The sequence below is a fragment of the Aotus nancymaae genome, unplaced genomic scaffold (assembly GCF_030222135.1).
Source record: "Aotus nancymaae isolate 86718 unplaced genomic scaffold, 86718_ANA_hifiasm-v0.15.2.pri h1tg000033l, whole genome shotgun sequence".
NCBI classification, from domain to species: Eukaryota; Metazoa; Chordata; class Mammalia; order Primates; family Aotidae; genus Aotus; species Aotus nancymaae.
In genome coordinates, this window is record NW_026988447.1 from 4,894,347 (window position 1) to 5,038,525 (window position 144,179).

General features: G+C 35.5%; 1 long non-coding RNA gene across 3 annotated transcripts; it reads left to right on the forward strand.

Annotated features, from left to right (window-relative positions):
• The first annotated feature begins 70,070 nt into the window (after positions 1 to 70,070).
• LOC105720468 (uncharacterized) lies at positions 70,071 to 109,353 on the forward strand. Of its 3 annotated transcripts, none has more exons than XR_010345314.1 (6): positions 70,071 to 70,335; positions 78,860 to 79,077; positions 88,358 to 88,476; positions 88,772 to 88,893; positions 105,385 to 105,427; positions 107,604 to 109,353. It is a non-coding gene; the product is annotated as an uncharacterized LOC105720468 (long non-coding RNA). The 3 variants fall into 3 exon arrangements; XR_010345315.1 differs by having other exon boundaries at positions 88,379 to 88,476; XR_001108151.2 differs by lacking the exon at positions 78,860 to 79,077 and having other exon boundaries at positions 70,071 to 70,378; positions 88,379 to 88,476.
• The last annotated feature ends 34,826 nt before the right edge of the window (positions 109,354 to 144,179 follow it).

The window sequence follows — 144,179 nt, forward strand, 5'->3', positions numbered from 1 at the left end:
CATATCTTAAGCACACAAGAATGAGGATTCTTGTCCTAAGAAAGAAGTTACTGGAGGATTTGGCACCCCAGGGGCTTGCTTCACAATAACTTAAGCTCAACTATGACATTTGTTTTAATAATGCTTTATCCCCTTACTCTGTTACTGATGGACCTAATGTCAGGTTTAGCTATTGGTGACATGGTTGGCAATTCTTGAATGTACTGGGAACTTAATGCCCTCTTATGGGTAAGTATAAAAGAGAAAAACTGTTGAACAATTCCTTTTTTTTTTTTTTGAGACAGTCTTGCTCTGTCACCCAGGCTGGGGTGCAGTGGTGCGATCTCAGCTCACTGTAACCTCTGCCTCCTGGGTTCAAGCAATTCTTCTGCCTCAGCCTCCTGAGTAGCTGGGATTACAGGCATGGGCCACCATAAAAAATTTTTTTTAATATTTTTTTATATTTTTTTAAATATTTTTTTTATATGTAGATACGGGGTTTCACCATGTTGGTCAGGATGATCTTGAACTCCTGATCTTGTGATCCATCCACCTCGCCTCCCAAAGTGCTGGGATTACAGGAATGAGCCATGCACCCAGCCAAACAATTACTTTTATAAAGAAGAGGACCTCGTTCTTCCTATAGTCTGCCTATGATTAAGGAAAGTAGAGGCTGGAAAAAAATGTACTTTGAATTATTTTGATAAATTGCTAATAAGAATATCCTCTGACTCTCTTTCAACTCAGAATTCCAAGTTCATGAAGTTGACTGTGGGGGAAATTTGTTTATATATTACCATTTTCATGATCCTCCTATTGTTTATCTTCAATAATATTTCCTAATTTTTAGATAGATTATCTAATATGCATTTTTTGCATTTACTTTTCCAGTCCTTCACTGTCGAAACAAAAGTGAAGTCGCAGATGAAAAATGACATCTTTGTATATGATGCAACATACTAAGAGGACTATTGTTGCTTCTCCTTTACCTCATATTAAAAGATATGTTGACTCAAATTTATAAGGTTATCCATTCCTCTCAGGATGCAACAAATCCTGAGCTCAAAGAGAGAGGTTCCATACGGTTCATTTACTCACTTCCACATCATTGTACCTCTGATGTGCAAAAAAATATGAAAAGTATGTATTCCTAGAAGTGTGATTTGACCAACTGATTTTTACAGTAATTCTCCACAGCAACTAATACAACTCTTATACTCAGGGGAGCCTGTCATTCTGGGCCTGATGGCAGCAATGAAATGTGTTCAAATGTCCACTGTAGTAGATTGTATGCTGTTTATAAACACCTACTTCTTTTGTCCAAAGAAGGTTTTTATTTCCTTTTCCCTACTAGAACCAGGCTTGATCATATTACTGTCTTTGGCCAGTGAAATGTAACAATCAATTCCTGGAAAAAGTTGTGCATTCTCTCTCTCCGTATGCCCTTAAAGACTGCAGCGCTCTAGATAGAGATGATGTTGGCATGGGCCCCCAAGAGAGGATAACTGTGAGGATTCGGTTCCTCTTATGCTCACAGAACTAAAGATGAGAATGTAGTATAAGTGAGAAATGAGCTTTTATTATTATTGACCACTGAGATGTTTGCCTGTTTGATTTTTAGAAACATGATTCATAGCTAACTTGTGTCAGAGGAAATACCTTCTGCCTCATGGTCCCCAATTTAGCAACCAAGGTATTTTCATGTTCTTTAGAACTCTACCATCACTTTGTTATTTTTGTCATATTTTATTAGGCTATTTTAAGGACTTAATCTACCATAATTTCGTCTGCATGTTAGTATGTAGAAAACTATTACTTTCTATTATGCAATTACTTTCGTTTGCTTGTTTTCTCCAATCCCAACATATAACATATATCCTGCAGTTTATTCTGTTTGTCGACATTTGTGACAGCAAATAAGGTATCCTTACTTTCTGCTGATTCTCAGCCACAATTATAAGATTATATAATGAGAGGACTATGCTAGAAATCATATATCTCTCTAGAGTTTGAGATGAACTAACATCACAACCAGTTTTCCAGTGTATGTATGGTGTGATTCAAAAACAGCAATTGGAATCTCTTTGCTAGGCAGAAGATTGTCAAATCAGGGTTCTCACTTCTTTTTATGGAGATCTTTTAACCCGTCATAGATATATTATTTCAATTTAATAATGAAATAATTTTGTATGTGCTCCAAGGATGAGATAGAGACCACAACATGCTCAATTCATAATTGATTATATTGAGAAAAAATAACTCAATTGAACCCGATGTTCAATTTTTGAACTTACAAACATTCAGTAGACGTTGCAGTCATTGTTTACAATTTTAAATATTCTAGGCCATTACAATGTTGTTATGGGGGCTTCTATTTCAATTTTCAAGCAATATATTGAGAAATTTTAGACAATTCCAACGTCATATGTCTTTCAGTATATACTTTGACTTCATTTTGCTCAGAAACTATAGTTGAGGACATCTCTGTACTGAAATTGGTGGTTGTGCTACAGCAACTGGTTATGAAGGGCATCAAGAAGGCTCTCAGGTATGTGATCTATGGCCAGACGACAAACAACCATCTTGGACACCTGCCTTCCTTCTAAAAGTTCATGTATGTTGAGGAAGGGGACAAAGTATAATATGAAAAAAATTTTAAATAATTTTAAGTCTACCTTTAGGCCACTTATACAACTATAGACACCAGGAGTGCTGTAGAAATGGACCTTCTAGAGGTAGTGGGAGGATGCCATTCCAAAAGACCAGAAAAAATGGGTTTACTTATCTGCAAGGATCTAGAAAAATGATTGATAACCCATGGTGTTCCTAGGACACAGTGGAAACCCACAGTAGGCAACTCATGCAGACGTCACTTGATTTGTAAAACCAAAAAGTCAGGAGTCAGCAAGAAAAATACTGATGTCAGCTGCTGTAATGGTAATTCATATTGTCTCAGACAGTTTCTAGACCTCAGACCTAGAGCTCTTTGATTGAAAAGGAGTTCAGGTCCCTTGATAAAGAGCTCTTCAATTCCACAACAAGTGTTTAAAATAAATATTAACCCAGGTTTCCCTCAAAAGAATCTAAAATGTTTAGGTTCAAGACTAATTCTTATGACTAGCTGATGTAGAGGAAGAATCTTAGATCTCAATGAAGAACAGATTAGCTAGATAGGTTGGTTTGAACAAAAAATAGAATTTGGATACATTCCAGTCTAAATACAGGTAACCCTGAAAAATAGTAGTAAATGGAAATATTTTCATCAGCTAGTCTTGAGCCATATACTTGAGCATTCACTTTGAGTAGAAGAAAAAGTTGTTAATGCAATGGTTTGTAAGGACTTCGGGGTAGTGACAAATGACTTGGAAAAATAATTACAGTCTTCGAAGGTGCAAGGTTAGAAGACAAAATTCAAGAATTTCTGGAGGATGTATTTATGGATGGATATCTGGTCGTGGGTTCAAAGGAAACAGATCTTTGTGTCTCATATTAACCCAGCTATTGAATGTCTGACTTCATTGGTCTCTGTCATTAGCAGAGACCAGTGTTGAGCCCATGATAGAGATGCATTTCCCCTGTTATATACCATATTACTAAAAAGTTACAGGCCTTAGAGAATGCTGGAGTGGCATCTTAGACATATAAATACAGCAACAAAACTGGGATGACACCCTGCAGAAGGTTATTATATACTTCCAGATGACAGGCATACATTGAACTAATAGCCATTACATGATGTTATGTCCCAAAAATGTAGAATATGAATCCATGAGATTTCTCAAAGAACTAAAAATACAACTACCATTTGACCCAGCAGTCCCATTACTGAGTATATACCCAAAGGAATATAACTCATTCTCCCAAAAAGACACATGCACTCATATATCCATCACAGAACTACTCACAATAGCAAAGACATGGAATCAACCCAGGTGCCTATCAGTCATGGATTGGATAAAGAAACTGTAATTATACACCATGGAATACTATGCAGCCATAGGAAAGAATGAGATCATGTCCTTTGTAGCAATGTGGATGCAGCTGGAGATCATTATTCTAAGTGAATCAATGCAGGGAAAGAAAACCAAATATTGTATCTTCTCACTTTCATGTAGGAGCTGAAAACTGAGTGTGCATGAATGTAAAATGGGAACAATAGACATGGGGGAATTGCAAAAGGAGAAGGAGGGTACTACGCTTACTACTTGGCCAACAGTAGCATTAGAAGCCCAAACCTCAGCATCCCGTAATATTCTTATGTAACAAACCTGCACGTATACTCCCTGAATCTAAAATGAGAGAAAAAGAAAGCAACTTTAAAAATAAAAGAATATGAGTCCATGAACTAAACAGTCAAAGTAAAACTGGTTTCTCTCATTATTATTCTCAAAGAGACTTCGGAGAAATTTATGTTTCCAGCCACAATCTTTAGTTCAATTGGACCAATATCTTGGTTCTGAGAATTTAAATTATTCTGCCAGTTGATACAGTAGAATTTTCAGAGATCCTAGTAGCAAGTAGCTGTTCATTTGGGGTTTCTCAAAAAAGGATACATTGGACTTAATGTGGGAAAGCGGTAAATCTGAGTTGGGCAAGTGGTATAATTTGGATATTTGATGCCACTCAGATCTCATGATAAACTGTAGTCCCCAGTGCTGGGGCTGGGGCCTGGTGGAGGTGTTTGGATCATGGTGGCAGATGCCTCATGGCTTGGTGCTATCTTTGCGATACTGAGATCTTGAGAGATGTGGTCATTGTAAAGTGTATGGCACCTCTCCCTACCCATGTCTTGCTCCTGCTTTTGACACGAGATGTCCCTGTTCCCACTTCTGCTATCATTTAAGCTTCCTAAGGCCTCCCCAGAGGCAGATGCTGCCATGCTTCCTGTGCAGCCTGCAGAACCCTCAGATAATTAAGCATCTTTTCTTTATGAATTACTCAGCCTTGGCTATTTCTTTATAGCAGTGCAACAATGGCCTAACACAGCAAGGCACTGGCACAACTTAGGCCTGTTACCTGAACTATATTCCCTGTCTGTTCTGGATTCAACTGAAGCTTCAGAGGGTTCCTGTGAATAGTGCTGGCTTTCCACCTCAAAAGTCTGTGCCTTTTTGCTTGAGGATTTGTGAGACTGCTGGAGGATGTTTAGAATCATGGGCAGAAATATCAAATTCCTGAAAATTTAATAAAGAATGAACTAGAGTGAACCCTTTATTCTCTTTTAACTGACAGTACTATTTTAAAAACCAAACACATTTTCTCAAATATTATAGATTTAAATTCCAAGAGTATCAGTTATGAATTTTAAAATAAATGTATTAGACTTAGTTATGAGATTTCCTAATGTTATATTTTTAAAAACATGACAAACATTTTAATCACATGAATTATTTTTAAATTTATTGAGTATTAATTCTATTTATTTGATTCACTTCTCCACTTCTATGTTTAATTACAAACATTTCTCAGGATAATTAAATTCATTTTCTAAAGTAAATAAGCAGCAAACTATCTCAGGTGAATTTAAGTTTCTATTTTAATACTTCAAAACATAATGGAGTTGAGAAACACATAAAGATGATCCACCAGGATATAGAATCTAGGTGCTTCATGCCTCCAGATTAATTATATCAGAGTCACAGTTGGGGACACTAAGCATACTTGACACAGCTAGTTTAGCAGTCTCTTCCTACATTCCTGACCTCAGTTTGCCCTATATTGTATAGTATTTCCTGGTATTTCAGCTGTCTTCCTTCATTGTCCCAGACTTTGGCTGTATATTCTGCACCCTGTGGTTTGTGAATAATTGGCTAACTCTCTGGTTCTCATTTTCAGAAAAATTTTTGCTTTTCTTTTGGGCAAATGGTGTCATATGGATCAGGTCTGTGTCACCTGTAAGTTATAAAAATTCAAGAGGACTCTCTGCTTTCTTTCACGTATATGAATGTGCCGATGCAATTGTCAGAGCCTGTTCATGGAGGCTTTAAATTTGATAATGAGTTTGTACAGCTTTCTTTCTCAATACCTTTATTTGATCCATTGCAAGACTTAATCATAAATCTCTTAAAACCTCTAGTATTTACCCACCTCAATCCATCACACCATCATCGTAATCCAAGCTACCATCATCTCCTCAATAACCTGCCTTCCTGCCTCCATTTGTATCACATCCACTCATTAGTAGCCGGAGGCCATTTTTGAAATGTAAATGCAATGATGTCAGTTACCCTCCTACCACATTCATTCACACTTAAGTCATTCCATGGGCTCTGCACAGTGCTTAGTCTTTAGTGCTTTCAGCACCTGGTATGCTCCATAATTTTTCACTTCTGATAGCTCTTCTTACAATGCTTCCTCCGCTCTCCACCTGTAATTAACTTCTATTTATTGTTCAGGTCTCAGTCAATTGTCAAACATACAAGCAAGCTTTCTCTGCAGTACCTGCATATGCTACCACAGAATCTTGGCTTTATTTATTTTATTTTATTTTTGTATGATTGTTTACCTCTCAGTTCTGTGTGGCTAAAGGCTAGGTTCAACATTGTATTACCAGCACTTCCCACATTTATTCAACAAAATATTTCATTTTTATTCAACAAAAATTTCTTCAATACACTTTTGTTGAATAAATACATTGCATACTAACTACCAAGTTCCATCTTGGAAAGGCAGATATAAGTATATCCTCTCACCTCTGTACTTCATTTAAACTCTGAAAGCAAGATTGAGAAATTTTCTCCTTTTTTTCCTCCACACTTATCAGGAAGTAGTAAGGTAGGTTTTCAGTGTTATAATCATGGGTCTCTGGAACTTGAAACAGGGCTCAAGTGGGTCTGGGTTTTAGAGGATGTGAGAGACTGGAATAAGGATATTAAATCTAAAGAATAGAGGAATATGATGTTTCGTAAGCAATCATCAATATGGTGGCCCGTGGAGTTAAAAAAGAAAGTAATATGATGGTGTTTAGTCTCTTTTTTTTTTCTCCTTAATCTTGCCAGTCTTTGTTACCAACAATTAGTTGTTAATTTCTCTCCGAGATTGTGAAAATCAGAGAAAATGTTGGTGTGCACTGAGGACATGGATATTTCTTATAACATTGATTCTACAGGCGCATGCATTTCAGACTTTAAATTGAATAAATTGATTAACCAAAAACTCCAGGTACACAACTCATTTACAACCTGAAGACTGCATATATCAAAGACAAGTTACTTGACAATAGTTTTCAGTATTAAATCTCAAAAACATCTGTTTTTGAATGAGCAAAGAAAATATATTATTTTTGAAGAGGAGGTACTATAAAATAGTGCTTTATATACATTACTGAAAATTGTTGGATTTATTCTATATAAATTATTCATCACTTTTCCTGGGCAATGTTAAGATTTTAAAATAATGGCTAGGTTTTTGCTTCATCTCCATAATATAACTTTGAAAATACTTCCAGTTATGCTTTTTAAAATTTATTTCAGCATTAATGAGTCAACAATAACAGCTACTGAGATAACTACTGGACTACCTAAGTATATTTTAATAACAAGCCATCCATTCTTTTACAATTATATTTTATTATCTAGTTGCAAAACATATTATTTAAAACAAGCTACCTACACACACCCTGAATTCCTGAATTTGCCCAAATCTCAACTGCCTCCAGTTTCATTAGCAATTTTATCACAAAACCATCGGCATTTACGTGCACCTTATCATGGAGGACTTTAGAATCATTTATATTTTTGCCCAAATATTCCTTTATTATTATTGCTCAAAAAAATTTTGGAGGCCCCAGGAGTTGTCCAATTTGTCTTTTATATTTGTCTGCTTGATGATATTCTTCCAGTTCCCTGGTAGTGTCACCATCTTTAACAGGCACTACAATGTTCTATCTGGTCAAAATAGGCCCTTTGAAGTATTTGCATCCCTCTCAGCATCCCCCATATTGTCAGGGACTATTATGCTCCTGTAGGAAGTGTAGACTCTTGACAGGTGATGCCACTTCTCGTGGACTTTCTGCAGCTGTTGTTCTTTTTACACTTCCAGAAATGCCTGGAGTTAGTAGTGGTTCCAAAGCTGCTTCATTAACTGTTGGTAAAGTACAGAACAATGCATCACTCTTTTTGGTGATAATTCTCTCAGACTTAGAGAGACACACATGCAGAACTAATTTTGCCCTGTCTTACATAGTTTTAGGCAAACATTATTTTTTTCTCTATTTATTTTATTTTATAGTCATTCCTCAATATCCATAGGGGATTGGTTCCAGATCCTCCCAGAAATACCAAAATTCACAGATGTTCTTACATAAAATGGAGGATGCCCTTGTATAAAATGGCATAGTATTTGCACATAACCTAGCACATCCTCTAGTAAACCTTAAACCATCTTTAGATTCTCAAGATTACTTGTAAAGCCTAATACAATGTAATTGTTATGTAAACAATTGTTATACTATAATGTTTAGGAAATAATGACCAGAAAAAAATGTCTGTGTATGTTCAGTACAGATGCAACCATCCTTTTTTTCACCAAATATTTTAATCTGAAGTTGGCTAAATCCACAGATGTGGAACCCACAAATTTGGAGAACTGAGGTACTTTATCATCTACCTATTTTCCTTTCTTTTCTTTTTTTTTTTTTTTTTAAACAAAAATACAGAGTTGATTTATTTAAGTCTTAGGAATAACAGCTGAGTTTGAGTAAAATTTGCTGCTAAAAACAGGAGATTAAGGATAATTTAAATATATGCAATGCAGTCATTTGTTCCAGTTTCATGAACATTTAGTAGCTTTTTAAAAATTATTATTCTTTAAGTTCTGGGGTACATGTATAGAATGTGCAGATTTGTTACATAGTTTTACATATGCCATGGTGGTTTGCTGCATCCATCACCCCATCATCTATATAAGGTATGTGTCATGTACCTTTTTTCTATAGTTCTCAGGCATGAATCCATTAAAAATTATGCTGTGATATAAATATTAGCATTTCTAGAAAGTAAGGCTTCCTATAATTGTGCCTTTAATGCAAAAACCTTTTGGTCTTAGCAGATCATAGCAAAGGTTCAAATTCTACTTTGAATCAATCAGTGGATTCCTCTAACCCCAATTACAATTAGTTTGCAGCAAGAACAAGTTTTAGAACATTTTCTTACTTCCAAATTCTGATGAGGAGAGTACTGGACTGAAATGTCCTCCTCCAAAATACACCATATTGATTTTTAAAAAGGACATAATATAATATAAAATATCATGCAAAATAAAAATAAAATCAATAGCACATATAACTTATAATGCAATTTATTTTACATAAACAATCCTTGAAAATCAAATGAAGACTGCTGTGTCTATTGTCCATTTGCCACCATTAAAAACACTGGCTAACTTGAACACAGAAAAATAACATGTTATATAAAGTATGAAATATAATAATTACAACATTGCAACAAATGCAATTTATTCATTGATTGTTCTATGCACAATCAGCATTTTAAGGTCATATACATTTCCTTAAAAATATAAAATTAAAAGCACTATATTATAATGTGAAATAAATTTTAAAAATCTAATTACTAAAAGATCTTTCTGGACTTGCAAATAGCAATATGGAAAAAAATAACCACAGGATTCATTTTAATAGCATTGACAAAAATACCATCAACCAAAGCACTTTCAGAAATGCAATGACTTTGGATGCTGACTACTTGGAGTTAGGCCAGACTTCACAAGTTACAGGCACATTTTGGAAATCCAAGATGGCCAAATAGAAATAGCTCTGGAGTGCAGTTCCCAGCAAGAACAACGCAGAGGGTGAGTAATCATCACATTTCCAAATGAGGTTTTACTGCCAACAGACCAGGAGATTCCTGGCCTGAAAAGTGCCATGAGTTTCCAGCATGACCGTTTCAGCCTGCGCTGCAGGTCTCCACACAAAAACTCACATAAATCTGGATGACCATTTCAACAGGTGCCTGGAACACCTGGGAGACAGAGCCACCCATTCAACTGAAAAAAAGGGAGCTGAAGCAGGGAGCCAGGTGATCTGGCTCAGCAGGTCCCACCCCTACAAAGACCAGCAATCTGAAATGTTCTGGATTGAGAGTTTCACAGCAAGTGCAGCTGGAACCAGGAGTGTCCAGCTTGGTTGGGGGAAGGGTGTCTGACATTACCGAGGCAGTCTGCCACTACCGAGGCAGTCTGCCATGACCGAGTCATTCTGCCATTACTGAGGCAATCCACTTTTACCAAGGTAGTCCACCTTTACTGAGGCAGTCTGCCTTTACCGAGGCAGTCAGCCTTTACTGAGGCAGTCCACCATTACTGAGGCAGTTCTAACTGTACCTCTGTAAACAAAACCACAAGGAAGTTCACACAGCAGCTGGGCAGAGACCATGGCACCACAGTAATGCCTCTGCTGGCAGACTGTGACTAGACTACCTCCTTGCTGAGCAGGAGCAGCAGCACATCAGGAACTTATATATAAAGCCCCACTTTCCCAGGACAGAGCATCTGGGAAAAAAGGCAGTTATGAGTTCTGCTGCAGCAGACTTAAACGTACCTGCCCTGAAGCTCTGAATAGAACAACAGAGTTCCCAGCTCAGCACTTGAGCTCCTATAAGGGACAGACTGTCTCCTCAAACAACTTCCTGACCCCCATATATCCAATGAAACACCTCATAAAGGAGAGCTCAGGCTGATATCCAGTGGGTACCCTTCTAGAACGAATTTAACAGAAGAAGAAACTAGCAGCAACCCTTACTGTTCTGCAGTCGCTGCAGGTGATCCCCAAGCAAGCAGGGTCTGGAGTGGACCTCCAGCAGTCCTCCAGCAGAGGAGCCTGACTTTTAGAAGGAAAACTAAAAAACAGAAAGAAATAACGTCTACATAACAAAAAGAATGTCCACTCAGAGACCACATCCAAAAGTCACCAACTACAAAGACCACAGGTAGATAAATCCACAAAGATGGGAAGAAACCAGTGCAAAAAAGATGAACCACCAAAAACCAGAATGCCTGTCCCCCTCCAAGGGATCACAACTCCTCACCAGCAAGGGAACAAAGCTGGATGGAGAAAAAGTCTGATAAATTGACAGAAACAGGCTTCAGAAGGTGGGAATAACAAACGTTTCTGAGCTAAAATAACATGTTCTAACCCAATGCAAAGAAACTAAGAACCTTGAAAAAAGGTTAGACGAAATGCTAACAAGGATAAACAGCTTAGAGAAGAATATAAATGACTAGACAGAGCTGAAAAACACAACATGAGAACTTTGTGAAGCATACACAGGTTTCAATAGCTGAATCGACCAAGCAGAAGAAAGGACATCAGAGATTGAAGACCAACTCAATGAAATAAAATGAGAAGGCAAGATTAGAGGAAAAAAAGTGAAAAGAAATGAACAAAGCCTCCAAGAAATATGGGATTATGTGAAAAGACTTAATCTACATTTGATAGGTGTACCTGAATATGACAGAGAGAATGAATCCAAGCTGGAAAACACTCTTGAGTATATTATCCAGAACTTCCCCAACCTAGCAAGGCAGACCAACATTGAAGTCCATGAAATACAGATAACACCACAAAGATATTCCTCAAGAAGAGTAACCCCAAGGCATATAATTGTCAGATTCACCAGGATTGAAATGAAGAGAAAAATGCTAAGCATAGCCAGAGAGAAAGGTTGGGTCACCCACAAAGGGAAGCCCATCAGACTCACAGCAGATCTCTCAGCAGAAGCCCTACAAGCCAGAAGAGAGTGGTGGCCAATATTCAACATCCTTAAGAAAAGAAATTTCAACCTGGAATTTCATTTCCAGCCAAACTAAGCTTCATAAGTGAAGGAGAAATAAAATCCTCTACAGACAAGCAATTGCTGAGATATTTCATCACCACCAGGCCTGCCTTACAAGAGCTCCTGAAAGAAGCACTAAACAAGGAAAGGAACAACCAGTATCAGCCACTCCAAAAATGTACCAAATCGTAAAGACAATTGACACAATGAAGAAAATGAATCCACTAACTGGCAAAACAACCAGCCAGCATCAAAATGGCAGGATCAAATTCACATATAACAATATTAACCTTAAATATAAATGGGCTAAATGACCCAATCAAAAGACACAGACTGGCAAATTGGAGAAAAAGTCAATACCCATTTGTGTGGTGTATTCAGGAAACCTATCTCATGTGCAAGGATACATATGGGCTCAAAATAAAGGGATGGAGGAAGATTGACCAAGCAAATGGGAGCAAAAAAAATCAGGAGTTGCAATCTAAGTCTTTGATAAAATAGACTTTAATCCAACAAAGATCAAAAGAGACAAAGAAGGGCATTACATAATGGTAAAAGGATCAATATATCAAGAAGAGCTAACAATCCTAAATATATGTGCACCCAATACAGGAGCACCCAGGTGCATAAAGCAAGTTCTTAACAACCTACAGAGAGACTTAGACTCCCACACACTAATAGTAGGAGAATTTAACAGTCCACTGTCAATATTAGACAGATCAATGAGACAGATAATTAACAAGCATATCCAGGAGTAGAACTCAGATATGGACCAAGTGGACCTAATAGACATCTACAGAAATCTCAACCCCAAATCCACAGAATATACATTCTTCTCAGCATCACGTCACACCTACTTTAAAATTGATCACATAATTGGAAGTAAATCACTCTTCAGCAAATGCAAAATAACAGAAATCATAACAAACCATCTCTCAGACCACAGGGCAATCAAATTAGAATTCAGGATTAAGAACCTAACTCAGAACTGCATGAGTTCATGAAAACTGAAGAACTGGCTTTTGAATGTTGACTTGATAAACAATGAAATAAAGGCAGAAATAAAGATGTTCTTCTAAACCAACGAGAATGAATATACAATGTACCATAATCTCTGGGACACATTTAAAGCAGTGTCTAGAGGGAAATGTATAGAAATAAATGCCCACATGAGAAGCAAGGAAAGATCTAAAATCTACACCTTATCATCAAAATTGAAAGAGCTAGAGGAGCAAGATCAAAAAAACTCAAAAGCTAGCAGAAGACAAGAAATAACTAAGATCAGAGCAGAAATGAAGGAGATAGAGACACAAAAAAAACTTTCAAAAAATCAATAAATCCAGGAATTTGTTTTTTGAAAAGATCAACAAAATAGGCAGATCACTATCCAAATTAATAAAAAGAAAAGAGAGAAGAATCAAATAGATGCAATGAAAAACAATAAAGGGGATATCACCACAGATTCCACAGAAATACAAACTACCATCAGAGATTACTACAAACAGCTCTATGCACATAAACCAGTAAGCCTGGAAGAAATGGATAAATTCCTGGACACTTGCACACTGTGAAACCTAAACCAGGAAGCATTTGAAACCCTGAATAGACCAATAACAAGGGCGGAAGTTGAGGCAGCAATACCAAAACCTGGCAGAGACTCAACAAAAAAAGAAAACTTCAAGCCAATATCCATGATGAACATAGAGGCAAAAGTCTTCAATAAAATACTGGCAAATTGATGGCAACAACACATCAAACAGCTTATCCATCATGACCAAGTAGGCTTCATCCTGGGTTTGCAAGGCTGATTCAACATATGCAGGTCTATAAATGTGATTCACCATATAAACAGAACCAAAGACAAAAACCACGATTATCTCAATAGATGCAGAGAAAGCCTTTGACAAAATTCGACAGCCCTTTAGGCTAAAAACTCTCAATAAACTAGGTACCAGTGGAACTTATCTCAAGATAATAAAAGCTATTTACCAAAAATACACAGCCAATATCATACTGAATGGGCAAAAACTACAAGCATTCCCTTTGAAATCTGGCAGTAGACAAGGATACCCTCTCTCACTACTCCTATTCAATATAGTACTGGAAGTTCTAGCCAGAGCAATCAGGCAAGAAAAAGAAATAAAGGGTATTCAATTAGGAAACGAGGAAGTCAAATTGTCTCTATTTGCAGATGACATAATTGTATATTTAGAAGACCCCATCGTCTCAGCCCAAAATCTCCTGAAACTGGTAAGCAACTTCAGCAAAGTATCAGGATACAAAATCAGTGTGCAAAAATCACAAGCGTTCCTATACACCAATAAAAGACTTAAAGAGAGCCAAATCAAGAACGAACTGCCATTCACAATTGCTACAAAGAGAATAAAATACCTAGGAATATAACTAACAAGGAATGTAAAGGACCTCTTCAAGGAGAACTACAAACCACTGCTCAAGGAAATAAGAGAGGACATAAACAGATGGAAAAACATTCCATGCTCATGGTTAGGAAGAATCAATATTGTGAAAATGGCCATACAGCCCAAAGTAACTCATAGATTCAATGCTATCCCTGTCAAGCTACCTATGACCCTCTTCACAGAACTGGAAAAACCACCTTAAACTTCATATGGAACCAAAAGAGAGCCCACATACCCAAGACAATCCTAAACATAAAGGACAAAGCTGGAGGCATCATGCTACCTGACTTCAAACTATACTACAAGGATACAGTAATCAAAACAGTATGGTAGTGGTATCAAAACAGAGATATAGACCAATGGAACAGAATAGAGGCCTTGGAGGCAACACCACACATTTACAACCATCTGTCCTTTGACAAACCTGAGAAAAACAAGCAATGGGGAAAAGATTCCTTGTTTAATAAATGATGTTGGGATAACTGGATAGCCATAGGCAGAGAGCAGAAACTGGACCCCTTCCTGACACCTTACATTAAAATTAACTCCAGATGGATTAAAGACTTAAACATAAGACCTAACATCATAAAAACCCTAGAAGATAACCTAGGCTAAACCATTCAGGACATAGGCATAAGCAAGGACTTCATGACTAAAACACCAAAAGCATTGGCAACAAAAGCCAAAATAGACAAATGAGATCTAATTAAACTTCAGAGCTTCTGTACAGCAAAAGAAACAATCATTAGAGTGAACTGGCAACCAAGAGAATGGGAAAAAATTTTTGCAATCTACCCATCTGACAAAGGGCTAATATCCAGATTCTACAAAGAACTAAAACAAATTTACAAGAACAAAACACACAAACCCATTCAAAAGTGGGTGAGGGATATGAACAGACACTTTCCAAAAGAAGATGTATATGAGGTCAACAAACATATGAAAAAATGCTCCTCATCACTGGTCATTAGAGAAATGCAAATCAAAACCACATTAAGATACCATCTCACGCCAGTTAGAATGAGGATCATTAAAATATCTGGAGACAGCAGATGCTGGAGAAGATATGGAGAAATAGGAACACTTTTACACTGTTGATGGGAGTGTAAATTAGTTCAACCATTGTGGAAGACAGTGTGGAGATTCCTCAAGGACCTAGAAATAGAAATTCCATTTGACCCAGCAATCCCATGACTGGGCATATACCCAAAGGATTATAAATGGTTCTATTATGAAGACACATGCACATGTATGTTCATTGCAGCACTGTTTACAATAGCAAAGACCTGGAACCCACCCAAATGCCCATTGATGATAGACTGGATAAAGAAAATGTGGCACATATATACCATGGAATACTATGCAGCCATAAAAAATGATGAGTTTGTGTCCTTCATAGAGACATAGATGAATCTTGAAACCATCATTCTCAGCAAACTGACACAAGAACAGAAAATCAAACACTGAACGTTCTCACTCATAGGTGAGTGTTGAACAATAAGAACACACGGACACAGGGAGGGGAGCATGACACACTGGGGTCTGTTGTGAGGACTATTGGAGGGATAGTGGGGGTAGGGAGGTTGGGGAGGAATAACACGGGGAGAAATGCCAGATATAGTGACAGGGGATGGAGGCAGCAAACCACATTGCCATGTATGCACCTATGCAACATTACTTCATGATCTGCACATGTACCCCAGAACCTAAAGTACAATAAAACAATATTTTAAAAAAAACAGTGAAAAAGGAAAAAGCCGAAAAAAAGAGCACATTTTTCTTCAAATCTCCTCTCACTTCAGATGATAGCTGCATGTTCAGTGATTCTGGGGTACCAACACTTCTGATCTGGCTACAAATTTCAGGGTTCCCACTACCCTTTTGAGTTTAATTATTTGCTACAAAGACTCACAGAGAGCACTGAAAATATTATACTTATAAATGCAGTTTCATTGTAGCAAAAGGTTGCAAATTAAGTCAAAAGAAGAGTCAGAGAGGGTGAGTTCTAGGAAGGTCCCAAATGTAAAGCTTGTGTATCTTCAAGAACATGTCACCTTTCTGGCACATCAATGTGTTACAATACCCACAGAATACGGTTTCCAGCAAACCTCACTCAAGTTTCAGTGTCCAGAGCATTTGCTGGGGTTTCATCATGTAGGCAAGACTGATTGACTTATTGGCCACAAGATTTAACTCAATCTCCAGCCTCCTTCATTCTCAGGAGGTCAGACTGATAATTTCATATCTGAAAGCCCCAACTGTCTAATCATTTGGTTCTTCTTTCTGACATGGTCAGCCTTCATCCTCCTGAGTCTCATTAGCATAAATTACCTAAGGGCCCACCAGGAGTCACTTTATTAGCATAAACTATTAGGAAGGCCGGGCGCGGTGGCTCACGCCTGTAATCCCAGCACTTTGGGAGGCCGAGGCAGGTGGATCATGAGGTCAAGAGATCGAGACCATCCTGGTCAACATGGTGAAACCCCGTCTCTACTAAAAATACAAAAAATTAGCTGGGCATGGTGGTGCATGCCTCTAATCCCAGCTACTCAGGAGGCTGAGGTAGGAGAATTGCCTGAACCCAGGAGGCGGAGGTTGCGGTGAGCCGAGATCACGCCATTGCACTCCAGCCTGGGTAACAAGAGCAAAACTCCGTCTCAAAAAAAAAAAACTATCGGGTCAAAAAAAAAAAAAAAAACTTTGTTATGACTAACAAAGACAGTACTAATAATTTTAAAACTCCAAAGATTTAGAGGCTTTCTTCCCAAGAGCAAGGAGGATCATTAACCAACTTGTTTATTATAAGATAGAAATATCTGTCCATGCCATCTATTTTTTTGTTTAGACTTTCTTTTTCACATTTCTCTTTTAGCCAGTAATTTTGAAGTACCTCTTGCTCTGTAGTGAACTATTTTATTCATATAAAGTTTATTACATTTTTAATATATCAAATTGCCTCTTGAAGACCTTTTTGATCTTCCTATTACCATTTTCATTTCCCTTTTCCTATCAAACCCATTGTGTTATTATATTATATATTGATAGTTCACTAGCAAATAACATATTCATCACTTATGAAATAAACAAAATAAACCCCAAAGTCCATGCCAAAATACATCATAATTACAGTTTTAAAAACTAAATACAAAAAATAAAATCTTGTAAGCAGTTAAGGAGAAATGACAAATTACCTGCAGGGAAACAAATGAATTTGTCATCTAAAACCATGGAGGCCAGAAGAAAGTGGTATGATACATTTTTTAAGTGCCAAAATAAAAGATTTGTCAACCATGAATTTTATACCTGGTAAAATTATCTTTCAAAAATGAAAAATAAAGAACATTCACACACAAAGGAAAATTAAGATAATTTTGTAATGAATGGACTAACTCTTAAAAACTGACTGAAGGAAGTTCTTCAAACAAAGAAAATGATAAAAGAGTAAATCTTGGAGCATCAGGAAGAAAGAACAAACAATGGAAAGAGCAGAAATGTGGATGCTTGCAATACATTATTCTTTTACATATGAGTTTTTGCATAAGTATTTATATAATGTAATCCTATGAGTTTATGTATGAGTGTTTAAATATATTGGCCAGATGCAGTGGCTCACACCTGTAATTCCAGCATCTTCTGAGGCCAAAGCAGGAGGATCGCTTGAGCCCAGGAGTTGGAGACCAGCCTGGGCAATGCAGTGAAACCTCATCTCCACAAAGAAAACAAAAATTAGCCAGGCATAGTGGCATGCATCCGTGGTTCAAGCCACTTGGGCAGCTGAGGCCGGAGCATAGTTTAAGCCCAGGAGGCAGAAGTTGCAGTGAGTTGAGACTGCACCACTGTACTCCAACCTAGGTGACAGAACAAGATCCTGTATTAAAAAAAAAGGAAATAAAATAAATATATTATTTATAATTCTTATTCAATGACCAAAATACAAATTAGATCATGTGATCCTAAAGCCAGTGATATTTAAGATTTGGTAAAGTATAGGGACCTAAATGGAGGTGAGGTTTCCATACTTCACTTGAAGTGGTAAAATATTGGTGCTAATAGACTGTTAAAAGTCAAATATATACATTATAATAAACTGAGTGAGATGGAAAATAATTGGAGAGTTTTGTCAGAGAAGGGATGTATTATGGCTTACATTAAAACAAATAAAACACTCAGGCTACTGGGTGGAGAATTATTTCCATGAGGATAAGGATGATTAGTTAGGAAGTTATTTCATTAATTCATGTGAAAGGCTTGGCATAGAATAATAATGTTAAAGATAATGAAAATTGTTGATTCTGAATGTATCTTTTCTTTTTATTTATTTTTCATTGATATACAATAATAGTACATATTTATAGGGTACATAGCTATGTTTGATACATACAATATATAGTAATCAAATCAGAGTAATTAACATATTCATGACCTCAAATATTTATCAATTCTTGTAACAGAAATATTCAGTTTTCCCTTTTAGCTACTTGACAATTTATAATAAATTATTGTTAACTATAGTCATTCTACAGTGCTATATAATGCTTGAAATAATGCCTTCTACTTATCTGTAGTTTTGTCTTCTTTAACCAGTTTCTCCCTATTTCTTTCTCCTCACTACCTTTCCTAGTCTCTAGTAACCACCATTCTACTCTATAGTTCTCTATGAGATCAGCATTTTTAGCTTCTGCATGTAAGTGAGAACATATGGTATTTGTCTTTTTTTCCTGACTTATTTCACTTAACATAACCTCCTTCAGGTTCATCCATGTTGCTGTGAATTACAGCATTGCATTTTTTTATGGCTGAATAGCATTCTATTGTGTATACATGTCACATTTTCTTTAAATTCTGGATGTATCTTGAAGGTAAAACTGTCAGTGTTTGTAAACTTATTGGATGGTGGTGTGACTTTATGAAAAGGTTAAGGATGAACCAAAATATGCAGTTGGCTTCATTCAAATAGAGCAACTCCTTGAAAAAAATTAGTACAACAGTATTTTATATTGGAAATGACTACTAGATGTCTGTTTTGAATAAAATCCACCTGCCTGGGTGCCCTCATGGTAGCCTCACCACCAGGAGTCAAACTAGGAACAAGGCTTCAATGACACCACCATAGTGTGAAAGTTTAAGAGTTTTTAATATATATAGACCCTGGAGAATGCATAGCATTCCGGAAGGCCACAAACGAGTTCAATAGAGCCTGTGCTTCTCAGAGAGATAGAAGAAGCCACTCTCAATATATAGTGGGAAATAAAGTGTAAGTCACTTTAAATTTGTGGACAAATGCCTGAATTATTCTGTTAAAGGCAGTGGTGAGAAAACTAAACCTGCACTCAAAATGGATGCTGAAGCAAAATAAAGTTAAAAGCATTCACTGCAATGTTATTTAAAGCTTTTGTGTAAAAATGTATGTGTGTGTATACATGCAACATATATATATATATATATATATATATAATGTAAGAGTTAAGGGTAGAAAATATGCATGTGTGTATATATATGTAACATATATATAAGAGTTTAGGGCAGAAAATATGCGTGTGTGTATATATAACATATATATCTATATATTACATAAGATTTAAAGGTAGAAAATAGGACTAGGGCTACACATAGGGAATTATAAGTGTACAGATAATATTAAAGTCATTAGGATAAAATCACATTAAGATTTAAGGTACAGAGGGAAGAGGAATGGCATGTGAATGGCGCTAATCCTGGTGAAATCCAAAATTAGAAGTCATGAATAGAGGGTAAACCAACAAAATGCACTGAGAAGGAACAACAAATAAGGCAGAAACACTAAAAAACAGATGTGTGGAATCTCAGCTTGAAAAAAAAAAAGCTATAGAGGTAAGTGGTTAACCCACTGTGACAAATGCTGCTGAAAACTCAAATCAGCTCATGACTGAGACTTGGCAATTATATTGGTCATGCATCTTTGTCAGAATCTAAGAGTAATCAATGCTGATAAATCTCGTGAGATGACAGTACAGATTAAATGCTAGTTTCTCTCTTGATAAAGACATATGAAACACCACACACCTGAAAGGAGATAAAGAAGGTTAAGATATTTTCTATCCACATCCCCACCTTCACTTCATGCATACTCTGTTTCTAGACTCTCAAATCTTGTGTGTAATCAACCAGAAAAGTACAAAACATCTCCTTAATTCATAGATGTTGAGTAAGTATAATCATGTCAGCTGTGCTATATTATGAAACTTTTGAAGATCAAACTTCACAAACCATTAGTGCAATAAACAAAAGCAAGGGGTAGTCAAGGGCACAGTGCTTTGCATTCGATATTCCACATTCCCTCCACCTAAGTGAAATGTTGAAAGCAAGCTATAAAGAGAAAAAAATCAATATCCATAAAATTCTGGGATTTTAAAATCCACATAAAATTTATCATTCTCTGACAGAGATCCAAATATTGTGAAGATGCAAATATCCCAGAAATGTCAGTAAAATCAGGCAGTGCTTGATAAATGGTGACTGGTTAATGAGAATTGTACAGAGAATTGTATATATCAAGGTTTAAATCTAAGAAGTGAATTAAAACATCACTCAAGAAGATAGGTAATGAAGCCAAGGAAAGTCCACATTCCCTTTCAGTTGAAACACTGATTCTGGGTAGACTGCTTCCAAGCATGTGGTTTATGGGAAAACATGCTGCAGAAATGGGAACAGTATGTCATTCTGAAGGCACAATTGACTCAATGGGAAAAAACATAACTCTGGAAGTGTGCTACAGGAGGAATCAAAAAGAAAATGATTTGTTTTTTTTAAAAAAACAGAAATTTGTAGAGATAGTGAAAGCTCAAGATTATTTGTAAAGATAAAATGATAGCAAGGTTACAAACAAGATTTGAATAAACAATACAAGTGTAAACAGGAAACGTATATTGATAGTGGTAAAAAGAAAATGGAGAAAATAGAAACAGAAGGTCACCATGTTACAGCAAAAATAAATAGAAAGAAGGATGTAATCAGAATTGTCCTACAGAGAAAATTTTCAAACTTAATAACAAATAAATTATGTAATCACTAAGTTCTCGAAAGAACAACTACTAAATAGACATAAAATAAAATTAGAGAAGTCTTTCTACGTTATCAAAATCACTACAGACTTTTAAGCAAAATAAATTTGAGTCAGAAAATTTCATGTAACTAAATAGTTTCATAGTTTTAAATACAGACTCAGATGACTAATAACTGAAATTTTATCATACATGCCTTGTTTTACAAAAAGCAGGTATATAAATCAATTTTATATATGTGTAGACACACACACACACACACACATGCACACACACAAACACACATCCCAGGTGGCTGAGAGCTGGATTGGAATGTACACCTTAAGATTGGTGGGGTCACTGCAAAAAATAAACAATAAATTGGCGGTGAGCAATATAACAATTAATTCTCAATATATTTTATAACTAAATACAAGTATCAGAATAATCTTTGAAATAAAGCCTAAAACATAAGGCTTTATTTGAGAGTGTTATACAATGACCTCTTCTCTAAATCTTAACTTATATTAAGCACAGACATAGTTTTGTTACAATGATAATAATAAAAGATCTCAAGTGAGAAAAACTATTTGAAATTCCAAGTCCACCACAAACTATATATGTATTATAAGATATCATGTAATCTTAGTCATTCAATTCTTTTTTTTAACTTTTATTTTCAGTTCAGTGGTTCATGTGTAGGTTTGCTGCATAGATAAACTTGTGTCATGGGATTTTGTTGTACTGATTATTTCATTACTCAGGTATTAAGCCTAGTACCCATTCCTTGTTTTTCCTGATCCTCTCCCTCCTCCAAACCTCCATCCTCTGATAGGCTCCAGTGTGTGTTGTTCCCCTCTATGTGTCCATATGTTCTCATCATTTAGCTCCCACTTGTAAGTGAGAACATGAGTTATTTGGTTTTCTGTTACCATGTTATTTTGCTAAGGCTTCCAACTTAATCCATGTCCCTGCAAAGACATGATCTCATTCTGTTGTAGTAAATTATCACAAAATACCATAATCACTACCACCAATATCAAAATCGAATATATGATTTTTTTTTTTTTTGGTCTGGGAGGCATCTTTTACCTGTTGAATCTCATCTGTGTCACTTGGTCATGAAACATATTTATTTAGGACACACTGGATGCCATTCTTATATATGTGCACTCATTTAATAATGGTATGCTGTGGTATATGCCCAGATTTATGGCTCGGTGGGTAAGATACCACTCAATTAATGATGGCCAACTCAGGTTGCATAGTGGTCTATTGTCACCAGGCCACGTCTTCAGTCTCTACCAAGGTATTAAACCTTCTCAAAAAGAGAAGAGTTAACTGCAGAGAATAGAATCACTTTATTCGAAAACCTTAAGATGTTGTGCTGAGCTGTGATTCACTACAGTGTATTTCCAAAGGCTCCATGGCATTCTTATTTGCTGTGAAAACTTTAGGCAGCATTGAATCTACTGAGTCACATGGTCCAAGTGGCCAAGCAAATTTCATGGCACTGTGGAACTAAAGCAAAACTCTCCTACAGTGTGCCTTCTCAAAACTAGATGCTACTCAGGTAACTCAACAAAATGATCATAGAAATTTGCCCAAATAAGTTGAACCTTGTCCCCAAAATTGCAAAGAGGCTACATGTTCTTGTACTTCTTTTTTAGATGTAGGATGGACAAGATTTAGCAACTTTTCCTTTATTTTAGAAGTGATATGACAATATGCCCTATACCAAGTCTCAGTAAACTATAGCTTATGGGGCAAACCCACTCCATTTCTTATTTAGCATTTATCTATATAGATAAAGTTTTACTGGAAAACAGCCACATTTATTTGTTTGCATGTTTACTGTGGTTATTTCATGTTTCAATGACACAGTTGAGTAATTGTGATAGAGATGTATGATACAACTTAAAATGTTTGCTACCTGTCTCTTTAAAAATTGTTTGTCAAACCCCACCCTAGACCACTGGACACCTAGAAATTTCACCCAGTCACAAGCCATTGAATTTTGTAGGATTTATTTTATACCTTCTGACATTCACATCTTACCAATTTATCTGTGTAGTTGTTACTTTCTGTTCACCAGATGAAAAAGCATATAATTAATTTAATGAAGCAAGTTGATATCTTCTAGAATGGAGATATGATATATATTCTCATGACTAAATTATGTCAATGGCCAGGACTATTGACACAACCCCAAGACAAAATAGTGAATGTATATTGATGGCCATGTGAGCTGACAGAAAATTGCCTCCTCATATTTACTTACAGCTATAGGAAAAAAAAATTTTTCTATTTAGAAGTTGCATATATGTGCAAAATAATGTATTGATTTTTTCCAGCAATGAAACTCTATCTGCCACCACAGATAGGGAAAGTTATCACCTATTAAGTTTACAATACTTAACTATTATTATCCAAGATACATCTCTCTTTTGCATTGTTCAAAAAGGTATGTTAAGTGTGAACATGGTAGGAATCACTATCACTTGCTTCTTTTAAGTTTTAGCAGTAGCACTAATGCTACATACTTTTCCCAGAAATGCAAGTGCTTAGATTTATTATTTTTGTAGATTAAGGAAGATCTTATGGTTTTCTTTTTTCTTTTTTTCTACAACATTAACCCTCATGCTATACATTGAGGCACTAATATAAGAATTGTGACAGTTAATTTGCATATCTATTTCTATCAAGCATTTCAGAACTGAGATAATCACAGGAGAGATCAAGGGATGCATTTGACACAGGACAGATCAAGAGGTAAGGTAGAGAAATCATAACTAAAAATTGATCTCTCAAATGTCATCTGTCCCTCCTCTGACAAGTACACCAAGGTAGTGTTGTGGTCTTCCAAAATTTGTGTAAATATATAGAAAATATACAACAACTCCAAAAGAGTCTAATTATTTTCTATTACTCATTCTCAGTGCTATGGATCAAATTGTGTCACACCAAAATTCATATATTGAAACCTAACCCCCAATGTGATGATATTTGGAAATGGGGAATAATTATCTCTATGGGAGATAATTATGTTTAGCTGAGAATCCTACTTTCATAAAAGACATCTGTAGAGCTTGAGGGTGCTCTCTCTCCCTCTCTTTCTCTCTCTCTCTGTAAAGTGAGGACACAGTGAGAAGGCCATTGTCTGTAAGCCAGGATGATAGCTCTTGTCAGAACCTTCCAGCCTGTGGGGAAATAAATGTATCTTGTTTGAGTCACCCAGTCTATGGTATTTTGTTGTGGCAGCTTGAGCTGACTAAACAAAATTTGGTACTGAGAAATGGAGTACTGCTGTAACAAATACCTAAAAATGCAGATGTGGCTCTGGAGCTTTTCTGAAAGGTAGAACTTGTGAACAATGAAACTGGCTATTGAGCTGAGGATATTTCTAAGCAAAGTGATAAAAGATTAGCTTGGTTCTGAGCATATATTTTGCATAATTGAATAAACAGAAAAGTGGAAAAGAATGAATTAGTGTTATATATAACAAATGGATAAATCTGAAGCACTGCTTTTAAAAAAGGAGCAAATTATAACATAACAGCACAGATACAACATATGTAAACTTTGAAAACACACTAATAATGGCATATTCTCTTGGTGAACCTATGTATATGTAATATAATTACAAACTACATAACAGAAATAATGCACCATCTTCTGAAAAGAACTTGTTAATGGAAATAAAAATTAGCAAGAATAAGCTTCTCATGAATTATTACACAAAATTTCAACTATGTCTGTACATGTTTTGTGAAGAGGTTTTGACCAAATATAGCAAATGTTCAGTAAACCTGGATATAAGTACCTGGGGCTTTGTTATTCTACCTTGTATTATGTATAGATCAAATATTTTTTTCAAGTTTACAGCCAAATCAACCAGAGGTACAAAGAGGAGCTGGAACCATTCCTTCTGAAACTATTGCAAACAACACAAAAAGAGGGAATCCTCCCTAACTCATTTTATGAGACCAATATCATCCTGATGCCAAAATCTAGATACACAACTGAAAAAGAAAACTTCAGGCCAATATTCATGATGAACATTGATGTGACAATCCTCAGTAAAATACTGGCACAACAAATGCAACAGCACATCAAAAAGCTAACCCATCACAACCAAGTTGGCTTCATCCCGAGATGCAAATCTGGCTTAACGTAGGCAAATCAATAAATGTAATCCATTACATAAAGAGAACCAAAGAAAACCACATGATCATCTCAATAGATGTAGAGAAGGCCTTTGACAAAATTCAACAGCCCTTTATGCTAAAAACTATCAATAAACTGGGTATCCATAGAACACATCTCAAAATAATAACAGCTATTTATGACAAGCACACAGCCAATATCATACTGAATGGGAAAATATTGGAAGCATTTCCTTTGAAATCTGGCACTAGACAAGGATGCCCTCTCTCAGCACTCCTATTCAATAGAGTATTGGAAGTTCTAGCCAGAGCAATCAGACAAGAAAAAGAAATAAAGGGTATTCAGTTAGGAAAAGAGGAAATCAAATTGTTTCTGTTTGCAGAAGACATGACTGTATATTTAGAAGATTCTATTGTCTCGGCCCAAAATCTTCCTAAGCTTATAAGAAACTTCAGTAAAGTCTCACGATACAAAATCAAAGTGCAAAAATCACAAGCATTCCTATACACCAATAAAAGACAAACAGAGAGCCAAATCATGAGCAAACTCCGATTCACAATTGCTACAAAGAGAATAAAATACCTAGGAATACGACTTACAAGGGATGTGAAGAACCTCCTCAAGGAGAACTACAAACCATTGCTCAAAAAAATAATAGAGGACATAAAAAAAAATGGAAAAACATTCCATTTGTTTATTCCATGCTCATTGTTAGGAAGAATCAATATCATAAAAATGGTCATACTGTCCAAAGTAATTTACAGATGTAATGCTATCTCCATCAAGCTACCATTCACTTTCTTCACAGAATTGGAAACTACCACCTTAAATTTCATATGGAACCAAAAAAGAGACCACATAGCCAAGACAATCCTAACAAAAAAAAAAAGAAAGAAAAACAAAACCAAATCTGGAGGCATCACACTACCTGACTTCAAACTATGCTATAAGGCTACAGTAATCAAAACAGCATGGTACTGGTACCAAAACAGAGATACAGATGAATGGAACAGAACAGAGGCCTCAGAAATAACGCCACATGTCTACAATCATTTGATCTTTGACAAACCTGACAAACACAAACAATGGGGAAAGGATTCTCTATTTAAAAAATGGTGTTGGGAAACCTGACTAGCCATATGTAGAAAGCTGAAACTGGATCCCTTCCTTACACCTTATGCAAAAATTAACTCCAGATGGATTAAAGATTTAAATGTAAGACCTAATACCTAAAAAACCTATAAGAAAACCTAGACAATATCATTCGGGACACAGGCATGGGCAAGGACTTCATGACTAAAACACCAAAAGCAATGGCAACAAAAGCCAAAATAGACAAACGGGATCTAATTAAACTAAAGAGCTTCTACACAGTGAAAGAAACTATGATTAGAGTGAACCAGCAACCAGCAGATGGAAAAAAATTTTTGCAATCTACCCATCTGACAAAGGGCTAAATCCAGAATCTATAAAGGACTTAAACAAATTTACAAAAAAAAAAAAAAAAATCCCATCAAAAAGTGGATGAAGGCTATGAACAGATGCTTCTCAAAAGAAGACATGTATGCAGCCAACAAACATATGAAAAGAAGCTCATCATCACTGGTCATTAGAGAAATGCAAATCAAAACCACATTGAGATACTATCTCACTCCAGTAAGAATGGCGTCATTAAAAAATCAGGAGACAACTGATGCTAGAGAGGATGTGGAGAAATAGGAATGCTTTTACACTGTTGGTAGGAGTGTAAATTAGTTCAACTATCATGGAAGACAGTGTGGCAATTTCTCAAGGATCTAGAACTAGAAATACCATTTGACCTAGCAATCTCATTATTGGGTGTATACACAAAGGATTATAAATCATTCTATTATAAAGACACAGACACACATATGTTTATTGCGGCACTGTTCACAATAGCAAAGACCTGGAACCAACCCAAATGCCCATACAAACAGTATAACCTGCTGTACAGGTTTGTAGCCCAGGAGCAATAGGCATTTCACCTGGGTGAATAAAGAAATGTGGTGCATATACACCATGGAATACTATGCAGTCATAAAAAAGGATGAGTTCTTGTCCTTTGTAGGGACATGGATGAAGCTGGAAATCATTATTCTCAGCAAACTGACACAAGAACAGAAAACCAAACACTGCATGTTCTCACTCATAAGTGGATGTTCAACAATGAGACCACATGGACATAGGGAAGGGAACATCACACACTGGGGCCTGTCAGGGGATGGCAGGCTACAGGAGGGATAGCGGGGGGCGGGGGGAATGAGGAGGAATAACATTAAAATAAATAACTAATGTAGATGACGGGGTGATGGATGCAGCAAACCACCATGGCATGTGTATACCTATGTAACAAACCTGCACATTCTGCACATGTACCCCAGAACTTAAAGTATAATAAGAAAAATATATGAGTACTAGGTGTGGTGGCTCACATCTGTAATTACAACACTTTGGTTGGCTGAGGCAGGAGGATTGCTTGAGCCTAGGAGTTTGAGACCAGCTTGGACCACACAGTGAGACTTCATGCTGGACATGATGGCATGTGCCTGTAGTCCCAGCAACTCAGGAGGCTGAGGCTGGAGGATTGCTTCAGCCAGGGAGTTCGAGGCTGCAGTGATCTGTATGATGCTACTGCACTCCAGTCTGGGTGACAGTGGAAGACACTGTTTCAAAAAGGAAAAGAAAATTATATGAGTAACAAACAAACCATAACAAAATTTTTAAAATACTATAGCCCAATTAACATCCCATGACATTTTAACCTTAAATCTTAAATTACAGGTAGTGAGAAACTACCTGTAATTAGATCTTGGGCAACCATAGCAAGGACTGGAAAAACAGATGCAGTCACGGTCTGCATAATGAAGTTTCATTCAATGGTGATCTACATGTAAGATGTTGATCCCAGAAGATTATAATGGAATTGAAAAATTCCTATCAGCTAGGACATTTTAGCACAACACATTACTGATGTTTGTGGTGATGCTGGTGTAAACAAACCTACTATGTTGCTAGTTCCATAAAAGTGTAGCACATACAATTATGTACAGTACGTAATACTTGATAGTGAATGAATGTGTTACTGGCTTATCTATTTAGTGTAGTATACTTTAAAATTTTTATTTCAGGGTCTAATCCTACTACTGATAAAAAACAGTTAATCATATATAACAGCCTCAGGCAGTTCCTTCAAGAGGTGTTCCAGAAGAAGGTTTTGTTATAATAAGACATGACAGCTCCATGAATGCTATGACCATAAAATCTTTCCAATATGACAAGATGTGGAGGTGGAAGACAGTGATAGTGATAATCCTGACACTCTGTAGGCCTTGGTTAATGCATGTGTTTGTGTTTTCATTTATAACAAAAAGTTAAAAAAGCAAAAATAAATAAATAAATGCAAACTTAAAAATTAAAAAAAGCTTATAGAATAAGGATATAAAGAAAGAAAATCCTTTTGTAAAGATGTGCAGTGTGTTTTTGTTTTAGGCTATGTGTTATTAAAGAGGAGTCAAAAAGTTTTTTTAAAAAGTTTATAAAGTGAAAAAGTTATAGTAAGGTAAGGTTAACTTGTTATTGAAGACAAGTATTGCTTTATAAATTCAATGTGATCTACATGTGCAGTGTATATAAATTATACAGCAGTGGACAGTAATGTCCAAAGCCTTCACATGCATTCACCATTCACTCACTGACATCCTGAGCAACTCCCAGTCCCACAAGCTCTATTCGTGGTAAGTTCTGCATACAGATGTACCTTGTTTAATCTTTTATACCGTATTTTTATTGTACCTTTTCTATTTTTAGATGTGTTTAGATATGCAAATACTTACCATTGTGTTTTAATTGCCTGCAGTATTCAGTACAGTATAACCTGCTGTACAGGTTTGTAGCCTAGGAGCAATAGGCTATGGCATTTCACCTCGGTGTCTAGTAGGTTGCATCATCTAGGTTTGTGTAAGTGCACTCTATGATGTTTGAGTAAAGACGAAATTGAGGGAATGTATTCTCTTTCCTGGTCCACAAGGCGGCGTAGTTTTAAGGGCAACAACTTCCCAGCGCCACGCCCACCTCCCGTCTCTCTCCATCTCGGAGATTTAATGGTCTCTGTTTCAATTTTCCAGCGTGGGGAAAGGGTCAAAAGTCAATCACTGCAGCGGAAGTTCTAAGGAACTCCTTTCATTGGCCAGGGGTCTTGGAGAAGGTGGGGATTCCTCCCAAGTTAAAAGTCTCCTTCTTCCACACCCCTTTGGACTCCATCTTAGGATCCCCTTCCAGGAACTCTCTCATGGAAACTGCCTTTCTCTCTCCCGGATTTCCCTTCTGGGGTCCCCTTGCACTCAGTGTGGAAGCTTTCTGTCTTCCTCTCCTTTTTCTCTTTCTCTAAATAAATCTCTGCAAACTCTGTTTGGGGTCCAGTATTTACTTTATGAGTGCACTGTGCCGTGGTCTCCTCTTCCATTCTTGAGAGAGTGATAGACCAAGAACCTGTAGAAACGTCCTCTCAGGGGAGCTGAGGGCTCCCCTGAACCCCTGAACACCAATAAAATCACCTAAGGATACATTTCTCAGGATGCATTTTCATTGTTAAATGGCTGATCCAAATGGTAAAGAACATGTAGTCAACCTACGTAGGCCTACATACTTTCTTGGAGACTTAATTATAGAGGCTAGGGAAAAGAAAACTTTTAAGTTAAAAGGACATGCTTTTTTATTACTAGAAAGAGATTTTGGGTCTTTTTAAAATTTGCCACCCTAGAATTAATAAAATTAAAGCTTCATACATTTTAAAATAAAGCTTCTAAAAATCATGGCAGAAAGTTTTATAGATTTATATAATAAAAATTTTTTTCTAAATAATATCACATCACATCTCATTAGGTGTTTGTAACTTCATGCTTTAGATTAACTGCTTCTTTTACTTTTGACATTTTAAATGAGTGAAATTTAATAAAACAGTAGCCAATTGACATACACAATATTTTCTCCTACTCCTTAAAAATGTGGTGTAATATGAGTATCAGTATAAAAGTCAAATGGCATCACACTAAGTTTAAATCACATGCTTAAATCACATGCTTTTCTTTTGAAGATAAAAGACTTTCAATGTACTTAAATTCAAGGCTGAAAATCTCAATAATTCTGAAAGTAAGATTAATAGATTAAATGATAGTGAGACAAGAAGTCTATCAGACTACAAGTTAGGATATGATAATTAGATACCATTTTCCTTAGCAATTTCACCTTTCATGCTACTATGGAATGAATAAAATAGTGTGGTCTCATATTTAATATTATAGTTGGAAAGTAGTTTACAATAAAAGGAAACGATGCCAGCAATGTCCACAGTTGCCATTATTACTTCATAGAAGAGACTTTTTTCCCCATCAAAATTTAAGCATGCTTTACCAGACATTTAATTTGTAATGAGTATGGAGTGATTAATGACAAAAAGATTTTAAAAATTTCTTATTCTTTCTCTCATATAATAGGATGTTTTATATAAAAAGAAAAATTAAAATTTTGAGAAGAAGACGATGTGAAATACCTGCTAGAGCTCAATCCCCTGTTTATGAGCATGCTTATTACATTTTGTGCAGCGGTAAACTAAGCGGGAGTGAATTGAGATGAGTGGGGAGAAGTTGGTCAGGAGAATGTAGTGAAACAAAACCGGGAGAACCACACATGGAAGACTGGATGTAACTGGTATTCTGCCACTTCATAGCTGTTGTAATTGTGCATATTGTCTATCTTCTCTCACCTTATTTAATTAATAAATGCAACAAAATATTTTTTGTCTCATCTCATAAGTTTTTTTTACATGATTGCTGTATGGATTCAATAAGAAATTATGTGAAATTGTTAACAGATTTTGAAAGCTACACAGTATTGCACAAATAAAAGTTAAGATTTTAACTTATATAATACTGGTGACATGACAGATACACAAAAGTAAATCATATGTTCTGGCACAAAGTTCCTGGGGTCAGTAGATTAGCTGTGCAATCTCTTCAGAGGGAGGAATTTGTTTTAGTAATATCAAGGAGATTTCATTAACCATCAGAGTATCATTAGGGTGACTGTATATTTTGCTATTAGGATGCTCATGTTCTGAGAAGAATGTTTCATGATGCTATTATTTTGAACTTTATGCAGATAGTGGCAGGTTTGGTTTGGTAACACTACTAAATAGAGCGAGAAACAAATTTCCTTTCAAATTCTTCCTCACCCATTTGCCATCTCTATGATCTTAGAGGAACTTAGCTCTTTCAGTTCAATGTTCTTAAGTCTCTAAAATAAAGATGTTAACTACATGGCAATGCTAGCAGTCAGTAAATTAACCTCTGTAAGCCTCAATTTTCCCATTTCCAAAAGACTAATAACAACAGCAACTAGTTAAATATGTTGAATGAGTCTTATAATATTGCTTTTCCATGTCATCATAAAGACCTAAAATAACTATTTTTATGTTATACAAATTGAGGTATTGCTCAGGCCCTACACTTTGAGACAATATGGAAAAAAAAAAATCAAAGATTAATCAGTGCTGTGCTGTTGTACTAAATTCTGAGTTTGATATGGTCAGGGAAAGTTACACAATATAATTTTTTTTTAATGTGATACATCATTTAAGATGAGCAGTTTCACTTGAAATCAATAGTACTTTGTTTTCAATTCATTTTTGCATATTTAACAAATTAAAAATGGATTTTTTTATTTATCAGTTTATTATTTAGTGATGTATTGAATATATTCAAATCTTTATGATCAGGAGAAAATTACTTGGAGGAACAAATTCAGATAATTATCAGCTTAAGATTAATTATTCTGTATTCCAACCAAAGCATTATTTCACAAAATAGTATAGGATTATTAAAAATAAAGTGCATGATATATATCAAGGTAGTGTTGTGCAACACTCAGTCATTTTGAATATCTTAGCAGCCCAGAATCAAGTGTAACTGAGAGATAAGCCAAAGCTTACCCTTCTGGTTGCAGGTTCAGAATTGGAAAGCCATCTGGAGTGCTCTGAGTCATGAACAATGATTGTTGGTCCGTGTACACAGGTGCACTGCAGAGAGAGAGGCAGATTGATCCAGTTGGCTAATAATAGAACATCTACTGAGGAGTGAAATCATGTTTATTTCATTTTATAATTTTTAAAAAAGATTTAGAACATTTGAGTGTATATACGGTGCAGAATACTCTGCTACATACTATAAAGAAAGAAGTATTGTGAGGTAAATCAAATATAGACCTGATGTTTGCCCTTGAGAATTTTCCTTTGTAATATAGACAACATTTGTGCAGACACCAAAAATAAAATACGTAAAAGATGAGGACATGTAGGCAGTCAGGCAATCCTGGAAATAATTTCAAAGATGTTTCCTCTGGCCCAAAATGTGCACCCGAGTTTAGTGATATGTCAGTATTGATGTTGTAGGTTATTAGTCAAAGTGAATTGACTGAAGCATGGATCAACAAAAAGACAATTTCTAGGGGGGAAAGTGCACATCCAGGCATTATCTTTTTCTTCATTTTTTTCAGCATTGGATAGGTACACACAATTTCTAAAGCTTTATTTCTATATTTCTTTCAGTTTCAAAGTATCCTAAATTTATATACTGTTTTGTATGCTGGGAGACTTTTTAAATTTATCAGATCAGGGGATTTCCTGCCAATGTGCCGTTCATTCACAAAACAAGTACTTGTTATTTCTTTCTCTATGTGATTCTGGGCCAGAAATATAAAGTTTGGTAAAAACACAGTCCTGGCCGGGGGCGGTGGCTCAAGCCTGTAATCCCAGCACTTTGGGAGGCCGAGGCGGGTGGATCACGAGGTCGAGAGATCCAGACCATCCTGGTCAACATTGTGAAACCCCGTCTCTATTAATACAAAAAAAAAAATTAGCTGGGCACGGTGGCGCGTGCCTGTAATCCCAGCTACTCAGGAGGCTGAGGCAGGAGAATTGCCTGAACCCAGGAGGCGGAGGTTGCGGTGAGCCGAGATCGCGCCATTGCACTCCAGCCTGGGTAACAAGAGCGAGACTCCGTCTCAAAAAAAAAAAAAAAAAAAAAAAAAAAAAAAAAAACACAGTCCTTGTCTTCTGGAAATCAATCTAAGTATTGATTTACTAAAGAGTATTCAGTAAAGTTCTAGAGAAGAAAGGGAAGTCTTTACACAGAAGAGTCTTTTTTGTCTTGTTTTGATAATTGAGTAGGACTCATTAGGAAGAGAAGGAGAAGATAAACTATCATTCTCAGCAAACTGATACAAGAACAGAAAATCAAACACTGCATGTTCTCACTCATAAGTGGGTGAGAACACATGGACACAGAGAAGGAAACATCACACACCAGGGCCTGTTGTGAGGTGGGGGGCTAGGGGAGGGATAGCAGGGTGTGGGGAGATTGGGGAGAGATAACATTAGGAGAAATACTTAATGTAGGTGATGTGGGGATGGATGCAGCAAACCCCCATGGCACGTGATACCTACGTAACAATCCTGCACATTCTGCACAAGTACCCCAGAACTTAAAGTATAATAAATAAAAAAAATGAGAGATATAATCCCAGCACTTTGGGAGGCCGAGGCGTGTGGATCACGAGGTCAAGAGATCAAGACCATCCTGGTCAACATGGTGAAACCCTGTTTCTACTAAAAATACAAAAATTAGCTGGGCATAGTGGTACGTACCTGTAATCCCAGCTACTCAGGAGGTTGAGGCAGGAGAATTGCCTGAACCCAGGAGGCGGAAGTTGCGGTGAGCCGAGATCGTGCCTACCATGGGTTGCATGTATCAAATTACATTGAAGAAAATAAAAAGAGGGATCTTTTATTTCATTTTATATTATTTAGTGTACATCTGCCTATGCAAGCCATCCATTCTTTTACAATTATATTTTATTATCTAGTTGCAAAACATATTATTTAAAACAAGCTATCTACACACACCCTGAATTCCTGAATTTGCCCAAATCTCAACTGCCTCCGGTTTCATTAGCAATTTTCATTTTATATTATTTAGTGTACATCTGCCTATGCAAGCTCCCCAATTTTCTTTGCATGGTTTTAGCATATTATAGTTTTTCTAAAAATTCCTCCATTTTCTTTATGTTACAAAACTAATTAGTATGTAGACATTTATATTATTTTGTAATTATTGATTTAAACATTTATTGTTAGTAAATATTTAGTTCTTTTTATTCAATTTTCTCCTTCTTTATTCTCTATCAACACTACTGGTTTACACTTCTCATTAATCTTCTCAAAAAACCTGCTGTTGATTCTGTGTTATTTACATATTGTTTGATTTTATATCATTAATGTTTATAATTTTTATTATTTTATTCCTTGCTTTAGTTTTCTCTATTCTTTTTTCAGCCTAAATGCTTGCTGGTTTATTATTTGTATTTTCTTTAATCTGTTTTCTCACGTATCTAAGCTACAAAATTCTATGTACTTTTTTAATGCAGATTTTGACATCTCATGTTTTCATTGTCATTTAGCTGTATTTTTAACTTCCCTTATAATTTGTTCTTTTAACCAAATAGTAAATTGCATTTTACTTACTTTGCAGAAATGTTATATTCTTTGAAGTATTTAAAAAACTTGTTAACTTCTATTTTAAGTACATTGTAAATAAAAGTCATATGTTGTATGTTGTTGATTCTTTGAGAAAAATAGACATATTTTGAGATTATTTTGTTGTAAACATTAAAATTTTCATTGGAACTTAATGCAAATGTGCATTTTCTGCTTATAGTTCTATATATAGCTATTGCTTAAAGTTTTATAGCTGGATTATTTGATTATTATTATTATTTTTTTGAGACAGATACTCACTCTGTCTCCAGGCTGGAGTGCAATGGCGTGATCTCAGCTCACTGCCACCTCTGCCTCCTGGAGGCTGGGATTTCAGGTGTCCACTACCATGGCTGGCTAATTGTTTTTGTATTTTTAGTAGAGATGGGTTTTAACTATGTTGGCCAGGCTGGTCTTGAACTCCTGACCTCGTGATCCACCTGCCTCAGCCTCTCAAAGTGCTGAGATTACAGGCATGAGCCACTGTGCCTGGCCAAAAATTTAACTATGGGAATAAATAAAAAGTGGAAAATCTGTTCAACTAATTTTATTAACTTGTTAAATATAATTAAATAAAAACTAATTTATGAATACTAGGAATACGTGGTATATAATTTTGGAAAGTATATATCACTGACAGATACAGCAAATAATGTACATAATGGAAATATTTTGGGAAGATTTCTATTAATGTATTTAATTTAATACATTATCAGTGAAACTTCACTATTCCCTCTAATGTTTAACAGATTATTGGAGGGGAAGGATAAAGTTAAAATAAAAGTGCACTCATATTAACACCAAAAATTAAAATACTTAGGAAGTGAGATAAAGAGCTAGCATTGTTATAGAGAAAACTAAATTATAATAAAGTAACAAAAATAGATTTAAGTAAATGAAAAAGTATACCATGTACAAGATGGCTAGCTACATTTTATATCTAGCCTGCTTACTTTCTCCAAAATGATGCATATTATTAGTGCAATCAAGGTAGATTTTCCAGCTGGGTACCCTGAGACATTTGACAATCTTATGCTAGCTTGGATGTAAGAATATTTGGATGCAGATGTTACAGTCTTCCCAGTGTACCTCAATGTAGCAGTTTCTTGTTTTAAACTCTATAAAATTCAACTTTCTTAAAGAGGATTAGGGTAATTTCACTGATGGATACTGAAAGTACTAAGAAACCATAGTACTTGCACACAAATTTGACTAAGATAATGAAATGGAAGGCACAAAAAAACACATTGTATGAGAGAGAGATAATAGAAAATGATTTATAACAAATGGGGAAAGACTGGACCACATAGAAAGTAGTGTTGAGAAAAATAGCAACTCTTTCTACAGAGGAGAGTACAACTGTGTTACCAATTTATTCCAAATAATGTTGTACTTGACATGTGTTAATGCCATGAAGATGCAAAAAATAATAAGATGATAGATAACAAAGGGGAAAAATTTTTTTTTTGTCAACAAAGTCTGGGGAAACTTCTTAAATGAGATCTCTAAAGCACAAACAAGATAATAAAAAGGCAAATTTCACTACACACACAAAAATAAAAATTGTGTCTTTATAAACGGGAACTTTACGAAAGTTGTAATCCAAATAGCTGTGCAAACTTTCTAAGTGATCAGAACAAAGTGCAAGTTAATATATGAAAGTAATGTGGGCTGGGTGTGGTGGCTCATGCCTGTAATCCAAGCACTTTGGAGGCCAACATGGGCGGATCACCTGAGGTCAGGAGTTCAACACCAGCCTGACCAACATGGTGAAACCCTGTCTTTAAAAATAAATAAATAAATAAATAAAATAAAGAAAGTAATGTGGATACAACCTGCTGATGACAAGGCTGTGAAGAAAAGGAATCCTTGACGATATTTAGGGATGCTAAGCATGTTATGTGTATACTTTACAATTCTCTGATCCTAATCCTGAGTATTGTTTCTGTTGGGTGGTGATATGGTTTGCCTGTGTCCCCACCCAAATTTCATCTTGAATTGTAGCTCCCATAATTCCCACATGTAGTGGGACTCTGTGGGAGACAATTGAATCACGAGGGCAGCCACCACCATACTGTTCTCATGGTAGTGAATAAGTCTCACGACATCTGGCGATTTTATAAAGGGAAACCCCTTTCACTTGGTCCTCATTCTCTCTTGTTTGCCATCACGTAAGATGTGCCTTTCACCTTCCACCATGATTGTGAGGCCTTCCCAGCCACGTGGAACTGTGAGTCCATTAAACCTCTTTTTCTTTATAAATTACCCAGTCAGGGGCATGTCTTTTCAGCAGTGTGAAAATAGACTAACACAGGTGGCGGTGGGGGAGTTCTCAAAGGACCTGAGAAGACATGAACAGGATTTATATAAAAACTCCATCATGGCAGTGTCTATCTCTAGATATATAAATAACCGATGGGCAAATACTATTGAAAGCGAGAAGCAGTAAGACGCAAGGGACTAAAGTACTTGCAGCACATGGGCAGATCTAAAATTGTAATGATGAGTGACAACAGCAAATAGAAAGATGGAGTAAGAAGTTTTGTACTATAGTAAAAGTTCATGAACTTCTTGTCCCTTGATTTGATTTCAAACCCCACTAACTAGTTTAATAATCTTGATGTTCATCAAAATCTGTCTGAGTCTCAGGTTTTTTCATCTGGAAATTAGGGGTAATTATACGGATTGCTGTGACAAGTAAGTGAGATAATGTTTGTAAAATTATTCAGCAGTGTAGCACTTTTAGAATAGACAGATACCATCTTACTGCAAATGATATCTACCAGAACCTTTAAGAAATATACTTACTAGTAAAATACCACAATTTTTCTCATTGAAGGAAGAGACAAGATAACATGCCACTATAGACTATATTTTACATATTAAGCCTTTTTTATTGGCCAATGAAATAGGACAAATAGAACATTAGAAAGTAATTAGATTGTACTTTAAAACTAATTATGATTTCAAGGGACTAATAAAAGTTACTCTTCTCATAAATTCCAATGGGATCATATAGAAGATAGATAGAATTTTAGTCATGTCACAATTCACAGTGAGCCCTATTAGTCCTCAAAGCCATCCTACAATTATTTCCTCACTTGAATAAGTTAGATTCAAGAAAAGTTTTCTCTCCACAGACTGATACTTCTAAATTATTCCTAAAACAACATAGAGCCTACTTTGATCATTGTTCTTAGAAGTTAGCTATTACAGAATGCTAACACCTCCAAAGTGTCCCAAGTATAGCAGCGTTGATGTTGTGAGCTCTGATAGACTTCACACAATGGTGGTTGAGAATATAAGAATGTACTTAAGGTTATCCACTCTGAATATTCTTTATCAAAGATCATTGGCAAGCACGAGCTCTTTATTAATCTCCTTCCATCCCAATGAAATTACACTGCCCTCTTTCTACCCCTAAAACTAAATAAACACATACACTTGGGAAAGATATGTGTAGGACAAATATCCCCTTTATATATACAGTCATACACCACATCAGGATGTTTGGTCAAGGATGGGGTGCATGAATGACAGTGGTCCCTTAAGATTATAACACCATACACTTACTGTATATTTTTATGCTTAGATAAACAAATGTTTGCCATTGTGTTCCAATTTCCTATAGCGTTAAGCATAGTAATCTACTGTACAGGTTTGTAGCCTAGGAGCAATAATGCTATACCATATAGCCCAGGTGCATGGTAGGCTCTACCATCTAGGTTTGTGTAAATACACTGTGATGTTTATACAGTGATGATGTCACCTAATGATGCATTTCTCAGAATATGTCCTCAATCTTAAGTGACTATATACCTGTAAATATAGATGTATATATACATATATATGCATAAAATGAATATAATAAGGCATCTACAAAAACAATAGAATTCTCAGTAAAGAGTATATCCAGATAATAAAAGCAGGCCTATATGAAATCATTCTCATCTACATAGTAACATTTGGCATAGTAATATTTGCTTCATCCTCAAAATGATAAAACCTGCAATAAGTCTATCATTTAATTTTCCTAGTTTTGGTTATTGGCTCAATGAGGCCAAAGATTGTTCATTTTATAAGTGTTTATTAATAAATAACAAAACTGTACTGATTACTGCAAAACTAGTATGCATTCTTATTTTAACAAAGCATCAACAATTTCAAATGATCATGAATAATTCAGCAAATTTTTTTTTTTTTTTTTGAGATGGAGTTTCGCTCTCGTTACCCAGGCTGGAGTGCAATGGCGCGATCTCGGCTCACCACAACCTCCGCCTCCTGGGTTCAGGCAATTCTCCTGCCTCAGCCTCCTGAGTAGCTGGGATTACAGGCACGCGCCACCATGCGTAGCTAATTTTTTTGTATTAGTAGAGACGGGGTTTCACTATGTTGACCAGGATGGTCTCAATCTATCGACCTCGTGATCCACCCGCCTTGGCCTCCCAAAGTGCTGGGATTACAGGCTTGAGCCACCGCGCCTGGCCCAAAATTTTAAAGTAAGCATGCTCATAACACCCCAAGGACTTAAAATTTTAATTTTTTACAGAAAACCTCACAATTAAGAGAGTATACATTTATTGCTATACAGTATTTAGATCAGGGTCTTCAGATAGCATGCCGACACACATACAGATTTTTTAAATGACAGCTTATTTTCTTCTTTTAAATCTCATTCTACAGAATTTAATAGAAACCAAACACACTTCCATTATGTATTGATCTCTGTCTCAACTTCCTAATATACATTAACCCACTGAATCCTCACCAAAACCTTTTGAGGTAAGGGCTATTATTTTTTCTACTTTACAGAAGAGAAGATTAAGTCTGAGAGAATAAAAAACTTGCCTAAGGTAAAGAAGCTGGATGGTAGTGGGGAGAGAATGGACCTCAGAAATTCTAGCTCCAAGGCTTGCTCATTTAGCAACCAGACAATACTATCATCTCTCAGAGATTTCCTTTATTCTCTCTGCTTGAATTGTGGTTATGTCTTGACCAAATGTAACACTTGAATATGAGACCATTAGTGTATGTGCCAGAGTGATTGAAACCTGTGTTTAGTTCCATAGCTTACTGCACACCATGAGTGTAAGAGCAGAGTTATATGAAAGAAATAAAACAATTGTTCACTTAGGGCACAAATAGATTCCTTTCCTTCCGGGCCCTATATAAACCTATGGAAGGATTTTTCTCCATGAGTTTAAAGGTATCTGGTTTCATATATGTGATTTATGAAAATAGGCTGAATGGATTCTGAAAAACAAGTGATTTGAAAGCTTTTTATTTGCTTCTATGGGAATAACACAGAAGCCAGAAGCAAGCAAAATAAGTTTTTTCTGTTGCTTGTATGTTGGAAATGCCCCTGAGGTGCCTTATAATAATACACTATGAATAATTCTGTCTTAACAACCCAAGTTTAATAAGAACAAATAATTCTTTTTTCTCATATTGAGAATTGAAAGAATGGTCTTTGGTCTAGCATTCTAAAAATTGTTTTCTATATTGAACAAGAGTGAATTATATTAAAGCTGACTAATGGATTCATGTACTTTTTTTTTTCTATGGTGGATCACCTTTTCAAAAACAATTGTTCTCTGGTAACCTTTTAAAACTACAGTATTTTTATCAGGTAAAACGATGCCTTTGTTAACCCTCATAATGTGGCTCTTGTTTATTTTATACTTGTACTTTCTGCTATAATGTCAAATATTTGCAAACATAGCTGAGATATAAGTAATATTTAATCCTTTTCTATTATAAATTATGTAGATAAAGGTAAAAGTTTTAAAGTACCATTATACTCACATATATCTTAAATAAAATTGTTAAAATTAAACATAATGGTTATTTTTTTTTCAGTGAATACCAAGATTAAAATAATTGCTGGAATCATAAAAGGTAAATAAAGCCATGCATTTAGCTACCTTCAATCTATTGTATAACATCAACTCAATTATAAATAATCATAGTTAGTGTTATTTCTATCAACAAATTTTGATGAGATGGTCACATCAATATTTTAATGAAAATCTCCAATGGGAATGAAGCTTAGTATGTAAAATAATGCAGGTGCTTATAATTTCCAAACAAACAGACCATGAAATGGAGCTAAATTTCCCACAAGAATTTACCTTTCTTCACTTTCCTTCAGGCCACCACTGAACTGGAGGCTGAGTTTCTCCAGCATCTTTTCTGGTTGCTGACAACCATGTGTAGAGCTGCCTGTAAACCATCACCAATTTTATTCATTTTCAGTCAACAGATCTAAAGTAATTTCTTCTAATGAATAAGAGAAGTATAGTGGAGAGGTAGGAATAGGTACACTGGGAATATCGTAACTGAAGTGTTCCTTTAGGATCCATGCAAAGAAAATCCTTATCTCCATCACTTCTGTTTTAAAATCAAATATGTTACTGTGAAAGCACATCTATGTTTTTATAGTATCCTCTCTGTAGTGACACATTGTGAAGTCCTATGAAATTATGACAATGAGTGTCTATCTAGACTGAATTACAGTATGCAAGAGAACTGACATTTGACAAATTTGCGGTTTGAAATACCACTTTATTAGGTTTATGATAATACACTTTTATCTTTTAAGACCTATTAATCTCTTTCAGAATCCAGATAGGTAGATTAAATCACAGTAGCTAAGCATAACTACTCTAAAACTTTCAAATCTTGGATGTGATTCTAACACTATGATTGCCCCAGGGAAGGGGACTATGTATGCCTGCTTACTTGTTTGATATGGAAGATAGTTTGTAAGCACATACGTTTGGCCCTTTATACCAAAGGATATGGTAAGGAAAATGGAACCAATGAATGAATTCTACATTTTTGTAAATATCTGTTCCAACTACGTGCTCAGTTGAAAATGAACCATCGTATGAATTTGGGGTCCCACTGTATTGACCAAGAGGCAGATTCACCCTCAAAATCCACTTATTAGCATACCAATATTTATACATTAAACTTGATAGCAGGATACTTCTCAGAAATATGCAGACTCTAATTCCCTCAAAGAACTCTCAGTGTTTGTGGTTTACAACTGGCAAAGAGAGGGGCTCTAACTATTTATCATCATGGCCTTAGTCAGGTATCCAGGCCTATGATTTAAAAATCTAGAAGTAAATGTCCTATGGATGGCATCAACACTCTCTTAAACGGTTTTATAATTAGATAATTTTTATTGCCATTTTTCCATTCTACATTGCCTCTGACAGACAACTGTCATATTTCACCTCTGCCACCTAAGAATCTTATCAACTTCATTGAACTCAGGAAACCCTGTTCAGCTGCAAAATCTCCCACCTACATCCTCAGACTACACATAACAACCACTAAAAGTATGTTTTGTCATATTGCTACTTGCCTCTCCTTGAAGTGGTGTTCCATGAAAACACTCAGGGGACATGGTAGGCTATGGTTGAATGAAATATAACCATATAGGATACAGTTCCTCTATCATTTTTAGCTTTTTAAATTAATTCATTTATGTAATATAATTTAATTTTTGGCATCCAATTTTCAATTTTACCAGAGGCCACAATGAAGTTCAAGTTCTAGTCACCCAAGCAAATGAATACCAGACCACTTAAAAATTCAAGATTTATTTTACTGACTACTTTATCCACAAATATGGCCTGATGTATAATAATACTCTCAGAATACACATAAAAATATATTCTTCATATATATTGTCCATATGTACTATAAAATACTTGGAGTTATTTGATATGTATTTGAGCATTTTGAAGGTATCAAATAAACAGCATGCCTCTTTTCTTGAATTCTGAAAGCTCTTGTGAATTAAAATAGGGAATAAGTTAGATGGAACAAGATGTTTTCTTTAAAGCTGTGCAAGCCAGCTAAGATTCTAACTATTAACTCCCATCATTAGTCAGAAACCCAATCGGTTTTCCTATATTAGATGCCTTAACTTGAGAAGCAAAGGGAACTTTTACTTTGTGAAAGTAATACTACACCCTTCCAAAAGGAGAATTTATGAGAAGCTGATCTAAACATGTAATATTCGTTGTTTTTAAATTACTATACAGAGTGAACACTTTTGAAACAGAGTTTTTAAATTCAGCAAACTTAGGACTGGACTATTTTAAATTTGGCCATGTTGGCTGTATTGACCCTGAACCTGTAGGACAATCAATGAAAAAAGCTGAGAAAAAATTGAGAGAAGCTAAAGGTGCTCTCTAGTTCTGGCATTTGTGCATTGAGGTTATTTTTTTAATTTATGTTTTCAAATGAAGTTAAAGCAACCAGGCCAGCATCCGGGCTATGTATGAGACCCAGCAAGGATTTATTTATTTATTTATTTTATGGTTTTTGTTTGTTTGTTTTTTCGAGATGGAGTCTCTGTTGCCTAGGCTGAAGTGCAATGGTTCAATCTCAGCTCACTGAAACTTCATTCTCCTGTGTTCAAGCAACCCTCCTGCCTCAGTCTTTTGAGTAGCTAGATTAACAAGCGCCCACCACCGTGCCCGGCTAATTTTTGGGAGGCCGAGGAGGGCGGGTCGCCTGAGGTCAGTAGTTCGAGACCAGCCTGGCCAACGGGGTTTCACCATGTTGGCCAGGCTGGTCTCGAACTACTGACCTCAGGCGACCCACCCTCCTCGGCCTCTCAAAAGTGCCGGGATTACAGGTGTGAGCCACCACGCCTGGCCCAGGTAAGGATTTATTAGTAGTTATTAGGTACTCACATAAACGACTGGAAGATTAGGGAGTGACCAAACTACATAGGAAAACTAGCATGATTACATAACTTACTTTGGGTAAAAAACAAGAAATCACCATTCTTACCTCTCAATCCAGGGTAAGTCCAATCTTTTAAAAGACATTCTTTTAAACTATTCCCCAGACAAGAATGTGGCTTAATAGAGATAATTGCATATTTCTTAGTAATTTTTGGCTCTGTGGAAATATATTGTAGCAAAGAGCATTCATGCATTTAATATTTTGGAGCTCATTTTTGCACTTGGAAAATTTAACGGAAGAGTTTCTGAGTGCTCAAAGTGACTATGTACACATATACATACCTTCTTTAAAATTAAGATAACATGTGATCCTATATTTTTCTTGTTTATTAAAGAGTGTTTTTCTTGGGTAACTTTAAAAAAATTCAACACGTCTGGGCTTTAATTAATAAGTGTTGATTTTTGGAGAAAGGACCAGCATTTCATTCAATACTTTTGATATATTAAGAAAATATGTAGGCTAGGCATGGTGGCTCACTCCTGTAATCTCAGCACTTTGGGAGGCTTAGGAGGGTGGATTACTTGAGGTCAGGAGTTCAAGACCACCCTGGCCAACATGGTGAATTCCAATCTCTACCAAAATTAGAAAAAAACAATTAGCTGACCATGGTGGCATAAGCCTGTAATCCCAGCCACTAGCGAGGTTGGGATAGGAGAATTGCTTGAATCTGGGAAGCAGAGGCTGCAGTGACCAAGATCGTGCCACTGTACTCCAGGTTGGGTGACAGACTCTCTGTCTGAATATATATATATATACACACTTTAATTGAAATTTTTACTAAGAAGATTGTAGATTCACATGCAGTTGTAAGAAGTTCAAAATACAACAGAATTCTGTGTATGCTTTATTCAGTTTCTACCAATGAAATATGTAAAACCATTGTATATAGATCTCAAAACTGAACTGTGACTATTTTAAGTCAATTTTAAATAGAAGAGTACTTATAACAGAGAATACATAACTTGTTCTAAGTAACACAGCGAGCCAAACTGTGCATTCAAAGCCAGATCTATCTATTCACAAAACCCATACTTTTTCTAATGGCACAATTAGACCTCAAAAAGATAGCGCATGATAGCCTTGAGATAAGAGCTTGAGGCACCCGAGAATGCATCAAGTATTATGCGTCAATACCAATATAGTCAAAAAGTATTTCACACAGTCCTTGTAAAACAAATTAAATAATTGAGGATCAACTTGCCTTCAGATAAAAGTTTCTAAAATACCATATTTTAGACATTAGAATGCACAAAAATTACCTGGGAAATTGAGGAAAATGCAAAGTTGTAGTCATTCTTTGTTCACAACTACTAAATAGTCTACCGTGAGAGATGATTATTGTTGCTACCCATTGACCTGTCCTACACCTGCAAATCCCTTAAAATCTTTGCCATGTAGGAATGCTTTTCCATCCACATTGCGAGCCCTCTGTCCAGATTGACCAAATTGGGAGAAAACAAACTCTAAAACCTGAAGCAGAGCTTCCATCTTCACAGCCAGAGGTGAATTGCAAAACCAGTGGGAAAGAAGACAAAATCTTTAATACAGTTTGTAGTGAGGCTGCTTCTGAAAAGCATTTATCTACGGTCTTCTATAAAACTCACAAATGTTAATTAAGCTCATACTGGGAGTTAGTGCCAAGTCTTTCATCCTGAGAATTCACAATTATCAAGGAAAATACAGTCAATAACATGCTCAAGGGCCTTTTGACATTGGCAATGAAATTACTGACCATTCTTGAAAATAATTCACAATCTGGTCAGTCATTGTTCAAGGTTTCAGGGTTTCTTTATTTTCCATAGCTTCAGGATAGGTGGGTAAATAGTTGTAGAGTTGTTTTTCTGTTAATTCAAAAATTTTTTTCTGTTGATAATGGGAAGAAAGAAGAAGAGGAAGAGGAAGAAGAGAGGGAAAACAACTCTGGAAATAAAAGTCCAGAAACAATGAACTGAATAGGATGAATGCATACCCATATAAATCGACATAGGACAATCAACTCTGAAATTCTTCAGACCTTAAAGATATTTTAAAATATCCAAGAGGCCCCTGCATGAAACCAAAACCAAAACAAAACAGAAAACTAAGCTGCTTACCAAGGAAAAAAAATAACACTTGTTGGAATTAGGCATCTGAAAAGTAATAGAAAAAAAAATTAAAAAAATACCAGTTAAGCATTATTCAAGAAACACAAGGAAAGGAAGTTCAAATCAATAATATTATAGTTTAGCAATAAGAAGCTGTAGAAAAAAATTTACATGTTCGTAAACACTTTCAGTGATGTAGGCATGGATTTCCTTGAGCAGTGTACTAAAGGATGAATTTCATCTAGGAATTAATTAGGCAAGTACTAGAAAAATGTTTGCCAGTAAGAAGTAAACATAGTTAATTTTATTCTAAGGCAAAAGCCTGGCAGAGCCTAGCTGCCATTCAAGCGCTTCGGAAGGCTGAGGCAGACTGCACTTGAGCCTGAGCAACAGAGCGAGACTCTGTCTTTGAAATAAATAAGACAAAAACAAAGCTGTGACAAGGTTTAGATCACTCAAATTGGTTACTTTCTTTTCTACTTTCTACCTTACTATAGGTGACTGCTGATGAATATTCTTCACTATATTTTAAAAAATCCCATTTCCTCCAGTTTCCAGTAAGAATTTTCATACTTTCTTTAAATGCTTATCTGAGATATTCTCAAAGCTTTTAAAATTTTGCAGTTTCTTCAAAGATCTTGATGATTTCACATACACTTTCTACAACTCTTTTTAGTTTCTAAATCCACGCCAATATTGCAGGTGTTGTTATTTTTTATTTAGGTTTGTGTTTTGCTGACCTAACACCCACTCCCAAGATGAAAATAGGTATTATCTAAAGCTGTGTAAACAAGTGCCTTAAAACATAATGACTTAAAATAGAAAATATGATTTTTGCATATTGGTAAGTTGAGAGCCAAATCACAAATGAACCCCCATTCACAATCACTGTAAAAAGAATAAAGTACCTAGGAATAAAGCTAACTGGGGAAGTGAAAGATCTCTAAAAGGAGACTACAAACCACTGCTGGAAAAAAAATCAGAGATGACAAAAACAAATGAAAAAACATTCAATGCTCATGGATAGAAGAATCAATGTCATTTAAATGTCCATACTGCTTCAAGCAATGCATAGATTCCACGCTATTCCTATTAAACTACCATTGACATTTTTCAAAGAACTAGAGAAAACTACTCTAAAATTTATGTGGAACAAAAAAAGAGACTGAACAGCCAAATCCATTTTATCTAAAATTTTTCTAACCGAAAAGAACAAAGCTGGAGGCATCATGCTATCATGATGCTTCTATACTACACAGCTATAGTAACCAAAAACGCAGGGTACTGGTACAAAAATAGACAAATAAACCAATGAAACAGAATAGAGAACCCAGAAATAAGACCACACACCTACAATTATCTGCTCTTTGACAAAGCTGACAAAAACGAGCAATGGGAAAAGACTCCCTAATTAATAAATGGTGCTGGAGATAGCTGGCTAGCCATATGCAGAAGACTGAACTGGACCCCTTCCTTACACCATATATTAAAATTAACTCAAGATAGATTAAAGACTTAAATGTAAAACCCAAAACTATAAAAACCTTAGAAGACAACCTAGGCAATACCATCTAGGACATAGGCATGGGCAAAGATTTAATGAAAAAGATGCCAAAAAGACAATTACAACAAAAGCAAAAATTGGCAAATGGGGTCTAATTAAATGAAAGAGCTTCTGCACATTAAAAGAAACCATCATCAGAGTGAACAGACAAACTACAGAATGGGGGAAAATATTTACAAACTATGCATCTATGCAGAAAGGTCTAATATCCAGCATCTATAAAATAAATTATTAAACAAATTTACAATAAAAAGCAACCCCATTAAAAAGTGGACAAAGGACTCTTTTCAAAAGTTGACATATATGTTGCCAACAATTATATGAAAAAAACATTGGTATCACTGATCATTAGAGAAATGCAAATCAAAACCACAATGAGACACCATCTCACACAAGTAAATGGCTATTATTAAAATGGCTACCATTAAAAAGTCAAACAATAACGAATGTTGATGAGGTTGTGGAGAAAAAGGAATGCATATACACTGTTGCTGGGGAGTGTAAATTAGTTCAATCATTGTGGAAGACAATGTGGTGATTCCTCAAAGATCTAAAAACAAAAATACCAGGAGACTCAGCAATCCCATTACTGGGTGTATACCCAAAGGAATAGAAATCATTCTATTATAAACACACATGCACGCTTATGTTCACTGCAGTAGTATTCACAATAGCAAGGACATAGAATCAACTTAAATGCCCATCAATGATAGACTGGATAAAGAAAATGTGGCACATATACACCACAAAATACCATGCAGCCATAAAAAACAAAGAGTAAGATTATGTCCTTTTTAGGGACATGGGTGGAGCTGGAGGCCATTATCCCTAGCAAACTAACAGGAAGAGAAAACTACCGCATGTTCTCACTTATAAGTGGGAGCTAAATGACGAGAAGACATGGACACATGGAATGAAAGAACTAACATCGGGGCCTATCAGAGGCTGGAGGGTGGAAAGAGGGAGAGGATCAGGAAAAACAACTAATGGGTACTAGGTTTAACACCTGTGCCATGAAATAATCTACACAATAAACCTCCATGACACAAGTTTACCTATATAACAAACCTACACTTGTACCCCTGAACTTAAAAGTTAAAAAAAAACCCAGAATACATGAATTATCTAAGATTTCTGTAGGTCAAAAATTTAGAAGAAGCTTAACTGAATAATTTGGGCTCAGAGTTTCACATCTGGCTGCAGCTAAGCTGTTGATCAGGGCTGCAGTGATCTGAAGGATAGACTAGGTCTGGAGGACTATCTTCCAAGGACTCAATGGTACTTGGCAGGAAACCTTAGTTTTTTTTCTGCCATGTAGTACTCTCCATAGATCTGATTGGTTAATCTCAGGACAAGACAGCTGCCATCCCACCAAGTGAGTAATTTGAGAGAAATAAAGGTGGACATCACAATTCCTTTCATGACTTAGTTTTGGAAGTGATGCACTATGACTTCAACTGTATTTATTCATTTAAAGAAAAGTCATTGAGTCCAGTCCATACTGAAGGGAAAAAGTTAAGCTTATTTACTGATAGGTACAGCATCAAAGAATTTGTGAACATATTTAAGATAACCACAAGGCAGAAGAAGGAATTTTTAATATATACTGGCTATACTGAATGACATGGCAGAGATTTCAGAGATATAAGTGATTATAGTGTCATGACCACATAGACAAGAGTTAATTAGTTTAGGAGGTGCCAATATTGATGTATAGGGCCTTGGAAACCAGATAGAAGATTTCTGTAGTAAGAAATTTAAATGGACATTAAATAATAAACATTATTTATTTTAATTCAAGTCCTTAAAAAGATTTCAAATCCTTGAGATCATTTAACTTGTTTGTGTCAGGGAATACTCAGCTGTGGCCAAGAGGAATAAACATTTCCTCTGTTTCCATATTAGAATTTGTTTTTAAGTTTAAACGCATCATTGAATAAAAGAGTAAAACACACAGGAAATGATATTTAAGAAACAAAATCAGTTGGAATAAATAAGATGTATTTTGATATAATCTATCTTATATTTCTTTAACAAGTTTCCTATAAACAGTGAAATAAACAAGATTATTATGGTTTGAGCAAAAATTGTACAAAGATTATCCATACATAGGGAAAATAAGAATGATGATAGCAATAAAGATAACCTTATGTACTGAGCTGAATACTTATGTGCTAAGCACTCTGATGAGCAATTTATATGCATTGCCTCATTTAATTATCAACAAAATCACACGAGATTGATGCAACAAGGAAGTAATTATTTTTCTTAGGAGAATTATGTTTTGCACTATGTTAATATACATGGATATGAATCCAACTTCTCTGAAGTTTGTGGAACTTCAGAGGGTTTTCTTACTTATGTTGCATCTCCTTATTGAAGTGTTGATTGATTCAAGGTCTGCTGATTACAATTATGATTATTATTATTATTACACATTATCATGCTTTTGCATTTACCGAATCTCCCGTGTTTTAAAAACAAACAAACATGTTTTCTACAATTTCAGGCAGTTAAAACTGAAACAATTGTGCAAAACTTTTTTACAATAAGAGAACAAATTTTACTTTTCTAGTGTTCAAACTATGTGGCTTATACATCTCTTAATTCATACCTAGTTTTCCCAATATCAATTAATTATATTGTTCTTATTATTTTTAGTTCATTGACTAAAGCTTAGCTGATTTATCTCAAACAATGCTAGTGCCGTTTTGAAAATAAATTTTTCTCAGTTATAGAATATATAGCATACATGAAAAGGTTCATAAAGTTTAAAACAGTATTCAAATATAAAGAATCATTAAGGTATTATCCTAGTCCTGCTGTGACACAAGTGGGGAAATATATTTTCAATATTGTTTTTCTCATGAGTGGAAAATATGTATTAATTAGAGACTTCAAGATATTTTAAAAGGATCTCAACAATAAAATATCTACAAATTAGCATGGTTAACTATCTCCAATAAGTTTCTAGTTATATCCATATCTATACACCTTTTCAAATATATACATATATACATATACATTTATATATATTTAAAAAATAAGATCATAAAATGTAAAATTATTTTATTTAAGGTTTTTATCTAAAATATTCCCCTGTACTATTAAATAATTTTTCAAAACACAATTTAAAAACCTGTACAGTATTCTTGAAAACATATATACTGCATTTTATTTTATAATTTTTCTGTGGTCTAAATTATAAGTGATGAAACTTGATCACCTTAAACATATTGAAAATGTATTTTAAAAGAATTCATGGTGCTGATATATGAATGCAGTGGGATGTCTTCTTAATATATTCCTCAAGAGAATCCATCAGTCTTCTTTAAGATTGGCTTTCTAAGTCCCCAAGGTTCTATTTTTCACTTGGAAATGTTTTAATATCTAGCTACCAATTATAATAGCACTATCACCGTACCTGAGGCATTTAATCACATATGATTCTCCCTTCTTTGCCCAACTATATCTGCATTATCTTGGAGAGAAAAAAACTGTTATTCTCCACATGGTTGCAGTAAAACTAGTGTAAAAAAAAAAGTAATATAAAAGATCAAGTAGAAAGGCCCTGCGAAGTGCAATAGAAATTGCACCTAGATTTAGGGGATTGGTTTCTACTCCCTGCTGAGCACTCAAATATTTTTGTGCCCTTGGGAAAGTCACGTAAATTTTCTAGACCTTTGACTCCTCAGCTAATAATTTATGTCTAATAGTAATTTTTGACTGTGAATTTTTTAAATTTGGCCTTAGAGGAAATAAACGTCTCAATAGATGCAATCTAATTTCCAGGTGATATATCTGAAGTCAGGTAAAAATTATACAAATTAATTCCATATACTTGGCTAAGTTTACCACTGAGGCTTTTATAATTAGAGTGTGAGTTACTCAGGATGATTTATTGGCACATGTAGTTAGAGTTCAGAGTATTTTTCTAAATGTTGTTTTTCTACAATTAACTTTTTTACCCCTCCAATTACCTGAACACATTTGTTGTAAAGTCTACGATAAACCTTAATATTATTTTTCATACGAACATTAGATTTCTATTTTTATCACTAAAGCAGTCCATTTTATTGGTGAAAAATGTAAATCAGAAATTACATTGGAAAAAATTTATGTTGTTATAATATTCAGTCTCATAAGGATGAGATTTTAAAATTGTTTTGGCAAAAAGCATCTCCTAATATCTGATATTTTCCACTCTCACAGGATATTCTAAGCATGAAGAGGCTCTTTCTGCCAGTGTGGCTTGAAAAAATAAATGGAGGAAACTAGCTCAGCTTATTGTGTATGAGCAGTGAAGTGAAAGGGAGCCTGGCCTAACAGCTATTAAAATTTATTAGAAGGCTATAATACCAAGATTGATACTGGCCCTGGAAAAAAATTGAAACCAAAGAAACAGAAACCAGAATCTAACAACCCAAAAGAGTCCAATGTTAACAGAAAAAATAATTATTCAAAACTGAGATTAGGGGACTGTTTAGGCACTGCATCTAAAACAAAATTATATGCTTTATTTCACAATTTAACCGAAATGAATTCGATATGAATCAAAGTTAAAACAAGGCTATTTATGAAATTTAAAATAAAGCACCATAATTGATAGAATAAAGTTTAATGTATTTTTATTACTATTACTACCATATAAATTTTTTTATTGGCAAAACATGAAAAATAAAAATCCATATAGAAAAATAGTTAATGTGACAGCAAAAGCCACTGTAACCAAGATGAAAGAAAGAAAACAAAGATAAAATGACAAAAACTGAAGAAAGCAACTGTGTCACAGCCAGTATCACAGGTAAAACATCACTTAATACCTTTAACAAGGAAGGAGATTTTATAAGTCAATATAAAAATTTTATGTGGAATAAGAGGGAAATGACATAGAAATTGTATGGATTAAGAAGGAAAAAAAAATACAAAAGACAAATAAAGACATGTAATATATTTGACCATAATTGTAAGTTTGTATATTTGACCACATTGTAAATAAAATAAAGCAAAGAAAAAATAGTTTTGCCTGTAAAATTTCTATTATAAATTACATAACACATGATCATAGATTATGGTACAGAAGCATAGACTTCCCTTAGCCCCATTTATTGTCAAAAGCCTTCAAAGTTCATGTCTTTTGTTCTAATAATTCACTTCCAGCAATTTATCCCAAGTTAAAAATGGACAAGTATGTAAAGATGTTGTTAAAAGGATATTTGGAATAGCTTGTATCAGCAAAAAAATGGAAGTAACTTAAATGTCTTTCAATTGGAGACTTATTAAATTAATCATGGTATATTTCTAAAAGGAAAGCTATATTAGTCAAAATAATGTCAGTTAATTTAAGTATTCATTAACAGGCAAAGATGTATACAATATGTATTTATAGTTCTTTTATTTTTTTTATTTAATGTATTGCCTGAACTTTATTTGTGTGTGTCTGTGTTGTTAAAACATTAAAAAAAAAAAAAGAAAAAATCCTCTACTCAGAAAGTCTGAAAAAATTCAATATTAGTTCCAGTTCTTAAAAGTCTTCAGGAAAGTCAGTGGGGTACATCGCTGAAAAACAGACAGCTGATGACAGTTCTTTGGTGGAAAAATAAGTTGCAGACTTATACAAGCTGCCCAAATGATTATTAAGCTAAGTTTGTTTTTCAGAAATAGGTTTCAAGAAATTTCAACGAAGCTATAAAAATACCCCGTAACAACACAAAAATGTAACAGTGAAGTTTAAATATATAGCAAAAGCCAAATAGAAAAATAATTTGTGAAACACGTATTTTAATCCTAGAAAACTAAAATGGAGAGACCACACCCTGAAGGGTAACATACTTAAAATGAGGACTAATAGCAAATGGAACAACGCTAAACATTTCCCCAATGACTACGCCATAAAAAGACAGCTTAGGAAAATGATCAACATTTTTTTTTTTAACGTGAATGTGTTGTTTAATGTGTGTTTCTTTTTCCCTAACCAATTTGGTTCTACTTAGATAAATCTGGTTATCATTCAACGTATATATAAATTACGGTAATGTTTCTTCTACTCAGTTACTACCCTTTTTTTTTTCTTTACACCTTTTCCCTAATTTCCTCCAGAAACACTTTTCTTTGGGTTTGACCACTTAAAAGGTTTGGAAACCAGAATGAGTATTAGCTCTTATTGGAATAGCACTTAAGAAATGCAATCCTAGAAAAGGCAAGGTTTTAGCTGAGGTGGCTTGACAAAGTTAAGCATCCGTTCTCAATGTAACAATGACTCCCATGTTACTAACTAGATCAATGGCTGCTGTTGACTAGATCACATAACGCTGCAAAGTACTTGAAAGTTCCCTGGTGAGGTATTGCAGAGTTATATGCACAAATACCCTAGCACTTAAGGTTTCAATAAATACAAAGCATCATTTTCATCTACTTTAGTAGAAAAGAAACAAAAAATACTGCTGACCTGCTTTGCTTATTGAACTGGCTTGGAGTGCTGTCCATGATGTAGAAGACACACAGTTAAAGAGTGGCTACTACTAGCTCTTTGGACTTCAGCACTTACTGTTCTCCGGGCCTCCGCAATGCTTTGGCAGTGTTAGTCATATTCTTCATTGGCATCACAACTGCCCTGGGACCAGCACCCCAAGGAACTGGAATGACGTAATCAGCTTTTTGTGATTTCTTCAAAATCCACATCTCCAACCAACCTGGGTTTAGCAATTATGGAATCTTGAACTCTATGTATTCTCATGTCATTGATTGCTGCTCCTCCCCTGATATCTGCTGTGATCAGATTTGGAATGCCTGTGGCAGATGCTACAATATCTGCAAGAATTATATTTTTCTTCAACTGCTCTGTGGGAGTGTATTGATGAGATATTGCAACAGTGGCATTACCTCCAGGATTTTCGTAGGCCCCATCTGTGTGTAGTAACATTAAAATGAGCATCCCAACATTTTTTGACTTCCCAGCTGCAATCGCATTCTTCTCTAGGGCTGGAATGCCAGTTCACTTCATTATTTCTCACATACCCTATCGAGGAGCAGGTAGAATGGAATACTGGCAAGAACACATTCGCCCAACATTAAGTACATGAAAGCAATCACATCCTTGTCTAGAGAAACAGCATCACAGGTCTTTCTCTCAATGTGATCTGGAATAGACCCCTGAACAAGGAGCCATCTACATTATCATAATTCTTCAGTTTACTGATTAAATTCAACAATACTTCCTCTGAAATTGAAGCTGGTTTTACAACTGTCTCACTGTCAATTTTTACATCTTCAGTTGCCCTGGTTTTATTGAGGGCATAGGAGTGACTTGCAGGATTATCATCAACCAGAACCAGGCTCAGATGTGGTCCTTTGTTCCCGGAAACCACCCACGTGACTCCTGCTGCAATTCTGCTTGATCTGCTGAGCCATTTTCCTTTAAGAAATGACAACAGCTTTCTTACTCACCTCTCTTGGTTTTATGTAAACACACATACACACACACATATCTTTGATGCATAATAAATATATTTACACATAATCATCCTTGATATATAATAGATATATTTACACATACCCATAAAAAGATGACAGATAGATCTCCTTATATATGTATATATGTACCTATAAATAGTGAGAAGGACTTAACTTGCACTTAGCAAAAAGTTTTCCTTTGAAAGCAATACACTTAGAGAAAATGGTAGCTGCACATTCAGATAAAAGTGGCATACTAAAGTTGAGGCATGGGTTCCGGGAGAAGCTAGTGTTCTGTCTCTCAGTCTTTGCTTCCAAGCGCATGTTCTGCGCCTTAGGTCAATTCGTGAACTCCTGCGAGGTGGAAGGGAAGATGGGTGGAGTCCACAGCTCTGCACCGCATGAGCAGCAGAATGGCAGAGGAGGCAGGCATTAGAGCAGTTGCTGGGAAGCTATTGTCTCTACTTTTAAAGAGCCCCGTTATATATCCATTTGTTTTCCCCTAAATAACATTGCTAAAAATGCCACTGTCAGAAATATTCAGTTTACACACACACACACACACACACACACACACACACACACACACACACACACATAGAAATATAAACATATCCTGTCATTATTTTTATAATTTAAGATAGCTGACAACATTGGTCTATAGATAAGTTTCTTCTTTTAAATTTTATTTTAGTTTTGGGGGTACATGGGAAGGTTTGTTAAGTAGGTAAACACATACATATCGTGGCGGTTTCTTGTACATAGTTTTTCATCATGCAGCTGTTAAGTCAGCACTAACATGATCAGCAAAGTAGCTAGAGAAGGTCATGTTGAAATGAAGTAATATTAATAAATGCTGTAGATCATAACTTGCTATAAAATAACATTATAAAATATTTTGTTATAAACTAATTTCATTTATATGATTTAATACAAATATTTATAATTTTGGCTAAAAATTAATAACTTTGATATATTGATCAATATATTCTGTATTCCTTACATATTTAATATGTAGGCTTACAGATGTTAACTTTTACATACTTCAGTCTGTTAAAATGTGGTCTTTGACCTTGAAGTAACACAAGACTTTTCTGATGTTTTTGGAGCTAAATATCTCTTAATATTCAAAGTAAGCTACCTTTGTAGTGAATTTCACAGTATACATTAGTTACGTGATTGTATATCCATTTTTATGCCTTCTGACATTTCATTAGATTCTGTATGGTGATGTAAAATTAGCATCTTTAAAAATAGTATTTCTGAAGTGAATTTGAAATTCATTACTGCTCAGAAAAGAAAAATAAAGGTTTGAGTGGGAGTTACTCATTGTGACATTGTTTCACAGTCTTCTTCTTCTTTACTGTTAAATATTGATATTTAACAGTATATTCACATATATCATTGGTTTGCATGTGTGTTCCATTATTAAACAGATTCTGATTAGGCTTTGTATATCTAGAATTTTATGATATATATTTTAAATATGTATTATTTATTAAGAACTAACTTTGATTCTCATAGCAGATTTCTGAGTAACCTTTATAAGGTAATTTGATGACAAGGAAAGTGATAATTGTATGAGTCCATGATTAGAGACATGCAACATTGGTCTCTTTCAAGACGCAAAAAGCAAAGTGAGGAAGAAGTCCTAGGAAAACTCCACAAAAGAGCCTTTATTTCATTATTATTACTTGTTTTAAAAGTTATCAGATATTATCTAAATCTATTCTAATTTAGGGTATTTAAATTTTTCAAGGGACTGTAATTACCATGTCCCTTATCTTTCAATATAGTCCTGGTAGGTAAGATGGCCCAAGCATGAGTGACACCATTGTCAAAGCCACTTTGATGAATGTTTACAAAACAGTGTAATTTATGTAACACAAAGGAGGTTTTCCCGCACTTAATGTCTGTCTTTATCTTCAGGATAAACACTTGTCCTCAGATTTAGCTAGATCCCCTGATAAGTTTCTGATGAACTCAGATATTTTCATTTTATCCACATATCTAGATGAAACTTTTGGTATTTTTTTATTTAACTAAATGCTGCCAGCGGCTCCTTTACTGCCATGTGACCTGCATAGTTAATTTTATACAACCCTGCCTTTGGAAGGGTCCCACTCTTGGTTCAATGCTTGCTGTTGTTATCCTAAACTTCTTAATTGTTTTGCAAAGGGGCCCTGAAGTTTCATTTTTCAGTGGGCTCTCAAAATTATGTAGGCAATCTTCCTAAAAGGTGCCACCTAGAATGAATGATGCTGAAAACTGGGATTGTGCTTGTGACTTTTCTGGACTCTGTATGTTTTTAAGTTATTATTTTGAAAATATTATTTCAGTGATTCGAATGAGTTCCCCGCAAAGTTCATGTGTTGGAAACTCAATCTCCAGTGCAAGAGTGTTGCGGGATGGGGACTAATGAGAGGTAATTGATATATTATGGCCAAGTCCTTATGATTAGATTGATGTTGTTATTGCAAGAGCAGATTAGCTATAGCAAGAGTGGGCTCCTGGTGTCTCTCTCTTTTGCATGTGCTCACCTGTTTTTCCATTTTTCTGCCATGCGATAATGTAGCAAGAAGGCCCTCACTAGATGTGACTGCCCAATCTTGGACTCACAGAGGTTTGCAAAATTAGTATAGAGAGGTAATGTATATTATTCACCCAACTTGTCCAGATGATAAAATCACACAACTCTAGTGCAATATCAAAACAAAAAAATGGACATTGATACAATCTGTAGATGTTATCCACATTTGAATAGTTTTTATATACACCCAATTGTGTGTGTGCGTGTAGTTTTATACAATTTTATCACTCAAGATTCATGTGGTCACCACCACAATAAAAATGAAGAACTGTTTTAAGCATCAAAAAAGAGCTTCCTTGTACTCTATAAAGGGATACCTTTATAGGAAGAGATACTATTATAAAAACATTACTTCGTTTCCCAAATCAGAACAACACATTGTACATTACATCTGACATTAAGTATTCACTATTTGCTAAAGACCATTAAGTGCTTTCCACACATTAGCTTTTTTAAAGCATATTAAAACCCTATGAAGTAAATATTATTACTCAAATTTAATAGTCAGTATACTGATGAGTGAATTGTCAGAATATGTAAGGTCTTGATTCCTTAACAACTGTGCAATGCTGGCTCTCTAAATAATAAAAATATTTTTAAAAGTCACTTTTGCTATATATTTATCTTTAACGTTGTTGAGGTATTGTATTAATTTTAAATTATAAGCATTATTTTTCATTATTATTGAGAAAACATTTTCTTATTTATGATCCTTGATTCCAATCCTACATCATTTAGTAAATTTTGCCCTCAAACCTCTGAATTTTTAAATAACATATGCTTTTAAATGAGTAATTACTTTGATCTAAAAAATATTAAGATACATAATTAATAATTTTATAAAATCCTGAAGGTTTTTATAATACTTTAAATTTGTGTAATCAGCTTATGAGACATTAATTTCATGTTTTGCAGTAAAAATTTAACCATCCACTTCCAACAAGCCAAGATTTATGGAAATAACAATAAATCAGGCAATTAAAATGAAGTTTTAAATTATTAAATATGTTAATTACAGAAAGTGTTTTCCCTTTATTTATATAAGTACATTAATTTATAATGTAACGTGGAGAAATTAAAACATATAATTTCAAATGTATTGCTTCAATTTATCAGAAAAACCATATCTAAGTGAATTTCTATTCTAAAAAAATCATAAAATAAATTATCTCTCAAGGGCTAAACTTAAGTTTCATTATTGGATATTCTTTATGTTGCATCTGAGTTTGTACAATTGATGTGCTGTACTATGTATTTGGGTTTAAATATTTCACAAGAACTTTTGAATTAGATGTATTGTGTGTGCCCAGGAGTGATCTTTTATTTTTATTGTTTCTTTTAAGAAATGATGTATGACAGAATGAGCTGGGTTATGATATTGTTTGCTGTAAAATAGGACTGTTTTGTTTGAAACTCTGATTATTACTTATCAATTTTATTCATAATAAATATATATATATTGCTATAAATCTAATCTGCTATGAAAAACACTTTCATTTCTGACTAGAAACTGACTAGAAGCAGCTAATAGGTCCCTCTGTCATGGAAAGGAATCAGAACAGCAAGTAAATATTAACACTTCAAGGAGATCATCTGAAAAAGTGCACTGGAATCAATCAGAGAAGTGACAAGAACAAGGAAAACAGAGCAAAGTGAAGCCCGGTAGCCTGTTGAGCTGGGACCAGCATGGAGCTGCAAGAGTGGAGCTCCTAAAGTGGAGAAGGGGTGGGTCGGGGAGAGACCTCTGGAATTTCACACTTCTGCAGTGTACATTTACAATCCTAGACACAGAATAGCCCCCTTGGACCTCACAGGCCTCCAGACTAACAGGTAGCTGCCTGGAGACTATACAGAGACACTGCTAGAGCCCTTGTTGAATCCCATAGTAATCTGATTCCTGAGCGGCCTGGTGCCAGCTGCTGCCACCCTGCCAGAGATGGAATAAGGAAGCCAGGCGCTTTCATGTGCCACAAAAACAGATACTGCAGCCCTGGTATGGAAGAGGAGGCAGACTACACACCACGCAATGCTCTGCCTCCGCTGCTCCTCACTACAGTGTCTGCCCCATTCAGCATCAGGTCCCCAGCATAGCCGCCTTGCCACATGTGAGAAGTAGTGCTGTGGGTCAACATAATTCTGAAAGCCCAACTCCCAGAGGCTAGTGATATGCCCTTAGGCTCCCACGGTACCTGCTGCCATGGCTTCTATTGACCCCGCCAAGGCTGGGCGAGGGATGGAGTTGGTAGGCCAGGCACCTAAAAGTGGCCCTAACAGCACAGTGCTTTGCTACTTATGTGAGCAATCCATTTGCCTCACAGCTTCCAGACTCAATAGTTCCAGTTGAGGTGACCTGGCTTTCCTAGTGAAAGGCCTATAATACAGCCACCTTGCTCCTGCCTGACCATTTTAGCTGTGGCTCAAAGCACTTCTGAGATCCTAGCCCACATAGGCCTGTAATCACCTGAGAGTTCCGCCATTCTGCCACCAGCTGAGCATTCTGCCTGCCCCTGCCTGAGAGTTCTGCTGGTGACCTGAGGAATAGCCCAACCCTACCTATCAAGCCAATGCTTGAATTCTGGGACCCCAAGAACAAGTCCACTATCCTAGTATTTGTTCAGTTCCTTCAGGATTTGCACATGCTGTCCAGTTGGCCATCTAGAGGCCTGGGAATTGGAAAATCACCTAGCTCAGTCCAAGGTTGCTTGCACCTGATCACTCCCCTGGGGGTCTGAAGATGGGCCAACCCAACCAGGTGAAATCACCACAGCTGACACCCACCTGCACATGCCAAAAGGTAGAGCTTCTTTCCTTCTTTACACAAAGCAGCAGTGTTACTTCACTGGAGAACAGGAAAGTCACAAATCTGTCTGTATGAAGTTGAGGGAAGAGGTTCTTGTCCCAAAATCATTCCTGCAGAGTGCCTCTGGACAGGTGTTTTCTGTGGCTTTCATCTACACTGTAGCCTGGCAATAGACAACAGTGTTTGCCTGAACCAAGAGCCAAGAACCCTGGGACCAGGGTGTGTTATGAAAACAGATCATGTTCCTGACAATCTAGGATGTGGAGCTGGTGCTGCCACCTCAATCTTCACAGAGACCTCAGCATATTTTGTCAGCTGGGAGAGCTGCCCTGTCGGGTTTGGTGGCTGTGCTCATCATTGGGGTATTCATATGCAAACCAGGTGGTCCAGCTCTGCAAAACCACCCCCACTACCCTACCACTGAAAATGAAGCTCAGGGCACCTGTCTTTCTACTGTCCAGCCTATTACCTGAAGGAACAGAGAGCAACTCATGGCTAACAAAGATCTAGTATGTAGTAATCTGATTTTTCTATACCTGGCTGTTATCCATAAGCACCACCTACTAGTTTGTAGGTTGAATAGCACAACCCAATATGAAACTGGCCAACAGACATGCATGAAGCTATAGAAGCAAAGTCAAAAAGACTATCCAATGTACTTTACTCTGCAGGCACAACTTCAGAGAGGGTTAAAATAAAATAAAATAAGGGGAATAAAACAGAACCATGTGAGTGTGAATTCACCAACAAGAAGTATAAGCCAAATAAGAAGGAACCAGCATAAGAACTTTTAGCACCATGAAAAGTCTGAAAGCTGTGACCCAACCAAAGGATCACAATAGCTCTCTAACAGTGGGCCTTAATCAAAAAGGAAATTCAGAAACAACAGATAAATAATTAAAAGTGTAGATTGTAATAAAGATCAATAGGGTTCAAGGGGAAGTTACAAAACCAACACAAAGAAACCACAAAAGCAATTCAGGAAATGAACACAGAGATGATCTTAAATACAAACAAACAGAACTTTTGGAAATGAAGAATTCATTTAAGAAATTTCAAAGTATAGTTGAAAGTTTTAACGAAGGACTAGACTGAGCAGGAGAAAGAATTTTAGAGCTTTAAGACTAATCTCTTAAATTAACCTAGTCGGGGGAATGTGGGAGCAAAAAAAAAAAAAAAAATTAACCTAGTCAGGAAAACAATAAAGAAAACAGAATTTTAAAAACAATGCCTTCAAGAAATATGGAATGGCATAAAGTCATTTCTTGGGGGAAAGAAAAAGTAAGACATTTTCAAAACATATGTAAGAGGGTAATGGATGAAAAGTTTCCTGATCTTACTAAAGATGTAAACATCAGATATAAGAAATTCAGAAAATACCTGAGACATACTATGTCATATAAACATTACCAAGAAAAATAGTCATCAGAGTATCTGATGAGGTTCGTCTGTGTCTCCACCCAAATTTCATCTTGAATTTCCACATGTTGTAGGAGGGTCCTGGTGGTAGGCAATTGAATCATGAGGGCAGGTCTTTCCCCTAATGTTCTCATGATATGAATGAGTCTCACAAGATCTAATGGAAATATAAGGGAGAGTTTCCCTGCTTAACCTCTCTCTCTTTGCCTGCTGTCATCATGTAAGATGTAACTTGCTCCTCCTTGCTTTTGCCATGATTGTGAGGCCTCTTCAGCCATGTGGAACTGTAAGTCCAATAAACCTCTTTCTTTTGTAAATTGCCCAGTCTCAGGTATGTCTTTATTAGCAGCATGAAAAACGACTAATACAGTATCCAAGGTCTACATGAAAGAATAAGTCTTAAAAGAAGCTAGAGAGAAGCATCAATTCATCTATAAAAAGAATTCCATCAGGCTAACAGTGAACTTTTCAGAAGTCTTACAAACCAGAAGAGTTTGAGAGTTTATGTTTAGCTTCCTCCAAGAAAACAAAAATGCCAGACAAGAATTTTATATCCTGCCAAACTAAGCTTCAGAAATAAAGATAAGTAAAGTTTTCCTAAACAAACCAATGCAAATGGAAGTCGTCATGACTACACCAGACCTACAAGCAATGCTCAAAGGAGTTCTAAACATGGAAACAAAAGAATAATACTTGCTATCATAAAAGAATACGCAAGTACAAAGCTAACAGGTCCTATTAAGCAATAACGCAAGTGAGATTCCAAGGCAACTAGCTAACAAAGCTATCAAAGTAACAAAACGTCACATATCATTATTAACCTTAAACATAATGGTCTAAATGCTCAATATAATAAATACAGTGTGCTAAATTGGATTTAAAAGCAAGACCTAATGATCACTGACTATAAGAGACTTGTCTGATAGCTAAAAAAAAAGATTTAAAGGGATGAATAAAGATATATCATACAAAAAGAAAACAGAAGTGAGCAAGTGTAGCTATTGTATAAAATAAAACAGACTTTAAACCAACAACAGTTAAAAAAAGGACAAACAAGAACATTATGTAATAATAAAGGGTTCAATACAATAAGAAGATTTAACTATCCTAAATGTATATGAACCCAACACCAGAGCACCCAGATTCGTAAACCAAATACTACTAGACCTATGAAAACAGACTGATAGCAATGTAATAGTGGGAGACTTTAGCACACCACTGACAACACTAAACAGGTCATTGAGACACGAAATCAACAAAGAATGTCTATAATTAAAATGGACTATAAAACAAATGAAACTGTTAGATATTTGAAGAACATTGCACCCCCAAACTGAAGTAAATGCATTTTTCTCATCTGTGCATGGAACATTCAAAAACTGACCATATGCTTGACCATGAAGAAAGTTTCAAGAAATGTTTAAAAAATCACTGAATCATGCAGTATCTTCTTGGACCACAGTGGAATAAAATTAGAAATCAATTCCAAGATTAATTGTTAAAACAACACAAGTGCATGGAAACTAAACAGCTTGCTCCTGAATGACTTTTTGGTTTTTAAAAAAATTAAATCGGAAATTTAAAAAAATTAAATGAATGAAAATACAGACACGACATACTGAAACCTCCGAGATTCAACAAAAACAGTGCTGAGGAAAGTTTATACTACTAAACACCTGCATCAAAATGAAAGAAAGAACTCAAATTAATAACATAGTGTCACACCTCAACAAACTAGATAAACAAATCATACCCAAATTTAGAAAAAAATTAGCAAAGATCAGAGTATAACTAAACAAAATTTAAACCAAAAATGATATAAAGGGTCAACAAATAGAAAACCAAATACTGCACATTCTCATACGTGGGCAGTAAACAATGAGTACACATGGACACAAAGATGGAGATAATAGATGTTAAGCATTCCAAAAGGGGAGAGGATGGGTAAGGGATGAGTTGAGAAATTACCTGTTGAGTACAATGTTCAGTATTTGGGTGATGGGTACACTTGAAGCCCAATCCCCACCCGTATGCAATATACTCATGTAACAAACCTGTACGTGTACTCCTAAATCTAAAATAGAAACAAACAAAAAATATTTTCAGAGTTAGATAGTTTGTGCTTGTTCAGGTAGTACGTAAATTTTATTTAATAGTATATCTTATATGCTTTCCATGTATATGAACATTAAAACCTGAGACAGTAAAAGTATAGTCTTAAAACATAGAGGGTAGGACTAGAAAATAGTTAAATGATAAATGGTCATCAAGAAAATACAAAATTGATTCTGAATTTGGTTATGTACCCTAGGATTATGTGAAATTTATCAAATATTTAGTGTAACATAATGGACTTGGGGATGAAAACTTAATTTCTGAAAACCCAGAACTCAACAATAAATTGGAAAATGGCCTTATGACTCTTCAATTCAGCTACTAAGAGATGACCTATTGAGGCCATAATAGTCACAACGTATGTACCCAAAAATATACCTTCCATGTTTGTCAGTTTCACACGTTGATGACTCATATTTTAAAATGTGACATTTTAGATGAGTTCTAAACTTCACACACTGTCTCTCATCACTACTCTACACAAGAACATCAGTAGCCAGAAAAATTATCCTAGATATTGTTCAGATCCAGTAGTCACATCTGATACCAAATATTCTATAAGGAACCTAGGTGGTTTGAAACTAAACATCTCTACCTAGATTTCTTATCCTGTAAACTTTTGTCACTTCCTAAAGGCAAAGACATTAGTTTCCTCTCCTTTCCAGTTTTCTGATATGTTTATTGTCTGTTTGTTGCAATTCTGTGTCTTCTAATTCAATTCTATTCCTTTTCTATTTACCAGTAAAACAATAAATATGTATTAAACATTTATTTCATAATTAATTTTATTAAAGAGCAACTTGTAGAGGATTTCTACAACCATTTTTTTATTTTATTAGGAAATTATATAAAGTAAAAGGTATAGATAATAATACAGTGAGTACCTGCATATTAACCAATCAAGTTAATGATAAATATTACAATCGTTAGTTGAAGTTTTCTGAATTTTTCTTCCTCTCTCAAAAAGGACATTACAAACATTACTTTAGTTTTTATCATAATTATATACATTTTTCACTTATGATTCCTATGCATATGAACTATGTAATAATGGAATATTGTTTTGAATGCTCTTGAGATGTAAATAAACTGTGTCCTACTCCACTTATAAGTTTGAGATCTTTTCCACTTGTGTATTAGGGAGAATTCAATCAAACTAATTTTTTTAATTGTATAAATCTCTCTTTTATTCATTCTTGTTTTTTATGGCTGCATAGTATTCCATGGTGTATATGTGCCACATTTTCTTTGTCCAGTCAATCATTGATGGGCATTTGGGTTGATTCCAGGTCTTTGCTATGGTAAACAGTGCCGCAATGAACATATGTGTGCATGTCTTTATAATAGAATGATTTATAATCCTTTGGATAGATACTCAGTAATGGGATTACTGGATCAAATGGAATTTCTATTTCTAGATCCTTGAGGAATTGCCACATTGTCTTCTATAATGGTTGAACTAATTTACACTCCCACCAGCAATGTAAAAGTGTTCCTTTTTCTCCACATCCTCTCCAGCATCTGTTGTCTCCTGATTTTGTAATGATCACCATTCTAACTGGCGTGAGATGGTATCTCAATGTGGTTTTGATTTGCATTTATCTAATGACCGATGATGATGAGCATTTTTTCATATGTTTGTTGCCCACATGTATGTCTTCCTTAGAAATGTGTCTGTTCATATCCTTCACCCACTTTTGAATGGGTTTGTTTGTTTTCTTGTAAAACTGTTTTAGTTCTTTGTAGATTCTGGATATTAGCCCTTTGTCAGATGGGCAAATTGCAAAAATTTTTTCCCATTCTGTTGGTTGCCGGTTCACTCTAATGATTGTTTCTTTTGCTGTGCAGAAGCTTTTAAGTTTAATTAGATCCCAATTGTCTATTCTGGCTTTTGTTGCCAATGCTTTTGGTGTTTTAGTCATGAAGTCCTTGCCCATACCTATGTCCTGAATGGTGTTGCCTAGGTTATCTTCTAGGGTTTTTTATGGTGTTAGTTCTTATGCTTAAATCTTTAATCCGTCTGGAGTTAATTTTTGTATAAGGTGTAAGGAAGGGATCCAGTTTTAGCTTCCTGCATATGGCTAGCCAGTTTTCCCAACACTATTTATTAAACAGGGACTCCTTTCCCCATTGCTTGTTTTTGTCTGGTTTGTCAAGGATAAGATGGTTGTAGATGTGTGGCATTGCTTCCAAGACCTCTGTTCTGTTCCATTGGTCTACATCTCTTGTTTTGATACCACTACCATGCTGTTTTGATTACTGTAGCCTTGTAGGACACTTTGAAGTCAGGTAGCGTGATGCCTCCAGCTTTGTTCTTCTTGCTTAGGATTGTCTTGGCTATGCAGGCTCTCTTTTGGTTCTATATGTAGTTTAAAGTGTTTTTTTCCAGTTCTGTGAAGGTCAATGGTAGCTGGATGGGGATCGCGTTGAATCTATGAATTACTTTAGGCAGTATGGCCATTTTCACAATATTGACACTTCCTAACCATGAGCATGGAATGTGTTTCCACCTGTTTGTGTCCTTTCTTATTTCCTTGTGCAGTGGTTTGTAGTACTCCTTAAGAGATCTTTTACATCCTTTGTTAGTTGTATTCCTAGGTATTTTATTCTCTTTGTAGCAATTGTAAATGGGAGTTCGTTCATGATTTGGCTCTCTGTTTGTCTGTTGTTGGTGTATAGGAATGCTTGTGATTTCTGCACATTGATTTTGTATTCTGAGACTTTGCCAAAGATGCTTATCAGCCTAAGGAGGTTTTGGGCTGAGATGATGGGGTCTTCTAAATATATACAATCATGTCATCTGCAAAGAGGGACAAGTTGACTTCTTCTTTTTCTAATTGAATACACTTTATTTCTTTTTCTAGCCTAATAGCTCTGGCTAGAACTTCCAATACTATATTGAATAGGAGGGATGAGAGAGGACATCCATGTCTAGTGCCAGTTTTTAAAGAGAATGCTTCTAGTTTTTGCCCATTCAGTATGTTATTGACTGTAGGTTTGTTGTAAATAACTTTTATTATTTTGAGATATGTTCCATCAATATCTAGTTTATTGAGATAGTTTCCTTCAGTTCTGCTTTTTTAGCCTAAAGGGCTATTGTATTTTTTCGGAGATCTTCTCTGTGTCTGTTGAGATAATCATGTGTTTTTTGTCTTTGCTTCTGTTTATGTGGTGGATTACGTTTATAGACTTGCGTTTGTTGAACCAGTCTTGCATCTCTGGGATGAAGCCTATTTGATCATGATGAATAAGCTTTTTGATGTGCTATTGGATTTGGTCTGCCAATATTTTATTGAAGATTTTTGCATCAATGTTCATCATGGATACTGGCCTATAGTTTTCTTTTTTAGTTGTATCTCTGTCAGATTTTGGTATCCGTATGATGTTGGATGCATAGAAAGAGTTAGGGATAATTCCCTCTTTTTGTATTGTTTGGAATAGTTCCAACGGGAATGGTACCAGCTCCTCTTTGTATGTCTGGTAGAATTCGGCTGTGAACCTCTCTGGACCTGGACTTTTTTCAGATGGTAGACTCTTAATTGCTGCCTCAACTTCAGCCCTTGTTATTGGTCTATTCAGGGTTTCAACTTCTTCCTGGTTTAGTCTTGGGAGTGTGCAAGTGTCCAGGAATTTATCCATTTCTTCCAGATTTACTGGTTTATGTGCATAGAGCTGTTTGTAGTAATCTCTGATGGTAGTTTGTATTTCCAAGGAATCAGTGGTGATCTCCCCTTTATCGTTTTTTATTACATCTATTCAATTCTTCTCTCTTTTTTATTAGCCTAGCTAGCTGTCTGTCTATTTTGTTGATCTTTTAAAAAAAACAGTTCCTAGATTTATTGATTTTTTGAAGGGTTGTTTGTGTCTCTATTTCTTTCAGTTCTGCTTTGATCTTAGTTATTTCTTGTCTTCTGCCTGCTTTTGAGGTTTTTTTTTTTAATCCTGTTCCACTAGCTCTTTCAATTTTGATGATAGGGTTTTATTTTAGATCTTTCCTTGTTTCTCATGTGAGCATTTATTGCTATAAATTTCCCTCTAGACACTGCTTTAAATGTGTCCCATAGGTTCTGATACATTGTGTCTTCGCTCTTGTTGGTTTTGAAGAACATTTTTATTTCTGCCTTCATTTCATTGCTTATCCATTCGTCATTCAGGAGCAAGGTGTTCAGTTTCCAGGTGATTGTGCGGTATTGAGTGCTTTTCTTAATCCTGAGTTCTAATTTGATTGTGCTGTGGTCTTAGAGACTGTTTGTTATGATTTTCATTCTTTTGCATTTGCTGAGGAGTGATTTACTTCCAATTATGTTGTTAATTTCAGAGTAAGTGTGACATGGTGCTGAGAAGAATGTGTATTATGTGGATTTGGGGTGGAGTGTTCTGTAAATGTCTATTAGGTTCACTTGGTCCAAATCTGCATTCAAGTCTTGGATATCCATGTTGACTTTCTGTCTCGTTGATCTGTCCAATATTGTCAGTGGAATGTTAAAGTCTCCCGCTATCTAAGTCTTTTTGTAGGTCGTTAAGAACTTGCTTTATGTATCTGGGTGCTCCTGCATTAGGTTCATATATATTTAGGATAGTTAGCTCTTCTTGTTGCATTGATCCTTTTACCATTATGTAATGCCCTTCTTTGTCTCTTCTGATCTTTGCTGGTTTAAAGTCCATTTTATCAGAGACTAGGATTTCTAGCCTTGCTATTTTTTGCTCTCCATTTGCTTGGTAAATCTTCTTCCATCCCTTTATTTTGAGTCTATGTGAGTCTTTGCACTTGAGATGGGTCTCCTGAATACAGCACACCAATGGGTCTTGACTTTTTATCCAATTTGCCAGTCTGTGTCTTTTGATTGGGGCATTTAGGCCATTTACATTCAACATTAATATTGTTATGTGTGAATGTGATTCTGTCATTTTGTTACTGGCTGGTTGTTTTTCCCATTAGTTGACACGGTTTCTTCATTGTGTTGTTGTTCTTTACCATTTGGTACGTTTCTGCAGTGGCTGGCACTGTTCCTTTCCATGTTTAGTATTTCCTTCAGCAGCTCTTGTAACGCAGGTCTGCAACGAAATCTCTCAGCAACTGCTTGTCTGTAAAGGATTTTATTTTTCCTTCAATTATGAAGCTTAGTTTGGCTGGATATGAAATTCTGGGTTGAAAGTTGTTTTCTTTAAGGATGTTGAATATTGGCCCCCACTCCCTTCTAGCTTGTAGAGTTTCTGCCAAGAGATCCACTGTGAGTCTGATGGTCTTTCCTTTGTGAGTGACTCGACCTTTCTCTCTGGCTGTCCTCAGGACCTTTTCCTTCATTTCGACCCTGGTGAATCTGACGATTATGTGCCTTGGGGTTGCTCTGTTCTCTGTATTTCCTGGATTTGAATGTTGGCCTGCCTTGTTAGGTTGGGGAAGTCCTCCTGGATAATATCCTGAAGAGTGTTTTCCAACTTGAGTTCATTCTCCCTGTCACATTCAGGTACATCGATAAAGCGTAGATTAGGTTTTCTTCACATAACCCCATAGTTTTTGGAGGCTTTGTTCATTTTTTTTTACTCTTTTTTCTCTAATCTTGCCTTCTCATTTTATTTCATTGATTTATCTTCTGTCTCTGATATCCTTTCTTCTGCTTGATCAGTTTGGCAGTTGAAACTTGTGTATGCCTCATGAAGTTCTCGTGCTGTGTTTTTGAACTCCATGAAGTCATTTATGTTCTTCTCTAAGCTGGTTATTCTGGTTTGCATTTCATCTAACATTTTTTCATGGTTCTTAGTTTCTTTGCATTGGGTTAGAACATGGTCTTTTAACTGAGAGAAGTTTGTTATTACCCACCTCTGAAGCCTACTTCTGTCAATTCATCAAATTCATTCTCTGTCTTGTTTTGTTCCCTTGATGGTGAGGAGTTGTGATCCCTGGGAGGAGAAGAGGTGTTCTTGTCTTTGATGGTTTCATCCTTTTTGCACTGGTTTCTTCCCATCTTTGTGGATTTATCTCCCTTTGGTCTTTGAAGTTGGTGATTTCTGAAGGAATCTCTGAGTCAACATCCAGTCTGTTGAAGTTGGAGCTATATCTTTTTTGGCCTATAGAGGTGCTGTTTGGCTGTGTCAGATTCAGTCAGGTTGCTGGGTGGGTGGTCCTTCCCTGGAGTCTATTTGCAAGTGAGATTAGCCCCACCTACCCAATGGCCTCTCTCCTTCCCTGAACTCAATCTTCCTGGTTGGATCAAACTGATGTATTTGCTGCCAAGCTCTCTAGCGCATGAGATTCATTTTGAGTTTTGTGGGGGTGGGGCCTGCCAGACCTTATGGCCTGTTTTCCTGCTTTCAATTCTGCCTCTTTCTGTGGGACATGTCCATCCCCCTGGCATTAGTCCAAACTTCTACCAACAACTTGCAGCACCTGGCAGGAGCCATCGCTCAGGTCTGTACTGACAAATTGCGGCACCTGGTGGGAGCCGTTGCTCAGATTTTCATCAACAACCCACTGTGCCCCTCAGCCTGGTGGGGCTCTCATGGACCGTGGGTTGCAGGAGGGATGAGATATGCACGGGATCCAAATTGGAGCACCGAGTGAGTGAAGTCCCAGACCCTCTGAGCCAGCTGCACATTCCAGGTGGGGACGTGCCCAGCCCTGTCCCAGTTCATCCTCCCAGGTGGCTCTTGCCTTGTGACTCCTTCCCTGGGCTATTTTCAGTGCCCTACCAGTCCCACCAAAGTGAACTTGGGCACCTGACTTGGAATCATGAAGTCCTCTAGCCCTCTGCATCTCATTCTCATTTGCTGGGAGATGCATTCCTGTGTTGCCTCCTCTCGGCCATCTTGGCAGCCTCCCCCCGAACCTTCTTTCTTATATTAACTGAGTGCACTGAGTAAAACGCATTGCTAATTCTTTCTCTTTTTTTAAATTTATTCAATTGTAATAATTTTTAAGACAGACATTTAGACCATTTCTAATATAGTTTGTCTCTTGTTATACTTAGATTTCTTTTGTGCTTTCTGTTTACCTGCTTTACCTTTCTGAAAGATATCCATTATCTTAGATTTGACAACTTAAAATGCATGTAATATTTCTATACTCAAAAGTTAATCACAATGTTTTTCTTCCACCTGAGTGACATATATATCTTATACTCATTTAAATGAGATCACTCATTGCCATTTAAGTGGGTTTTCCAGTATTGAATATCAATTTTTTGAGTAATTTAGTCATTATTATTATCTTACATAGTATCTGTGTTCAGTTTTCATCTTCTAGAGCATTCTTTAGAAGTTATTTGAACAAAAATACATTAATAACAGAGCTCCTGTTCTATTTGTCCAAGCATGTCTTCGGCCCGTTTCTTGCATCTGAATGATATTTTGGCCAATTCAAATTCCAGTTTGCCGAATTTGCTCAGAACTTTGAAAAACTTTACTGAATTCTAGCTTCAGTATTTCTCTTTAAAAGTTTTCTACACTGAATAATTGTAATTATTCATGTGCCTCTCCTCTAATTTTACTTTAAATGTTTTATCTCTTTGGGGTGTGCAGCAGCTTTATTTCAATTTATTTAGGTGTGATTTAATTTTCTTTATCGTATTTGGAATTTGTAAAGGTTCCTGGAATCTGGTGATATATGCCAGTTTTCCCTTAAATTTTTTCTTCTCTACTCATTTTGGTCTGTTTTTCCCCTAAATTTTCTATTTATTTCATTTCATATTACTTTTGTTTAAACCTCCCTTAAATTTTTCCATTTCTTAATTCCTTTATTTTCTGTTTTGAAGAAAGCTTTTATATCTATTATCTAATGTACAGGAAAAATTTCAAATAATTTTCTTAATTATCTCTTCAGTTATATCTAGACAGGTGCTTAATCCCTGCTATCATTTTTTGAATTTAAATGATTATATGTACTATAAATATGAATTATATGTCTTTCTAATATCTATCACTTTATATAGTATTTTACTTTGCCATGTTTTATATATTGCTAATGTTTAAAAAATTTTTTATATATTTATCCTTTTCATCTGTAGCCAATATTTGTATTTTCTGGACTTTGACATTTCTAATTCAACTACTTCATGTTTACTCTGACTCTCTTTCATGGTTTTGTAATTCAGAACACAGTTCAGAACACAGTTCTGAATTACAAAACCATGAAAGAGAGTCAGAGTAAACACTGTGATCTTATATTTTGCTGCCTTAATCTGTGGAAATCCTGTGAGGTCCAGTATAGATGCTTGCTTGCTTCTACCAGGTGACCTAGGAATTAACTGGTTTCTTACTACATTTTTATGTTAATTTTCTAGCCTTTTATTTGACTGATGACACAGGTGATATAATTTGTAATCCAAAACCCATTTGATCATAGGCTCTGTGATATTGAATTCTAAATAAGACTTCTTCTTTTCTTTTTTTCTCACTAACATCTGAGGTCAGCATAGACTTACTTGCTTCAATTTCACTTCGTTTTTGTTTTTTTTTTTTGCAAGAAGGTTTAATTTCTATTTCGCCTTTCACTTATCCAGTAGCTGCTGAGGATCCTAGCTTTGGTTCAAATGGTTCCAAAGCATTATCTTCCATACCTGTAAGGCCATTAAATTTTCTGCACAATCCCCAAGAAGCAGTTAAAATATTGTCAACGATTCAGCTCTGTAACTTCAGCTGCTTTTTCACTTTGATCTCTGAGAATTTTACTTCTTTAGATGTTCTACCATCTAAAATAGTGTTGCCATATGTTTTTAATAGTTTCTGAAGAAGAATTTGGATACATTCCTAGCTAATACCTGGATCTCTTCTAATGAATTCACTTGCCTGCCAGCTCTCTCTACTAGAAATTTTTATTCATTTTAACATATCTTGATTTAGAGCCACAAGAAGAATTTTCATTCATTTTTCCTTTGTAACCTGCTTCCTAATCACTACTTTTACAACTTCTTATTAAATCTGTCTGCTTGGAGCCCATCCAACCTTGACAATGTAGCACTATTATTACTAATAATACTATATTCAGTGCTTAATATGAATCTAGGTGAAATTAAGTACTTTGCACATACTGATTCACTTAATCCTAGGAAATAATTACTATTATCATGTTGATTTTAACAATAAAAAATCTGAGCTAACGTGTAGGTGATAAAATGAGTAAACGATAAATTTAATATTTGAATCTGGAGATCTGTTTTCAGAGCCCAACCTCATAGTAACTATTCTATGTGATTTACTACTTCACACTCTACATTTTTTGATCTCCAAGGTTAATTTGATATTTAGCTTTTCAGTTCATCACTTTCCTTTAAAACCAGTTTCTGCCATAATTATATAAATTTCAAAATACACAGGACAACTCATCAAAAACATAGTGTCCATTGAAATTTTTTCAACAGCAGTAATTTTTACATCTAATTCACTCTATTACACACCTCAAAAATTCTACTCTGGACTTTGGCTGTTTTCTACATTTTCTTCTCTATAATCATAAACTCTAAATATACTCTGCTATTCTTTTATTGCTTTCACTATCTTATTCACAACAAACCTCACATTTAAGATAAGAGCAATTTGCACATGGAGAAGATTCATAACCTCTCCTTGCCTTAGTTTCCTCATCTGTAAACTAATGCTCCTTCTCCAAATGTTTTATAACCTAAAAAGATAGTATGTTTAAAGCTGTAACATAAATCATAGAGAATACATCTGATTCTGATTAAAGTCCTAAAATGCACTCTCAGTCCTAACATGCACTAACTTGTCTTTCTAGTACTTTAGCTATGTGTCATTTTACTTCTTTCATTGACCGGTTCTGCCTGCCATAATTATTTAGTTTATACAATTATTTAATTTATGTAATTGTAATTATTTACTTTGTATAATTTACTTGTTTATATTCTGACAATTGCTGGCTCTCAGAGAAGTATCACAGTGGACTGCATAAAAAACAATTGGACCAAATAATGAACAGAAAATCCTTATTTTTGAAAGTGTTTTTCATACTAGCATGATAAATTTTATATTTATATGTTCTGTGTTTTACTTACTCTAATAAATTATTTGAGGATTTGGGATTAAAATATAACACATTATAATTTCCTTCACTTAAAATAATGATAAATAACATCCTGTTGGTATTTTTTGCAGTATATTTGTTTCCAGGAACAGAGTACTGATTTTAAAGCATTTGCCTGTATTTTTGAAAATATCAATATGGTAAAGCAAGTCTAGATTAATAAAATAAATGATCTTGTATCAGACTCTTTGTATAATATCAAAAAAGGCAATCATGTTTTTTATAACAAACATTTGGAAATTTGACAAGCATAAAACATTTGCCTGGCATGACCATTGGTTTTTTTCTTGTAATCAAGTAAATATTTATAGCAAATATACCTTATAGTTTAAGAATAGTTTTAAAATCTTTATATTGATAGCATAGAAATACTTGTGTAATTTTAGTCTTTAGTTACATATTTTTAAGGAAAAAATCAAACTATACTTTTTTCTTGATATTTTGTGGCATACCACAGACCTATTTAAAAACTTTGACCCAAATAATCTGTCAGTTTATATTAATTTCAAAAATAAGGATTCGATTTTCTAATTGTCATTTATATATAGTGGGAATTATGAGAGTGCTTTGGATAACAGGAGGAATGATCAGAGGATTTAAGGCCCTAATATTAATTTATTCACTTATCATGGAATTTCATTCTCATTTTTATGAAAAGATATTAGCTGGAGTGCAGTGTCATGATCTCGGCTCACTGGCCTTGATCTCCCAGGCTCAGGTGATTTTTTGACTTCAGCCTTCCAGTAGCTAAGATTACAGACACATAATATGACACCCAGCACATTTTTTATATTTTTTTGTAGAGAGAAAGTTTTGCCATATTGCCCAGGCTGGTCTCCAACTTCTGAACTCAAGCAATCTGCCCACCTCAGCCTCCCCAAGTTCTGAGATTACAGGCATGAACCACTATTAGCCATTTTTAATGCAAAAGGGAATATGAACATAATGGAAGTTTTGTACAATATGGAGAAACTGTTTTCATCAATTGTCAGGATGCATTTAAATCTACATGACTCATACTCCAGTTTCACAGCCTACTGAAGATAGGAAATCATAACAGAAATTCAGCACTTCAACTCAAATATCCCTTAGATTCCTCTTCTGGGGCTAGTAACATCAGCATTCCATCTATCTGTCCATTTATTTATTTATTTGTGACTATGGGAAAACATGATTCTTCACTTTCTAGGGGGTTTTATTTTGTGATATGAGATAGACTTAGTTTCATATTTTACTTTTCCCCGAGGAAGAAGCTAGACTGATTAAAATCTTGCCTACAGTATTCTCAAGAATGTGAGTTTTCGGTTTGCTCTTCTCACAGTGTTGTGCACATACCTAAAGAAATACTTGGTGATTGATATTATTTTTATAAAGCGTGGCTTTTCCCCCATGATTTAAATGCTATAGTATAGTTCTGTTTTGTTTCTGTTGTAACTTAAAATTGGTCAGCAAGTGATATTTTATTACTGCTGACATGGTAGCAACAATGAAGTAGGATCCAAACTTTTTGTGTTGTTTTAAATTAACACATTAAACCCAAAGTTCAGGGAAGTATATATCCTGTTGCAGTACAGTAAACTGTATTCAAATGAGAGTTTTATGAAACTGCTAAGAGTGAGTTCACATATTTCTGTACATTTTATCTATTTCCTTCAAAGTTAGAACAGTTTCAAGCTTCCACTGGTTTTCTGATAATGTGATAAAGTGATATTTAGCTTAATCAGGTCTGTGGCAAGGCAGAGACCCATATTTATAATTAGATGCTGCTGTTTTTGACTTGCATCTTCTGAGACATCTAACTTGTTCGAAGTTGGATACAATTGCATTCACCTAAAGCATTAATTTTAGATTTTCATCATTTGCAAACCTACACAATGACCTAGGTGTATAGATATTTCTGACAGCATGTAAGCTCACCTGTAATTTCTCTTAGTGTGATGGATGCAGGCAAGGCATTTAGATCAGCCTCAACTCATGTGTAATTACATTTGTATGTGCTGTCAATGACTGGACTACAATGTATTGAAGGTGAAGAATTTTTACTGAGCTTTAGGCCCCTAACATCAGATTCTTCAGGGCCCTGCAGATAGTTATAAAAAATAATGGTATTTGTTATATATTACAGAACTGATTGCTCTTCACTGGTTCCTTCTTTCAAATTCCTCTCAAGATTTATTTTATTTTAGAAATTGAGACAGGGTGTTGTAGTAGGTTTTATTTGCAGTCGTGACTTCATTTACCACCTACACATGAATGACTTTTGTATTTATAACTCCACCCCAGATATCTCTTCTGAGTTCCATACCTATATAGCCAACAGACTCCATAAACTAATCTCTAGAATATCTCATGATTCTAGCCAAATTCTATGACTTCACCATAGCCAAAACTGTACCAATGAATCAGGAACACTGAGAGAATGCTTCTCACTTTAGTGAAGGTATCCTTAGCCAACTGTTTTTCAAGCTAGAAACCTTATAATCTTGATGATAGTCTGCTTATTAAATAAGCTGCCTTCATCAAGTCCACTCTATCACATTCATTAAATACCTCTCAAATTAATCAACTTCGCTCCCCTTACAGCCTCACTCCATTAGTTCAAAGTTTCATCAAGGCAGATCTCCTCTTAATGCTAGTAACCTCCTGGTTTACGAGGTTTCTACACATATCTTTATGAAACCACCTAACTAGTTAGGTTACTAAACATATGTTTATCTGTTTTAACCAATACCATCATTACACTCATGCATAGAGATCAAATGAAAATGTAAATCTGAGCATGTCAATTTTCTTCTTTTTAACTCTCAAAGTTTTCTCATGACTTGGAGAATAAAAACACAAGTTTTTATCTTTATTCAAAATTCTACATCATGGGCCAATTTGGGTGTATTTTCCACATGCTCTCTCTTTTTTTCCTTTAATTTACAAAACCTTCTTAGAAGTTTCTCAAAAATGCGGTGACCAGTGCTATTTCAAGTTTTTACCAATATGTTATTTACCTCCATGGCTGTAATCTATCATTTCTTCCCTTTGGTAATTTTATTTGGCCTTCAGTTCACAGCTCAAGTGTTACACCCTTAAAGAGGTCTTCATTAAGCTTAGGACTGAAGCAGGTGCTTGAGTTACATGGCCACATAGTTTCTTACGGTTTTCCTTCATAGCTCTCATCACGGTTTACAATTTAAACTTGGCAGTTTTAACCTACTCTGTTTATTATATGCGGATTTAAATTTCCTGTGGCCTGAATTCTATCTGTTGTATCCATCATTGAATTTTTGGTTCCAATTAATTGCCTGGAACCAACAAATACGTGTTCACTGGTAAATATTTTGCGTGAAAATTTCTTGAACTGTTACTGGCCTGGTTCTTGTTCACAGCTACCTATATGCCATAATTTACATAAAATTAATGACTGTAGTCCTGAAACTGGGATTTTGGACTCCCAAATGACCTACAACATGACGATTATTAGATTACTCACCCATGATTGTGTCGGGTCAGAATATAATAAAGTGATTTTCTTTTTCTCTCATATTGTTTTTTCCTAAAGTTGCTGCTGTATCTCCATTTATATCAGCATGGAACGATATGTGCTTATATGGTTCTGTTAAAGTTATCATTTTACACTTGATCTATTTCTTCTATTTAATTTTCAAAAGAGAAATATGTTGTTTAGTAAAGAAGAGAGAAAGAAGATGGGGAGTTGAGAAGGAATTTTTTAAATGTGCACTACAAGTTTTGCATGCTATTACTTGATTAATATTCTTGTGAGATATTCTCCTCGATAATCAGATCCCAAACCAATTTTCTACATGAACTACACAGCAAAGGTCATAGGAAATGTCCTCAAAGTTCTACTTCTATCTCACAGTAGTAAAAGAAGGGCAGTGCATTGTGATGCAGATTTGCTGCAGTGTTCACCCTGGTTCTCCAGCAGAGGGTTTCCAATGAATATCATTATCCTGCTCATAAAAAGAAGCACACCTAGTAATGGTTGAGAAACTACCCACAGTAAGATGAAAAGCCCTCCCAGCTAGGAAACCCAATCACCTGACATTTGAATGTTTGGAAATTACCAACAGGTGCAAGGAAGCAAGACAATAAAGATATTAGGTTACAGTTTAAGGAATCAGAAGAAAAAGAGTTTAGTATTACCTCTGCGAGATGTTGAACTGGGCTTGGTATTTAACAAAGATTATATATTTGAGAGCAATAATAAAATATGGAAGGCTATGGAAATGTGTACACATTTTAGAAACATCAAAAAAAATCTGAAGGGTCTCTCTCTAAAAAGAATATAGTAAATGAGGCAGTTTCATGTTATTATGGGCTTTCCAAAAAAATCTTGAAGTAAAAATGTATGTATTTTAAACGATTTGATGTATATTAGATATTTTACTAATTATTTTACTTTCTAAGACATTATTCTGATATGGTGTCTCAAAGATAGATTCAAATTTAATTTATAAATGATTCTCAATGAAATATATTTGTATAATCTAATGTGTACTAAATAATAAACCTCAAGGATTTTTAACGAGTAACTTTTGTCATCTCAAGGAAAATACAATTTAGACCTAAATATCTAGGATAATAAAATGCTCTGAAGGATCTTGGTAATCTGTTTGACTTTTGAATGAACAATGAACATACAAGAGGCAGACTTACCTTGTTTCCATATGATTTCAAGAGGTATATCAAGATGGGCAGTCCATATGTAATATTTTGTTATTGCCAGCATTTATTAAGTTTCTATCATTACACAAGGATATTAATTTTGAAGTAAATACCCTTTACTGACTTTTAAAAAATCAGTGATCACTTATTACTTATTTTAAACTATAACTGAATTGCTATCTAAAATAATAGTGTATTATTCTGACACTTAAAATGTTACAATCTTTTGCATAATGATACCAATTATAAACTCTGTACAAAATGTAAAATAAAACTACTTGAGGGCTCTGAAGAGTGAATAAACAGAGATTTTGGAGAAGAGTTAAACCTTAAATAGAGTGAATCACATAAATTTGTTTCCTGTTTCAGGACACTGGTGGCTGGGTGTCCAAAACTACAATAGAGTCCAGCTGTACTTCTGGCTGGAAGAACCAGAGAAAGGAGCCTGGTCACTAAAATGATCCAGAAACCCTGTAAAGGAGAAAGCCACCAAGAAAGAAACTCCAACAAGTTTGCCCAGATTGTATGCATGTGCAGGGTAAACAGAAAGCAGTCTGATTTGAGATCTGAGTTCCTACCTACCAAAGGTATGGCAGAAATTTTGCTCAAATGTAGATTTCGCTACAAAAAATATCAACTTCCTTCAGAAAAACATAAAACAATTCAGAATACCCACAATGCAACATTCACAAAGTTGAGAATATAATCCAAAATAAACCAACATAAGAAAAGCCAGATAAGTAGAATCATTATCAAGGAAAAAAAAAAATGAACAGACTTTAAAATGACCTATGTTGATGTTATGAGACGAGAACTTTAAAGGAGATTCCTGTCATCGAGGAAAATGAATTAAATACCGAAAAATATTCTTAAAGAAATAGAAACAATCTAAAATATTTTAATACGGAATATTTTAAATGGGAAAAACACAATTTCTAAAATAAAATCTTTAAAGCCAGAGTGTAATGGGAGAAAGAGATCTTCGACAAAAGTTTCAGAAGTTTGAATATAGATTATTTGTGATAATATTATCCAATCTAAAAGCAAGAGAGAAAAATTAATAAAATAGTCGGAGTCCCTGGAACCAGTGAATATTTTGTCTCCTGTAGGTTTTGATAATTTTATTCATTCATCTATAAATGGGCAACTGAAGGGCCAAAAAAAAAAAAAAAAAAGAAAGAAAGAAAAATAAGAGAATTGAACGAATTAAATGTTTCTATAAACATTTGCTGAATATCCCAAGATTTGAAGCAAAATAGACTTACAGATTCAAGAAGCTCAATTCAGTCTAAATGGAAATAATTAGGAACACATACACATACATACACATACACCCCAGCAAAACTGAAAACCAACAATTCTTGAACTCAGTTGGAGAAAATAACACGTCAAACATAAAGAAGCAATGATATGGAGCGCGGTGGCTTAGGCCTGTAATCCCACCACTTTAGGAGGCCGAGGTGGGCGGATCACCTGAGGTCAGGAGTTCAAGACCAGGGTGGCAACACGGTAAAAACCCATCTCTACTAAAAAAATACATAATTAGCCAAGTGTCATGGCAAGGGCCTGTAATCCCAGCTACTAGGGAGGCTGAGGCAGGAGAATTGCTTGAACCCAGGAGACAGGGATCGAGCCACTGCACACCAGCCTGGGCTGCAACAGTTGAAACTCCATCTCAAAAAACAAGAACCAATGATTCTAATGATCTCTGAGTTTGCTGAAGAAACTGTGTAGGCCAAAAGAGCAGGAAAAAAATGTAAGTTTTAAAAATATATAAATAAAGTGAACTAGGCAGATTCGAATACACAATGTCTAAGAGAACTTGTTGCTACCAGACACACAGTATGAGAAAAAAGTTAAACTTCTTGACACTGAATTAATTATCCCAGAGGAAAATTATCTTCAAGAATGACTAATGAACATGACTGGTGTGTGTGTGTGTGTGTGTGTGTGTGTGTGTGTGTGTGTGTAGGGAATATATATACAATCTTATGAAATGAAACTGTAAATAAGACCTGAAGTGCTCCAGATGAGATGAGCTATCTGTCACTGGTGAAGCCACCCAAATTTGTGGAACAGAACCAAGTGGCCATGGGGGTTGGGTGTTGAGAGAAGAGCAGTTGCACAGCCTTTGTTCTCAGAAAGACAGCTTTGGACAAACTTTCTGTTTTATGCTCCTGGGCCAGAACAGTTCTTGTAACCAAAGCTAAGATAAACCAGCAAGAAATCCCCACTCTCCATAGCAAGTTGTTTGGAAGAAACATCTGACAGAGACTTCTGGTTTGGGAATTGGAAACTACCCAATCAGGGCTCAACTATTGTGACTAATTTGAATACTTTATTTGCATAAACAAACCTGATTAAGAACAATGGCAGAAACTTCCTCTATTTAGGCCAGACTCTTCATTCTTTGGAGAGCATGCTTTCACTTGTCCTGAAGGTTTTGCTTTTTCAATCTGTAGATTGTTTTGGTTTTTTATAAAAAATATATCTCTTCCTTTTTTCTCCAAAAATCTCAGAATTTCAGACTCTTTTCTTAACAATCCCAATTAGAATAAAAGCACACTTTCTTAAAGTGACAGGTAAATTCTAAAATGGATATAAAACACATAAACTTACAACTTAAAATACACAGTGAATTTAGAACAGAAGAACGAAGTCAGAGAAAAAACATTACATATGAGTTTAAGATATAAAGTTATGGTAATCAGGACTCTAGGTTCACAGACTTTTTCTGAAAGAAAGAATATACTTTAGGTTACACAAGTCATCTGTACAGTCACTCACAATTACTCAACTCTGTCATTGTAGCAGGAAAGCAACATAAACAAATGCATAAACAAATAAGCTTATTTTCCGATACAACTTTATTTACAAAAATTGGCAGCAGACTCAATTTGCTTATGGGCCATAGTTTGCTGCTCTTGATTAAGACTGTGGAATTGACAAACGGATAGACCTATATAAGTTGGTGGAAAATGTCCAGACTCCAGAATAGAGCCACTCATATATAGTTAACCAATTTTCAACACAGATGCTAAAGCAATTTATTGGTAAACATTTGGTAGTAATGTCTCTATGTAGTTATATTGTCTTTTCCTAAGTAATGGTGTTGAATATCACTTGTCTTTCAAGGACTTCATTGAACTATCTGATCAAATCTATGTTTTTTTGTTGAATATTTAAAGAGACTGACAAGACAAATATTTAATATAGAATGGAGCAACTGGAACCCTATATATTGATGATAGGAATGTGAACCCTTCACTGTTTTAAAAAATGTTTTGGTAATTTCTTAAAATAGTAAATAAATACCTACTGTATAAGCTGGCAATTCTACACCTAGCTACTTACCCAAGGGACATAGAAAAAACTATGTACAAACAAAGACTTGTAAATGAATGTATATAAGATATATATATATATAATAGCCAAACCTGTAAAAATACTTCTATCTACTGACTGATGAAGGGATAAACCATCTATGTTACATCCATAAGTTGAATAATACTGAGCAATAAAAAGACAAAGCTCTGAAACAATCAAAATAGGGATGAACGTCAAAACCATTATGCAGACTGAAAGAAGTCAGAGGCATATAAATTTCTAGAAAATGTGATGCGACCTAGAGTGACAGAAAGATAATCAGTTGCTTATGACTCAGCCTAGGAGGAAGGGTGGTTTGTAATGAGACATAAGGGACTTTGTAGGGGCATCGTACATGTTCTACATCTTTCGTGTGGTGGTTTTATAGTCATAAACAAAAATAAAATTCCTCACATATTTATTTTAAATGAATGTAGTTTTCATAATGAATATATTATTTCTATGTGAATATTGTTTAGGAAGATGTCAATAACATAATTTGATGCAACATAGATAAACATTATTGCAGTTATTTCTAATGCAGTATTTGAGAGAACTCTTGAGGAGCAATCAACAATTCATAGTGGAATAAAATTTGTTGTGCTAAATTTGAGAGTCTGGACTTTATTGATTGCATTGGTAATAAAGAAGCTCCATTTGTGTAACAGTGTGCAGGAAACAAATCACAGTACAGCCTTCCTGTGGTATGCACAGGGGATTGGTTCTAGGACTCCTCATGAATACCAAAATCTATGGATCCTCAGTCCCTTATATAAAGTGGTGTAGTGTTCGCATATAACCTATGCACATTCTCCTATATATTTTAAATCATCTCTAGATTGCTTATACTACCTAATACAATGTAAATGTTATGAAAATAGTTATTGCACTATATTATTTAGGAAATAATGACGAGAGAAATAAAAGTTTGTTCATCTTTAGTACATACACAACTATCCACATTTTTTTCTGAATACTTTTGACAAAAAGTTAACTTTATAAATGCAGAACCCAGAAATAGAAGTGGTTGACTGTAATTTAGAAAAGGAACATTTAATATAAAGAATAGTTGGCTTGTAACAAGAAATTAGACTATTATTAACTAGTAACGTAATTAGTTACAAGGACAAAGAAACTCAAAGTAATACAGGATTAGCAGTTCTACAGAAGGAGCAGTGAGATTTTATAGAACAAGATCTTATAGAACAGCAATCTGATGGCAAGAATTTTCTTACCTAGAATGGCAGATAAAGACAATACAGTACTGTGCCAATTGTTTGGAAAAAAAAAATTACAGTTCAATTTTATCTTGCATAAGTTTATCTTAATTGATTAACAGCCCATCTTAGTTCTTGATATAGTTTGAATATTTATCCCTTCCAAATCTCATGTTAAAGGAAAAGAGACGGTTAATACAGTTATTTGTGTGTATTATCACCATAAACAGAGCAGACAGATGTGTACTAGCACAACACCCGATTTAAAAATCTATGCACAAATGCCTTGCTTTCTAGCTGTCCTTACTTAGAGCTGATTCCGTTCTTATAGGCAGCCTTATATTTCTAGTTTTTTATATCTGTTTACTCAGACCAAAAATATGTATCATTCTGTTACATGTTATTTTATGTACTAAAGTAGATGAGTTGTTTGCCATTCTGGAGTAACAGAATCCTAACTGTCCTCAAGAGATATCCAATGTAATCTAACATCTTTATATCATAACCTGATTCTATGACATTTTTCACACACAACTCTGGCTTTATTCTGTAATAGTCAAGTCTCCTAAAAGGGCCCCTTATTTTCATTACCCTGCTTTATTTTAAACCTACCCTCTCATATTCTACCTTTTATGTGTTTTAGAAATACTCATTTCATGTGCATCAAGATTAATATTTGTCTGAAACATTGGTTACAGCAATGAATCATTAACAATATTGTGCCATATATTATAAACATTGTTTTTTTAATTCAATCATTTAAAAGTTCATTCATTCAATAATCTTTTATTTAGAGTCAATTTCCACTTAGGTCTGGTCTTAATAATAGCTATTATGCTTCTTCTTTCATTTATAAAGTACATCTATGAAATGTCATCTATAATATCAAGGTGAGTTCTTTAAGAATGATTTAAAAAATAATACTAAAGTAATCTGATCAAACAAAAAGGAATCATGGTAAGCATACCTTTCATTAGACAGACAGAACACTTGTTCACAAGCATACTAGAGAATCACCTCATATAACTTAGAGAATGTCAACAGTAAATATCAGTCAAAATAGTAAATAGAGAATTAGTGGTAAATATGGCAATGTCTTTTGAGTTGAAACTCTTTTTGACAGTTTCTATGACTTTTCCAATTCCACTAGACCATCAACTAAATTGACCACTTGCATATTTAATAAATCTCTGCAAATATACACACTTATTAAAGATCTAGAAAAAAATCACTTCTCTTTTCCAGTCTTCAATGCTTTCTTCTCTAAGATAAAAAGGTATAGATAGATGTGATGAAAACTAAACAGTTTAGTGTAGTGATTAATCACTCACAAATATTAATTTAAATAATTGCTAAGAATTACCTGTTTTTAGTAACACACTAAGGTTGCCTTTTGTTTGTTGTTGTTGTTTTAAATTTATTCATTATACTTTAAGTTCTGGGATACATGTGCAGATTGTGCAGGTTTGTTACATAGGTATACACGTGCCATGGTGATAGTTTGCTGCATCCATTGCCCTGTTATCTACATTAGGTATTTCTCCTAATGCTATCCCTCCCCAGTCCCACCACCCCCTGCTATTCCTCCCCTAGGCCCCCAACCCTCAGGTCCAGGTGTGTAATGTTCCCTTCCCTGTATCCCAGTGTTCTCATTGTTCAACACCCACTTATGAGTGAAAACGTGATGTTTGATTTGCTGTTCTTGTGTCAGTTTGCTGAGGATGATGGTCTCCAGTTTCATCAGTGTTCCTGCAATGGACATGAACTCATCTTTTTTTGTGGCTGCATAGTATTCCATGGTGTGTATGTTCCACAATTTCTTTATCCAGTCTATCATTGAGGGGCATTTGGGTTGATTCCAAGTCTTTGCTATTGTGAACAGTGCCACAGTAAACATATATGTGCATGTGTCTTTATAACAGAATGATTTATAATCCTTTGAGTATATACCCAGTAATGTGACTGCTGGATCAAATGGTATTTCTATTTCCAGATCCTTAAGGAATCGCCACACTATCTTCCACAATGACTGAATTAATTTACACTCCCACTAACAGTGTAAAAGTGTTCTTATTTCTCCGCATTCACTCCAGCATCTGTTGTCTCCTGATGTTTTAATAATCGCCATTCTAACTGGTGTGAGATGGTATCTCAATGTGGTTTTGATTTGCATTTCTCTAATGACCAGTGATGATGAGCTTTTTTTCATCTTTGCTGGCTGCATACATGTCTCTTTTGAAAAGTGTCTGTTCATATCCTTTGCCCACTTTTCAGTGGGGTTGTTTGTTTTCTTGTAAATCTGTTTTAGTTCTTTGTAGATTCTGGATATTAGCCCTTTGTCAGATGGGTAGATTGCAAAAACTTTTTCCCATTCTGTTGGTTGCCAGTTCACTATATTGGTAGTTTGTTTCACTGTGCAGAAGCTCTGCAGTTTAATTAGATCCTATTTGTCTATTTTGGCTTTTGTTACCATTGCTTTTGGTGTTTCAGTCATGAAGTTCTTGCCCATGTCTATGTTCTAAATGGTATTGCCTAGGTTTTCTTCTAGAATTTTTATGGTGTTAGGCCTCATGTTTAAATCTTTAATCTATCTAGAGTTATTTTTTGTATAAGGTGTAAGGAAGGGATCCGGTTTCAGTTTTCTGCATATGACTAGCCAGTTTTCCCAACACCATTTATTAAATAGGGAATCCTTTCCCCATTGCTTGTTTTTGTCTGGTTTGTCAAAGATCAGATGGTTGTAGATGTGTGGCATTCGTTCTGAGGCCTCTGTTCTGTTCCATTGGTCTATATCTCTGTTTTGGTAGCAGTACCATGCTGTTTTGAGTATAGTAGCATTGTTTGAAGTCAGGTAGCATGATGCCCCCAGCTTTGTATCTTTTTTTTTTTTTTTTTTGCTTAGGATTGTCTTGGATATGTGGGCTCTTTTTTCATTCCATATGGAGTCTTGTTCTGTTGCTCAGGCTGGAGTACAGTGGTGCAATCTGGGCTCATTGTAACCTTTGTCTCCCCACGTTCAAGCAGTTGTCCTGGCTCAGCCTCCCAAGTAGCTGGGATTACAGGTATGTGCCACCAAGCCCAGTTATTTTTTATTTTTTTTTTTTTGTAGGAACCGTTTTACCATGTTGGCTAGGCTGGTCTGGAACTCCTGACCTTCTGATCCTTCAACTTCAGCCTCCCAAAGTGCTGGGATTATAGGCATGAACCACCACACCCCACCAGCGTTTTTTTTTTTTTTTTTTTTTAACAGTGATTATTGCAGGTAATGGCAGAGATATGGCAATGGTAAATGAGATTAAATGATAAATGAGAGATAAATAAGGGCAATAGCAAACATATGCAAGATTGGGCAAGGTGCAAATAAGAGTAAGTGGGAAAACAATTGGTCTTTAAGAATACATTTTTGACAGTTCTGAGGAAACTGGGAGTCAGTTTGAATCGCTGTGGTGTTTTGTTTGTTTTGTGTATTTTCTCTGATTTGTAAATAATTATGATTAAAGTCATAGGCTTTGAGGAGTTGGAAAAATTCTCTGGATATATAAAATGGAGGTCATGTTAAGTTGAGCTAAGAAAACTTTACTTATAAGTTTAACCAGTGTATGCCAAAGCTCTCAAATCATCGTGAGCATCCATTATCTTAAATACATAGAGTTAAATATCATAGACCTCTTTTGAGATATTTTTCTCTGGAAAGCATCTTTCTCCCCTTTTCAAATACATTATCAATGTCATAAGTGATATGGAAAAGATTAATAGCTACAAATCCATAGATAAGTCATAATCGTGATTTTAGAGAAAAGCATTTTCACATTTACTTTAGTTTCTGTGATATTAAGTTGAATTATTTTTATTTTCAAATTAATCATGCAATATAAACCCTGTGGTAAAATGTTAACAAATAGGGAAATACATTCATACTCCTTGCTAAATAAAGCTAAATACCTTGAGCCTTAGCCAGATATTGCTCTTGGGTGATTTTTTTATTGTCTTTACTTACTAGTTGACAGTCAAAGTTTGGAAATTTTATTGTCTTTCATATTTCTTAAACTAATATTTACCCCTTAGAAAATAATTTTCTATCACTTTCTTCATAACAGATGTCATGGGGCTACTAGGTGGGTCAGACCATGTATAATTGAGGCAAGAAAGAAATATTATTGGGTAAAGCTTGCACATATCCTGGGCAGGTGTGCATCCAAGTGTGAGCAGTAATTAAATCTAGAAAAATGACGAATGCATTTACTAGACAGCTATTTATAGACAGGCATCCATGTATCAGATATTTTTCTGGATGCTGGGAATAAACAGAAAATGAAATACACAAAAAAATGTATCCTTATGGTACCACAAAGGTATTTTACTTTTATTGGTTTCTAAATCCAAGTTTACAAGGTAACAGAAAATCAAGAGATTGGGAATAGAAAATCTAAAGCAGTTTTAGAAAATTTAAACCAATTTTATGGAACAAGGGTTTACACAAGATGGGGCAAAAAAAAATCCAACCCAAATAAACATTACAAGGTAAGAATTACTACAAGACTTGTGTCAGTTTGCTGAGAATGATGGTTTCCAGGTTCATCCATGTCCCTACAAAGGACGCGAACTCCTCGTTTTTAATGGCTGCATAATATTCCATGGTGTATATGTGCCACATTTTTCCTGTCCAGTCTATCATCGATGGGCATTTGGGTTGACACAAGAACACAAAATCAAACACCACATGTTCTCACTCATAGGCGGGTGTTGAACAAGGAGAACACATGGACACAGGGAGGGGAGCACTATACACGGGGGTCTGTTGTGGGGGAGTGGGGGGGACAGCGGGGGGGTGGGGAGTTGGGGAGGGATAGCATGGGGAGAAATGCCAGATATGGGTGAAGGGGAGGAAGGCAGCAAATCACACTGCCACGTATGCACCTATGCAACAACCTTGCATGTTTTTCACATGTACCCCAAAACCTAAAATGCAATAAATAAAAAAAAAAAAAGAATTACTACAAGACTAAAAATGCTTAGAGCGGGATAAAAGGGAAATAAGTCCTGTTTAAAACAAGGAATGAGGAACTGACGGAGAACAGGAAATGCTCCATAATCTGTACCTTGATCTTATTCTACCAGAGAGGATGACAATTCAGAGTAAAGTGTGGCTTCTCATTAAGCTTCCTAGACAATTGAAATGGCTGTTTGATCTAAGACAAAATGAACCTGGCATATTTAAAAGTAGAATAAGACAAGTTATACACATAGTTTTTTTGTTTATTTATTTATTTATTTTTTGAGACAGAGTTTCGATCTTGTTGCCCAGGCTGGAGTACAATGGCAGGATCTCTGCTCACCACTACCTCTGCCTCCCAGGTTCAAGCGACTCACTTGCCTCAACCTCCTGAGTAGCTGGGATTACAGGTATGCACCACCATGCTCAGCTAATTTTGTATTTTTAGTAGAAACTGGGTTTCACCATGTGTTTCAGGCTACTCTTGAACTCCCGATCTCAGGTGATCTGCCCGCCTCGGCCTCCCAAAATGCTGGGATCACAGGTGTGAGCCACTGCCTCTGGCCTATACATAATTACTTTAAGCCAACTTTAAAAAATCCATTATTCTGGACAGTGTCTATTTAAGAGAATAAACTTTTGATTTAATGTTAATAATAATTATAGAAAATAGTAAAATTTGTCAAATTTATTTTCTCTTTTAAGCTATAAATGACAAGGTACTAGGATTTATTTCTGCCTTATGTCAGAGAAGCCTAAAATTGCTAAGAAACAGATTCATCCCTAAATCATCACAGTTAAAGAAGCTCTGCCTTGGAGGTTTGAAGGTAAGACAAGATTCACTTTGCCCTTCAGATTGTTTCTTTTGTACAAAAATGACATTTTGGTTGGAATTTGTGTTTGACAGCTCTATAATGTAATTTTCCAGGATGTGTTGAAGTGAAACCAAATGTCACTGGCTTCATTCAGTATGTTTTCTGCCTGGTGGAACATACCATTACTATTCTATTTATTTTTACAGCCGATGAAAAAATGGATTATTTTGATTTGTGGAGTTCTTTTACACACAATTTTCCAGAAGATAAAGATCACATATTAGCCCCTATAGATGCCCTTGATTGCACATTAATTGACTCTAACTGTTAAGAAACTGCCTATGTTAGTTCCATTCTGGCATTACTTACACTAGCAGTCAATAGGTTGTATATTGGATTAGAGTATGTGTGAGCAGTGGGAGAACTCTGTGCGGTGATTTAAAGGGTGGTCATGTAAAAGCCATCCAGAAATGTTGAGAATGAAAAAGGCATTCATAATAGAAAACCGACTCACGGTTTGAGAGTAGAAGTGAAGCTGAGTCAACTACAAGTGCTGAGTCAAAAACTCTGCAGTCTTGGACACACTGCTGCTGGGGAAGAGAAGCGGAGAGAAGGGCAAAAGTGTTAGAACTTGGTAGATTGTCATACAGATTTGTTTTTTTTTTTAGACCAAAAACTAGACTGGAAAATAAACAGTATATAGGGTTTAAAGGCCCAGACAGACACGAAGGTTTGTTTCTTTGTGGTGGTTATTGTTTTTTGTCACTAGCTACATTGAAATCAGAATTTTAAAGTGAAATTTTGCTTAACATTTTTATCATATTAATCAAAGTAACATTTGGGACACTAGAGAACCTGTGGCTACTTGGAGAGAGAAAATCACTAGACATTGTTTTCATTTTTAATTTTTTAAGAGGATATTTTGCTGCTTATCAATATTCTATTCATAAAAGGAGGAAAATCCACATATTAGCATACAAATTATAATTTTAATCTATCTGCTTATTATACTGAATTTGGGAATAACACACACAAAAAAACCCTTTCTTTGTGTAAAAAGAACATAAAATCATACTGTTTGTGATTTTAAATTTATAAACTTAATTTTTTTCTTTGCTTTTGTTTTTCACCAATGCTTTTTGGCATGAAGATATTGTATGTCATAGGAAATCAGGATGCCACAATGGTAGATGGGTTATGCAGGAAAATGGAAATCAGAACAGCGACATAAAAGACCATCATATGATATGACTGATTATTTAACAGAGTGGGAACACAGATATAAGGTGTTAGGACAAAGGGTATTGTGAATCAGGAATCTGGGAAATACCCTGTGGATCCAGACTAAACACATCAATTATAATTTTTTCCTCTATTTTGCTGCCATTCTTCAGGAAGCTTAGGCAGCTATGAAAAGCCATTCATGGGAAGCCTTTTAAAAATGAAGTAAACATAAACTTCTCAGTCTTCTTAAAAAGAATAAAAAACAAATACTCATTTTCCTTGAGTCAAAGCTGTCCTGGTCCCTCCTTCAGACTGTTGAGTTATATATGAAACCCTATTCCACGTTGCCCAAACCTGTGAAAGTTATCTGACCTTCCTGCCTTAACTGTCTCTCCATGGTGCAGCCTTACTCATTTCCAGCAGCTATAGCATTTCTGCTTCCTAGAACTGAGTATCTTTGATTGCCATTAGCATACTATTGTTCTTCAAATTGGTTTTTGACTTGGTTATAGCACATCAAATCTACTAAAGTTGTCTTTTCGGTTACCCTGATATGATCCCAGGACTACAGTTTTTCTCAATTGATTAGTTCTCCTTCTTGCACTCTACAACCCAGACTAATCTGACTTGGCTGTATCTTCTATTAATCAACAGTCTACCTCATGTCATTCCCATGAGCATTAAATGAGAACGCAGTTAGGGGCACATCATATGACCTGGTACCGAGATATCTATTATAGTTATCTTGGTACAAGACAATATGTTGATTAATGCTCTTCCTGTAACATGAAGTTTTATACTAGCACTGTCCATGATAAATCTAATGTGTCACATATGTAACTTTAATTTTTGTTAATAATATTAAACATATACATAAGTAGGTGAAATCAATTTAATGATGTATTTTTCTTAACTAAACACAGTATATCCAAAATATAATTATTTCAACATTTAATCAATATGAAAAATATTAATGAGTTATTTTACTTATTTTGGCTAAGTCTTCAAATCCACTGTTTTTTAACTCTTAACAGAATATGTCAATTCAGAGCAGCATCATTTCAAGTATTTAAAAGCCAGATGTGATTTCAGGCTGCCATATTAGATAGCACAACTGCAAAGTTGTATGGATCTGAATTTCCTGCTATGACCAAATACTCATTTTTTGAATCAGATCACTAAAATGCTGTATCTTTTCAAATGGTTCCTATCACCCTGAGGTAAAAGTGTAAGCACTATATCATTGCATTCAAAGTTTCACATTAACTGACTTCTATTAATTTCTTAACTATGATCATCTGTCATTTATTTTAATCTATACTTCTCCAGGCAAACTGCCTTTCTTCCTTCTTTTCAAATAAGTTAAACTTTTACCATCTCAGGACCTCAACTTGCTATTTCCTCTGTTTAGAATACTCTTTCTTCAGATTTTTATTTACATAAGTTGCTATTCACATTATTCATGTCTTTGCTAAAATGTCCAATTTCTGTAATTAACAGAAGATTTTCACAAAGTACTTCATCTGTAATACCAAATGTCTCTCAGTCCATATCCAATATCCTGCCCTTTCCCACCACTCCCATTAACATTACACTGCATCATTTTTCTTCTTTGAACTGTACTCATCACTGATTTAATTTTCTTTTAATTTTATTTTTCTACTTCAATAGGTTTTTGGGGAACTGATGGTGTCTGATTTCATGAATAAGTTATTTAGCGGTGATTTCTGATATTTTGGTGTGCTCATCAGCCAAGGAATGTACACTGTACCCATTGCAGGTTTTTATCCCTCACCACCCCCACCCTGTCCCCCAGACCTTAAAGTCTAATGTGCCATTCTTAATGCTTTTGCAACCTCATAACTTAATTCCCACATATAAGTGAGAACATACAATGTTTGGTTTTCCATTCCTGAGTTGCTTCACTTAAAATAATAGTCTGCAGTTCCATCCAGGTTGCTGTGAATGCCATCTTTTTCATTTTTTTTTTTAAATAACTGAGTAGTATTCCGTTGTGTGTGTGTGTGTGTGTGTGTGTGTGTGTGTGTGTGTCTGTGTCTGCAGTCTTGGACACATTGCTGCTGGGGAAGAGACGTGGAGGTAAGGGAAAAAGTATTAGAGCTACATTAGTGTGTCATACAGATTTGTGTTTTTCTAGACAGGAAACTTGCCTGGAAATTAACAGTTTACAGGGTTTAACGTGCTAGAATAAAGAGATCCAGAAAGACATGGAAGTTTGTTTCTTTGTAGTTGTTATTGTTGTTTTACTACTAGCTACATTGAAATTAGAATTTTAAAGTGAAATTTTGCTTAACTTTATTATCATATTAATCAAAGTAACATTTGTAACCCTAGGGAAACTGTGGCTACATGGAAACGGGCTATTACTAGACATTGTTGTCATTTTGGAAAGTTTTAAGAGGATATTTTGCTGCTTACCAATATTTTATTTATAAAATATATAAATACACACATATGCATATATATATGTACACATACATATATGATGTGATATATATATAATGTATATATGATACATATATAAACATTTTCTTTATCCACTCATTGATTGATGGGCATTTGGGCTGATTTCATATTTTTGCAATTCCAAATTGTCCTGCTATAAACACACATGTGTAAGTATCTTTTTCATATAATAACTCCTTTTCCTCTAGGTAGATATCTAGTAGTGGGATTGTTGGATCAAACTGTGGATCTACTTTTAGTTCTCCACACTGCTTTCTATAGTGATTGTACTAGTTTACATTCCCACCAGCAATGTAGCCCCACAGTAGTTCCCAGTTCACTGCATCCCCACCAACATCTATTATTTTTTGATTTTTTGATTATGGCCGTTCTTGCAGGCATGAAGTTTATCACTTTGTTTTGATTTGTATTTTCCTGACAATTAGTGATGTTGAGCATTTTTCCACATGCTTGTTGGCCGTTTGCATATCTTCCTTTGAGAATGTTCTATTCCTGTCCTTAGCCTACTTATTGATGGGATTGTTTGTTTTATTTGTTGCTGATTGGTTTGATTTCTTTGTAGATTCTGGATATTAGTCCTTTGTCTGATGTATAGATTATGAAGATGGTGTCTGATTTCATGCCTTTGCTTTTGGGTTCTTGGTCATGATGTCCTTACATAAACCAATGTCTAGAATGGTTTTTCCAAAGTTATAGTCTATAATATTTATGGTTTCAGGTCTTAAAGTCTTTGATCCATGTTGAATTAATTTTTGTATAAGCTGAGAGATGAGGATCCAGTTTTATTCTTCTACCTGTGGCTTGCCAAGTATCCCAGAATCATTTGTTGAATAGGGTGTCCTTTCCCCACTTTATGTTTTGTTTGCTTTGTCAAAGATCAGTTGGTGGTAAGTATTTGGCTTTAGTTCTAGGTTCTCTATTCTGTTTCATTGGCCTATGTGCCTATTTCTTATAACAGTACCATGCTATTTTGGTGACTATGACCTTATAGTATAGTTTGCGGTTGGATAATATGATGCCTCCAGATATTTTTTTTCTTTGTCTTGCTTTGGCTATCGGCTCTTTTTTGGTTCCATATTAATTTTAGGATTGCTTTTTCTAGTTCTGTAAAGAATGATGGTGATATTTTGATGGGAATTGCATTAAATTTGTATATTGTTTTTGGCAGTATGGTCATTTTTACAATATTGATTCTACTGATCCATGAACATGGGATGTGTCTCCATTTTTTTGTGTCGTCTATATCTTTCAGCAGTGTTTAGTAGTTTTCCTTGTAGAGGTCTTTCACATCCTTGGTTAGGTATAATCCTAAGCATTTTATTTTATTGCAGATATTTAAAAAGGGGTTGAGTTCTTGATTTGATTCTCAGCTTGGTCGCTGTTGGTGTAAAGCAGAGATACTGATTTGTGCACATTAATTTTTTGTCCTTGAAACTGATGAATTTGTTTATCATTTCTAGCAGCTTTTTGGTTAAGTCTTTGAGGTTTTCTTGGTATGCAATCATATCATCAGCAAATTTAGTAACAGTTTGACTTCCTCTTTACCAATATATATGCCCTTTATCTATTTCTCTTGTCTGATTGCTCTGGTTAGGACTTCCAGGACTATTAATATGCTAAACAGAAGTGGTGAAAGTTATTCTTTGTCTTGTTCCACTCTCAGGGGGAATGCTTTCAACTTTTCCCTATTAGTATAATGTTGGCTGTGGGTTTGTCGTAGATGGCTTTTATTACCTTAAGGTGTGTTCCTTCTATGCTGATTTTGCTGAGATTTTCTAATCATAAAGGGATGCTGGGTTTTGCCAAATGGTTTTTCTGTGTTTTTTGTGATGATTGTGTGATTTTTGTTTTAAATTCTGTTTATGTGGTGTATCACATTTATTGACTTATATATGTTAAGCCATACTGCATCCCTAGTATGAAACCCACTTGATCATGGTTGATCATCTTTTTGATATGCTGTTAGATTTGGTTTGCTAGTATTTTGTTGAGGATTTTTGTATCTATGTTCATTGAGGATATTGGTCTGTTGTTTTCATTATTGTTATGTTCTTCTCTGGTTTTGATATTAAGGTGATACTGACTTCATAGAATAATTTAGGAAAAAATTCCTCTTTTTATATATTGTGGAATGGTATCAATAGAATTGGTACCAATTCTTCTTTGAACGTCAGATAGAATTCAGCAAATCTGTCTGGTTTTGGGCTATTTTTGTTGGCAATTTTTTTATTACCATTCAGTCTCACTGCTTGTTATTGATCTGTTCAGAGTTTCTATATTTTCCTGTTTAATCTAGGAGGGTTGAATATTTCCAGAAATTATCCATCTTCTCTATGTTTTCTAGTTTATGTGCATAAAAATGTTCATAGAAGCCCTGAATAATCTTTTGTACTATTGTGGTATCCATTGTGACATCTTTCTAACTGAGCTTATTTGGATCTTCTCTCTTTTCTTGGTTAATCTCACTAATGGTCCATCAATTTTATTTGTGCCTTCAAATAACCAGCTTTTTGTTTTATTTATATTTTGTATTTTTTTTTTGGTTTCAATTTTATTTAACTCTGCTCTGATCTTCAGTATTTCTTTTCTTCTGCTGGGTTTGGGTTTAGAGTGTTCTTGTTTCTCCAGCTCCAGGAAATATGGCCTTACATTTCTATTTGTGCTCTTTCAGACTCTTTGATGTAGGCATTTATTGCTATGAACTTTCCTCCCAGCACTGCCATTGCTGTATCCCAGAGGTTTTGGTAGGTTGTTCTACTATTATTGTTCAGTTCAAAGAATTTTTAAATTTTCATTTAGATTTCATTGTTTACCCAGTGATCATAGGAGCAGGTATTTAATAGCCATACATTTGCATGATTTCGAGAGTTCCTTTTGGAGTTGATTTCCAATTTATTTTCACTGTGGCCTGAGAGAGTACTTAATATAATTTCCATTTTCTTAAATTTACTGAGACTTATTTTGCAGCCTATCATATGCTCTGTCTTAGAGAATGCTCCATGTGCTGATAAAGAGAATGTATATTCTGCAGTTGTTGGGTAAAATGTTCTGTAAGTATCTTTTAAGTCCATTTGTTCCAGGGTGTAGTTTAAGTTCATTGTTTCTTTGTTGACTTGTCTTGATGATCTGTCTTGTGCTTTCAGTGGAGTATTAAAGTCCCCCACTATTACTGTGTTGCCATCTTTCTCATTTCTTAGGTCTAGTGGTAATTGTTTTATAAATTTGGGGCTCCAGTGTTAGGTGCATATATATTCAAAATTGTGATATTTTACTGTTGGACTAGTCCTTTTACCATTATATAATGTCCCTCTTTGTCTTTTTTTAACTGCTGTTGCTTTACAATTTGTTTTGTACAATATGGGAAGAGCTACTCATGTTCACTTTTGGTGTCTATTTTCATAGAATATCTTTTTTCACCCATTTACCTTAAGTTTATGTGAGTCCTTATGTGTTTGTCAAGTATCCTGAAAACAGCAGAAACTTGGTTGGAGAATTCTTATCATTCTGTATCTTTTAAGGGGAGCATTTAGGCCACTTACATTCAATGTTAAAATTGAGATGTTAGGTAGGATTCTATTCATTATGCTATTGTTTGCCTGAATACCTTGTTTTGTATTTAATTTTATTATTGTTATATAGGTCCTGTGAGATTTATGCTCTAAAGAGGTTCTATTTTCGGTGTGTTCTGAGGATTTGCTTCAAGATTTAGAGCTCTTTTAACAGTTCTTGTAGTTCTGGCTGGTAGTGATGAATTCTCTCAGCATTTGTTTGTCTGGAAAAGACTGTATCTTGTTTTCACTTATGAAGCTTAGTTTCACTGGATACAAAATTCTTCGCTGATAATGGTCTTGTTTAAAGAAGCTAGAAATAGGACTCTGATCCCTTCTAGCTTGTAGGGTTTCCACTGACAGATCTGCTCTTAATATGATAGGTTTTCCTTTATAGGTTATCTGATGCTTTTGCCTCACAGGTCTTAAGATTCTTTCCTTCATCTTGACTTTAGGTAACCTGATGACTATGTACCCAGGTAATGATATTATTGCAATAAATATCCCAAGTGTTCTTTGAGCTTCTTTTATTTGGTTGATCTCTAGCAAGGCTGGGAAAGTCTGTTCAATTATTTCCTTGAACATGTTTTCCAAACTTTTAGATTTCTATTCTTCCTTGTGAACATAAATTATACTTAGGTTTGGATATTTAACATAGTCCCAAACTTCTTGTAGCCTTTGTTCATTTTTTTTAAAATTATTTTTTCTTTGTTTTCGACACATTGGGTTAATTCAGAAGCCTTATCTTTGAGCTTTGAAGTTCTTTCTTCTGCCTCTTCAATTCTGTTGCTGAGACTTTCCAGTGCATTTTGCATTTTTCTAAGTATGTCCTTGACTGTCAGAAGTTGTGATTTTTTTTGTTTATGCTATTTCACTGAAGAATTTTCCTTTCATATCCTGTATTATGTTTTTGATTCCTTTAAGTTGGACTTCATGTTTATCTCGTGCCTCCTTAATTAGCTTAATAATCGATCTTCTGAATTTCTTTTCTGTCAATTTAGAGTTTTTATCTTGGTTTGAATCCATTGCTGGTAAGCTGGTATGATCTTTTGGGGATGTTAAAGAAACTTGTTTCCTCATATCACCAGAATTTTCTGGTTCCTTCTCATTTTGGTAGCCTACCTTAAAAGGAAGATCAGAATTCAAGAGCTGCTGTTCAGATTCTTTTGTCCACCTGTTGCTCCCTTGATGTAGTGCTCTCCATTTTCCCTAGGAATGGAGATTTCTGAGAACCAAACTCTAGGATTGTTTTTGCTCTTGGGTCTGGTCACCCAGCAGAGATACTGGACTCCAGGCTGGTACTGGGGGGTGTCTGCAAAGAGTCCTGTGATGTAATCCATCTTCAGATCTTGCAGCCATGGATACCAACATCTTCTCTGGTGGAGGTTGCAGGGCAGTAAAGGGGACTTTATGAGGGATCCTTGGTTGTGTGTTTGTTTAGTGCACTGGTTTTTTGTTGGTTGTCCTCCAACCAGGAGGTAGTGTTTTCAAGAACTCATCAGCTGTGGTCCTATAGGAAGGATGCAAACTTGCCCTAGGAACACTCGGTTATTATTCAGGTTTCTCAGGCAGTGAGCAAGGCCATAGATTTCCCACTAGGTTATGACCTTTGTCTTCAGCTACCAGAGCAGGTAGAGAAAGACCACCAGATGAGGGCAAGGATAGGTATGTCTGAGCTCAGCCTTGGGCAGTCCAATAGAGTTACATTCCCAGGGAAATTATGGCTGCCTCTGCTGAGTTATTTAGGTCACCAGGGAAGTGGGGGAAAGCTGGCAATCACAGGCCTCACTCCACTTCCACTCAGCCCACTGTCCTAAAGGCTGAACTCATTCCCACCATGCCCTCCCAACAGCACCGAGCCTATTTCCAGGTAGCCAGTGACCAGAGCTGAGAACTAGCTCCAGAACACAAGCTTCTCTGTTGAGAAAGCAAGCAGACACACAGTTTTTTCACATCTCAGGAAGGCTGCAGTGGTGATCCAGTTCCTTCAAATGGTCTGTGGATTCTCTTGGCTTTCCTGGTAGGTTACTGTGGTAGTTCTTGGAGCAAAGGTTCATGACATGAATCTCCATATGCTGCTCTGTCCATTCAAGTGAGAGCTGAAAGGTAGTCCTGCTTCCTCTATGCCATCTTAATCCCTGATTCCACACTTTTTAGATTAAAATTTACATTCCATAAATATAATTCTCTGTTTTGTTTATTGGTGAATATCCAGTACCAGGCATAGCATCTGTCTCACAGTAAAATGATATTCGCAGAGCTGGTGAATAAATTACACAAATACATACATTCTTATACAATATATACATAAACATAGACACAGATATACATCTTTAACTAAAACTGTAATCTTTAATACATGACTTATTTACCTAATGCAGATGTGTACACACATACACACAGACAAAAAAAAATTACACACAAATCTGTGGAGTCTGAAAAACTGTCCTAAAAGCACAATGCCCAAAGGTTAAATAAAGAATGAAAATATGCAAAATGTGTAGCTAAATAGAAACTAGCTAAGTATTAACTTTCTTACATCACACAGTATTATACAGTAGTTTTTAAAAATATGAGTAAGGTTATCTATCATTTGTACAAAGTGGTAAACAATATTTATTTTTCCATAGATTATTACAAATATTAGAATTTCTGAATCTAAAATACTAGAGCATGATCTATTTTTTTAAAGAATACATTTGACTGTATTATATATTAAAAAATTCTGCACTTGAAAGAACACCAATAAGGAAATAAAAAGACAAGACATAAACTGGGAGAAATATTTGCATGATATATATTTTGAGAAATAATTATATCTAGGATATTAATAGTAAAAGGATTAATGATACATTAAAAATTAGCCCAATATTTGAACAGGCATTTCACCACAGAAAATATATGTATGTTTAGTAAACACTTGAAAAGATGTTCAACATTATTATTCATTAGGAAAATGCACATTGTAACAAAAATCAGTTATTGCTTCATACAACTCAAATGGCCATAATAAAGAGGACAAACAGTAACAAATGTGGTGCAGAGAAGGAAAAGCTGGAACTCATCTTGTTCTTAGAAATGCAAAATGGTGCAGCCATTTTGGAATTTTTGACAGTATTTTAAAAGGTAAAACATATTTATCATACCACCCCGTGATCTCACTCCTAGGTATCTGCTCAAGAAAGATGAAATATAGTCTACATAACCACATACATGCAAATATTTACAGCCACATTATTGGTAATAGCCAAAAGCTGGAAATAATTCACTGGTACATTAACTGTTGAATGCATAAATAAAATGTATGTACTGAATTGAATATTGTCTCCTCAAAAAATCTATCTTTATCTGGAAACTTAGAATGTGATTTCATTTGGAAATTGGGTCTTGCATACATAATTACTTAAAATGAAGTCACACATGATTAAAGTAGGCCCTACTCTACTGACTGGTCTCTTCATAAAAAAGAACAAACATAAGAGACACAGAGACAAACAAGAATAATACCACATGATGATGGAGATAGAGATTGGAGTGATGCCTTTGCAAGCCAAGGAACACCCAAGGATTACCAGGAACTAGAAGCAGCTAGGAAGGGAAAAGGAAGGATTTTTCCCCTTGGACCATCAAAGAGAGTGTGGCTCTGCTGATGCTTTGATTTCAAACATCTAGCTTCCAGAATTGTGAGAGAAAAAACTTGTGTTGTCTTAAGCCACCAAGTTTTTGGTATATTTTTATGACAGCCCTAGAAAACTAATACAGTGGAATACAATGGAACACTATTGAGCATAAGAAGGAATACACTATTGATATATAAAAAACCATAGATGAATTTCAAAGTGTTATGCTAATAGAAGCCAGACTCAGGAGATCATATATTCCATGGTTTTATTTATATGAAACACGTACTGATAGAGGCAGAAAGTGGATTAGTGTTATCATGGGGTTTTCAGTGAGAAGAGGGATTGTCTACAAATGGTTCAGAAAAAAGCTCTGTGATGTGATGGAAATGTTTTCCAACTAGATTGTTCTGAGGATTGTACAACTCTGTAAATTTACTAATAATTGTCAAATAGTATATTTAAATGATGAAATTTTATTGCACATCTATTACACTTCAATAAAATTCTATTTAATAAAAAGAAGAAAAAAATGATGTTGTGAAGAAAGGTGATGGAAACAAAGTAAAATACTTCTAGCCCTCAAGAATGCAAACATTAGCAATGGATTCAGAAAAAAAATAAAAAGAATATGAAAATCTACACTTTTTATCCTGAACATAGTTTCCTATTTTATTCTTTATCTTTAAAAATATATTTTGCTTTTTATATGCATCCTATAATAGGTGTAATAGATTGTAGAATTATTTAAAAGCAATTACATGTCTGAATCTGCTTATGTGAGTACATAACTCTAATTCCAATGATTTCTAGCCCAGAGGCTTCAGGTTCCTGTAGTACATTTAAAAGCATAATGTATATTCTCAAAGTACATTCATATTTCAATAAGCATAATAGAAATAACAAGATTGTTATAAAGATCACCTTTTACACTTTACTTTTACATGTTTATATACTTTTGAATGCAATTATATATACTTCATGCTGAGACACATTTTTTGGTGATCTGAGTTTCTATATGATATATGCTATGATTCACAGGAAATTATTAAATTATTACTTGATACATGCTACTGTTCAATCAAAGATACCCTTTAGTATGTAATTCTTATATTAGAATAATGAAGCAGAGCTTATTTTGGTAAATATTTGGAATTAGTTTGTTCTCACATTGCTATAAAGAACTACCTGAGACTGAGTAATTTATAAAGAAAAGAGGTTTAATTGACTCACAGCTCTGCAGGCCATATAAAAGCATAGTTGGGAAGCCTCAGGAAACTTAAAATCACAGCAGAAGGGAAAAGGAGAAGCAAGCACATTTTCACATGGTGGCAGGAGAGAGAGAAGGAGTAAAGAGGAAAGGGCTACGCACTTTTAAACAGCCAGAACTTGTAAGAACTCTATCATGGAAACAGCAAGGGAGAAGTCTGCCCCCATGATTCAATCACCCTTCTACCAGGCCCCTCCTTTAACATGTGAGGCTTACAAGTCAACCTGAGATTTGGGTGGTGACACAGAGGCAAACTAGATCAGTAACCATTGACTCAACTTCTATTCACATATTTTATTTTTCAAGATTTTTCTTATGGAGAAAGAACATGTTTTTTTCATAAGAAAGAAAGATCTCTCAGTGGTCAAGAGCTATCAGAAGTTACATGTCATTTCCAGTGAGTTTCAATGTAAGTTTTATAATTTTTCATTAATACAAATATTTGAAGTTGGTTGTTTGCTTTATTTTGTTTCATGTACTTGATACATTCTTAAACAATCTCCTGTATTCTTCAGAGTGTCAGTTAATAACCACAAAAGGAATGATGGTTGTCTGTACAGGTTTTGCTTACATATGATAATACTAAATTTAGGAATGTCACTGAATCATTGATGCATATGCACACAGCATTATTTTTTTTTTTTTTTTTTTTTTTTTTGAGACGGAGTTTCGCTCTTGATACCCAGGCTGGAGCGCAATGGCGCGATCTCGGCTCACCGCAATCTCCGCCTCCTGGGTTCAGGCAATTCTCCTGCCTCAGCCTCCTGAGTAGCTGGGATTACAGGCACGCGCCACCGTGCCCAGCTAATTTTTTGTATTAGTAGAGACGGGGTTTCACCATGTTGACCAGGATGGTCTCGATCTCTTGACCTCGTGATCCACCCGCCTCGGCCTCCCAAAGTGCTGGGATTACAGGCTTGAGCCACCGCGCCCGGCCACACAGCATTATTTAATACATCAAGTGTGATGAACATATACAGAAAGAGAAGAGAATTGATGAGCAATAAATACAGTACTGGCAACATACTTAGACCAACAAAATTATGGAAACTGCTTATTAATACATTTTAATAAACACAACTGACAGCATATATATTGAGTATATATATTTTCAAATGTATGAATGCAAGTAAGGACCCTGATAACCTGTGTAAATAAAATTATTTATAAGCAAGATTTACATAACACAATTTTTTTGGATGAAAATTTGCAAGATTAAAACAAAAATTATATGTTTTTGTGTTCAGTGTTTTATCTTAAAAATGGAAAAACATTTTCAGGTACTACCAAATTAATATACGATTTTGTATAGGATTTACATAAAAGATGCAAATATAAAGCAGTAAATTAAACAATATTTAAATATTCTTCTGAAAAGATTGTGAAATGACTTTAATAAAAAGAGAAATCAGCAGAGCATTTTAGCCATTTTTATTATTTTGGATAGAGGCCTTCCATTTATTATCTGCTCATTTGCTGGAAAATCTGGAGTATAATAAAATCTTCGACATGTGAGGAGACTGCTCCGAGTGGTAAATGTAAGCCCACATCAAGTCAGCTAGATAAACAGTAAGAGGTTCCTTCAGGTTATCAATGTTAAATATGAAGCATGATTTACATAAAATCGCAATATCCTTTGCCTTTCTGTCTTGTCTATATGATAGGCAGCTGTTCTTCAAAATAGCCACTTGATTCTTGCTTACGTCTAACAATTGTCTTCTTCCAATGCAATCTATAAATTGGACCCAAATGCAAACTTCACTCTATCAAGGTATGCCCTTCTTCAACTCTACATCTTATGTATATTAATACACAATACATATGCCTGTATTAGGCCAGTGCAGTAAAAATTCAATTCAGTTTTACAAAGATATATATTGGCCACATAATATTAATATGCTGGCACTGTATACAATTATTTTTAGGAAACTCAATTGTATGACAGCATTTTAAGTATTTCCATCAGAATTCATAGTATTAAATAAAATAAGGTACTATTGTTAAAAAAAAAAAAAGAGTGGTTCCTTAAAAACATAAACACAGAATTACCATATTCAGCAATTCCACTTCTGGGCATATATACAAAATAATTGAAAGCAGGGACTAAAACATATATTTGCACACCAATGTAGATAGTAGCATTATGCACAATAACTGTAAGGTGAAAACAATTGAAATGTCTATTCCCAAATAAAAAGATATGCAAAATATGATATGTACATACAATTGATTATTATTCATCCTCAGGAAGCAACACATTTTTCTAATACATGCTACAACACAGATAAAACTTGAGGACATTATGATAAGTGAAATAAACAAGACACAAAAAGATGTTATGTGATTTCACTTATATGAGGTATGTAGGACAGTCAAATTCATAGAGGCAGAGATAACCATGGTTACCAGTGGCCAGAGGGAGGGAGTATGAGGAGTTATTGTTTAGTGGGTACAAAGCGTTAGTGTGCAATGATGAAAAATTTCTATAATGTAATGAATATCAGTGAATTGTATACTTCAAATGAATAAAGTGCTACATTGAAAGTTACAAATATTTTACAATAATAAAACTTTATTTTTCAACCTGGGTTTTACTTCCCTTCCACTTCCTGCTTCTTGGATCCTCCCTAAGCTAAAATAAGATATTTTTAAAGATGGAACTCAAATAGCATGAAGGTGAGGTTGTTTTATTATAGTTAGATGTAGGAAAGATTTAAGTGGGAGGTTTCAAAGTTTTTAGATAACCTGTAGTGAAGCCACGGCTTTCCCCCTTCATTTCCTCCACGTCTCACACTATCTCGTCTAAGTATAACACAGAATAATACAAATGCTACGTTACAGACTGGTCGTGATAGAAACTAGGGTCTTAAAATAGAACCTTTTCTTGCCACACAAATTTCACCAGAAAAAACAAACATTTATCATGATATATACTAGATTACCAAACAATTTTCATAACATAGTGATTTTTAAAATTTGTAACTTACATTCTGATACATTTAATATTAAGTAGGACTTAGAGAATATATTTTGCCAGATATCATGTTTGTAGAATTTTCACCGATTTTTTTTTTAATTTACAAATTATCTCTTACAGTGCAATTTAATGCTGCAGTAGTGATGGCTATTCTGCACATAATAGCAACACAATTAGAGAACATTACATACAACAGTTTCTATAAACATAGTAAGGCCATTCTGTAAAAGCATTCTGTTAATAAAGCAGAAAGTAGCCACTCAGGAGACTGTGGTGGGAGAATCGCTTGAACTTGCAAGGCAGAGGTTGCAATGAGCTGAGATCACACCACTGCATTCCAGTCTGGATGATAGAGTGAGATTTCGTCTCAAAAATAAATAAATTAAACAAATAAAATACAGTTGAAATTAGAGGTCGTGTTTTACTTAGCACAGAAAATGTAAGGACACTAATATCCATAGAGAAATAAAAGTTAATAAAACTACTTGGCAATGTGATTATAGTCTATATATTGCTAATTTGATGTGAAGACAGCATATGTGTCACTTTACTGGGGAGGTCAAGGAGCTACACTTGTTTTTATTCTAGCTGGAGAAGAAGGAGGCAAATGACCAGCTAGCACCAAAGAACTTTAACAAGCACTCTGTGTGTGTGTATGTGTGTGTGTGTGTGTATGTGTGTCTGTACAAGAATGAGAAAGAGACATTATATTTCTAAATTTATGAAGTTTGGTGTATTCTATTAAAATATATCACTTTAAAACACACAATGACTTAGAGAGGACTTCCAGAAAAGAAAGCAATCATTTCATAATGTCTAAGGTTTCTTCTGGCTCAGAAAGTCTATAACTTCATATATTTAACTTGAACAACCTTTACTATTACATTCTTATTTATATAAATACAAACATATATATAAATTACAATAAACTGTTTGGATTTGAGAACAGCTTTCTTAACATAATATTCTAGGTCACTGTTAAATCTTTTTGAATTAAATTATGTCTTCTTTCTCTAACGTGATCAAAAGTATAGCCACTATTTTCAGGAGTTTCTCTATACCAATGAAACAAACAAACAAAATCCCATAGTGAAATGGTTTAAATAAGACATTTCATTAGACACTGTCAAGGAGACAATGAACTGAGAAAGCTTAAGTAATTAAATAATCATAAATTGTAGTCATACAAAATCATTGTTTATATACACTTAGATTATAAAAAGTAACTTGAAATTGCATACAATGAAATCATTCATTAAAGTTGGTTATATTTAATAAGAAATACCTCATTTTACAATGCTTATACAGTACTGTATGATGGTAATCTTTCTCACTTAGTTTACTACTATGTGACTTTCCATTTATTTCAATTTTTAGAAGCTGCAATTTAGAAAATGGTTGAGACACAGTAACACAAGATGTAAGTTAATTAATTCTAAAGATTGAATTAGTTCTTTATAAACCTCTTACCATTATTCACTGTGTTATAAATCTAAATCCTCTGCATTTTACTTTCTTGATTTTCTCTATTTTTGCTTTGTCATGCAATGGAATAAACAAGCAAAGTTTTTTAAAATAGAGGCAGCAATTCATCTCTTATTGCTTTATCTTGATCATGTTCTCCCTCTCCCAGTCCCTAACAATTACAATACAGCATGTTGTTTATGTTTTGGAACAAAATATAATAGCAATAAGCATCATGTATTTTAGTTTTATTGTTAGGAACTCAAATGTTAATAGCAAAAACAAGCACAGCACGTATTCTACAACTGTGTTCTGCAACCCCTTTTCATGTGCTTTCTCTTTACACTTGCAAATTGTATAAATACAGCCACAGGTATTTTGGCAGCTAATTAAATGTGAAGATGTGTGATTATATCTAGTATACTACTATTTGCTGAATAGTAATAGTATATTTTATCATGTAAAATAAGATGAGATCAGTATAATTTGCACTGAAGTACTTTAAATTCTGCCACTTACAAACCTGATTTTATGATGCTTACAAAAACATTCTAATTGAAATTTTTATTATATACCTATACACATATAGGACCCAAATACAAACATATATATATATGCATGTATGTATGTACCTAGGTATTTATTACTAATTTGATGGCATGTTTTTATATATCTCATAAAATGCTGGATCTGTGAAAAGCAAATAATGTTAGTTTGGAAATAAATCTGAAGACCCTGATTTTTTATTATTTTAGCCTTTGTCTTTCATAAAATTATTATAGAAAAAACATATTTTCAGACTTTTAGAATGTCTAAATCAATGAGAAACATCTATCATTTTTGCTCATTTAGTTCAATAATCTTGGGTTAGACACAGAGATCTTGAGTAGTAGTGTGGCCTTCTGAGTTACAATGGAAGATGAGATGCACACATGACCCAAGGTGGTAGAATATTAAAATATCCCCTACAATTAGTCCAAATTCAGTAGAATATCTTATATTTCTGACAGCTTATACTTTTACTGTGTTGTTACATCTTGCATTCCGCTGTAAATTTGATCATAAATTATTTAAAGATGTAGCTAACATAAGGTAATCATACAAAGAAGAGGAGGTGTTTTAAAAAGTGGGGCATCAATCAGGACAATAAAAAAGTGTATAATATAAATTCAGTATATAAAATGGACCACAGATTTGCCTCTAGATTTTAGAAATCACAGTGAAATGAGAAACTGAGCAGACTGATAATGTCCAATGACTGTGAAACATACACCCAACTGCTCATTTTAAGGTGAGAAATTTTTTTTTCTAAGTTATCTATTTAAAAAGACACTTTTAATTAGCAATGCCTTTGACAGCAGGATTACAATCAACATTGTTGCTTTTCTTCTAACTTTTCTCAATAAAATGTTAAGAAGACTCATATTGTATTCAATAAAAAACATTGCCAAAAGGCAACCATACATGACAAATCTGAAACTCTCTGCTAGCCTGGTTAAGTTCTGATGTAGACTTTTAGTTTATGTCCATGAAGCATTTCTTCATAACCAAGGCTATTTTTCCAAAATTTCACATCCTTGAGCCCACTTTTGTTAGTTCTCTGACCTAACGTTGGTTAAGTCACTCCCAAAATGCCTTTGGAAAACTATCCATGTAGCTTGGTGGGGTCTTCCCACCCTGCCATTCCTCTGGAGAGCAACGATTGGTCTTAACCAGTCAATGTTCACCTTCCCTTAGCTAAGAAGGGAGGTGCAGGAGCAGGCATGTTTCCAAAGCAAAGCCCATGAGACTCTATGGGCTCTGAGGCGCAGAGAGTATAGGTGTTTTTATTGGGATCTCTTAATGTTTCTTAACACTAAACATTCTTAACACTAAGTAGTAATTTAAAAAGTATTTTATACACTTATTTTATGAGTATTTTTTTCCAACATCAGGGTCGACTTCTCTTAAGAGTATTCTTTCTATTCTATACAGTTGCATTTTAAAGATTCTTTATAATGCTATTACAAATGTCTTAAAGTTATTCTTAGAAATTTTAATATTTCTTCTTGTAAATATGTATTATGGTAAACAGCATTCTAAGATGATCACAATTATCTTCTACTTTGTATAATCCCTTCCCACCTGTGCAGCATGTGAATATGATGTGTTGCTGTCATCATGATTTTATTACATTATATGGCAAAAGAGAGATTAACTTAGGAAGGAAGGCCTGACTCATCAGATGAGCCCTGTAAAAGCAGAGTTGTCTCCAGCTGGTCCCAGAAGGGGAAGTCAGACATTGGAAGTATCAGGATTTGGCACTGTGTTGCTGGCTTCAAGATGAAATGGCTCATCAGGTAATGATGAGGAACTGAAAGTGGTTTCTGGCCAAAAGCCAGAAGGAATGCAGGGACTTTTATAAGTCAACTCAAAGGAACTGAACTCTGCCAATAACAAGAATGAGCTTGCACAAGGATCCTGAGCTTTAAATGAGAATGGAGACAGCTGACCTCTTGATTTTAGTTTGAGCATGGAAGCCAGCCATTCTCTGCTGGACTAACAAACAGAAGTGTGAACTAATAAGTGGGTGTCATCATTAGCCATAAAGTTTGTGTTAATTTGTCATACAGCAGCAGAAAACCAACACAGGAATTGAACGTATTTTAGCTTTGAAGAGGATGTTATTTGTTGCTTATTTCCAGGCCCCATTTTTGTGCCCAATTATTTCACTTAACACCTCATAATGAGCAAAAACAATTAAATTTCTCTTTCTTTAGATTATCAGGTAAAAACAATATCATCTGCAGATAAGAATGTGTTTGCCACATGTTCTCACTCACATGTGGGAGCTAAAAATATTTGATCCCATGAAGGTGAAGAGTAGAATGATGGTAACCAAAAACTCAGGGGAAAAGGCTGAAGAGAGACTGGTTGGTGTTAAATTAAACATTACAGTTAGATTACACGTTAATCTACGGTTAGATTGAAACATACAGTTAGAAGGAATAAGTTCTAGTGTTCAGTAGCATTGTAGGGTGACTGCAGTTTAAAACATGCTGTATATTTCAAAATAGCAAGAAGATTCAAAATATTCCCAACACGAAGCAATAATAAATGTTTGTGGTGATAGATATGCTAAATAACAAAGATTTAATCATTATACATTTTACTCATATATCAAAATATCATATTTAACCCATAGATATGCAAAATTGTTATGTAGCAGTCAAAATAAAATATTGTTTGCCTTTTTCATTTTTCCTCCTCTTTAACCATTTTGACAGTTATTACAAAATAATGTTACCTCATAAAAATAATTACAGACATTCGTATTATACCAGATACTGTTGTCACCCTATCTATGATAGGCATTTTTTTTCTGGAAGCAACTGAAACTGCTTGAGAGCTTTCTCTGGCTACAGAAGTCGATACAGGCATCATTCAGGGAAGAACATAAGTATTGGAGATTGTATTATTTTCCTATTGTTTCTATATCAAAGTATTTCAAATGTAGTGGCTTAAACAAAACAAATATATTATCTTACACTTATGCAGGTCAGAAGCCTCACACAGTCTCACTGGGCTAAAATCAATGTGCTGGCAGTATTATGTCTGTTTCTGGAGACTATGGGGCTCATCTATTTTGTTGTGTTTCCAGTTTCTACATGTTGTCTACATTCCTCAGCTCATGCCCTCTGTGCCCCATCTTCAAACCTAGTAACAGTGGATTATGTCCTTCATACATCACGTAACTCTGACCTGACTGTTGTCTTCTGCCTGCCTCTACTACTTCTAAGAATCCTGGTAATTGATTACACTGGACACATTTGCATAATCCAAAATAATCTTCCTAATTTAAAGTAATGTGATTAACAAATTTAACTACATATGTAATTTTAATTATCTTCCGTGTAACTTAAAATATTCACAAATTTGAGGGTTATGACTTGAACTTTTTTTGGATTGGTTGTGTGTGTGTGTGTGTGTGTGTGTGTGTTGCAGGGGGGATATCATTATTCTGCCTAGAAGAAGAATATATCTCAGCTTCCTCACCACTTACATACACAGCTTCAAGGTGTGATTTGCCGTCATGCATAGGGTACAAGTAGGACTGAGCCTCAGTTGCACTTATTCATGTACTCAGGGTTTTCAGAAAAGTGTTTAAGAGCTTTCTTTTTTTTTTTTTTCTCCCTTTATTGGAATTGAAGGATTTGCCTAAGACACTTAGGAAGAGGAGTGGCCTTAGGAACAAGAATCTTACAGAGGAATTGTAGAACTAGATTACTTACTGATCAAATGATAATGGTGATGGTAATCCCTAATATACATAAGCATCACCATTTATTAAGATTTTTGCTTGAGGAGAGGAGTAAAGACAGAATAGGATGCACTATTTTATGTGGTAGACTGAGAACTTGACAGTTATGGGGACTGGTAATTCTAAGCATTGAGAAATTGTTTGACAGTTGTTAATGGCCAGGTTTTTAAACTTCAAAGGAAGAAGGTAAGTCTGCAGTCAGCAAACTATCATTCCAGGATGCACTGTGAAAGCTAAAAGACCACTGTTTAAAGTGATACTCCTCTCCTGCAGGCAGGTGGAAGACTATTTTGGAAATTTGGCCCAGGATTTGATAGTGAAAGTAGTGGAATTATAAAGGAAGCTAAAGTCAAATCTCTGGCAAGATATTCATGCTAACATCTCATAGAAAAGAGGGGAACTCAGAGACCTAGAATTGGTATTTTGTGGAAAGTGCTTGAAAATATTGAACTCACAAATTCTCTGTATGTTCTGAATTAGCAGAAATAGCTCTTTTCCACTTGCTAGAGGAAGCCTCTCACCACTTGAAGACTATGCAGTTTTCATCTGAGAGAGATGCCTTGCATGATTATGTTTATCCTTAAGATTTCTCACTGCCTCCCTTCACTATTTCTTCCTTAATGAAGAAGGAAGCTTCAGCATGATCAGCCCTAAAGTGCTGTCTCCAGTTATGAGAAGAGAAAACCATTTACCAAAGAGCTAAAGAGTGTGGTTACTAGGTACAGACAGGAACTGCAAGATAATGTCTGGGTAAGAATCTTGATGGGGCTACACTGAAGAAGGAAGAATGTAAGACTGGAAGAGGGAAAGTTTCTCAATATGGGCCCACTCTCCCATGACACAAAATTAACTTATTGGCAAGACCTAAAGTATCTGGAATTTGTGTCTGGAATAACTATTTGAATTTTGGGAAACATTAAGGATTTACAGTAAATGAGTTGGAGCTGCCAGAACTAAATAGGGGAATAATTAGGGGTTCAAATGCCTTTGAGAAGTGGGAATGTGGAATGAATTTGTTATGTAAGACTAGAGAACTTAGTGACTGAGAAGGCTGTTCAAGATAACCCAGAAAGCACTTCTTCACAACAAGACAAGAAATGCACTAGCAAGGGAGGCATTGATATATCTGAGAAACTTAGTGGGGGCTGTTCTCTGGGCAAAGATTGATGGTATCCTGTGCAGCTTTAGAATATGTCTACATAATGTCTACAAATACACTAGGATTCTGGGAAAGCAGAAGTTAGGGGTTAGTATATAAGCTCATTAGGTATAAGATGAACTTAATAAAATAGCAGCAAGACCAGATTGGCAATCACGCGGGCTTTAACTACAGGCATTACTAACACAACTAAGAGACTATGTTGTTTCTTCTAGTGGCAAAATAGATGGGCAGTCAATGAAGTTATTGCTTGACATAAACAACCAGAGAGGATGACAGGTGAATGAATGTGAACGAAGTGAATGAAGAGTGAGGGCTGATGTTTAAATGTCATAATAAAAAATCACCATTCATCAAACGTTTTCCAGACTTAAACCATTTTTCAGCCTAAAGTCCATTGATTGAACTGGAACCCAGGTACTCTTGAGGACATATTAATACAAAAATGTCACAGCAATTATATATAATCACTATTCTTCTAAACTCTCCCCCAAAGGGAGCTAAGCCTATTTTTAAGAGTAGCTGTCCATTGGAAAAGGACTATATTCAGGACTTTCATGGATTATTAGACGCAGAATATGAGTTGACAATGATAACAGAGGGACAAAAATGCCCCTTCCCTATAAAATGCCCCTTCCCTATAAAATCAGGTGATAGGGTCACAATGCCCCTTCCCTATAAAATCAGGTGATAGGGTCAATACCCACATCTATCCCACCATAGAGCCTATGGGTATACTGAAACACCTGGTAATCATTTCTCCAGACACCGATTTTATAATAGGAATATTTGTACTTAACAACAGATTCCTTGCGTGAGTCCCTTGACCTGTGAACTAAAACCTATCACAATAAAAAAAGTCCAAGTGGAATGGCAAAAACTGTAATTACTTTCTCACCAACCTAATATTTGGCCATAGTAGAGACTCTACCCTACACAGGTCATTTCTCTATGTACCAGAGTTGGCCATCATGAGCTGCATATTGTAAGATCCACCATTTCATAAAATAGACACATAGCATCCATTTCTTGCCAAACGGCATTGGTGTATTCAGAGTAGAAATCAAGCAGGTTCAAAGACATAAGTAAGCTTCAGAAATAAGAAGCCCAGATCTCATGATGCCTATCCCTGTTGAACAGATGGCTCTATTCTAGTAGTACATGTAGCCTTTGTAGAATTTCCTACAGCCAGAAAAGGAGAAGCCTGAGGTTGGTTCTCAATATACCAAAGTGAACTGAAAACTGATTGCTGTTTCACTCAGTGTTTTACCTCAAAAGGTTAATTACGAGGGAAAACTTCTCCAAATCTCTCAGCTACACTGTTTGTCATCATCTTTACAGGGAGAGAGATGTAGTCTAGAAGAAATACGTACGTTAGCTACTGAAGAGGGGGATGTTGCTTATTAGATTGTCAGGGAACCAAAAGCAAAGAGGTCTGGGAGGAGTTTTGATGATGGACCCATAGAAATTAGCACAAATGTTATACACTTTTGTGTCTCTTATCAGAGTCCATGAGGCATTGCCTTTTCAGCTGTGACGGTATCTATGTCAGCTTTCAGGCTAGGGAACCATGGCAAATCCATCACCTTCTGTCAGAAGCAGAATCTACTGCTGAGTCTTTGATATGGTACCATTTCTTAGAAGACCAATCAGCTCTTGGTGCCAAGTTTATTTTACTATACTTTGTCTATCATGGAGAAAGCAGGAATTCATTTTTACTGGGATGTTCTAGATTTAGTTTTTCCTTCTTATCTGGCTTAAGCACTCCTTGAAACTCTTAGAGTGCCTTATTTAATGACATAAAATGTTACATAAAAACATTTTGAATAAAGGTAATAAGACAGAAGAAAAGTGACAATTGGCTTATGTCATCTGGATTTCTTCATAGATAATTTCAACTTTCAGATTCAGTGAGTGTATGTGCAGGATGGTTACTTGCATATATTGCATGATGCTGAGGTTTTGAGTATGATTGATCCCATCACCCAGGTACTGAGCATAGTACCCAACAGTTTTTAAATGTATCATTGCTGGCCCCCTCCCCTATTAGTAGTCCCAAGTTTTTATTTCTATCTTTATGTTCATGAGTACCCAATGTTTAGCTCGCAATTTTAAATTCAGTCACTGTGGAAAGCAGTTTGAAGATTTCTTAAAGAACCTAAAACAGAGCTATCATTCAATGCAGCAATCCCATTTCTGGGTACATATGCAAAAGAAAATAAATGTTTCTGCCAAAAAGATACATTCATTTGCATATTCATTGCAGTACTCTTTATGATAGCAAAGACATGGAATCAAGGTAGGCGCCCATCAATGGTGGGTTGGATAAAGAAAATGTGGTACATATACACCATGGACCACTATGCAGCCATTAAAACAATAATGAAAAAATCCATCAACATGATGCAGCTGGAGGCCATTATCCTAAGTGAATTGACACAGGAATAGAAAACAAATCTTTCACATCTTCGATTAGATATATTTCTAATATTGTATTTTTGTAACTATGATGAATGGGATTGCCCTCTTGATTTTACTCTCAGCTTTAATATTATTGACCTATAGAAATATAAAGAAGTTCAATAAATTAACAAAAAAAAAAAAAAAAAGAGAGAGGATCCAAATAAGCACAACTGGAAACGACAAAGCTGACATTACAACCAATTTCACAGACATTCCAAAGGTCCTCAGAAATGACTATGAACCTTCTATGCACACAAATGAGAAAACCTAGAAGAATTGAATGAATTTCTGGAAACTCACAATCTTCCAAGATTGAATAAGGAATAACAATGAAACTCTGAACAGAACCAATATCAAGTTCAAAAACTGAAACATTAATAGAAAACCTATCAACCAAAGAGAGCCCTGGACCAGACTTATTCACAGCCACATTCTATAAGATGTGCAAAAAGTTGGTACCAATTCTACTGAAGCTATTCCAAAAATCAAGGAGGAGGTACTACACCCTATCTCATTCTGAGGAGCCAGTATCACCCTCATACTCTCTCTATATCTGGAGAGAGATCACCAATGTCAAGTATATGGTGCTATGACTCCAACAATTAAAATATGCTTGCACAGAAAAAAAATAAAATAAAAGGTAGAATTTTATGTGACCCTCTTAAATATTAATCTCAATAACTCACTTAGAAAATTTGTACTAGAGAAGACAGCTGAATACAAACAGCTCAGGATTGCAGTTCCCAGTGAGAACAATGTGGAGGGTGAGTGATCACCACATCTCCAAACGAGTTATTACTGCTCACATACCAGGAAATTCCTGGGCTGAAAAGTGCCACTAGTTTCCAGTACAACTATTTCAGCCGATACAGCAGGTCTCCAGACAAAAACGCATACAAATGGGGGCGGCCGGTTCAACTGGTGCCTGGAATGCCTGGGAGACAGAACTGTCCATTCAACTGAAAAAAAGGGGCTGAAACAAGGAACTGGCTTGGTGGGTTCTACCCCTACAAAGACTAGCAACTGAAATGCTCTGGATTGACAGTTTCACAGCAAGCACAGCTGGAACCAGGACAGTCCAGCTCTGTGGGGGGAAGGGCATCCACTATTACTGAGGTAGTCCAACACTACCAAGGCAGTCTGCCATTACCAAGGCAATCTGCCATTACCAAGGCAGTCCGCCATTTCAGAGGCAAACTGCCATTATTGAGGCAGATCACCATTACTGAGGCAGTTCTAATTACACCTCTATAAACAAAACCACAAGGAAATTCACACAGTAGCTGGGCAGAGCTCACAGCAGCTCAGTAATGCCTCTGCTGGCAGAGTATAACTAGACTACCTCCTTATAGGGCAGGACATCTATGAAAAAAAGGCAGCAGCACATCAGGAACTTATAAATAAAGCCCCACCTTCCTAGGACAGAGCACATGGGAATAAAAGGTGTTTATGAGTTTCATTGCAGCAGACTTAAATGTACCTGCCCAGCAGCTCTGAGAGGAACAACAGAGCCCACAGATCCTCCAAGGGATCACAACTCCTCACCAGCAAGGGAACAAAGCTGGATGGAGAATAAATCTGATGAATTACAGAAACAGACTTCAGAAGGTGAGTAATAACAAACCTCTCTGAGCTAAAAGAACATGAGAACTTTGTGAAGCATACACATGTTTCAATAGCTGAATTGGCCAAGCAGAAGAAAGGATATCAGAGATTGAAGATCAACTCAATGAAATAAAATGAGAAGGCAAGATTAGAGAAAAAAGAGTAAAAAGAAATGAACAAAGACTCAAAGAAATATGGGATTATGTGAAAAGACCTAGTCTACGTTTGATAGGTGTACCTGAATGTGACAGAGAGAATGAATCCAAGCTAGAAAACACTTTTCAGGATATTATCCAGGAGAACTTCCCCAACCTAGCAAGGCAGGCCAACACTGAAGTCCAGGAAATACAGAGAACACCACAAAGATATTCCTCAAGAAGAGCAACCTCAAGGCACATAATTGTCAGATTCATCAGGATTGAAATGAAGGGAAAAATGCTAAGGGCAGCCAGAGAGAAAGGTCGGGTTACCCACAAAGGGAAGTCCATCAGACTCACAGTGGATCTCTCAGCAGAAACCCTAAGCTAGAAGAGAGTGGGGGCCAATATTTAACATCCTTAAAGAAAATAGCTTTCAACCTAGAATTTTATATCCAGCCAAACTAAGCTCCATAAGTGAAGGACAAATAAAATTCTTTATGGACAAGCAATTGCTGGGAGATTTCATCACCACCAGGCCTGCCTTACAAGAGCTCCTGAAAATAGCACTAAACATAGAAAGGAACAACCAGTACCAGCCACTGCAAAATGTACCAAGTGCTAAAAAGCATTGACACAATGAAGAAACTGTGTCAACTAACTGGCAAAACAACCAGCTAGCATCAAAATGGCAGGATCAAATTCATACATAACAATATTAACCCTAAATGTAAATGGGCTAAATGCCCCAATCAAAAGATATAGACTGGCAAATTGGATAAAAAAATCAAAATCCATCAGTGTGCTATATCCAGGAAACCCATCTCACATGAAAGGACACACATAGGCTCAAAATAAAGGGATGGAGGAAGATCAACAAAGTGAATGGAGAGCAAAATAAAGCAGTAGTTGCAATCCAAGACTTTGATAAAATAGACTTTAAACCAACAAAGATCAAAAGAGACAAAGAAGGGCATTACATAATGGTAAAACGATCAATGCACCATGAAGAGCTAACAATCCTAAATATATAAGCACCCAATACAGGAGCACCCAGATACATAAAGCAAGTTCTTAATGACCTACAAAGAAACTTAGACTCCCACACACTAATAGTAGGAGACTTTAACACTGTCCTGTCAATATTAGACAGATCAATGAGACAGAAAATTAACAAGGATATCCAGGACTTGAACTCACATCTGGACCAAGCAAACCTAATAGACACCTATAGAACTCTCCACCCTCAAAGCCACAGAATATACATTCTTCTCAGCAACACATAGCACCTACTCTAAAATTGACCTCATAATTGGAAGTAAATCACTCCTCAGCACATGCAAAGAGCATAAATCATAGCAAACCATCTCTCAGACCACAGTGCAATTAAATTAGAACTCAGGATTAAGAAACTAACCCAGAATCACACAACTTCATGGCAACTGAAGAATTGGCTGTTGAATGTTGACTGGATAAAAAATGAAATGAAGGCAGAAATAAAGATGTTCTTCAAAACCAACTAGAATGAATACACAAAGTACCAGAATCTCTGGGACAAATTTAAAACATAGTCTAGAGGGAAATTTCTAGGAATAAATGCCCACATGAGAAGCAAGGAAAGATCTAAAACTGATGCCCTATCATCAAAATTGAAAGAGCTAGAGGAGCAAGATCAAAAAAAAAACTCAAAAGCCAGCAAAGACAAGAAACAACAAAGATCAGAGCAGAAATGAAGGAGATAGAGACACAAAAAACCCTTCAACAAATCAATATATCCAGAAGCTGGTTTTTTGAAAAGATCAACAAAATAGACTGCTATCCAGTTGAATAAGAAAAAAAGAGAGAGAGAGAGAGAAGAATCAAATAGATGCAATAAAAACTAATAAAGGGATATCACCACCAAATTCCACAGAAATACAAACTACCATCAGATATTATGACAAACAACTCTATGCACATAAACTAGGAAACCTGGAAGAAATTGACAAAGTCCTGGACACTTGCACCCTCCCAAGCCTAAACCAGGAAGTAATTGAAACTCTGAATAGACCAATAACAAGATCTGAAGTCGAGGCAGCAATTAAGAGCCTACCAACCAAAAAAAGCCCAAGTCCAGATGGGTTCACAGCCGAATTCTACCAGACATACAAACAAGAGCTGGTTCAACTCCTTCTGAAACTATTTCAAACAATCCGAAAAGAGAGAGTCCTTCCCAAATCATTTTATGAGACCAACATCATCCTGATACCAAATCCTGGCAGAGACTCAACAAGAAAAGAAAACTTCAGGCCAATATCCATGATGAACATAAGTGCAAAAATCTTCAACAAAATACTGGCAAACTGATTGCAACAGCACATCAAAAAGCTTATCTATCACGATCAAGTAGGCTTCAGCCTGGGGATGCAAGGCTGGTTCAACATACACAAGTCTATAAATGTAATTCACCACATAAATAGAACCAAAGACAAAAAACACATGATTATCTCAATAGATGGAGACAAGGCCTTTGACAAAATTTAACAGCCCTTTATGCTAAAAACTCTCAATAAACTAGGTATCGATGGAACATATCTCAAAATAATAAAAGCTATTTATGGCAAACCTACAGCCAATATCATACTGAATGGGCAAAAACTGGAATCATTCCCTTTGAAATCTGCCACTAGACAAGGATGCCCTCTCTCACCACTCCTATTCAATAGAGTATTAGAAGTTCTAGCCAGAGAAATCAGGCAAGAAAAAGAAATAAAGCATATTCAGTTAGGAAAGGAGGAAGTCAAATTGTCTCTATTTGTGAACAACATGATTATATATTTAGAACACCCTATCATCTCAGGCCAAAAGCTCCTTAAAATGATAAGCAAATTCAGCAAAATCTCAGGATAAAAAAATCAATGTTTAGAAATCATAAGCCTTCCTATACACCAATAACAGACTTAAAGAGAGCCAAATCAAGAATGAACTGCCATTCACAACTGCTACAAAGAGAATAAAATACCTAGGAATACAACTAACAATGGATGTAAAGAACCTCTTCATGGAGAACTACGTACCACTGCTCAATGAAATAAGAAAGGACACAAAAGGATGGAAAAACATTCCATGCTCAAGGTTAGGAAGCATCAATATTGTAAAAATGGCCATACTGCCCAAAGTAATTTATAGATTCAACGCTATCCCCATCAAGCTACCTATGACCTTCTTCGGAGAACTAGGAAAAACCACCTTAAACTTCATATGGAACCAAAAGAGAGCCTGCATAGCCAAGACCATCCTAAGCAAAAAGAACAAAGCTGGAGGCATCATGCCACCTGACTTCATACTATACTACAAGGCTACAGCATGGTACTGGGACCAAAACAGAGATATAGACCAATGGAACAGAACAGAGGCCTTGGAGGCAATGCCACACATCTATAACCATCCAATCTTTGACAAACCTGACAAAAACAAGCAATGGGGAAAGGATTCCCTGTTTAATAAATTATGTTGGGAAAACTGGCTAGGCATGTGCAGAAAGCAGAAACTGGACCCCTTCCTGACACCTTACACTAAAATTGACTCCAGATGGATTAAAGACCTAACACCATAAAAATCTTAAAAGAAAACCTAGGCAAAAACCAATAAGGACATAGGCATAGGCTTCATGACTAAAACAACAAAAGCATTGGCAACAAAATCCAAAATAGACAAGTGGGACCTAATTAAACTCCAGAGCTGCTGCACAGCAAAAGAAACAATCATTTGAGTGAACCAGCAACCAATTGCATGGAAAAAAAATTTGCAATCTACTCATCTGACAAAGGGCTAATTATCCAGAAGCTACAAAGAACTAAAACACACTTACAAGAAAACAAACAAACAAACCCATTCAAAAGTGGGTGAAGGATATGAACAGACACTTTTCAAAACAAGACATATATGAGGTCAACAAACATATGAAAAAATATTTATCATCACTGGTCATTAGAGAAATGCAAATCAAAACCACATTGAGATACCATCTCATGCCAGTTAGAATGGTGATTGTTTACAAAATCTGGAGACAACAGATGCTGGAGAGGATGTGGAGATATAGGAACACTTTTACACTGTTGGTGGGAGTGTAAATTAGTTCAACTATTGTGGAAGACAGTGTGGTGATTCCTCAAGGACCTAGAAATAGAAATTCCATTTGACCCAGCAATCTCATTACTAGATATATATCCTTAGGATTTTAAATTGCTTTATTATAAAGACACATGTACATGTATGTTCATTGTGGCACTGTTTACAATAGCAAAGACCTGGAACCAACACAAATGCCCATCAATTATAGACTGGACAAGGAAAATGTGGCACATATACACCATGGAATACAATGCAGCCATAAAAAATGATGAGTTTATGTCCTTTGTAGAGACATGGATGAATCTAGAAACCATCATTTTCAGCAAACTGACACAAGAGCAGAAAATGAAACACTGCATGTTCTCACAATGAGAACACATGGACACAGGAAGGGGAGCATGACACACTGGGATCTCTTGTGGGGGATTAGGAGAGGGACAGTTGGGGGGTAGAGAGGTTGGGGAGGGATAACATCAGAAGAAATGCCAGATATAGGTGATGGGGGGATGGAGGCAGCAAACCACATTGCCATGTAGGTATGTATGCAACAATCCTGCATGTTCTGCACATGTACCTCAGAACCTCAAGTGCAATAAAAATATATATATTTTATATATAAATATATATATATTTCTTTATATATATATAAAGAAAATTTGTACTAGAATCAAGTTTATTGAATTATATGTTCTGGATTTGGGTGGGGGGCTTAGGAGCTGGGGTATAGATGCTTCAACCCTGGAACAGCAGTGGTTGCAGAATGGTGAGGCAGAAGGTTGGGGGAGCATGGTAGAAACCTTCATTCTTGAAAGGAGTGAGGATTTTATCACTGATATTGCTTAGAATTGCTGGTATATTTTGATAATAAAACTGAACCAAATGTAGATAGTTTATTATTGTTTTTTAATTCTATATGATGCACCTTCTTTTTGCCTGAACCTAGAAGTAAACAAAAGCACTCTACATCCTCCACCTTGGTGCACCATTGGTTAGCAGTAAAGTTTCCACTAAATCTTAAACTAAGATCACCACGTGATCATTTTGCAGTTTTTATGCCTCTGGACCAACAGGGATTGAAATCTCTCACTGGAAAGGCAGGAAAAACCAAATGCGAGTTTCATAAGGAGATAGTAGGTGAACTCATCATAGGAGCAGGAAGATCAACTCTAAAATTCAGGGCATTAACTACGTACATGCCTCCCGGTGTTTTGTGTCCAAGATTACTCATTAACAGGCAAATGTAGCAGCCACAACCTGACAAGCGAACAATAGCCACAGGCCAAATTCCTCAGGGATAGAAGTCTGGTTACTTACAAGAGAACAATCTACATTAGAAAAAGTAGTGATGTGAGTGGAAATCTAAATTGTGTTGTAGAGAAGGGAGATGATGTTTATAAATTCTGGTTTTTGGAAACAGCTATATCAATGGTGTCTATAGTTGTGGCTTTTATCTCTAATTCTTCTTTTGTAAGTCTTCTTTTTTCTTTTTCAACTTTCATTTTAGATTTAGAGGATACTGGTGCCTGTTTGTTACCTGGGTATATTGCACGATGCTGAGGTTTGGGATATCAATGATCCCAGCATCCAGGCTCTGAGCATAGTGTCCAACAGTTAGTTTTCAACACTTGACCCCTCCTTTTCTCACTCCCAGTAGTCTCCAGTGCCTATTATTGGCATCTGTTTTTTCACAAGTACACAATATTTAGCTCTCATTTATAAGTGAGAATATACAGTATTTGACTTTTGGTTCCTGCATCAATTCACTTAGGATAATGGCCTCCAGCTGCATCCATATCACTGCAAAGGGCATGATTTTGTTCTTTCTTATGGCTGCACAGTGTCCTATGGTATATCTGTACCACATTTTCTTTACCTAATTCACCATTGAGAGACACTTAGGTTGATTCTAAGTCTGCTATTGTGAAGAGTGCTGCAATGAACATGGAAGTGCACATGTATTTTCAATAGAATTGTTCATTTTCTTTTGGATATATACCCAGGAATAAGATTTCTAGGTCAATTGGTACTTCTATTTTAGATTCTGTGAGAAATCTCCAGCTGCTTTGGACTGAACTAATTTGCATTCTCACCAAAAATGTCTAAGCATTCTCTTTTCTCTGCAGTCTGGCCAGCATCCATTGGTATTTTGACTTTTTAACAGCAGTCATTCTGACTGATATGAGATGATATCTCATTATGATTTTGATTTGCCTTTCTCTGATAATTAGTGATGTTGAGTATTTTCTTTTCATGTTTCCTGGCTGCTTGTATGTCCTCTTTTGAGAACTGTCTGTTCATATTTCATGCCCATTTTTTAAATTTTGTATAATTTTTTTTATGTTCTTATAGATTCTGCATATTAAACCTTTTTGGATGAATAGTTTGGGAATATTTTCTCCCATTCTATAAGTTATCTGTTTACTCTCTTGATAGTTTCTTTTCCTGCATATAAGCTTGTTAGTTTAATTAGGTCCTACTTGTTAGTTTTTGGTTTTGTTGCAATTGCTTTTGAGACCATAGGCATAAATTCTTTCTAAGACTGATGTCCAGAAAAGTGTTTCCTAGGTTTTCTTCTTGGATTTTTATAGCTTGAGGTCTTACATTTAAATCTTTAATTCACCTTGAGTTATTTGTATATTATGAACAGTAAAGATTCAGTTTTGTTCTTCTGAATATGATTAGCCAGATATCCCAGAACAATTTATTGAATAGAAAGTCCCTTCTTTATTGCTTATGTTGTTTAGTGTTTTGAAGTTTAGATGGCTGTAAATGTACAGCTTTATTTCTGGGTTCTTTATTCTTTTCCATTGGTCTCTATGTCTATTTTTGTACCAGTATCATGCTGTTTTGGTTACTGTAGCTTTGTAGTGTAGTTTGACATCAAGTAACGTGATGTCTTGGGCTTCCTTCTTTTTGTCTTAGGAGTGCTGGTAAATTATTAATGGATACTGACATATCAGTAATAGAATAGAATAAACATATTGTGGCGGCACAAGTGGATCTGAGATATGCAAAAAATGGAATGTAATAGACAGTATAAAAATTAAATAGTCTCTTTCATGCCTTCTTTTTAATGCAGGCATCTGAGACTTGACACAAAGTATTCATCTTGCTACAGAGCATGTTTAGATACAGATAGACCAGAATAAAATTGTCAATGATTCATTACATTTAGAAGTCCCAAAATAATTAACCACCATCCCCACAATGATGTTCATATTCTAATCCTTGGAAACTGTGAAAGTGTGAAGAACATGGCAGGGGGAAATTAGGGCATCAAATTAAGTTGCTAATTAGCTGATCTTAAAATAAGGAGATTGTTCTGGATTATCCAAGTAGGCCAAAGTAATCACAAAAGTACTTTAAGGAAGGTGGCAGAAGAGTGAGTGTCAGAGTGATTAAATGTAAACAAGTCATTCCTCGATGACTTTGGGAATGGAACAGGGAGAAAACAAAGAAATGGGGGCGGCCTCAGAAGCTGGAAAAGGGAAAGAATCAATTATCCCCCATAGTATCCCTAATTGGGAACACAGTCTTGCCAATGTCTTGATTGTGGTCCATTAAAACCCATTTTGGACATGGAACCTCCAGAACTGTAAGAGAGTACATTTGTGTTTTCTTGAATAACTAAATCAATAGTAACACCTTATGGCAGCAATAAGAAACTAATACACTGGCCCCTTTTGTAGAACAACTTCTGACGCTTACAAATATATCCAATTAGTTCCGTTGGGTAAACTTGCTAATTTCCTTACCCTCTGTTGACTCCCTTCTCTTTGCAGGTATATTTCCATTCTGTAATATCGATGCTTTCCAGGGTTATCTTCCAAATAAACTACTTGCCTTAAACTCATGTCTCAGGCATTACTTCTGGAGGAATTCATCCTAAAACCCAAGTTATTGTTGTACTGTCCTTAATGGAATTCTTTCTGTTGTTTCACCCTCAGACTGGTGTTGGCTTTGTGGTGTAGGGTTTCTTTGACTCTTGGAACCAAATATATTCTCACTGAAACAAATTCTCCTCATTTTGTGAGGGATCACAACCTGTGGAATTGGCTGAGTGACAGATGTGTGAGAGAGAGGTCCTGGGAGTTGGCAAAATACAGCTGGTTAAAGTTTGAACTAAATGACTTGAGAATCCAACTGTTTATCAAGGTGGCAGTCATAGGAGACATGAAACATAAAATCAAGATATATCGTATTGTCTACTTATTGTGACTTTGAGTAAAATGCAGTGTGTGTCAAATTTCCATTGACAAAAAAGAGACTCAGGCTGTGTCAGCAGTTCTCCATAATTTGAAAATCCTAAAAATCATTCAAGCAATCCCTAGCCATATGGATAAAAAGTACACTGCAATATGGCTAGGAATTTGAAGTCATCTTTCTGTTACCAGCTCCAATCTGGTCATGAAGTAAAGTGATAGAAAAATTTTCAAAGAGTAGATCTACAAAATATGAAAGAAAATGTCTTGAAAGGCACGACAGTGATCACTGTGTTGTTTCTCATTTGATTTTTTCCTTCCAAAATGGGTCTTTTCACTGCAATCATTATGTTCGCTCTTCAATGCAATGAGTGGAGTGTATATTCCAGGGCTAAGAGTTGTGTATTGATTACACCTGCCATTGATTCATCAGTTGCTATATCTAGTTATTCATCAGTAAATCTATCTATATGTTATGATAATCATTTTCTATCTGTCAGTCCATTTTTTTCTTGGAAAATTCATACAATAGACTATTTTAAAATTTTCTTTGCCTGAAGTTGTAGGTTAATCTGAATGTTATCCTGTTTTTGTTTATAATTTTAGTTATTTCTGTGGAAGTTTCTGTAATGAATAATGATTATGTCAATAACAGAAAAATGTTTGAGGAAGTGGTGGAAAAAGTATGGAGTGAACAAAATTAACTTTCCCTAACTGTCATTTACTGTACCACATTTAGCAACTGTAGGAACAATGCAACATTAACTCTAGAATAAGATGTCAGAGAAAGACAAGAGCTTTTTTGTCAATATCACTTTAATACATATTTTAGTTTAGAAAAAAACTGTACTATAGAGAGTAGTTATTCAGTGTTATTCTTCTATTTCAATAGATTACAGGATTCTTTGCTCTAGGCAACAATTATTGAAATTTGTTTCCTTCATGTCTTGTGAGCATGCTTTATTTTACAAGTCTCTTAGTAATGATGAAAATTTTTCTTTTAGAAAATTGAAAAACCATAACATAACCTTTTAAATCATATTTTTAAAAGCCTGGTAGATATATACAGCTTTCTATTACAGATACCATTGTTCAGAATATATTTCTGTGAGTTATACATTAGATTTATGCAAGCATAATTAATTAGTGTTATGTATTTTCACATTTTACACATTGAATTGAGTAGGATAGGTGGCATAAAAATGAGGTTTTGTGAATAATATCTTTGTTTATCAAGAATCTAGTTTTTGCCATTTGCTATTGCTTTTAATATGTTCTTGTAAAGACTGTTTCATTTTACTATTGCTCAATTAATTAGCTCCTTTAGTTAAAAACATTTCATGTACAAATAAAACATAACATAAAGCCTACACTCCTCTTGTCATTGTTATTCATAACCCTTTCACTTTCCAAACATTTCCTATTCATGGGCTATTACAGTAATACCCATTTCTGAAACCAGGAGGCTATAACTTTCATAAAATGATCATATATGTAGTGGTGATATTTAGAATTTATATACCTATTACAGTATTGTCATAGACATTGGCTGTTTTCTAATTAAAATGAGAATCTTAATTACTGTCTCCCTCTGAGAATGTAAATTTGTACAGTGAGATTACTGTCTCACTCTGAAAATTCTGGGTTCTTTAAAAATGTGTTGAGGTGACTGTGAAGTGACTGAGAGAACTGTTCTCTTAGCTAGTTTTGTACATTAATAGGAGACGTGGCAAATAGCTGAGCAAATATCTTAAATTTTCCGTCTTAGTTGACAGGTAGAAGAGAAATAAGTAAAACCTACCTTACTATGCTGATATTATATGTATTTTTTTTAAATAGTGTATTTAAAGCTCTGAGTCATAATGCCTGGTATGAAATAGGCAGACAAAATTTGTTCATTACTTTAAAATATATTTTAAGTTATTGTGGATAGACAACAGTTGTACATATTGATGGAGTGCATGTGCTATTTTGATAGATACATACAATATGTAATGATCAAATCAGGGTAATTGTGATATTCAACACTTCAAGATATATTACTGTTATGATTATACTATCACATTATATATACATATATATATATATATATATGATGTTGCCCAGGCTGGCACGCAATGGTGCAATCTCAGCTCACTGCAATGTCTGCCCCCCAGGTTCAAGTGATTCTCCTGCCTCAGCCTCCCAAGTAGCTGTGATTATAGGCATGCACGACCACTCCTGGCTAATTTTTGTATTTTTTGTAGAGACGGAGTTTCACTATGTTGATCAGACTGGATGGTTTCAATCTCCTGACCTCAGGTGATCCACCCACCTCAGCCTCCCAAAGTGCTGGGATTACAGGAGTAAGCCACTGCACCTGGCCCATATTCTATATTTTATATGGAATATATATTTATATGTTTTATGTAAATATATATAATTTCCTACCATGCTATTCATATTATATATAATAACATAAATGAGTGTTACAGAAAATGACATTGATAATAATCTTCCATTCTCTGACAAGAAATTTCTATTATGTATTGTGGTGTTATGTAGATTATGTATTTATGTCTAATATTTTTATATTATATGAAATCAGATATATATCTAATCATATTAAATATGATCTGAGGAAATAAATGGGTTCGGTTTAAAAATATTCCTGCTTAATAATGGGCCAACCTGCACATGAAATTAAATTTCCCATATATTTTTGTAGATACTTATCCTAAGAAGTAATTACCTAACCGCAGATTGCTATGAAAATAAACAAAAAATCACTGTACTTTTAAAAAAGTCTTTTCAAACTGGAAACTAATATTAATTTAAAGGGCAAAGAATGATAAATCCAAGGAAAAATGTATTTTTGTATTTCCATAAAGAAGAAATTAGAAATCTTCAGATGTCCCCGAGTGGTAAAAAATATGATGTCTCTTTGTTGTGATGGGATGCGGTGGGGGCTATCTTTTTTTCAAGATGCTGTTACTTGAAATGTAAGATGGGGTGACAGAGTTTGTTATTTAAAAAAAAGTCAGGGAGGACAGCTTTAAAGATTACATAGTAATAATTTTTGTTCTTAATTTTTAAGTTCATGAAAACTTTGTGTAAATTAAGTATTATACAAAAATCATAAACATGAAATTAGACAAACATGAGACTATAATGATTTAAGGTGGGGTTGATGTGGTAAGGGAGGAAGCTCCTCTGTCATCTCATCCTTTCTGTCTGCACTTTTTCCAACCACACGTGTCTATCTGCAAAAACAGAAAAACTGAGACTTAATTGAAATTAGCAGTTTAGAAAGTAGAATGATTATGAATTACTGTGAATGTTAGAGTAAAAAATAAATAAATGAGTGTAATATTTTATTACTTTTTCGTAAAGTTGTCTTCCAAATATTTTTATTGCAGTCCACAAGAGAGATTCTTTTCAATTATTATACATTTTGAATGGCTATTTACATCTTTTCAATTTTTCAAAAACAAACACACACATGCATACAAGACCACAAATTTTCAGGCTTAAGCACTCTTGAATTTCTGTCTTGGATTTCTGAGATTATTCTGGCTTGTGTGAATTGAGAATGTTTGTTAACTAGGAAGTTTTTCGGATCATTATTTTGCTTTAAAGGATAAGGCAATAAATCTTGCCTTCTCATCTAGTATTGCTGAAAAATGAATTATTCTCTTCCTGTGTACATTGTAAATCTCCAAGCAGAGACAAAATTTCCTTGTTTCATTTGGATGTCTTTGTAGTTCCTTGTTTAGTTTTTAATTACTTGGCAAAATTCCATCTGAGGATTCTGAAATAGGTTACATTTTACATTTTTAAGGCCTATGCTTAACTTAGAATAAATGACAAAATTGAACTAGATTGTCTTTAAAATTTATTCTAGTACTAATTCTGATTTTTAATATCATTTTATTGGAATATAAAACAATATGTATTACTGTAAACTATATCATATTTTTAATGGTTAAGTAAATACCTTCTTGTGAAATTATACTGTTCATTAATGTGTTTTTGAGGGTATGCCATCCATTTATCTAAGTTCTAAAAGTAGAAAAATATCACGGCTTAACATCAATGTCATTGGTCACTATTCATGAATACCTTTTCTCAATCTGATACCCCTAATAGAGGATTGCCATCCTACCCAGGGGCAAGGAAGAGAAATTCTTTTGCCTGCCTATGTTTTTCTTCATTGCTGCAGCCACGTTTATATTCTAATGAGTGAAACATTTTGGAAATCTATATTCCACATTCCCATTTGTACCTAAAGGAATTAATTAAAACCCAAGAAGTTAAAACATATTCATTTCTTATGCCTTATAATGTGATATTCCTATTGTGTTCACTGTCCTACAGGAATAAAGTAACAGACTGAACAGGAAGGTAGGCGCTCAGGCTGTTCAAATTCAAACTTTAGCTTTGCTGGTTTACCATTCGATAACTATCTGTGTGTGGACAAATTACTTATTTCCTTTTTGCTTCAGTTTTCTTATCCACAAACAATGATAATGACAAGATTTACTTCCAAGTTTGTGTATTTCTTCCCCCTGTGAGGAGTAAGTTAATTAATATAATGCACTTAGGCAGTTTCCATGACATAGTAAGCATTCAGTAAATATACAGCTTCAATATCAACCCTTTTGCCCTATGGAATTATAAATGTAGATTCTATCTGATAGATGTGCAAAAAAATTGCAGCTTATTTTCTAAACCTAAGCTTGTTTTTCTCATATATCACCCTCACAATCCTCTATTGTAATTGTAATTGTAGGAAAAACAGAAATAAATAGATGAATGTGTTGTTTTTATTTAACTGTAGATAATATTATTTAATTAATATTTTCTGTCTTTTCTAACCTCAGATAGACTTATTTAAGTAGCTAAATATCTTTAAAATAGCAGTTTTCTTTTTTATTCGCAGATTCTTTTCTTCTTCTTCCCTCTTCTCTCCCCTTTCCTAAATGGCAGGTGAGTACATGAAGTATTTATTATGGTAGTGACAGAGAGAGAAAGAGAGAGAGAGACAGAGAGAGAGAGAGATCCATTCTGATTGTGCAGGATTTTGCACTACTATCTTTTGACAAGTGTCTTACCTGTGGTCATCTTTCTGAATTGTTAGCTGCTAAGGTAAAACTGCTTCCATCTGGTTTTGCAGTGCTGTGTTATACCCACAAGAAAGACCATTGTCTCTTTCCTAGCCCCAGTGTCCCTAGGCATTTACAAGTCCACGGGCATTCAGGGCATCTTCACATCCTCATAGAAAGGCAACCTGGAACTCTAGATCTCCTGCACATCATACACAAACTACTTAAAACTTTCATCAATCTTATGTTTATGCTTAACTGAAAATAGAGATCATTAGCATAGCCAACACCAACACTCTTGGAGAGGCTTTGCAATCATTTCTATGAGTCAGAAAGCAGAAATGTAGTCTCCCATCCAAGTTCTAACCCTGCTTAGCTTCTGAGATCAGACAATATTGGGCACATTCAGGGTGGCATGGCATAGACAGAAATGTACCTGGTCTCAATATATTTTTTCTCTTTTTTGTTTTTGCATTTTTTAAAAAAGTTTCTGTTTATTTACTCGATCAACTATGACAACTGTATTATGCCTGGGGGTTGTTTCTATTTCTTTCTTTTTTAAAAAACTCATTTACTTTCCTTTAGGTGCATATTGTATCTGGCATTTCTCCCCATTTTATCCCTCCCCACCCTCCCCTCCCTCCCCACCCGCCACCGTCTCTCCCCTACCCCCACCAACTGCCCCCAGTGTATGACGTTCCTCTCCCTGAGTCTACGTGTTCTTATTGTTCAACACCCGCCTATGAGTAAGAACATGTGGTGTTTGGCTTTCTGTTCTTGTGTCAGTTTGCTGAGAATGATGGTTTCCAGATTTATCCAAGTTCCTACAAAGGACACTAACTCATTGTTTTTTATGGCTGCATAGTATTCCATGGTGTATATGTGCCACATTTTCCCTGTCCGGTCTATCATTGAAGGGCATTTGGGTTGGTTTTTTCTCTATTTCTAAAATCATCCTTTCCAACGTTTGTGCCCTAGAGGAGTGACCAAGAAGTTGGTTGTTGGTGGTGAAGAAACTGACTTCATTTCTGTAATTCATTTATTTCTTCTTCATGATGTAACTCATATTTATTTTCCCTTTTTGGAAAGTACTTCTCTGTCATCTAGTCCTTTGTTCTTGGGTTGTTAAGACATAGTTTATATTTAATGCCAGAATGGCTAATAAACAGGTAAGGACATATCTAAACATAACTTTAACTTGGTCATAGTTGTCTCTGACACTCCAGATGCCTCTGAAATAGTCTTCACTGGGCAATCCATTTTTACATAGCAGGCATGATATCCTATTTATTCTATGTCATATATGTCTTTGCCGCCATTTGCTCCTTTCTGTTCATACTGTCATTGCTATGTCACAAAAGTGAGTTGGATTTTAACTACAATATTGCACTCACTCTATTGCCAACAATCCACCTTACTTCCAACGTCTCTGCCTACTCAACAATGTGTTTATTAACACCCTATCATGTACAGCAGGGAATACTGACACCAATGCCAATAAGTGCCAGGCTAGTAACATAAATGAGTGATAGGATCCGTGTAATAGAGAGTGAAGAAGGCACACGTTACCTTACAGAGTAAATATCATACAGCTCCTGCTGGAATCTTATGAGAAAACAGTGTTACTAGACTTTCTGATTTTTCAGCATTAAGATTGGCATTCTGATTTTATTGAAGTAATTGTCAATGCTTAAATATTTGAAATAAATTCAAGAATTCTTGAACATCTTTGGTAAATCAATGAAGTATCTGTAGCTAAAATTTAGCTCAAGGATAAGCAGTTGTCAAAAATCCAATATACAGCAAAAAGATTGAATCATTTAACCTGCCATTTCAGGCATTATTCCTTCTACTTTGCTTCAATCTACATTTCCAAAACCTCTTTTATCAATTCCTAGTATGTATTCTAAACACCATGGTTCAAACCAATCATTTCTTGTTCTCATAATTACTTGCAGATATATGATATTTACATATCTTAATTTTTTGTCCAAGATGTATTACTCCCTGAAGAATTTCCTCTAATAAGGTTGATGTCAATGATTGTCTCCTGGTAGCTGTGTTAAACAGCTATTTATCTGTTTTCTTAAGATAATTTTCTAGAAAGCTTTATTATATAACAACATTTATTTAAAGAATAATTAAATGATAACTTCATTAGAGGATTAATACACTTCAAGACAGAAACCTGCTGTATTCGTCTTTATTTCCTAACTCCCAATAGCATTATATAGAGAAGAAATGTTCATCCTGATAAAAGGAAGCAGATTCTCTATGATGCTTGAGCATGAAATAAAGGCATAAAAGTGCTACCATCCTTAAGAGCCTTAGAGTAAGCCCTAACTTGTTCCACATGCAAATGCTGAGCCCACAGTTCCCCATCCCCTGTGTAGGGATTAGGTTGCAATGTTGGTAATTTTTTATAATATGTATGCATCACAATCGTTCATTCCCACTGCCAGCACCCTACTTTAGTCTCCAAATGATCTCCCTTATTTCAGTTCATTTTACTTCTAATCTCCTCCACAATAATGTTAGACTAATTAATAATATTTGATGTCTATCTTGACTCTAAAATAATCACTAATGAGACTTGAACTCATTGCTTTTTGACCTTGGCCTTGGTCCAAGACTGTAGTGTAAAAATCTTACAGATTATGCTTTGCACAAAAGCATCTGCCTAAAGTGGAGTGGATAAAAGTGCAGCTTAGAGTGATCATCTGAGAAGAATGACTTTTTCTAATGGGTCTATTCAAAGAAGGTATCTTTATCTAACAACCTCGGTAAGGGTGCTAATTATGATTTATCCATGGGGTAGGACACAGTTATTAAATTTGTATAATGGCATAGTTTGTGCCAACCAGGAGGATCTAGTTTGACAGAATTCCTAGCATGTTCTTCACTGACTAGTATCTAACCTCTGCCCTGCCCACCAACTTCTTTTGTTGAGTCATAATCTGTATAAAATGAATGTTATAGATATTAAGTGAAAAAAATTCAATGAGTTTGGACTCTTGTATAAACAACATTTCAAGATGTACAACATATCTGTCAACTTGGAAAGTTCCCTTTTACTTCCTTTAGTCAATTTCTAGCTCCCACAGATAATCATTGTATAAGTTAAGGTTCTCTAGAGGGACAGAGCTAATGGAATACACACACACACACGTAAGTGTGTATGTATATATATGTGTGTGTGTGTGTGTGTATTTGTATAATTTATTTGTATAATGGCATATAGGTATATATATATACACATATGTGTGTATATATGTATACACATACACACACGTATGTTTATGTATTGGCATTCTGATTTTATTTATACATACGTGTGTGTGTGTACATATGTATACACACATGTATACACACACACATATATATGTATATATGAGTTTATTAAGTATTAACTCACACAATCACAAAGTCCTAAAATAGGCTGTCTGCAGGCTGAGGAGCAAGGATAGCCAGTTAGAGTTCCAAAACTAAAGAACTTGGGAGTCCTATGTTTGAGGGCAGGAAGCATCCTGCACAGGAGAAAGATATAGGCTGGGAGGCTAGGCCAGTCTCTCTTTTCAGATTTTTCTGCCTGCTTAAATTCTAGCCTCAATGGCAGCTGATTAGATGGCACCCACCCAGATTAAGGGTGGGTCTGCCTTTCCCAGCCCACTGACTCAAATATTAATCACTTTTGGCTGTATGTCCACAGACATGTCCAGGATCAATATTTTGTATCCTTCAATCCAATCAAGTCGACACTCAGTATTAACCATCGCAAGTTCACCCACTGTAAACTTGAACCCATACATACCTTCTGAGATCTTCAAATAAAGATAATAATAAAGACAATACTTATGCCTAACATAATACAACTATCCTTCCTACAACTAGAAATGCACCAATCTCCAACCCAAATTACTGGGGGCATCACTCATGTAAAGAGACCACCAGGCAGGCTTTGTGTGAGAAACATGGCTGTTCATTCACCAGGGTGAAGGCAGTCTGAATCCGAAAAGTGAGTCAGCACAGGGCGGTGGGATAAGAGTTTATTTTATAGGTTTGGGATAGGCAGTGGAAAGTTACAGGAGTTAGAGTTTAGGGGGTGTCATGGGATGCACGATCACAAGGGTAGGGTTTATTTATTAGAAACAGGCATGATTATGAGGGTGGGGTTATCAGTCACAAGCAGAGGGGAGGGTGCAGTAAATTACATAGTTACAGGAGTGGGGGTCTTGAGAAACTCAATGTCCAGGGGGAAATTTTCATAAGACTGAGCAGGAATAATGGTTACAGGTTGCAGGGAGAGAGCAATTAGCTGAGGCAGAAACAAGTTGTTCCACTTCTTTCTGTGGCCACCTGATTACTTGTGGTTACTTCAGACTTTCTGGCTCCTGGAGACCACCCAGAGGTGTACATGTGGATTACCAAGGCTGTAATGTCCAGGCTTGGACTTGGAGGCCTGACACGATACTATTACATAAAGTTAACAATACTTAAATGTTGATGGAAGTCAATTAAGCTTATGTTACATGATAAAGGAGAAAGGAAATAAAATGAAGCTACCTTCTTAGTACAAGTGTATACACGGACAAACATGTTTTTAACAAAAGAAGGAGGAAATACTCATGACAATTATTGTCCTCGGTTCTGCAGCTGATCAGGTGGTTGTCACTGCTATTGATGACTACCTTCTTCTACTACATATTCTTTATTCCCTTTGTCTTCAGGAAGCACTTCATCATGTCTTGACTTTTTCCTGGTGGAGTGACCCAAACCTTCATTCTTGAAGGGTCTAAGTCATTTGTAGTCCTGCCTGATTGGGCTGTTGTAGTTTCCCATTGACCTTAATTATAGGGCATGGGAATACTGAGAGACATCTTAGTGGATCTCCTGCATTTCATGAGTACTCTTTCTTACCCTGTTGTGGAGTAGTAGACTGATTTCATCTTGATAATCTGGGTGAATCACCCCAGCCAACATGACCTGCTCAAGCCTAATCATGTATACACCACTTTCATTTGATGATGGGATGCTGCTGTGCATAACCCACTTTATGGCCAGATGGGTCAGAAAGCACTCGGTTCATGATAGGTAGTTCAGGTGGCACGGTGACTTGATGACCCAGAGTCAAACGTTCTGTTTCCATGAAAGCCCAGTAATAGGCCAAGAGCTGTCTCTTGAAAGGGCAGTAGCTATCTGCAGAAGATGGGAGGGCCTTGCTCCAAAATCCTAGAGGCCTCCACTGTGATTTACCTATAGAGACCTATCAAAGGCTCCAAACAGCGTCCCTATCTGCCAGAGACACCTCAAGCATCAATGGATCTGCTGGATCGTATGGGCCCAAATGGCAGAGTAGCTTACACAGCAGCCTGGACCTGTTGCAGAACCTTCTCCTGTTCTGGACCCCACTCAAAACTGGCAGCCTTCCGGGTCACTGAATAATTGAGCTAGAGTAAGACACCCAAATGAGGAATGTGTCGGCTCCAAAATCTAAATAGATCCAATAGGCATTGTGCGTCTTTCTTGGTTGAAGGAGGGGCCGAATGCAGCAACTTTTCCTTTATCGTAGAAGGAATATATTGCAGGCCCCACATCACTGACCCCTAGAAATTTTACTGAGGTAGAAGGTCCCTGAATTTCAGTCAGATTTATTTACCATCCCCTGGCATGCAAATGTTTAGTGTGTTTGCTACATCTTGCTCACTGGATTCAATCAGCATAATATCATCAATGTAACTGCTTCAGGTGGGACTTTGGGCAGGAATGAAAAAGGCATTTGCCAAGTCAATGGCTCCATATCAGGTACCAGGAGATGTGTTAATTTGCTCAAGCAATAAAATCACATCTGGTACAGTGGCTGCAATTGGAGTCACCACTTGGTTAAGCTTGTGATGATCCACGGTCATTCTTCTATATTCATCTGTCTTCTGCACAGGCCTAATGGGAGAGTTGAATGGGGATGTCATGGGAATCACCACCCCTGCATCTTTCAAGTCCTTGGTGGTGGCACTAATCTCTGCAATCCCTCCAGGGATGCAATATTGTTTATGATTTATTATTTTTCTAGGTAGGGGAAGCTCTAATGACTTCCATTTGGCTTTTCTCACCATAGTATCCCCCACCCTACCAGTCAGGGAGCCTATGTGAGGGTTCTGCCAGCTGCTAAGTATGTCTATGCAAATTATGCATTCTGGCATTGGGAAAATGACCACAGAATGAGTCCAGGGACCCACTAGACCCACTGTAAGTCAGACCTGAGCTAAAACTCTATTAATTACTTAACTTTCATAAGCCCTTACTTACTGGAGGACTACAATGATGTTTTGGGTCTCCTGGAATCAATTTCAGCTCAGAACCAGCATCCACTAGTTCCTGAAATGTCTGATCATTTCCCTTTCCCCAATGCACAGTTATCCTGGTAAAACACCAGAGGTATCCTTGGGGAAGGATGGGAGAAAGATTCACTGCATACATTGTTGGTAGTGTAATGAGGTTTTTCCTCAAGGGGGCCTGGCGTCCCCTTCATTCAAGGGGTTCTAGAAGTTTTCTGCTTATGTAAATTAAGTAGGAATGCAGTATAGCCTTCTTATCAACTTCACTTCTAGGAAGATTGTGATTAATTAGCCAATGCCAGAGTTCTACATGAGTCAGACTATTCTGATTACCACTTTGTCTCTGCTGTCCATTACAGTAGCTACACCCACCTTGCCATCGACAGTTAAGTGCTGCCACTTGGCCCCTGCCTCCTTGGGATCCAATTATTCCCACTGTATTTAAATTTTATAGTTGAGTGACTGTGGTCTCCACCATTAGATCTGACATACAGAGAAGAGAAATTACAGGGCTCTTCAAAGATGTAGGTGCTGCCCTCACAAATCTATTTTGCAAGGCATTGGTCAAGGGTAATATCTTCTGGACCCTCCCAACTTGAATGAGTAGGTCTAAAGTGACTAATCCACTCTACCATTCCAATTTCCCTAAGTCTTTGGATCCCTTCCTCTACATTAAATCAAGGGAGATCAAACATTTCCATCTCACTCACAGTGGACCATCTTTTAATCCACATTTCAGCTAACCAAGTAACTAAACTATTAGAACCTTTTTTAACTCCTCGAGCTGCAACATTAAATGCAGAGTCCCTACTTAGTGGGCCCAAATCAATAAATTCAGCCTGATCTAAGTCTGTGTTCCTTCCACCATCATCCCATACCCTTACTATCCATTCCCTTGTCTGTTCTCCAGATTGCTCTTTATATAAATTAGAAAACTCCAGCAGTTCTTTTCAAGCATAGCACACCTTCTCATGGGTTATGCTCTCAACCTCACCTCTAGGGCCTGCTGGGACTTTAGTGTAGTTATAGGTCTAGGAGCAAACAGAGGTGTTGGGAGTGGTTCCTGAGGAAAATCAACGTTATCTTGCCTGGCAACTGCCTCACAGGAGGCCATCGCTGTTGCCTCAGACAGCACAAGGATTTATCTCCTCAGATAAAGGTGGAAAGGCTGATGGCAGCATGGGGCTGGGAGGGGATGCTGTCACCATGGGGGATGAAGAAGCTGTTCCTTCTGGCAAAAAATGGGTTGCCATGGTTTACAAACTCAGTGTTGCCAGCTTCATCAGGGTCCTCCCACGCATCCCATTCCAAGTTGCAGGATTCCATTCTTTCACAATCAATGCCCTCACTTTAACAGCAGACACCTGGTGAGGCTGTGCATGCACCTTTCGTTGCAAGTCAGCCACTTGCATAATAACAGCTTGTGTCTGTTTTTCCACCATTTTAGCTCTTTCTCTACAGGAGATAAGACTCTCATTCAGGGCATTCTTAGCAGATTCGAGGCTCAGCATCTGCTTCTGAAGCCGGGAGACAGAATCCTTGAGTTCATAATTTTCTTTCATCACTTTGTCCACTGAACTTAGGAGGAATCCTCTAGCTTCATTATGCTCCTTGGTTCTCCACACATGGTGAAAGGTACTATGTATAGAGTCACTAACTCCTTGATTCTCAAGAGCGATGAATCAGGAGCATCAAATGCATTTATTTTGTATAACTCTCTAAACAGTTGACACCAAAGACTATCCGTGTTCCCCATGCTATTACAAGTAGACTTCTGAGCATTTTTGGGTCTAATCATATTAAACAGCCGACTCCAGAAACCCCAAAACCCAACAAAAGAACTCCATCCTTAATATTCTGTTTCTCTAGAACCACTCCTGGTACCAAAGTCTGTATTAGTCAGGGTTCTCTAGAGGGACAGAACTAATGGGAAAAGATATACATACATATATATATATAAAGGTGAGTTGATTAAATATTAACTCATACAATCACAAAGTTCAAAAATAGGCTGTTTGCAAGCTGAGGAGCAAGGAGAGCCAGTCCAAGTTCCAAAACGGAAGAACCTGGAGTCGGATGTTCGAGGGCAGGAAGCAACCTGCACAGAAGAAAGATGTAGGCTGGAAGGCTAGGCTGGTCTGTCTTATCGGGTTTTTCTGCCTGCTTAGATTCTAGCCCTGCTGGCAGCTGATTAGATGGTGCCCACCCAAATTAAGGGTGGGTCTGCCTTTCCCAGCCCACTGACTCAAATATTAATTTCTTTTGGCAACACCCTTCCAGACACACCCAGGATCAATACGCAAAAAACATTTGTTTTCAGATTGAGGCTCTTAAAAACAAAGCTGCTGTAAACATCTATATGTGAGTCTTTTGTGAACAAGTATTTTCATTTACTATTAAATGAAATGTATTATACCCAGGAGTATATTTGCTGGAGTATAGAGTGTGTGTTTGTGTTTTACTATATAAAAATGTGCCCAAAAGTTGTTAAGAGTTATTGAACCATTCAATATCCCCACCTACATTGTACCAGAAGTGAAGTTCTCTGCATGTTTACTAACATTTGACCTCATTCTTTTCAATATTAGCCACACTAGTGGGAGTGCCCTTACAATTATGGTTTTAGCAGTCATTTGCCTGCTGATTAAGGACATTATACATCAAAATAGTGTTTTGTAAATTCTAACTTCTTTGTCAGGTATGTATATTACAAATAATGTATCCCATAAAGGGCTTGCCTGTTTTTATGTAGTATCTTTTGATGGTGAGGAGTTTTTAATTAGCATGAAGTAAATTTTTAAAATTTGTATTTTACAATTACTGCTTTTTATGTTCACTCTAAAATACCTTGCCTATGCCAAGGTTGAAAAATATTTTCTTAGGTTTTCTACTACAATTTTTATGGTTTCAGTTTTGTGTTTAGCATGATGATCCATTTTGAACAAACTTTGTATATAGCATGAGGCAGAAGTTAAGATTTTACATATTTTTATTCAATTTTTCCCATAGTTTTTTTGTTTCTTTGATTTCCTCTTTGTTGTTGTTGTTGAGTGACATCTTCACCTTTAACAAAAGTCCTTGGCTTTGAATTTGTAAGGCAATTTTAGACATTCTGTTTTGTTCCATTGATCTATGTCTGTTTATGCCAATAATGCACTGTTTTATCTACTGTAGGTTCATGGTAAATTCAAATATGTTATTTCTTTATGAATATGTTACGTGTTTTTATCTCGTTATAAATTGGAGTAACTCAGGAATGGAAAATCAAACACCGTTATGTTCTCACTTATAAGTGAGAGCTTAGCTATGAGGATGCAAAGGCATAAGAATAATACAGTGGACTTTGGGGACTCCGGCGGGGGGGGCTCAGAAAAGGGTGTGAGGACTAAAAGACTACACATTGGGTGCAGTATACACTACTCAGATGATGGGTGCACGAACATTTCAGAAACCATCACGAAGGAACTTAACTTTTACATGCAACCAAATACCCCAAAATCTATTGAAATAAAAATTAAAATTAAGGAAAAATTTAGAGTCAGTTTGTTAACTTTTACAAAAATAAAAACAAAAAACTAGAGATACGATTGTTATTACATTGTATCTATGTATCAATTTGAGGAAAGCTGACCTTTTAATGATGCTTCATAGTCCTTTTCATGAATATGGAATATTTCTTAATGTATTTAGATTTTCTTTGAGTTCTCTGACCAGTGTTCAATGATCGGTAGTTTTCCATTTTTGAATCTAACATATTTTGATATATTTGTTTATAATTATATTCTGTTTCAATTCTATAGTAAGTAGTATTATAACTACATAATGCTGCAAAAAAAAGTACAGTAAATAGTTTTTTAATTAAATTATATTTGTTGCTTTTTAATAGCTATGCAATTATTATTGTTGTTGTTTTCTTGTTTTTGCTATGTTCGTATATTGATCTTACATGCTGCTACCCAGATAAATAAGTTTATTAAGCTGGGCACCGTGGCTCATGCCTGTAATCATACAATTTTGTGATGCCAGTGCAGGAAGACTGCTTGAGCCCAACAGTTTTGAGATTACGGAAAGCTGTGATTGCACTATTGCACTCTGACTTGGATGACAGAGCAAAACTTTGTCTCTTAACAAACAACTTATTAGTTGAAATAAATTTTTCTTAATTTTTTCAGGAGGAGTTTTATATACTCTTATTATCTGTGAATAATACAGTCAAAAACTTTCTTTAATGTACTTATTTTTACGATATTCTTATGGTTGAATTTGAGTTTAATGCGGCATAAAAGTGGTGTTAACAGACATCTTTGTCTTTTTTCCCTCATAGGGGAGAAAGCATTCTAAAAGGATTCTATATTTCATAATTAAGTAAGATGTTGGTGTTAGTTTTTGTGTTTTTTTTTCCTTTAAATGATGCTCTTTATCCAAATGAGGTTGTACAGTTTCATATTGAATGGGTAGCAAAGATGGAATTTTCTGCAACTATTGAAAAGATCACTTGAATTTTCACTTATATTTGTTAATGTGATAAATTACAGTGATTTTCAAGGTTAAAACAATCTTTCATTCCCAAAGTAGACTCTACTTGGTTGTGTTGTATATCCCCTTTAATATATTGTGGAATTTTGTTTTGTTGTGTGATTAAGGATTTTTCCTCCTTGTTTATAAAAAAAAACTTGACCTATAATTTTTTCTTCTGGTGTCCTGGTCAAGTTCACACTGGTGTTATATTAGCTTCTTAAAATAAGCTTGCAATTGTTCCTGCCTCTATTTTTCAGAGATTTTGTGTAAAATTAGTATTAGTTTATACATAAGTAGTTAAAATACCACCAATGAAGCCACTTGGGTCTGAAATTTTCTTCAAGATGAGCCTTTCTTTTTCTTTTGTTCTTATTTGCTTTCTTGATTCTTTTAATTTATAAATTGAATTTATTTTATAAAAGTATATCAATGTCAGTCACTTCTTATGTTCATTTTGATAATTTTTGTTTTCAAGGAAATTTCACATTTCATCTAAGTTGTTAAATGGATTGGCATAAGATTTTCCTTAAGGTTCTCTTCCTATTCTTGTGTCATATACAGTGTCTCTAGAAAGATTTCTTCTTTCATTCTTAATATTAGAAAGTGGTTTTATTCTATTTTCTTGAGTAGCCTTTTTTAGGAGTATATGGGTTTTCTTCATCTTTTTAAAGAATCATCTTTTTGCTTTATTTTTTCTTTGTCTTTCCCTTTTATGTTTTGCTGATTTCAATCCTTACCTTCATTTTCTTTCTTCTAATTTCTCTGAGTTTACTTTGCTCTTTTTTTTTCAGAGTCTTAAGATTGAGGCTTAATTAATTTTAGTCTTTTATCCTTTTTCTAATACAAGAATTTCATTTAAAACTAAACTCTTTCCTTTAAGCTCTGTCTTACTACATTCTACAAATTGTGGTGTTCTTGTTTAAATATCTGTCTACTTTGAAATATTTCTATTTTTCTTTGTGATCTTCTTCTTTGACATTTTATTTATAGAGAAGTATGTGGCTAATTTCCAAATACTTGTGGATTTTTTAGATATTTTATTGTGATTTCTTTCTTTTTTTTTATTTCTTTTTTTTTTATTGCATTTTAGGTTTTGGGGTACATGTGAAAAACATGCAAGGTTGTTGCATAGGTGCATACGTGGCAGTATGATTTGCTGCCTCCCTCTCCTTCACCTATATCTGGCATTTCTCCCCATGCTATCCCTCCCCAACTCCCCACCCTCCCACTGTCCCCCCTCCCCCCCAACAGACCTCCGTGTATAGTGCTTCCCTCCCTGTGTCCATGTGTTCTCCTTGTGCAACACCCACCTATAAGTGAGAACATGTGGTGTTTGATTTTGTGTTCTTGTGTCAGTTTGCTGAGAATGATGTTTTCCAGGTTCATCCATGTCCCTACGAAGGATGTGAACTCCTCGTTTTTAATGGCTGCATAATATTCCATGGTGTATATGTGCCACATTTTTCCTGTCCAGTCTATCATCGATGGGCATTTGGGCTGGTTCCAGGTCTTTGCTATTGTAAACTGTGCTGCAATGAACATTCGTGTGCATGTGTCCTTATAGTAGAACGATTTATAATCCTTTGGATATATGCCCAGTAATGGGATTGCTGGGTCAAATGGAATTTCTATTTCTAGGTCCTTGAGGAATCACCACACTGTTTTCCACAGTGGTTGAACTAATTTACACTCCCACCAACAGTGTAAAAGTGTTCCTATTTCTCCACATCCTCTCCAGCATCTGTTGTCTCCAGATTTTTTAATGATCGCCATTCTAACTGGCGTGAGATGGTATCTCAATGTAATTTTGATTTGCATTTCTCTAATGACCAGTGATGATGAGCATTTTTTCATATGTTTGTTGGCCTCATGTATGTCTTCTTTTGTAAAGTATCTGTTCATGTCCTTCGCCCATTTTTGAATGGGCTTGTTTTTTTCTTGTAAATCTTTTTTAGCTCATTGTAAATTCTGGATATCAGCCCTTTGTCAGACGGGTAGGCTGCAAAAATTTTTTCCCATTCTATTGGTTGCCGATTCACTCTATTGACTGTTTCTTTTGCCGTGCAGAAGCTGTGGAGTTTGATTAGGTCCCATTTGTCTGTTTTGGCTTTTGTTGCCAATGCTTTTGGCGTTTTGGTCATAAAGTCCTTGCCTACGCCTATGTCCTGAATGGTTTTGCCTAGGTTTCCTTCTAGTGTTTTTATGGTGTTACGTCTTATGTTTAAGTCTTTAATCCATCTGGAGTCAATTTTAGTGTAAGGTGTCAGGAAGGGGTCGAGTTTCTGCTTTCTGCATATGGCTAGCCAGTTTTCCCAACACCACTTATTGAACAGGGAATCCTTTCCCCATTGCTTGTCTTTTTCAGATTTGTCAAAGATCGGACGGTTGTAGATAGATATGTTGTGTCACCTCCGACACCTCTGTTCTGTTCCATTGGTCTATATCTCTGTTTTGGTACCAGTACCATGCTGTTCTGATTACTGTAGCCTTGTAGTAGAGTTTGATGTCTGGTAGTGTGATACCTCCGGCTTTGTTCTTTTTGCTTAGAATTGACTTGGCTATGTGGGCTCTCTTTTGGTTCCATATGAAGTTTAAGGTGGTTTTTTCCAGTTCTGTGAGGAAAGTCATTGGTAGCTTGATGGAGATAGTGTTGAATCTGTAAATTACTTTGGGCAGTATGGCCATTTTCACGATATTGATTCTTCCTAACCATGAACATGGAATGTTTCTCCATCTGTTTGTGTCCTCTCTTATTTCATTGAGCAGTTCATTCTTGATTTGGCTCTCTTTAAGTCTGTTATTGGTGTATAAGAATGCTTGTGATTTTTGCACATTGATTTTGTATCCTGAGACTTTGCTGAAGTTGCTTATCAGTTTCAGGAGATTTTTGGGCTGAGGTGATAGGGTCTTCTAGACATACAATCATGTCGTCTGCAAATAGAGACAATTTGACTTCCTCCTTTCCTAGTCGAATACCCTTTATTTCTTTTTCTTGCCTTATTGCTCTGGCTAGAACTTCCAGTACTATATTGAATAGGAGTGGTGAGAGAGGGCATCCTTGTCTAGTGCCAGATTTCAAAGGGAATGCTTCCAGTTTTTGCCCATTCAGTATGATATTGGCTGTCGGTTTGTCATAAATAGCTTTTATTATTTTGAGATACATTCCGTTGATACCTAGTTTATTGAGAGTTTTTAGCATAAAGGGCTGTTGAATTTTCTCGAAGGCCTTCTCTGCATCAATTGAGATAATCATGTGGTTTTTGTTTTTGGTTCTGTTTATGTGGTGAATTACATTTATAGACTTGTGTATATTGAACCAGCCTTGCATCCCCGGGATGAATCCTACTTGATCATGGTGGATAAGCTTTTTGATGTGCTGTTGTAATCGGCTTGCCAGTATTTTGTTGAAGATTTTTGCATCTGTGTTCATCATGGATATTGGCCTGTAGTTTTCTTTTCTTGTTGAGTCTCTGCCGGGTTTTGGTATTAGGATGATGTTGGTCTCATAAAATGATTTGGGAAGGATTCCCTCTTTTTGGATTATTTGGAATAGTTTCAGTAGGAATGGTACCAGTTCCTCTTTGTATGTGTGGTAGAATTCAGCTGTGAAACCATCTGGGCCTGGGCTTTTTTTGGGTGGTAGGCTCTTAATTGCTGCCTCGACTCCAGACCTTGTTATTGGTCTATTCAGGGTTTTGACTTCTTCCTGGTTTAGGCATGGGAGGAGGCTACTGTCCAGGAATTTATCCATTTCTTCCAGGTTTTCTAATTTATGTGCATAGAGTTGTTTGTAATAATCTCTGATGATGGTTTGAATTTCTGTGGAATCTGTGGTGATATCCCCTTTATCATTTTTTATTGCATCTATTTGGTTATTCTCTCTTTTCTTTTTTATTAGTCTGGCTAGTGGTCTGTCTATTTTGTTGATCTTTTCAAAAAACCAGCTCCTGGATTTATTGATTTTTTGTAGGGTTTTTCGTGTCTCTATCTCCTTCAATTCTGCTTTGATCTTAGTTATTTCTTGTCTTCTGCTAGGTTTTGAGTTTTTTTGATCTTGCTCCTCTAGCTCTTTCAATTTTGATGATAGGGTGTCAATTTTAGTTCTCTCATTTCTTCTCATGTGGGCACTTATTGCTATATATTTTCCTCTAGAGACTGCTTTAAATGTGTCCCAGAGGTTCTGGTATGTGGTGTCTTCGTTCTCGTTGGTTTCGAAGAACATCTTTATTTCTGCCTTCATTTCAGTGTTTATCCAGTCAACATTCAGGAGAAAGTTGTTCAATTTCCATGAGGCTGTGCGGTTCTGGGTTGGCTTATGAATTCTGAGTTCTAACTTGATTGCACTGTGGTCTGAGAGACTGTTTGTTATGGTTTCCGTTCTTTTGCATTTGCCGAGGAGTGATTTACTTCCAATTATGTGGTCAATTTTAGAGTAGATGTGATGTGGTGCTGAGAAGAATGTATATTCTGTGGCTTTGGGCTGGAGAGTTCTGTAAATGTCTATTAGGTTTGCTTGTTCCAGGTCTGAGTTCAAGTCCTGGATATCCTTATTAATTTTCTGTCTCGTTGATCTGTCTAATATTGACAATGGTGTGTTGAAGTCTCCCACTATTATTGTGTGGGAGTCTAAGTCTCTTTGCAAGTCTTTAAGAACTTGCCTTATGTATCTGGGTGCTCCTGTATTAGGTGCATATATATTTAGGATCGTTAGCTCTTCTTGTTGCATTGATCCTTTTACCATTATGTAATGTCCTTCTTTGTCTCTTTTGATCTTTGTTGCTTTAAAGTCTATTTT